The 141573-nt window shown below is 32.9% G+C and overlaps 19 protein-coding genes and 1 pseudogene across 25 annotated transcripts in view; 8 read left to right on the forward strand and 12 right to left on the reverse strand.

The window, feature by feature from the left end:
- Positions 1-6675, reverse strand: part of LOC117931365 (RNA polymerase II-associated protein 3) — a 7388-nt gene extending 713 nt beyond the window's left edge. Inside the window, exons 1-10 of one of the 2 annotated variants that reach the window (XM_034852334.1) lie at positions 6568-6675; positions 5843-5932; positions 5231-5428; positions 5008-5132; positions 4615-4736; positions 4415-4497; positions 2176-2325; positions 1460-1579; positions 397-579; positions 1-76 (exon numbers count right to left, since the gene is read on the reverse strand). The exon at positions 1-76 is cut by the window's left edge and continues 19 nt beyond it. In XM_034852334.1, the coding sequence (XP_034708225.1) occupies positions 1-76; positions 397-579; positions 1460-1579; positions 2176-2325; positions 4415-4497; positions 4615-4736; positions 5008-5132; positions 5231-5428; positions 5843-5932; positions 6568-6612 (1192 nt within the window). In that variant the 5' untranslated portion in view covers positions 6613-6675. Of the gene's footprint in view, positions 77-396; positions 580-1459; positions 1580-2175; positions 2338-4414; positions 4498-4614; positions 4737-5007; positions 5133-5230; positions 5429-5842; positions 5933-6567 lie in introns of both variants that reach the window. The other variant, XM_034852333.1, reaches the window with a different exon arrangement.
- Positions 6676-7473: 798 nt separating this feature from the next.
- LOC117930735 lies at positions 7474-12767 on the reverse strand. Its single transcript, XM_034851404.1, has 7 exons — positions 12390-12767; positions 10608-11279; positions 9470-10154; positions 9293-9393; positions 9114-9203; positions 8901-9028; positions 7474-7998 (listed from the first exon to the last, which is right to left on the reverse strand). The coding sequence occupies exons 2-7, from the start codon at positions 11262-11264 to the stop codon at positions 7854-7856; spliced, it is 1806 nt and encodes a 601-aa protein (XP_034707295.1). The 5' UTR covers positions 11265-11279; positions 12390-12767; the 3' UTR covers positions 7474-7853.
- A 10022-nt stretch (positions 12768-22789) lies between these two features.
- On the forward strand, positions 22790-26413 carry LOC117930157 (pentatricopeptide repeat-containing protein At4g01990, mitochondrial-like). Its single transcript, XM_034850642.1, has 2 exons — positions 22790-23123; positions 24673-26413. The coding sequence occupies exons 1-2, from the start codon at positions 22872-22874 to the stop codon at positions 25909-25911; spliced, it is 1491 nt and encodes a 496-aa protein (XP_034706533.1). The 5' UTR covers positions 22790-22871; the 3' UTR covers positions 25912-26413.
- A 459-nt stretch (positions 26414-26872) lies between these two features.
- Positions 26873-32155, reverse strand: LOC117930158. Its single transcript, XM_034850643.1, has 8 exons — positions 31754-32155; positions 30996-31062; positions 30089-30156; positions 29809-29963; positions 29629-29699; positions 28588-28656; positions 27981-28081; positions 26873-27502 (listed from the first exon to the last, which is right to left on the reverse strand). The coding sequence occupies exons 1-8, from the start codon at positions 32015-32017 to the stop codon at positions 27209-27211; spliced, it is 1089 nt and encodes a 362-aa protein (XP_034706534.1). The 5' UTR covers positions 32018-32155; the 3' UTR covers positions 26873-27208.
- A 2425-nt stretch (positions 32156-34580) lies between these two features.
- On the reverse strand, positions 34581-38704 carry LOC117929530 (rab9 effector protein with kelch motifs-like). 2 transcript variants are annotated; one of them, XM_034849838.1, is made up of 9 exons: positions 38333-38704; positions 36648-37175; positions 36463-36528; positions 36219-36385; positions 35979-36135; positions 35805-35898; positions 35354-35724; positions 35167-35271; positions 34581-35091 (listed from the first exon to the last, which is right to left on the reverse strand). In XM_034849838.1, the coding sequence occupies exons 1-9, from the start codon at positions 38462-38464 to the stop codon at positions 34789-34791; spliced, it is 1923 nt and encodes a 640-aa protein (XP_034705729.1). In that variant the 5' UTR covers positions 38465-38704; the 3' UTR covers positions 34581-34788. The 2 variants fall into 2 exon arrangements, with proteins under 2 accessions (XP_034705729.1, XP_034705730.1); XM_034849839.1 differs by lacking the exon at positions 38333-38704 and adding an exon at positions 37926-38097.
- Positions 38705-48282: 9578 nt separating this feature from the next.
- Positions 48283-55655, reverse strand: LOC117931004 (solute carrier family 40 member 3, chloroplastic). 2 transcript variants are annotated; one of them, XM_034851844.1, is made up of 14 exons: positions 55193-55655; positions 53584-53797; positions 53412-53475; positions 52238-52362; positions 52077-52166; positions 51812-51988; positions 51645-51710; positions 51282-51383; positions 51116-51194; positions 50892-51035; positions 50014-50120; positions 49815-49928; positions 49253-49555; positions 48283-48649 (listed from the first exon to the last, which is right to left on the reverse strand). In XM_034851844.1, the coding sequence occupies exons 1-13, from the start codon at positions 55315-55317 to the stop codon at positions 49274-49276; spliced, it is 1689 nt and encodes a 562-aa protein (XP_034707735.1). In that variant the 5' UTR covers positions 55318-55655; the 3' UTR covers positions 48283-48649; positions 49253-49273. The 2 variants fall into 2 exon arrangements, with proteins under 2 accessions (XP_034707735.1, XP_034707733.1); XM_034851842.1 differs by having other exon boundaries at positions 51636-51710.
- A 1298-nt stretch (positions 55656-56953) lies between these two features.
- Positions 56954-63787, reverse strand: LOC117930637 (probable pectinesterase 29). Its single transcript, XM_034851270.1, is given in 7 exon segments — positions 56954-57122; positions 57228-57363; positions 57366-57471; positions 57726-57935; positions 58496-58655; positions 58799-58998; positions 63722-63787. Coding segments are annotated over 7 exon segments (1047 nt in total).
- Positions 63788-66605: 2818 nt separating this feature from the next.
- LOC117930638 (probable pectinesterase 55) lies at positions 66606-68643 on the reverse strand. Its single transcript, XM_034851271.1, has 5 exons — positions 68444-68643; positions 68182-68344; positions 67245-67472; positions 66930-67150; positions 66606-66774 (listed from the first exon to the last, which is right to left on the reverse strand). The coding sequence occupies exons 1-5, from the start codon at positions 68641-68643 to the stop codon at positions 66606-66608; spliced, it is 981 nt and encodes a 326-aa protein (XP_034707162.1).
- Positions 68644-70106: 1463 nt separating this feature from the next.
- On the reverse strand, positions 70107-72311 carry LOC117930639 (putative pectinesterase 52). The gene is made up of 5 exons (XM_034851272.1): positions 72218-72311; positions 71971-72113; positions 70789-71004; positions 70504-70671; positions 70107-70331 (listed from the first exon to the last, which is right to left on the reverse strand). The coding sequence occupies exons 1-5, from the start codon at positions 72309-72311 to the stop codon at positions 70107-70109; spliced, it is 846 nt and encodes a 281-aa protein (XP_034707163.1).
- A 4920-nt stretch (positions 72312-77231) lies between these two features.
- LOC117930640 (B3 domain-containing protein At5g26805) lies at positions 77232-77732 on the reverse strand. The gene has a single exon (XM_034851273.1). The coding sequence runs from the start codon at positions 77730-77732 to the stop codon at positions 77232-77234; it is 501 nt and encodes a 166-aa protein (XP_034707164.1).
- Positions 77733-80280: 2548 nt separating this feature from the next.
- On the forward strand, positions 80281-82294 carry LOC117929652 (pentatricopeptide repeat-containing protein At5g66520-like). The gene is made up of 2 exons (XM_034850007.1): positions 80281-80351; positions 80449-82294. The coding sequence occupies exon 2, from the start codon at positions 80562-80564 to the stop codon at positions 82038-82040; it is 1479 nt and encodes a 492-aa protein (XP_034705898.1). The 5' UTR covers positions 80281-80351; positions 80449-80561; the 3' UTR covers positions 82041-82294.
- Positions 82295-82381: 87 nt separating this feature from the next.
- Positions 82382-83111, reverse strand: LOC117930641. Its single transcript, XM_034851274.1, has 2 exons — positions 82958-83111; positions 82382-82858 (listed from the first exon to the last, which is right to left on the reverse strand). Exons 1-2 carry the CDS (start codon positions 83109-83111, stop codon positions 82527-82529), a joined length of 486 nt encoding a protein of 161 aa, XP_034707165.1. The 3' UTR covers positions 82382-82526.
- A 1533-nt stretch (positions 83112-84644) lies between these two features.
- On the forward strand, positions 84645-107089 carry LOC117930258 (protein SUPPRESSOR OF QUENCHING 1, chloroplastic). The gene is made up of 28 exons (XM_034850825.1): positions 84645-85001; positions 85674-85774; positions 85866-85922; positions 86011-86105; positions 86320-86419; positions 86523-86581; positions 86995-87119; positions 87473-87605; positions 94089-94176; positions 94334-94412; positions 94679-94739; positions 94944-95019; positions 95474-95584; positions 96438-96533; positions 96965-97087; positions 97902-98099; positions 100383-100487; positions 100646-100710; positions 101246-101339; positions 101467-101624; positions 102168-102217; positions 102317-102438; positions 102603-102710; positions 103172-103264; positions 103945-103981; positions 105374-105621; positions 105797-105946; positions 106687-107089. The coding sequence occupies exons 1-28, from the start codon at positions 84659-84661 to the stop codon at positions 106831-106833; spliced, it is 3222 nt and encodes a 1073-aa protein (XP_034706716.1). The 5' UTR covers positions 84645-84658; the 3' UTR covers positions 106834-107089.
- Positions 93001-93103, forward strand: LOC117931473 (annotated as a pseudogene).
- Positions 107090-116933: 9844 nt separating the features above from the next.
- On the forward strand, positions 116934-117992 carry LOC117929632 (transcription factor bHLH149-like). Its single transcript, XM_034849982.1, has 2 exons — positions 116934-117113; positions 117218-117992. Exons 1-2 carry the CDS (start codon positions 117111-117113, stop codon positions 117836-117838), a joined length of 624 nt encoding a protein of 207 aa, XP_034705873.1. The 5' UTR covers positions 116934-117110; the 3' UTR covers positions 117839-117992.
- Positions 117993-121489: 3497 nt separating this feature from the next.
- Positions 121490-122116, reverse strand: LOC117930642 (Werner Syndrome-like exonuclease). Its single transcript, XM_034851275.1, has one exon. It carries the CDS (start codon positions 122114-122116, stop codon positions 121490-121492), a length of 627 nt encoding a protein of 208 aa, XP_034707166.1.
- A 6415-nt stretch (positions 122117-128531) lies between these two features.
- On the forward strand, positions 128532-129426 carry LOC117930865 (Werner Syndrome-like exonuclease). Its single transcript, XM_034851625.1, has one exon. The coding sequence runs from the start codon at positions 128551-128553 to the stop codon at positions 129181-129183; it is 633 nt and encodes a 210-aa protein (XP_034707516.1). The 5' UTR covers positions 128532-128550; the 3' UTR covers positions 129184-129426.
- Positions 129427-131041: 1615 nt separating this feature from the next.
- Positions 131042-135980, forward strand: LOC117930787. The gene is made up of 4 exons (XM_034851516.1): positions 131042-131256; positions 131933-132813; positions 135391-135532; positions 135632-135980. The coding sequence occupies exons 2-4, from the start codon at positions 132267-132269 to the stop codon at positions 135699-135701; spliced, it is 759 nt and encodes a 252-aa protein (XP_034707407.1). The 5' UTR covers positions 131042-131256; positions 131933-132266; the 3' UTR covers positions 135702-135980.
- Positions 135981-136142: 162 nt separating this feature from the next.
- On the reverse strand, positions 136143-140340 carry LOC117930788. The gene is made up of 3 exons (XM_034851517.1): positions 140133-140340; positions 139461-139609; positions 136143-136573 (listed from the first exon to the last, which is right to left on the reverse strand). Exons 1-3 carry the CDS (start codon positions 140221-140223, stop codon positions 136487-136489), a joined length of 327 nt encoding a protein of 108 aa, XP_034707408.1. The 5' UTR covers positions 140224-140340; the 3' UTR covers positions 136143-136486.
- Positions 140341-141299: 959 nt separating this feature from the next.
- The window catches only part of LOC117930722 (pentatricopeptide repeat-containing protein At5g66520-like), a 4471-nt gene continuing 4197 nt past the window's right edge, over positions 141300-141573 (forward strand). For all 4 annotated transcript variants that reach the window (XM_034851383.1, XM_034851382.1, XM_034851384.1 and 1 more), the window contains exon 1: positions 141300-141573. This exon is cut by the window's right edge and continues 1512 nt beyond it. In XM_034851383.1, the coding sequence (XP_034707274.1) occupies positions 141315-141573 (259 nt within the window). In that variant the 5' untranslated portion in view covers positions 141300-141314.

Consider the following 141573-nt stretch of genomic DNA (forward strand, 5'->3'; position numbering starts at 1 on the left):
ACTTTATAATGTCAATTAGTATAGGAGCAGACAACGCATTCTTGAATATCTGTGGTAATGCATTTGGTGATATGGCCTAATCATACAAGAAGAAAGAATGAGTCCCAATGTGAACAAACCAATTGAAACGCTTATGAGAAATTTATTAACAATCAAAGCACTGGTTTTCTAGCGATCATCCAGGAAAAAAGATGTCAATAGTTAAATTTGACTTATACAGTGTTTATGCTGGTCAATCAAATTGGTACTCATTAAATTGAGAGACAAGACCAATCGGTGCATCAACCATTTATGGATTGAGATGTTATTCATGCATACTTGAAGATCTAAATTACTATATTAGAACATCTAACACATGATTCACTTTATGACTATACCACAAGGAGAATTGCAAACCTTCAAATAGGAAGCCTGTAGGGCATGATCACCCAAAAGCCCTCGCCAAGAAACCTCAAATTGATATGCTGAATTTGGTGCTGTGATATTTTTTGCAGCTTCAACCATAGCTCGAGAAGCTGCCCGAGAAGCAAGCTCTTGTAATGATGACTTCATCTCTCGCTGGCCTGTTTTGTGATTACTCTATGAAGGATTAATGGAGAGAAAATTGTCAAGAAGAAATGAACTGACTAAAAGAAGATATAAGGAGAAAGCAAGCAAAACCAAATTCGAAAGTGCAGAATCGATGATGTCAAAGCATAAAATTGAAGATGGTGTGATGAGGATAAAACTTCCCACAAGCCAGAATTGTGTAATCTCTGACTTAAGCTAAGAAAGCGGTGGAGACAATGCATAAAGAATGAAGGGAAAACTGCAACACACAAGCTGCTTTCCTTCCAATTCTCTCTCAAGTGCAAAGAAGCAAAAATTCTTTTTAAAAAAAATTAATTGCAAGAGGCCCCTCTAAAACTAACAGCCTCCCCTCAAACAACAACCAAAAATTGAAAATAGAAAACAAAAGAAAGAAGAAGAAGAAAAGGCAAGTCTATCTAAGCTTATGGTCTGTTTGGCAGAATTAGAATCCATTCTCCAACTCAACAAGATTTCCCCGCACCAGTAGGAAATTATAGGTAAATCTATAAACCAAGAGGTCTGTTTCAACATATTAGACTAAATTTTGACAGGGTTGAAATGATCTCAGGATTGTAGATGGCATATGAAGGGAAGATGTGTGGTAACTCTATGGTGGAATTGGAGAAAAATGTATTCCTGGTGGAGAAAACTGTTTTACGTCTTTTAGCCTTCTGCCAGAATACTATATCACAGATTTATTTATTTATTTTTCAACTTTTTATCCCTGTTATTCCAACATGGGAGGGGGAAAAGTAATCCTACAGGCTGCAGATAAATACCACCTTAAAACTCTTAATAGACTAAAGAAAAATTGCACCCCTTATAGATCATTTATAAATATGGAAGCACAACCAATACATATGGTGAAGCAAGGATCACATCATCTTACCATAACATCTTCCAAACCAGAATTCTGAACAGGATTTTCAAGATAACCATTCTCTTTACTTCTGTTTCCAGTTCCCTTATTTTCCGTTTCCTCCATGGATGTGGATGTGTTTGCTGGGACCTGTTCATCAGTGCCCAGTAAACAGAATTTAATTTCAGGAAAATACAATTCTGCAATAAATTGCCTACTTTGCAAACAGACCATACATTATTCCCTAAATTCAAGTGGAAAAAAGACAGAACCAGGAAATTCCAATTGGAAAGATTTTTATGACACAACAGAAAACAATTTTCCTTATCCACATGATAAATCTTTTCTTCCCCTGCCTCTCCTTCTCCTTGTCTTTTTTAGGTGTTGATCAAATCTAGTTAATTCATTCCAATCCTGGAAGAAAAATAATTACTTGAGTTACTGGCACAACTTCCCATCATTCTACCGCCAACCTTTAGGCATGCAATGCTGTAGCAACAAAGTATAATAACATAGAATTGGGGCAAAAACTACACATTAAGCACAGGGAAGTAAGCTTATGTACACTTTTCCCTATCTGCCAAGTTCTTCATCATATTTTAGGCAACTTGATTAGCCATAACAGGAAGTCATTCAATTAATCATGTGAATTGACTGATCTACTTTTTTTGTTCTCTTCTTTTTTTGGGGAGTGATCCATAAAAGACAACAACAATAAGAGGGGGAATAACTCCACTCTTGGATACCATGAAATGATCTTGAATTGCAGCCTCTCCTGCCCCTTGAGAACTACTTGAGATGGAACGTACTCCCTGAGTGTCTGCATTCACTTCCACCACTGACTTTCCCACTTTCTGCAGTCCTTGTACAGAGCTTTTCAGTGCTCCAGATGCCTTCTGAAGAATCTCCTGCAAAGAAGTTGGTCCTCATGAACTTCCAAAAAAATGAAATGATGTGACAAAGACACCAATTCAAGACCAAGTACCCTTTAATAATCATCCTATTGATAAGATAAGAGGGAAAAACAAAAAACAAAAGGTTGTCCTACTTGATTTAATAGGAGCTACATCCACTAATAAAGAACAAAAATAGGTGCAGGAACAAAGCCTAACTTCATCTCTCCCCACTTGCTTCTTCACTAGCTTCTCTAGATTATTCTAATCCAACCACATTTAATCTACCTTTGTATCCAATTAATAAACCACATCTTAAATTGGTCATGCAACAATATGCATTTAATCAGATTGTCATGACTGCCAAACCCTAGTATGTTTTGGATTCTGAATGGCTATGTGACAAGAACTTTTAATTCAGCATTTGTGGCCATGCTAGACAAAACAAAACATATGTGCAGTTAAATAGCTTTGGGCGCTGATAAGTCATGTAAACTTTCAGTTCACCTTGTTTTCATGTCTCTAAGTTGAGCACCATCATCCTTTTCTACATCCATGTCCTTGTTGCAAATTTGAGCATTGATAAACTACAAGGCACAACTTTGGGCCCATGTGTCAGTTACTGGCATGTGTCTAGGCATTTGATCCTTCACATTTACAAATTTTAGGATATAGGGATTCCACAGGTAGAACACTTGGATACAACTAATAAAAGGAAAAAAAATCAATTTGAAATTAATCAAAAGCAAAGATATTTTTTATAAGAAATCTCTATTCTCTTTCATCCTCACCTTTCTTCTCATCTCTAAATATTATTATAAAAGTTTACTTACCAACAAACTCCATTTTGACATCTTTCAAACAGCCATATCTGAATCAAAGTAGAACTCTCCAATAAGGATCCTACACTCACACCCATGTGTTGTATTAACACAGGTATGTTGGACAAAGTTTGAGAGTCCAGGTATCATATTTATATAAATGAAAGCTAACTTAAAAGAGGACCCATGAGCATGGATCATCTCTCCAGGTATTATAGCAGACAAAATGAAAGCCAACTTAAAAAGGAGGACCCATTGGAATGGATCACCAAATTATTAAGAGAACTACTTGACATGTATTTGTGGACGTATCAAATGAATTGAGTGACATTAGTGACACTAGAGAAATAGGCATATTCTTCAGAAGGGGTATTCTTCAGAATAATTGATGATCACCTGATAGGCTTCATGAATTACATAAGTAGATCAACTGCAGTGTACAACTTGAAATAGAAGGTCTTGATCTACACAAAGTGAGGTCCTAAGTTGAAAAATTAACTCCATCACATCACCTGGAATAATAAATTCTGTCTTCTAGTAGAAGAATGAAGTTAAAGATTGTATCACAATCTCCACAACTTAATTCAAACCAATAGCTTTAGTGATCTAACTGGGTCCCTTACTACTGACATAATCACTTAATAATCTTTACATTTTTATCGTTACTTTTTTCAGTGTCAGATGAATGTTTTTCCTGCATCATTAACCCTACCTTTAAGGAGACTAGCCAAGACATGTTTCCCAACCAATTTATGCAATTGTAGTTACATGAAATGAAACTGAATCTTGTCAATACATAGGAAGTGGAGGGCATTTCAATGAGACTAACTAAAAAGACAGCTACTAATATATCTTGCTATCAATAAAGAAGTTGGGATGGGAGTGAAGAATCAAATGAGATCCCAGAAATACAAATAACATTTCATCAGTTCAAGAGCCCCATCAAAGCTTAGTATAGCTTGATCTCGGATCACTTAGAAAGGGCCTACCTTTAGGAGAGGAAGAGAGAGAAAGAGAGCTTTATCAACAGTCCTAACACACGTAGAGGAGGAAAGAGATCTTTTTCAATGGACTGATTCAAATATCTAATCACAATTTTTGATCAAGAATTCACAAATTTTGAAATGAGTCTCAGTGTTTCAGGATATGCACAACATCTTATAAGAATAATGTCTACATGCACATTAATATTCCTGAAAGAGGCCTACAAATAGGTATAATGTCAAAAACTAAAAGTAACAACATGGGAAGCTAAATGGTAAAAATTTCACCTTCTCATACAAAGATTTGGCCTCAGCATACTGTTTCTTGATTTCTTGGTTCTGAGGTTCCAACCGCAGGGCAAATTCAGCATCTGCAGTTAGCTATATTTATTATCATCAGACAAATCAACATTACCAAAATGATCAGAAAAGGAAGCATATCTATAACAATTCCAAAATAATAAGATATATTTCAGAGTGTAATATACCCTCAGTGGCTTCTTTAAATTTCCCAAGTTCTTTTCTGGCTGTTGCTCGGCGTGAGTACGCCTTTATGTAGCGATCATCTAAATTTAAGGCCTCCGTACAGTCATCTTCAGCTTCTTGGAATCTAATTGACAAGAAAAAGGAAAAAAATAAAAATAAAAACACCAATATTTCAGGTCTCATATGGATCAATAGCAAGCATTACCATCTTTGGCTGTTAAATCAATGCATATAAACACAAACAGAAACATAAAGACCCTGAAGGTTTCTGTTTCTGATAATCGGGAAATGAGCAAGTATAAAATTTCATAAGCATAAGAAAATTTTGACTTGGGAGAATATTCCATCCACAGCATGTTTCTTAAATATAGCAATGTGTGCCTTATCAAACTTGCCTCTTGATTTTGATATAGGCCATTGCCCTATTTGCATAAGCCACAGCTGTTGGTAATAAGGCAATACTTCTTGAGTAGCAGTCAATTGCTTCCTTAAATTTCCTCTGCTTAAAATACTCGTTGCCCTGAAAGGTGTGATAGATTGCAGACTTAGCATCCAGCTTGACCTAGCTGTGGTACAGCCGCAATCACAAATAAAAAATATTCACAAGAAAAATCATACCAGTTCTTTCTCAGAAGCAGCATCAGGCAAGCTCTCTTCAGTCATGAAACTACTTGATATACAGCTAATGGCATCATGATTTCTAGAGTACTCGTGTTGTCTTGTGTCACTTCTTGATTGGCCTAGTCTCAAGCCAACTCCAGGACTGCTAGAAAGTTTACTAGAGTGCTTCACATTTCCTGTTGCTCTAGGGACATCCTGTAACCAGATATCTCTTACTATAAGAAATTGAAGTCTTGAAACATTGACCCAAGAGCAGATAACAGCCTACTGGAAACAAGAAGGACATATATTTATAAACATAATGCATCTTAATTATAATGTAAGGACTTTCTAAGATGCACAACTTAATGAAAAAGAATCCTTACATCTATGTAAATTGTAAATGACATCCAGGAAACATATCGAATATGAAAGTTACAATTTGCATGTGTGACTGCTTAAGTAAATGAGAAACTGATGAACGAACATATGAGATAGAAGGAAAACTGATTAATATTCAATAGTCATCTTCACAATCAACTAAATTTTCTGCATACCCACTTCTGATTTACAAATGTGAGTCTTGCAAAAAATATTACATGATTAAGGTTTAAACAGGACCAAAGTCACCTTTTCCTCAGCCTGCGCTTTCATTTTCTTGTCTTTCTCCTTGAGAGAAAGTTCCCAATCTTGCAAGTCAGTCAAAAATCCTTGGAAATCCTGAAGGTCAGAACAACACCAAAATTCAGCTAAACAAGAAATATGAAGTCTACATTTCCATAAATCATTTATACTCATGTTTGCTTTTAATGTAAACTGTAGGTGCTGTGATATTTCATAGAAAAAAGAAAGACAATTATAGGAAAATGTTGAAAATTACTTAAAAACTTTCCATTCTCATACAAATTCAGCATTTTCCTTTCCTTTATCCGTTAGAAAATCCCACGGAAATTCAAGTCGCTTTTTTTTTCCTTAAGAACTTTAAATTCCGTACTTGTCCAAAGTTTTCTCAGCAACCAAACGGGCATTAGATAACCAACAAAGCTTGAAACTTCAATATAGCAGATAAAATGATTTCATTTTCTTAGATTTTAATTTCCACGCTTTCTCAGCAACCAAACAATCCTTCAAAGTAAAACAAACCATACAAAACACACTATAAATGCTTGAAATATAGAATCACACATATAAAAATACAATTTTATTCCAAATTTTCAAAATTCAAGATAAAAGCTCATAAATTTCGAGTGGCAATGAATACCAAAAACCCTAAACCGGCGAATCAATCCAAAGGGTTAGCCCCTGAACAGTTTAAGATATGAAGACTAACACAAATGACGAGAAGAGGAAGGTACCAGAGCTTGATCACGGGCGTGCTTGCTCGGAAACCTAGTCGCCATTGACACACTCCGCCAGCACCGGCGACGACCTTCTACAATCGGCGGTAACGATGGCAGTGCCTTAATCGCTTCAGTTAGAAAAAATAAAATATATAAATATATATATGCTACATTAAGCATGAGAAAAGTATAATGGGCCGAGCCCAGGCCGAAGCCCAATATTGACTTCATGGGATGAATGACTTGTTCGTGGGCCCAAGTCCAAACCTATATCATATATACAATCTATTTCAACAAATAGCCTAATAGTAATATAGATATGATGTCTTGAAAATAAGGATTTCTTTACTAATATATTTTTAAAAATAATTCTTAGAAATTAATTTTTGAAAATAGTTTTTAAAAATAGTAAAAATTTTGTTTGAAAACTCAATTGTGAAAAATAGTTTCATTTTTTATGTTTTAGAGTAAAAATAGGATGAAAATCAAATGAAATTTGTTCTGAAAAAACACTTGACAAATGATTATCTCAAAGAAACTCTTAAAGAAAACACTTTCATTAAAAACAATTTGAATAAAAACACGATCAAATTGCAAGAAGTTCCAAATTTTTGCTCATATGTGGTGTTTAGACGCTCTCTAGACAACCTTTTTTAACCCACAAGATTACACAATTGAATAAAAATACTACCAAATGCACTCTTAATGAAAATAACAAGGGTTAAATAAAGCAAAGTTTGTAACCAAACATTAAGGTGGCATTATTTTTTTTTTAAATAGAATCCTTTATACAAAAATGGAAAAACTACCTTATGCTCTTAAATCTCTTTACAAATTTTTTATAATAATTATTACATTTTATATAAAATTTATTATTTAAAAAAAAAAAAAAAACACATCCAAACCTGCTCCAAATGCCTCTAATGAAAGTGGTACTAATTAAAATAGTTATGAATAAGAATGTTTTTAACACACTTTTGACAGAATTTACAAGTCAAAGTCACAAAAGGCAGAATTTGCTCTATACAAAAATGGCCAAAGGCAAGATTGCTATGTCGCTTGAAAGTACAGCTAGAATCACCACATCAGTTACATTTGATATATTTGAGGTACCCAAGTTGACGACATCAAGGCTGCAATTTATGTATTTAGGCAGTGAATCAAAAACTTTGTACAGGTCTCAATGCTGAGAGATAATTATAAAGTTTGAATCGTTTCTCTGTAATTTTCAAGATATAGAAACCGTAGGAAGCAGGACTTGCAGCAGCCACCATGGCTTGAAGGGCGCCTTGTTGGCGTCTTCAACAGGCGGAGAGAGGCAGTGTCTTAGCATGGAGTGCCCTGTAGCATTGGAGGCTGCACAGAGGAAGTTTCGACTTTGAGTCCCGGTACTTGTATGGGTTCATGCATGATGGACCAGCACATTTTTCACGGGGAGGAGGATAGCTGGAAATCCACAACAACAACCATAGAGATCAGGCAAAGACATCATATGCAGGAAAAGTAGAGGATAATCTCAGTGTTATTCCATGATCCGTGTTACTATGATTGGAAGGAGTGCAACTTGAACGGCTTATCACCCACCTTGAAACCAACCAACTTTCGAATGGACTTGGGCAATCATTTCTTATACAAGTTGAAGTTTGGATCAAGTTTTTTCAACCTGAACTCAATTTGAGTTAGACTCGTGCTAAGATAAAGATAACCCGAGTCCAACACAAACCTGATTTAATATTTTCTTTAAATAATATTTATAATTTATATTATCATATATAGTAATAGCCATTTTATTTATTAACTTTTTAGATTTTTTAAGGAAAAAAAAATGTTATGTTCATTTTTATATATAAATTTATTTTCATTTTTTGTTATTATCCTGAAGGTTTATCTCATTTACTATTTAAATTTTGGTATGAACATATAGAAAAAAGCATTGCAGGCAGATTTCAAACTATATATAGCACAACCAACTTGACCAATTGGCGTGTAATCTAATCAACCCGAGTTAAAGAAAATGAGATTGAGTTGGATTTGGTTTGAGTAGCTCAAGGTTAGATGTCGGGTTGAGTTGCAGTCAAGTTGATTGTTTTTAATTTGAGTTGAGTGAGGGTTAGCCATTAACCCGATCCAACCCACCCAAGTTACAGTCCTAATTGGAAGGTTATGGGGTGTGCCTGGAGCCGAAGATCAACCTTCAACAACCACAACATAGAAGCAAGATTCTTTGGGAATCGCTTAAACAACATAATTGCATAGGCAACCCACAAGTTGCAAATAGAAATTGAAGGTTTGAAGTTTCAGATGCTATCTAAAATATAACTTTCAAATTGCAAAATGCAGATTTATACCTGCTCAGCTTGGGTTCAAATATACTTGGAAGGCCCATCTCATTAGGGAATGTGACGGTTGTGCCTGTAGGACCCATGACCCATCTGACAGTGTTTGCCGAAATTGTCAAAGCATTGGCCGCTCTCTCCTGCATTGAAGTAGGTCAGTACTGGAAAGAAAAGATTCATCATAGAGGAAAGAAATAAAGAAGCTCTTTGTGCACCAGTTGATACCTGTGCCAATTCCTCTTGCCGTTTCTTGATCTTCTCTTCTCGCTTCTTCCTACTGGAATCTTGGCCCAGTATCTTTCTAATAGCCTCGGCCTATAATATTCAATTCTCTTTCAACATCTAGGCTATTACAAGGCAATCTAATAAAGTATGATAATTTTTTTTTAAAAAAAAGGGCAAACCTCAGATTCCCTAGCTGCCTTCTCAACTTGCATTCTGCGTCTCTGAGCAGCTTCGGCTTTCTTCAGTTGCTGCTCCACTTCAGTGAGTTTCTCCTTTTGTTCTGTCAGCAACAACACTATTAGATATGAAGTATTAAAATAACTAAAATTAGATGCCATCTAGCAAGTAATGCTCACTTCTAGGTGGGGCAGGAGGCAATCCATTTGGGAACTCTATAAAATTTACACCAATACTGGCAGAGATGTCTTTGCTAGTTTGAAGGGCCCGCTGACGTGTAGTGACTGCCATTTCCCTCTTAGAATCCCCTGATGAATCCACAAACTCCTTCCTTAATTTCTTCTTCTTAGTTTCAGGCTCACCATCAGAAAGTGCCTCTTCCTCTTCCATATAGTCGATGTCTTCATATGCTCTCCCTGACCTGGATTTCTTACTCTCTTTGCTTCCTTTCGATGAGCCAAAATCTCCCACATCAACATTGTACTGGCCATTCCCATTTCTCTTCAATACTCTTGATATCTTCCGTTGTTTCCTGCCTCCATCCTCCTCCTCGTCTTCATACTCTGCACCATAATCAGTGCTAACCTTGGATGTTTTGAGTTTTTCCAGGTATTTAATCTCTTCGTCATTATCTTCATCATCTTCCGCTCCATCTAATACGCGCTTCTTAGGAACCCGCTTGCTCTTACGAACAGGCTCGTACTTGCCTGCTTGCTTCATAGAGAAGCCTTCTTCAGGCATCTTGCCCTTCAAAGAATCCCCTTTCGCCACACTAAAACCACTTCTAGAGAAATCCTTCCATGGAACCCCTCGCAAGCCACTTCCTTTGACTGGTGGAGGTGAATTATCGTCATCTGAATCATCCTGCAACGCAAATAAATGTATATAGAAAGACCCAGTAGGATTATAAAATTCATCAACAACAAAGATAGGCATATGACAATGGTAACATTCATTTAAAAGAGCCCAAACAATATTCCAAAAGAACAATTATATTGAATAATCTACTGGGCAGCAAAAAAAATGCTCAAATTCAAAATCAATCTTTGAGCTGGCTAGCATTATCTAATTTGACAAAATTTGGATTAACCATCCACTCAGTCATCTCATCTGTTACATTGGATGATCCACATTCCACTATGAAAGATGGTAATTACAAGAGTAGTGATTTCTCCTAGCCTATTAAAAAAGGGTTAGTGATCTCTCCCCACTCGAATAAGGCTTAGATAAAAGAGCACATATGTTTAACTTGGCCCCACCAGTATGGAGCCACTGAACTGAGCCATATCAGAAATGCACAAGGGGAATTGAGAATACCTGAAGAATCAACTTCTGCCTCTGCCGAGGAGCATCCGAAGCGCGTGAAGACTTTGTAGAAGAAGACCCACCAACAGAAGCACCATCTGATGTGGACTTGGCATGAATGGTATGTGTTACACCACCAACCTTAAGCTTTACTTTTTTCAGTTTATTCTCATTTCCTAGTCCATCTACAACTGCCTCTGGCCCAGAATCACAAGTACCACTTATCATTCCACTTGTGTGTGTATCTCTAATTTTCCAATTAGCTGGGGCAAGGACCCCTTCACTGCACCTTTTGGAATCAGACCCACTATGCCTCTGCTCAGTAAGGCCTTGAAAAGAACCATTGATGGAAGCTTCATTTGATTCTCCAAATCCTCCATCTTCATTCTTGAACATCTTCTGGGTGGTTTCACCTGTGACATTAACAGATGAAGCCTTTGAACTACATTGATTGAGTTCTTTATTCCGTGAAGATGAGACATAACCAGTATTCTCATCACTTGATACTTTGCTCATATGATCAGAAGGTGGTGTTGATGACCATGATGAAACATCTCGATAATCAGAAAATGACTGTGACTCATTCCGAGGACGCCGAGATGTATTACTCCTTCTCTTCCTTGCAGTGCTGCCAATACCATTGAATCCAAAACCTCCAAAACCTTCCATAGTGGTATAAAAATGCTGCCATTGATTCCCAAAACAGAATGGTAGATTAAATTGTTAGAAGCACATTCGAGCATATGGCAATGGGGCTACAAAGAGTAAGAGTGAAACAACTCAGAAATTTACATTGGTCACAATAATCAAAACCAAGATATAGCCACATTTTAAAGCCAAAAAAATAACTAAAAATGCAAAAATCGAACTCAGCACTAGCTGCAATATCCAAAGGTAGAATTTCTCCAGATCTACATCATATGACTGAAGTAGCAACTACATGGAAAATGAAAAATGAACAATTACATGAAAACAAAGCAATGCTAGCACATTATAATTGAAAGGAGATGCATATAAACAAAAAATCATCGCCATAGTTCCTTCCAAGAACACTGCAACACATTGGTACAAACACACAAACCCAAAAAAAGCCATTACTGAGTCAAAACAAACAACCACAAGGGGCAATAATGAAAGATCAAAGATAAACCCTAGATGAAAACCAAACCTTTCTCAAGAAATCATAATAAATTCAAATACATATGATCAACATCACATCAACCTATGGAAGAGGTAAAATAGAAACGAGCAGATAAGAGATGAACCTAAAAAATGGTGAAGCTTCAACTCCTTTTGGGTTTTGGAATGATGAGAGGGAATTGAAGAAAAATTATTAAATAGAATCAGAGAGGAATCAACTTGTAAGTAATCTTCAGCATTACCCTCATCTTTCCCTTTTTCTTCCGGAGATCCCAAGGAGCCAAATCAATTTACCCACCAAAACAGCGAAAATTAGATCATATCCAATTCAAGCACCCAAAACTACATTAATCCACAAAGAAAAACAGGGCAACGGATCACACCAGAGGAGAACAATGGGAAAAAACAAATTTTTAAGAAAGCCCAATTACCCACATCAGAAATCTTCATATAAAAAACAAATCAGAGAACAAAAACAAAGAAATAACACACTCCAACCATGCATCCACCACAGACCCATCAGAACAAGAAGCGATTTTGAAGAAAACCCAAGTACAAACACCTCACAAAACACATAAAATCGAAACACCAACATCAGAAAACCTTACAAGATCATCAGAAAATGCAGCAGGCAGACCAAAAACACCGAATTACCTTTCTGGGTCTTGACCAAAAATTCCCAAACCCTCGAGAGACAAAGCTGGAAACCAAAGAGAGAGAGAGAGAGAGAAAGCTCTGGAGGAGTTACTCAAATGGCTTCAATTGGGTATATGCTCGATCCGTAGCCAGATGCTGCAGCATGTTTGGAGCGAGGACCACGGGGTTAAGGTTAGGGTTAGGGTTAAGGTTAGACGAAAAGGAAGAGAAAAAGAGAGAAGAGGTGGGATAAATTTTCATCATCGTCTCTAAAATTTCACGGCTGCAGTGGTTTTGTTGGGTCACCACCATGTACCCTACTACATTGAGGTTACCCCAAGTACCCATCTCTCTCTCTAGATTTCTCTCTCTTCCTTCCAAAGGCCCTCGGTCCTTCCTTCGTTTGGTGCAGGCGCGAGTGCAAGCTCATTACCATGCACCCCTTGTTTGTATTAGCCGCTTCCATTAGGGTCTTATTTTCTCTCTTTTTCCGGAAAATATCTGATAGCTTAAAAAAAACAGAGATTTAAATATGAAACAATAAGATTAATACTTGAGTTTACCATTTTTGGTTTCTAAAAATTTGAGGAAAAATGTAGAATAAAGAAAAAATAATAAATAATAAAAAATAAATTAAAAGTTAATAAATTATTTTTAATTGTTACTTTAAATTCATTTTATTTATATTAACTCAATGATATAAAAAATAAATAATTAAAAAATACTTGAGTTTTTAACTAAATTTAATTATATTTTTATATTTTTTGATATTTTTTATAAAACCTTCAACTATGAAAAAAATTAATTTTTTTACATTTTTTTTTTCTTTCTTTAGTATTTTTCAAGAACCAAAAATACCCTACAAGAAAATAGGAGTGAAAAAAATGAAGAGAATAATTAAAGAAAAAAGTGTAAAATGAAAAATAGATATAAAGTCAGAAAAATTATCTTTATATACCATTTCAAATTTTTTTTCACTTATTTAACTCTTATATAAATTAAATAATTTAAAAATATATAATTTTTTTAATAATTTTAATTATATTTGACTTTGTTTTGTAATTTTTATTGTAAAATAAAGTATAATAAAATTCCTTCACATTTTTTTTTAGGAATCAAAGATCATCATAAAGAAATAATATTCAAATAGAAGAATCAAACGAAGAAACAACTAATAATAGGATGACTTTGAAATAAAAAGTGAATTAGAAAACAGATTAAATTTTTTATTTTTTAAATTTCACCCAAATTAGGTTAAAATCAAGTTGAGTATTGCTTTGTTTCGTATATGACTTGTATATAATTAAATTAAAATTTTATAATATACAAGTTAAATAAAAAATGAATTCACTTTTTTCATTCTTTCCATTCTTAGCAAATAAGATAAAATACTATTATAAAAGAAGAAATAATGGGACTAAAAAAATTCTTTATTAGTTTCATTAGTAGAACCTCCCCTTTATAGAAAGTCAGGAGGAAATTGACAATAATAGTTGAGAAATATCGGGAAATAAATGATCATCCATCTTAACAGATTCCTGTAATAAATCTCATATTTCCTAATGCTCCCCCTTAAATGATCATAAAAATATGTCTCATTAAAACTTTACTAGAAAAAAAAACTTAATGAAGAAAACTGAGTACAATATTTGTTTAAATGATTTGATCATTAAGCTCACCTTGTAAAAAAACTTTGCCAGTAAAATCTAGTGTGATAAAACCTAAAGAAAGGTAAAAATAGTACAATATATCTATATTAATATCCTCCCCCTTATGTGGACATGATATTTTCTTCAACGCTTCAATTTGTAGATCTCTTAATCTTTGCATCTTAATGTTGTAACTTAACTTTTTCAAAGTAATGGATAATGATGTTTTTGTGAATAGATTGTTGGATTATCATATGATCAAATTTATTAAACATTAATTTCACCATTCTCTTGGAGCTCGTGAGTAAAGAAGAATTTGAGGAAAACATGTTTAATTTTTCACCCTTTATAAATCCTTATTTAAGCTATGCAATACAAACAACATTATTTTCATGTGACTTGGTCGAATTATCTTTGATGAAGGATAATCCATATGACTATCTAATATGTTGGATCATTGATCCTAGTCATATACACTCATGACTTACTTCATGAATTGCAAGTAGCTCTAAATGATTTGAAGAGGTGACTATCATCCTTTATTGAACCGATTTTCACGATATTGTTGTACTGCCATGGGTAAATACATACCCTATCTAAGATCGAGCTTTTTGAGGATCCAAAAGATAACGAACATTTGAATAACTAAGCAACTAATAAATAGATATTTTTTAATAAGATAAATCTATGTCAATTATTCCATAAAGATATCGTAGTATGTGTTTGATCTCATTTCAATGTCTTCAAGTTGGTGTGCAACCATATCATGTAAGTTGAAAGAAAATGTTATATTTGATCGTGTATAATTTGTAAGGTACATGAGTGCACCAATAATACTAAAATAAGATACTTCTTGACCAAATATATATTTGTTATTCTTCGTTATTTTCTTTAAGGTGACAAAGGTTTTTTTTTTTACTTATAGTGAGTGAACTACCATTAGAGAATTTAGTGGATGCAATCTATCCATATGAAAGTGCTTCAAGACTTAAATATATACATTGATTGATGGACTAACATTCCATTTGAAAATTGTTTGATCTGCAAGTTAAGACAAAATTTTGTTTTCTTCACATCTTTCATTTCAAATTTTCTTTTCAAATAATTGGTAGTTTTATGAGTTATTTAGAAGTTCCCATGAGATTCAAATCATCAACATATACTGCAATAATTGCAAATCCTATTTTTAATCTCTTAATGAAAATGCATTTGCACATAGGGTTATTCACATGCCCTTATTTAAAAAAAATATATATCTGTTAAGGTGATTGTAACACATGCATCTGAATTGCTTTAATCCATATCATGATTATTGTAATTTGATTGAGTATATGCTATAGGGATTTATATTAATTGATTCAAGTAATCTAAATCCTTCATGGATTTTCATGTATATATCATTATATATTGTTGAGCTATAAATATAATAGGGGATTTTTTTTTTCCTATTATGTTAGTTTCCTATTTCTGTAAATAAATAGGTTTATTAGTTTCCTATTTCTGTAAATAGATAGTTTTATGATTTAGAAATAGGTTAGCTTAGGAATAAATTAGTTTCCTATTATGTCTCTTGTTTCCTATTTCTTCTCTTGTAATTTCCTATATAAACCGTGTGTATAGTCAATCTAATAGAGAAAGAACTTATTATTTTTCATCCCATATTTCGTGTCATGGTATCAGAGTTGTAAGTTTTTAAGACTTGGGCATCATTCTGGCCTTCATCGCCATTTTTCTGGTCTTCATAGCTGGATTTTTTTTTTATTCACATGTTCTTTTACCAGCCTTCATTGCTGTTGATTTTTTGTTTTGTGATCTGCTTTAATTCCAAGAGATCGGGTTTTTTTCGTGGAAGATGTTGGAAAATTCAGGTACACCTTCATTCTCTTTTTGCATAAATGTCTCACACAGAGTTTATGATGACTCTTGGATAATAGACTCTGGTGCCACAGACCATATGACCTTTAAATCTCAACTTTTCAATACCTATACCCCAAGCCCAAGTAACAAGAAAATTGTAGTGGCCAATGACTCTTTAGTTACCGTTGCAGGTTTCGAAGACATATACATCACACCTACCCTTATTCTTAAAAATGTCCTCCATGTATCAAAATTATCGGCCAACCTTGTTTCCATTCAAAAGCTTACCCATGATCTTAAATGTTATGCTATTTTTTCCCCTTCTTATTATGTTCTTCAATAACAAGGCTCGGGGAGGAGGATTGGACTTGCTAAGGAAATGAGCGGTCTTTACCATCTTGAATCATCTCAGAAAACTAGTAATAATTTGTCGTTGTCTCTTCTTAGTTCCTAAAATAAAGATACCATTTGGTTGTATCACCTACGTCTAGGTCATCCATCTTTTAGGGTTTTAAAGGTCATGTTTCCTCATTTGTTCCAAGGATTAGATTTTCTGAGTTTCATTGCGAAACTTGTGAATTGGCAAAACATACTCGTGTATCTTTTCTTATTAGCAATAAAAGAAGTTATCATCCTTTTCATTTGATTCATAGTGACATATGGGGTCCTTCGACTATACCTAATGTTTCTGAGGCTCGTTGGTTTGTATCCTTAATTGATGACTGCACTCGGGTTACATGGATCTTTCTTCTTAAACAAAAATATGATGTTAGCATTGTTATACCTAATTTCCACTCAATGGTTCAAAACCAATTTGGGGTTAAAATAAAAAGCTTTAGGATAGATAATGCTAGAGATTACTTCAACCAGATTTTGTCACCCTATTTTCAATCACAGGGCATTCTCCATGACTCATCATGTGTTAACACACCCCAACAAAATGGGGTAGCCGAGAGGAAAAATGGGCATTTACTCAACACAACCCGAGCCTTACTCTTTCAAGGGAATGTTCTTAAGTCCTATTGGGGGGAAGCTATTCTTACTGCCACATACATGATAAATAGAATTCCCTCATGAGTATTAGACAACAAAAGCCTCGTTGAGATACTTAAGAGTTTCTATCCACACTTCAGAACCTCAAATGGGCTCACTCCTAGGATATTTGGATGCACTGCATTTGTTCATGTCCATAGCCAACATAAAGACAAGCTAGACCCCCGAGCCATAAAATGTGTCTTCCTTAGTTACTCATCCACTCAAAAAGGATACAAGTGTAACAATCCCTCAGTTAGAAAATTTTATATTTCTGTAGATGTCACCTTTACAGAAAATAAACATTTTTTTCCACAAGTCCTCTCTTCAGAGGGAGATTTCAATGATGGAAGATAGTCCTTATGAGTCCTTTGAACCTCTTGATCTTCCTCATGTCTCAACCCATGGTGATGAAGAACATGTGTCATCCTCTGTTCCAGCCAGTATCACTCACAATTTTCCATAGTTTCCAATGTGTATTCAAGGGAAAATGTCATTCCAGAACAAAAGCAAGTCCAAGAATCCAACTCAAACCTTGGGAATGAAATCATGGTAAGATCAGACCCACCTTTACATACACAACCTAGTGAAACTTCCACTGACTCAACAAACAACCTAGACCTAGACCGTCCCATTACTGTTAGAAAAGACACCAGAGAATGCACTAACCGACCACTTTATCCACTATCACACTATGTGTCTCTTAAGCACCTATCACTAGCCCACAAGAATTTTATTGTGAGTCTAAACACCACTATCATTCCCAACACTATTTTTGAGGCATTGACAAAAAGGGAATGAAAGGATGTTATGAGAGAGGAGATGAGTGCATAAGAAAATAATAAAACATAGGAGATTGTTGAACAACCGAAAGGGAAAAACATTGTTGATTGCAAGTAGATTTTCACACTGAAATATAAGGCTGATGGATCTCTAGAGAGACATAAAGCAAGATTGGTAGCCAAAGGGTACACTCAAACTTATGGAGTTGATTATCAGGAGACTTTTGCTCCAATTGCAAAAATGAATACTGTAAGAATCCTGTTGTCACTGGCTGCCCACTACAATTGGCAACTCCTACAGTATGATGTTAAGAATGCATTTCTTCATGGTGATTTAGATGAAGAGATTTACATGAACATCCTACTAGGATTTGAGGAAAACACAGGTAACAAGGTGTGCAAGCTGAAGAAGGCCCTATATGGGCTAAAACAATCTCCCAGGGCTTGGTTTAGGAGATTTGAAAAAGTCATGAAAGAGTCTAGGTACAAACAAAGCCAAGGTGACCACACTCTCTTCATCAAGCACTCGGCTACAGGGGGAATAACTGCTATTCTAGTCTATGTTGACGATATCATAGTGACTGGAAATGATGAGAGAGAAAAGCATGAAGTGAAGCAGAGATTAGCAACAGAGTTTGAGATAAAGGAACTTGGGAAACTGAAGTACTTCCTCGGTATTGAGGTGACATATTCCACACAAGGGATCTTCATCTCTTAACAAAAGTATGTGATTGATTTATTGGCATAAACAGGGAAGATTGAGTGTAAACTAGTCTCTACCCCAATGGATCCAAACCACAAGTTGGGAGAAGCTAAAGAGGAACCAATGGTGGATAAAAGAATGTACCAGAGGCTGGTTGGTAGACTCATATACCTTGCTCACACTCGGCCAGACATCGCCTACTCGGTGAGCGTGATTAGTCAATTCATGCATGATCCAAGAGAACCTCATCTTCAAGCTGCTTACAGGGTACTACATTACTTGAAAGGCAACCTCGGGAAAGGAATTTTGTTCAAGAAGAACAATACTCTTGCTCTAGAAGCATACACCGATGCTGACTATGCAGGTTCCCTAGTGGATCGAAGATCAACTACAGGGTATTGTACTTTTCTTGGAGGAAATCTGGTAACATGGAGAAGTAAAAAGCAGAATGTGGTAGCAAGGTCGTCTGCAGAATCAGAGTTTAGGGTCATTGCTCAAGGGTTGTGTGAACTACTTTGGCTGAAGATTATTCTAGATGATTTGAGAATCAAGTGAGATGGTCCTATGAAGCTCTATTGTGACAACAAGTCAGCTATCAATATTGCTCATAACCCTATACAACACGATAGGACAAAACATATTGAGATTAATAGACATTTCATCAAAGAAAAATTGGAGGAATGAGTAGTATGTATGTCCTATGTTCCATCAAAACATCATTTAGCTGATATTCTAACAAAATGGCTGAACAGTTCAATGTTTCACGATCTTGTATTCAAGTTAGGAATGGAAGACATCTATTCCTCGACTTGAGGGGGAGTGTTGAGCTATAAATAGAATAGGAGAATTTTTTTTCCTATTATGTTAGTTTCCTATTTCTGTAAATAGATAGGTTTATTAGTTTCCTATTTCTGTAAATAGATAGTTTTATGATTTAGAAATAGGTTAGTTTAGGAATAAGTTAGTTTCATATTATGTCTTTTGTTTCCTATTTCTTCTCTTGTAATCTCCTATATAAACCGTGTGTATAGTCAATCTAATAGAAAGAGAACTTATTATTTTTCATCCCATATTTCGTGTCATATATGGATCCATATAAATATGTCATAATGACATCCATGAGACACGTATTGAGTTTTTTTAAAACTTTCAAACCAATTAAAAACCGAAATGTGATTGCATCTATGATAGGATAGTATGTTTCTGTGTAGTTAATACCATGTCTCTGAGAGAAATCTTGTGTTACTAATCATGCTTTATATCTTAATGATTTCATTTTTCTCATTGTGTTTTCATATAAAAACTTATTTATACCCAACAGGTTTTACGTCTTCAAGCGTTTGGACTATTGGTTTAAATACTTCTCATTTTGTTAATGAGTTTAGTTCAATTTAAATGATTTTTTTCCATTTAGACCAATCATTTCTATGTCAACATTCATTTACAGTTTTTGGTTCGAGATTCTCGTCATTTCTTATGATGTCCATATTCATTTGGAAAGAAAATATAGTGCCTACAATGAGTGTGTTTTGATCTCATTTTTCTCTTGCATGTAGATAACTATTAGAGATATCATTATTTTTGTGATATTTGTGTCTTTTCATGGACTAATTGTATAATTTGAGCATCTTTCAAGGGCTATTTGATTGTTAACTTGGACTAATAAACCAAATTTAATAGCCTATTTTTGGATTGAGCTTTTATAAGAGTGTTAACATTTTCATATGCTTTCCTTTGTGTTTTTACTTTCTAATGAACTATATCATTTGCGTCAATAGGTCTACCACGTTTTAGATATATCTTAGATTCATTTGTCATGATATCAGTTAAGTGTCTTATAGGGATATAAATCTGTATTGGAGTATTTGCAACTAATATACATGATTTTGTCACTTTCTTTGCATCAATGAATGCATCTGGCAATTAATCTGCGATTCCTTACTAGTGAATAACCTTTTGAACTTCTAGTTTACATTAATTTGTCTAAGAGTCAAGGTGAGACAAAACTAATGCATTCCAAGTAATTTTATTATTTTCATGTTGTTCTTCTAGAATTGACTTCCTCCTTTAACAATGGGAAAATTGTTTTATCACAATAGCAATCAACAAAATATATTATAAAAACATCACTTGTTTGGGGTTCCAAACATTAAATGATGGAGAGTCAAAACCAACTTAAATCCTAAGAGGGCTTTGATGACCCATCTTAATCCTTTGAGAAGGAACAATAGGGATATGGGTAGCACAACAAAAAATTCTCAAGTAAAAAACATTCTATTGTTGACCAAGTACTAGTTGTAAAGATAAATACTCATGATAAGTAAAAGGTAAAAAATGAATTAAACCTGCAACATGGAGTATAACATAATAAGAGATTTAGCCAAACCATTTTGAGTATGAAAATGAGTAACATGATGTTTGATATCTTTCAGTTGACATATAGAAGTCAATACAAGTATGAGATGAAAATTCACCCACATTATCAAAACAAATTTTTTTGATAGGGTAATCTAAAAATTGTTCTCTTAAATATATTATAAAAGCAACATTACGAGTAAAAAGAAAGCAAGCGTGTAATCACTTAGTGAAGGCATCTATCAAAACTAAACAAAACTAAAATAGTCTATAAAAAGGATTAATGAGGCTACATATATCCCTATGAATTCTTTCTAAAAGGGTTAGATATTCTGAGATGATTTTAGCAAAAAGATGGTTTAATAATCAATTTTATCTTGTGAGCAAACAATACAATTATATTCATTAGACACAATAATCTTCTAATTCTTTAAAGAGTACCCATGACGTTATTGATGATACAACACATCATAGATTACCCTGGGTGACCAATTTGCTCATGCCAAAGCATAAAAGTATTTGGGTTATGGAGCTTTTGGTTTGTTACAATATATTATTCAATAGGTTTAATGGTTGCGTAATACAATCCATAAGAAAAAATCTTTAATAAATGTTTTTTTCCATAAACAATTGAAGTAATACAAAAACACTCGATGTTATCTTTATTTATAGTCTCAATATGATATCCATTTCAACAAATATCTTTAAAACTAAGAAAATTTATCTTGGATTTAGCATAATATAATGCATCATCAATATTAAGTGTGGTTCCACCAGATAAAATAATAATAACTCTTTTTAAAGTGTTGAATTAGGTTTACAAAACCTAATATTGTGTTAACATTGGGTAGTGGAAATGTTAAGTTCAAGAAATACTTTTTATCTAAAAGAAGTGTATGTGTTATGGCACAATCGTATGCATTTTCATGATGTGTTGTATAATTAGTTAAGTTAGGACAATCCATCTATATTATCACATAGGAGTCTTTAAATATAAATGTTACTAAAACCCTTTTTTATAGAAAGTGTTAACAATAAACGTTAAGAAATATTAGAGAATGGACGTTCATCTATTCTAATATATTCTTCTAACAAACCCTATATTTCATAACAAATACTCATTTCTTAAAAAAGAATTATAAAATTATAATTATTTTTAATATAATTAAAAAAATATAAAAATAAAAATAAATGGGTAGGGACAAGTATGAGAAATCATTTATTTATTTAGGGGATAATAATACGAATAAGGTTAGGATGGAGATCACTTATATTTTAGTATTTTAGAATATATATCTAAAGGCTTTAAAGTGTTTTTTATACACTAAATATTTTTTTATAGTTGTAATTTTAAAATAAAAATATATTTAATAATTATATAATAATAATAATAATAATTTAGTCTTAAATTAAAACAAGTTTAAAAACAATTACTTGAGTCTAATACCATTTTTACACCATCAAAACAAAAATAAAATTTAATAATTAAAACAATTATTAAACAAACAAAATAAATTAAAAGAGACAAAACTAGCTTAATAATTTGGTAAAATTAGACTAAAATATCTCTTGAATTTATACCTTTTAAACAAAACAAAATAAATAATTAATAAATAAACTTGTAAATTGAAATTGTAAAAATATTTAAGTTACAATTATTGTTACAAAGAAATAAGAATAGAAAATTTAAAAATCAGAGATCATACCAATCGTATTCTCAATATTATTAAGTTTGAGAATTGATCATCCAAATAATGGTTTTTAAAATAAGCTCATGAGGTATGATAACGAATTTTCATAAAAAGTTTAGTTTATTCTTACTATATCTTAATTGATTTTTAGATAAAATGTTCAAAACTCAATTAAAAGAATGGTTATAGATAGTAAAATATGTTTTTGTTGATTTATTTTTCTCAAAAAAAAAAAAAATACAGGGAGGAAGTAGTGAACTAATTGTGCACATGGCTAATTTTCCTAGATGCTTAAAACATTTCAATAACAAAAATTATAAAACGGCGTCGTTTTTGTTTACCTTCTATTTGTCACTGAAGGCTCCACTCTCTTAGGCTCCTTCCAAAACCCTAGCTAAACCCTGCATCATCACATCCTCAAACCCAGAGAAATGGCGAGCAACACTAGCCGTCTGGTTCTGATGAGATCTGTGGCAACGCCAAGATGGTTCTCGACGGCGACGGCGGCAAAAGACAAAGAGGCTTCACTGTACTGGAAGCTCTCAGCTCTGAGAGGCACAGAGGGCGATGTGGCAGAGACGCTTGATAAGTGGGTGAAGGAGGGCAAATCCGTGAAGAGGTTTGATATGATTAGCTGTGTGAATCAGCTTCGCAGGTTCAAGAAGTACAAGCACGCCGCCCAGGTTTGTATCGATGTTTTGTTGGGTTTTTGGTCTGTTTGGTTTCCGAGATAATGGAGTAAAAATTAAAGAAAGGGATGGAACGTTGGGTTTTTGCGTTTGAACGGTGCTTTTTTTAAACCCCATTTTTGAACCGGTGATCATCGAAACTGATTTGTCCGTTTGGTCGTTCAGGAAATAAAGAAAAATGAAAGAAAATGGAAGGAAAATTTTGGATCTTCGTCTTTCTGTGTCGTGTCTTGAATGTAGCTCTTTCCTGCAGTTCAAATCGGTGATGAACTGGTTTTGTCTATTTGGTTGCTGGAAAAACGAAGGAAAAGAAAAGGGTTAATTACTGGGTTTTTCTCATGATACAAAATTTCCTACCCATTTGGTTGCTGAGAAAATGAAGAACAAGAAAAGAAATTTTCAAATGTTATGATTGCTTAAGTCCCTCCCCAGAAGCTTAATTCAACTAGGCTAAGTAGTTTCCTTGGGTTCAGTTGTATCAAGCTCTTTGCTTTTGCAGATCCCAAACACTTGTAAATTTGTGGTTCAAAGGTTTTAATCTCTGTACTATTCTTTAAATTGCTTAGCAACCAAATGGACTATTTGATTCAATTAGATAAAATTGTTGGGGTTAGTTAGAGTGCAATTTTTATCACTGGTTTCATAGTTTTATGGCTAATGCTTTAATTGATTGATTTTCTTGTGTAGAGGCTTGAATGATGTTTGAGTAATTTTTACCTAGAGATAGCATTTCTACATCAGCCTTATTTGTATGATTTGTTGTTTGTGACTGATTTTTTTTTTTTTTTTTTTTTCCAAATGGAGTTTTTGAAATGAATTAATTTAGTAAATTGAACATTGATGGGGTTGTGAATAGTGGTTTTCTAAAATGTCTCCCCAATCAAGTTTATATCCTGAATGTTTTGCATGTTAATCTTCATTTGGGCATTCGTCAAATTGTTGAGCATCTCCTTATTGTCCTACTTATTTGGGCAAAGAACTTTGAATTGTGAAAGTTAGGAATTATACCCTGGTGATTGTACTTTTTCCTTCATTTTTTGATGCGTAAATCATAGGCTTCAAAGTTGAATCCACTTGAGTGTACCCTTAAATTTGTTTTGGTGTTCGTTTCCTGTTTTTTTTTCTGGACAATAACAATGGCTTCTTGAATACTTTTAACATGATTTTTAGACGAATTCCTGTGCTTTGAATTATTCCCAGTTCTCAGTTATTCTTGAATCCTAAACTTGTCATATGGTCCCGTATGCATCTGAAGGTGCATCAGCAAATCACCAGAAGCCATATCTCAGCAGTGAGAAGTTCTGTTGACACAGAATTGTAAAAATAAATTATGGTTGTCTAGGAACTTTAGATAAGTAGTTTTTTCCCCCATTGGCACATTCCGTGAAGTACTATTGTTGGGGGTATTTGGATTTTTGCCTACATAGCCAACTACGGAAATGCTGATTTAACAGTATCTCATCAGTTTGTGTTGTTGCTGCTGCTGGGTTTGTATTACTTGGTGTTTCTTAATTCTTCCTCACCTTTTCCCCCTAACTTGCAGATATATGAATGGATGGAAAAAAGTAAAAATGATTTGAACAACGCTGATCGTGCCATACGTATAGATCTTCTTGCCAAGACTGAGGGAATTGCCCAAGCAGAAAATTACTTTAACAGCCTCCAAGAATCTGCAAAGACGAATAAAACCTATGGTGCACTTCTTAACTGTTACTGCAAGGAGAATATGCTGGACAAAGCTGTGGAGCTATTTAAGAAGTTGAAAGAGCTGAATTTTGTGTCTAGTGCTTTAAGCTATAATAATATGATTTCCCTTTACTTGAGGGTTGGCCAACCTGAAAAAGTGCCCTCACTGGTACATGAAATGGAAGAGAAGGACATTCCAGCAGATTTATATACATATAATCTATTGATGAACAGCTATGCTTCCGTTAAAGATTTTGAAGCTGTGGAGCAAGTTTTGGAGAAGATGAAGAAAAGGGGGGTTGAACGTGATTGGTTTACATATGGAAATCTAGCTAACATTTATGTTGATGCAGGGCATACTAAGAAGGCCAATTATGCTCTTCAAAAGCTTGAGCAAAATAAAAATTTACATGATCCTGAGGCTTTCCGCATGCTTATCAACTTGTATGCACGAACCTCTAATTTGGAGGGGGTTAATAGGGCATGGGAATCTTTGAAGTTGGCTCATCCAAAAATCAATAATAAGAGCTATCTTATCATGCTTTTGGCTTTGTCTAAGCTGGGGGATGTGGCTGGCCTTGAAAAGTGTTTTAAAGAGTGGGAGTCAGGCTGCTCAACCTATGATGTTCGGTTGTCAAATGTCATGTTAGAATCTTATCTTAATCGAGAGATGATTGAGGAAGCCAACCTGCTATCTGAAAGTATAGCGAAAAGGGGGCCTGAGCTCAAGTTAAAGACACTGGATTTGTTCATGAAATTCTACTTGAAGAAGCACCAGCTCGATTTGGCTATGAAGTATTTAGACATGGGTGCATCTAAAGCTGATCCAGAAAACAATAAGTGGTTTCCCACTGAAGAAACTATCACCATGTTTCTGGAATATTTTGAGGAGGTAAAAGATGTGGACAGTGCTGAGAAGTTCTGTGAGACCATGAGGAAGATCAGTCGCCTTGATTCTAAGATCTATGATTCTCTGCTTCGTACATATATAGCTGCTGGGAAAGAGGAACCTCTGATGTCAGAGAGAATGAAGGACGTCGGCATTGAGATAAGCTCTGAAACTGAGAAATTGCTTCAAAAAGTCTGTCCCAAGTAGGCTAGCAAGTTTAGAGAAATCCAGAATAAGAGCACAATTTGCGATGTTCTTGAATTGCTATTTCCATTCATGATGAATGGAAGCATAAAAACATAGACTTCGGTTCATACATAAATTTGTAGTTGCAGACACAAGACTTTTAACTACATCAGCCTTGGACAGTATTTGGGGAGCCGATCAGGGACAATGGGAGACGGTGATCTCTTCCAATGAGCTTGAATTTGGTGTGCTGGTTGAATACTGCCTTCTAAGGAGCTGTTTTGTTTGTTAAATAGACAATTCTATGGACAGAGCGGTAGTTTCTTATTTTACATTTTGGTTGTTTTTCTCGTCTTTCTTTACAAATTGTGGAAGTAACCATCTTCTAATCTTTTGATTTTATGTTAAAAATTATGTGAAGAACATGGCTTGCTTTATCAGATTAAGACTGCCCAGTACTTTATCTGTACATTGAGACTTTTGAAGTTTGTATCAACTGTCTTAGTAGGCTTCCCTATTGGAAGGGCATGATGCGGAAACCAACATGAGTAGTACTCATACAGGTTCCCATGTGAAGATCATGGTTTGCTTTATCAGATTAAGACTGTCCAGTACTTTCTCTGTTCAAGGGAAACTTTTTAAGTTTGTATCAGCTGTCCTAGCACAGGCTTCCCTATTGGAAGGGTATGATGTGTCACAGTTGAAAATTGGGAGGAAACCAACATCAGTAGGACTCATACCGGTTCCCATGTATCAATCTTATAAAAAAAGTATCAATTTTTTTTATTAAAAAATTGCATGACATATCATTGTTTTTGCTCTCTGCTTCATTGATCCAGGTTGTTGCATGAAGTAGGTCGATGCCGAAAGGCAGTGTCATTGTGCAAACATCCAATCCAACAGAGTTTCATGGAAGTCGAAGGGTTCAAGAGATGAGAAAGAAACCTCAGATGCCTCTCAAACTGGTCTCTGAATTCTGATAGGCCATAAACAGAAATGGTTGATGGTCCAAGTTGTCCAACCCAACCAGTTGGCCTCTCTGGTCTCTTGATGGTTATCAAAAGACTGCTTTACAAAGAAAAAGTATGCCAATGTGGGAGAGGAGGAAAGAGTTGTATTCTACCGAACAACAAGAATTGACAACAAATGATTCTATTTGACTTTTATCTTTTTCTTCCCTAAGGAAACAAATGAAACAGAAGAAGCCATGCAACCCATAGTATTAATGGGATCCAACTCATAACAGAAGAAGAATAATAAAAAGCCCTGCCCTGCTCGAACCCAACCACCCTCACCAATGATAAGCTGCATGGACACCTCAAAGCCGGTCTATGGGCGTAAAGGGGACAGCTTTGGACCTAGAAACCCAGTACCCAACAAAAATAGATATGCAAAAGGCGACCACGGAGATGAGGACAGAGAAGGCGCTGGCAGCATCCCAAGAGCTTGTTGAAGCCACCTTGCTAAGCTCAGAACTGACTAAAGCGATATCTAAAGGTACCCAGTCACACCTAATAGAATAGTGCCCAGATCCATGCCATGGGTTCCCATCAACTGGATACCAGAATGCCACTGAAATCTTGCTTGTTTGACCAATGGTGAATTGAACATCCTGCATTTACAAAGAGCAGTGCTTCAATTTTGTTTTCAATTTAATGTAGAATATGTGCAAGCTTGAAGAACCCAAATTTCCTAGCTTGAAGCTTTTAATCTTTTAGGCCAGCCTTATTGGTATAATGATGGAAAATGTTCATGAAGTTACTCTAAACTTACTATGGCAGTTGGGGGTACATAAATATGAACAGCATTTGGAAATATAAGAGGAAATGAAATCATTCTAATGTGTTCATTATCATTTTGGAAATTTTGATTGTGGCAAATCTTCTACATGAAGAGCTAGAACTATCAAATGCTATGGCACCAGAGACCGAAATGTCCTCATCCTAAAAACTTTTAACTTAAAAAATCCAGTTCAAGGATTCTAGTGGTTCTGCGTTCTGGATCAGGCTATAATCTAGGGCTTGTCTAAGCTTTCAAAATGGCATTGCAGGCTATAAAAGTAAGAAAGTAAGCAGTAGCAAAGATGGAACCTGTTGAAGACGATCCATTGTTCTCAAAGGCCTCGAAAATTCAAAATAGTATGTACCCTTCTGACCTGATGATGCATAAGGGCTGTCTTCTTCCACAAAACCTGTGAGTGGAAGTTGCCAACAACACCACAAACAGCAATTAGCACTACAAGGTTCAGCTGCCGCAGGGAAAACCCATTCCAGACATGTATGCATGATGCATGTTAAATTGGGTGGCCACCTTAGCTAAGGACAACAATAAGTCAAAACTGCATTTTTTGAATTGAACAGAACAGAACTCAGAAAGGATATCATTGTTTTAGAACCACAAGGGATACCAATTTTTCTTACATTAACAAAAAGAAAAAGGGACTTGAAAAATCAGCTCCCGGTATGAATATCATGAATGAGACATGGGCTGCTAGATTATTTTCCAGAAAGCAGCCTACCAAAAATTGAATTAAAAATGCATGTCTTTATTATAAAGAATTCTAAAATTTGTTATCTGTTTGTCCAACATGGTAGCAGTGAGTTCTCCACAACCAGCTCTTGAACATAGTTTCCCTAACACCAAATTGGTGGAACCGGAATATTAAAGTTGAATAAAGAACAAGTGATGAATGGATACCTGAATGCATTGCAAGACTACCATGCCACCATGCCCCCTTCCAGTTATTCTGTGCACTGGTATCATTTCCTGAAAACATGGAAGCAGTTCAAACATTATTTTTTTGGAGATTTATCCAAAAATGGAAAACGAGACCAAGTTAAGCCACCAGCAACCACTAATGTGATTGATGGCATAAGAATGGAATATTTATGTGACTAAAGGTTTATACTGGTTGTCCACCTATTATGTAATACCTGTTTTTCCAAGCTTAAAAACTATGAAAACAGGAAAGACTATAGACATAACAAAGACAATATTGTCTCAAGCTTTAACCGACTGAGTTGTTTATAAACATTTTCCCTCTTTTGCTTCTGAAAAGTGAAAATATAGCCTCTTCTTAGCTCATGAAAACATGTTATTTTTCTTCAAACCTTGCATTCAACGATATTCCTTTGCTTCTTTCAAACCCATAGTTCTATTTTCATATTATGAAACTTCAGATGGAAAACTTCATTTGACAGGGCAGCACATTTAAGGCCAATAGTCAGTACTCAAACTAATACTCAAAAAGAAACAGAAAGAAATAGAGCTTTCTACACTTCTTAGACTTCCTTTGTCCCTCTGTCTCAAACCAGAGTCAACAAAATCTAAAGTAATTGCAAATAAGAGCATTGGATGGTCCACTGGAAGAGTCCCTCAATGGAGTGACCAGGTTAGGTTAGATAGAGTCCAAAAGGTTGTCCCCTAAGCAAATATATGATAACTTGGTTAAACTGTGTTTAGGAATACAATAAGCAGAGCATTAAAATTTGTGTGGATGCATGCTTGCATAATGGACACTAATTTTAATCATGAGAGTTATTAGACTTTTGACTTCCCATCAACACATCTCTTTTGGACATAAGAACTATAGATAAACCATCCTAGAAAATGTGATAGCATGCATACTTAAATGAACAGATATTAATTTACTTATAGGAGTGACAAGAGGATGGATGTGCCAGCAGTCAATGGCCGGATTTGAGAAAAAAGAGACAAAAATTTCAATCCTGTAATTACCAGAAGGGCCAAGTCCATCAAGGTGTCGACAATGTGGATTCCAGGCATACAGATCAACCAAATGACCGAATCTGATCATGAAAAGCCAAAAGAAACAGAGAGTTATGACCTAGACCAAATTGTTTCACCTTTCACTAAAGACTACAATATGATGAGATATGAGCTACACTATGGTTCTACCTGTCACCTCCATTCCCTTCTCCATTGTCTATTGGATTGCCACCATAAAGCCTTCCTGGAATAGCATTTCCAATTGAAAAGTGCATAATGTCAACTTCATTGCCACGACAAGTTTTGCTAGTGCATTTATCTGGCTCCTCCTTGCACCCACCCATCTAGTCGCAATGAAACCATTCTCAGTTCTTTAAAATTAAAAGAAAAGGGGAGCAAAGAAGACCAACAGGTACTATTAATTTCATATGAGATCCAACACAAGCAATTGACAGCCAAAGAAGCTTACATTATGATATGTAGCATTCTCACCAATTTGAAACATGAGAGCAACAGATGGGCATTTGTTATTGTTGCTGTGTCACACAAGAACAAACCCTTTTTAGCCTAAGATCGCCATGTCAAGAATTTTAATTTAGCAAAAAAATTAGAAAAACTCAACAGAAAGTGCACTTCAAGTAAAGATAATATCTTAAGTAGACTGGACTATCAGATCAGTATTAGCAAATTTTGGACAGTTAGGATAACACTCAAATGACAATGACAACAAAAAAAGAAAGGCCTTAAATACTTGGAGGAGCATGCTTCCAATTTACAAAGGAAGCTAACCTCCCTTGAGAATTGCTACTCCCATCTGCTTCTTTTTAGTGTCATCCATAAAGCATTGGAGAACTACAACCCAGCAGATTTAGAGGACAAAGCTTGTCTTGTTATATTTCTTCTATTTTGGGGCTAAAAAGATCTCCACACTTCCTGCTAGTGTCATCCATAAAGCATTGGACAACTATGACCCAGCGGAATTTGGGGAAAAAATTGTCTTTAGCGTGTTCTGGGGCTAATGAAAGATCTTATCTTCACCCTTTGAATTGAAATTGTAGCTATACAATCTTTGTGCAAACTACCACCATTTTAAATGTAAATCACAACCATGACATCATATATGTATGCCATACCAATAAATCATCACAACCATGTAACAGCACTTCATGTATAAATTCATGAAAATGACAAATAGCCATCCATTTTTCTGCACACGTTTAATAGAACCTGAAAATTAACCTAAGTTCGATGATCAACCTCTTAAATAAGTTTTAGGTGTCCACAGTTTAGAAACCGAGCTAGAACAATCAAATTCAACCATTCGAGCACCTTTCCAAAGCAAAGTTGTCCCACTATGACATGAAACATTCACTCACCTTTTGAGTAAGCATAGTCTCCATCAACTTGCAACATGAAGAAGATATCCTTTCCATCATGCAAAGCCTACAAAATCAAGAAGATTATAACCTAAAAGACCCTAAAAGAGGGGAAAAAAACCAGGAAAAAGAAAAAAAGCCACACTAAATAAAAGGAAGAAGAAATCTGAAATTCACTTGTTTGATTTGCAACCAAAAAAGGAAAGAAAGTGGAATATAAGGGAAAATATTTAAAAACTTGAAACGTTCAAATATTTTCATTCCCTGTGGAAAAAGGCCGAACTTTTTATTTGCTTCCACTTTCTCTCTCCTTTGTTTCATCTTTTTTTTCTCCCACTATCCGTCATCCAATCCAAATGGAGGCAAACAAATCGACAATTTTACTAGAAACCCATAAAATGGGCAATCGTAATCCCTTTCCTTTTCAGAGCCAAATAATCAAATCACTTCATTAATTAGCATGGTAAGAAAAGTATTTCCCACCAAACAAAACCCAAACCCTAAAATTCAAAACCCCTCAAATACAAAACCGACAAACCGAAAACCATAGATATTGAACAAACCCACAAAAAATCTGATCCGACCCATTTCCAAAAACAGAAAAACAGAGAAACCCATGTAACTCAAAATCATTGATACTCAACAAACCCAGGAAAAAACTAATCCAACCCAATTCAGAAAAGAGAAAAACGGAGAAACCCATGTAACTCATGCAAGAAAAGATGACCCAAAACGGAGGAACCCATATCCAAACAGACCTTAACAGTCATTTTGCCACCTTTGTACTGGTGATCTTCATCTGGGTCCAAAGCTGGGAGGAGAGAGAGCTCCAACCCATCGACGTCGCTCCAATCATCGGCGTGGCCGTCGAGGGTGACGAGTCCAGGCTTGTACTCGGCGTGAATCCGAGTCTCCAAGTCCGGCTCGCAGCTCCACTCCCCCGATTCTTGGTGCGAGTTCGCCAGGTGGGTCTGGGTTGACCCGAGGATGAGGATGAGGGGAACAACAAACTGGAGATGCATTGAAACGACGACGTTTTTTGAAACGACGACGCTTGTTGAAACGACGACGCTCGGGAGGAAATCTTGAGACGTCGAATTGAGGAGGTTGGTCTGTATTAATAGGGAGGTTAGACCGGCGCCGCCGCCCAGGGGGCGACGACGACTGTGCGAAATTACTGTTTTGACTTATCTTATATTGAAATTAAATTGAAGGAATGGGCCGGGCCCCACCTACTTTGGGCCTTGTGGGCTTATTTTGGGTAGTTTAGAACCACTTCTATCCTCGACCCGCCTCATGTCCATTTCTCATTCGGATTGACTTTTTGAGAAGTCAAAAACTCTTTTGTTAAATTTAATTATATTTTTTTCTAAATAACTTAGATTTAATAAATACTACTGTGTAAACAATTTAGACCCTGTTTGATATAATCTATAAATGAATTAAGTGGATTTGATGGGCTAGGGATGAGGGAGGAGAAAGAGTGTTTGAAATGGGCCTAAAAGCCCAAATCCATACTGGGCTCCAATTTGAGCCTTGAATTTCAGACCAGGCTTATTGGGCCTGGCAGGACCATCCATTAACTACTTGGGTAGCACTATCTCATTGGGTAGCAAAATATTCCCAAATGAGCCCTATTTTATTTTTTATTTTTTAATTCTTGATCATTGGTATCATTAATCAAGTACGGTTGGCTTGGCCCAATGTAAAACTAGCTCGACTTGGCCCCATGCTAGCAAATGGCCCCAAATTTGAAATCATAATTCTTAACTCTATCTTTGGTTTTAGGAAATAACTAAGATTTGAAGGAAAATAAAATTAAACGTATGTTTGGTCTCTATTTTCAAAAATAGTTTTATATTCTCAAGAACAAAAAACAAAAACATATTTGATAATTAAAAACTGTATTTTATTTTTTGTTAAAAAAAAAAAACAAGTTGATTTTTGAAAATATTTTTTAGTTGTTTTCACTTATTTTGTAAGAATTATTTTAAAAAATAATTATATAAATATGTAAAATGATTAAAAATAAAATTTTAAACATAAAATTTATTTATAAAACATATTTAAAAATATTTCAAATATTTCAAATTTTCAAATAGATTTTTATTTTATAAAACATCACAAAACAGTTTTTACTAAATGTTTTAAAAAATAATTATCAAATAGACTTTACAATTTTTGAAAATTTAGTTTAATATTTTAAATATGAAAAAAAATCAAATATAATTAAAATATTGAGTATTTTAAAAAAATTAATTTGTAAAAAATAAATGAATTCGATTTGGATAAACATATAAAAATGATTTATTAATTTTTAAATTTATTTTTGATTTAGTAGCCTGTAAAATAATTTATTTTATGTTTTGAAAAAAAGTAATCACTCCAATTTGTTTAAAATAATTTTTTAAAAAATAAAAATTAATTTTATCTTACATAAATCTTTGAAACCTCAAGGAAAAAATACTTTTTTGATATTCCCGAAAATATTTTTCTGAAAATATTATTATTTCAAAACACGTGATTTCTGCTGGTGACATCATTTGAAAGTTACGGAAGAAGAAAAACATGGGTGAATGGATGGAGGATGAAAACGACGCCGTTTTTGGGTGGGAAGGACTGGCCTGGGAGGAAGCGCCCAGTGGGAGGTCGACACGTGAGGGAAGTACTGGAGTACGGAGGAGGGGAAGGGGGAGGAATCAGGTGAGGTGGCAGAGCAGCCAGAGTGGAGGGTACGTGGATGACGTCATCAACGTCAGTAGAGGTGTCACGTTGACGAGACCCTTAACGGATGACTTGTGATTTGACAACGCCCACCCACTCGTGGATGACGTGGCAGACACATCAGACGGTTGATTTTTTTGACTCCTGACACCTCGACAGCATCGCGCGGGATGCGCGGGAGCCTCCCATTCCTCCCAACCCACCTTTTTTAATTAATTAATTTTTAACTTTTAATTTATAAATTGTTGTCATATTACACGTCACCACCGCCAAATCTTCGTACTCCGTGGGGCCCCAGGGAATCAACGCCCACCCATCTACACTTCCTCTCTTCATCCTCCGTTTTATTTTTATTTTATTTTATTTTTAACATGGTCAGTTAGCCACCCTCTTTTTACATTTTGATATAGCGAAATTGTTGAAATTATGTAAATAATTAATTGATAAAATAATATATTTTTTCAATTTGTTTGTGTTTGATTATCTGACTATTTAATCCAATTCAAAAAGCTATGTGGTAAAGATAAAATTATAAAAGTTTTGAGTTTGCAACTTTTTTTTTCTTTTATGTACAATTTTTTTGATATAATGAATTTTTTAATCTTTCTTTCCTATTTAGGGTTTTTCTTGTAAATATATGTATTCTTATTTTTCGTAATACAAGATCAGGTTTTATTCAACTTTATTTTAAAATAAAATAATTTTAATAGATTAACGAGTGTTGTAATAAAATAATTCCCGAGTCGTATTTTCATTTATATTCTGGGTTACCAAACACTCCCATAAAAAGAAGAGAAAGATTCTAATAATTTTCTAAATTAGTAGTAGTTTATATGATTGAATTTCCATTAGTAACAACAATCACAGGAAAAAAAGTTAATATATGTTGAAACTCTTAATATTACACTTAGTCTTTTGTCACACAAACTCCTAATATTACAGCTAACTTACCTAATCCAGACCTGAATTCAAATCAATCCTACTAATTCAAAAACAAAGAACACTTTCTCAAAGATTTACAAGAGGATAAAAGGATCAAAAACAAGTGAAATTTTGATTAATCTAGGGTTTACAGTCCACCATGGCTGCTTCCAGGACCTCCCAGGGTCAGAACCACACCCTGAAGGTCGGTTCTGAGTTTTGGGTGTGCCGGAGTTATTGATCTGACCACCGGAGATGGCCTAGCAATTACGGTTTGCCTGTAGGCCTGCCCGGATTCCGGGACGGGGAATGCTATGGCCTGCTGGGAAGGCTTGAAAAGAGATGGCTCTGCGTGAATGAGCTTTGGACATGGCCTTGTCACTGCAACGTGGGCCATTGGAGACGAAGCACTTTGGCCTAGAACAATGCCCCTTGACACCATTGCAGGTCCCTGATCGAGAAAATAGATTAAAACCCGGAAAAAGAACGAGGAAATGGGATTTGATGGTCGAGTTTTTGGGCTTACAGGACTGAATAAGACTCCTCTGAAAATCTGGCCATTTACAGTTGCAGTCATCAGGTAGCCGGAGTCGAAGGCTCCATCGACTTTCCCTCGGATCTCAGCTCCAATCTAAGAAGAGATAGTTGGTAAGTGCATTATGAACAAATGGAAACAAACAAGCCATGATTCCCCATGAAAATTGGTAATGTACCAGGTCCAGGGGCTTCTGTTCTGGAGGCTGGTGGTACTGTAGCTGTTGTCTCTGAAAGTTTTCGGGCTTTTGCTGGTTTTGACGTTCTCCCAAGAAACAGATATCATGTCGGGATGATTGGTCAACGCTTCTAGGCTCTTTCTGTTTGCTAGAGACATTGTTAGCTTGACTATTGCTCGGCTGCCTGAAGAGAGGCACTCCCAGAGAGGCTGCTATGGAGGAGTCGGTGGCCTTCCCAATTGGGGTCTGTTCTTGATCAGACTGTGATGGAGATGAACTCTGCGACAGTGAAAGAGAATGCTCTTCTTGCTCAGACTCAAACTCCCACGCCTTCAAATTCCCGGTTCTCCTCCTCTTTGGATGCAAAGTATCTACAAGAAAATAGAAAAAAAATTGAGTTCGAATTACTCAAAATGAGGACATGAACATGGTTTTTCTGTTTGGAACAAACCTGAGCTAAACCGAACAGATCGGTTTGATTCTAGTTCTGGTTCGCATGCATCCTTTCTTACTACCTCCACATCATTCCCAAAAAGCATAGTCTTCTACTCCAAAAGCACAAATTACAATAAGCAGATGTAAAATGTAAATGAGACCGGTTAATTAATTCGTTGTTGTTTCTTACTGAATTGCTTTCAGCTTCTCTATGGAACCGTCTCTTTCCATGGCTCCAATGATTTCCAAATATTTTGCACAATGAAATGTTGTAGCGGCCATTAGGATGCTCGGATCCAAGCTGCAAGACGAGCAATTCATTGAGGGGACGCTCGTCCTCGCCACACCTGCAAGTACTTAAATCAGTGAATGGACAGAAGATGAGATTTATATAGGACTTTTACATTAATTTTTGTTTATAGAAGCATACCCTCCATAGATGGCAATGTCTGAGTCAGTGACAATGGCTGTGTGAGAAAACCGGCCTTGTGGCTGCTGGCCCCGGATCTCAAGCTGGTTCCACAAGCAAGTAATCACGTCGAGGACCCAGACATCGTTGTAGTAATGCTTGTCTCCAACCCCTCCGATGATATAGACCTGCAAATTGGTGTGGGATTAATAGCTATGTGACCTCATCAAACACTTTATTTTTTTTTCCCTAGTGTCTGACTTGCCTTTGTTCCAATACTAACTGCAGCGTGCCCTGCTCGAACACCAGGCGAAGATCCTTGAACTGACAACTGAACCACAAAAGAAAAAATGGAGAGCATTATTCTACAAATTTGATCAAAATCGGTATGAAGTTGAAGTATTTGACATGATACTGAAAACTTTGAGACAGGGCAAGGGAAGTTCATACCCTTGACCAAGTTAGCGTGTCCATATCAAGAATGTCAATGTCTCCATGATACCGATCACCACAGTCCCCGCCATAAACAATGAGCTTGTTCCCTATCGCTACAGCGCTGTGACTATCCCTAGGGGCAGGAGTATCTCCCTTCACCTCAGGAGAAGTCCATCTCATAGTCTTGAGGTCGAGAACATGGAAATCATTTAAGTAATTCGCTTCCCCTTCTCCGCTCCCCCCAAAAATCACTAGTTTCTCATCACCAACAAGAGTGGCGGTATGACTTTCACGAGGAGAAGGCGGAGCGCCTCTACATTCAGGCCTTGTCCACTCTTTTGAACCAAGATCGAGTATGTGAAGATCATTCACCTTCTTTGAGCCATTAGTACCGCCAAATACTATCATCCGCTGCCCCAAAATTACAGCGCTGTGGCTGTCTCTTGGACCTGGCCCCTGACCTGTTGTCACAAGGGTGTCCCAAGCCATAGTGTCGAGATTCAGCACGAGGACATCACAGAAATGCAAACCCCCACAACATCCCTGAGACAAGCAGACAACGAGAATCAACTAAATCACAGCTCAGGGGTTAATTATTCCCTATTTCCAAGTTTTTGGATATGAACATCAACAGGATGACCAAATTGAATAGCCATCACCAATCTACAAACTAGTTTTCATGAAGTTTTTTATTGTTTTTCAACAATTTAGAAGTACTCATCAGTTCAAATCATCTAATCCACAACCAAATTTTTGGGTCCTCTAGATGCAAGTCATGGAATGGGGAAAACCACTCTGTTTGAAACAAATCTATGAAATGCCCATGAAAGGAGGAAGTCCAAGATTTCCCACTGGAGTCTAAATTTTCCCATTGAACTGAAGTGTAGATTGGAGGAAAGAAACACTTTTCATAGGAAAATAAGTGCTAAGAAAATGGATTCAACTACAAGAAATCTTCTAGGCAAGAAAGAAAATGCTGAATACTATAGAAATTCAAGACCAGCTCTCCATTTTCCACCACTATCATCCTATGACACCAAAATTTCTTGTTCTTTTTCTCTTCCTATGAACATTAACTTAGCCTACACACTAAATTGTAGAGATCCAAAGATTGAAGAAACTAAGAAAAAAGGGATGCATCAAAACATAGAATTACAGGAGGAAAACCAAAGCTTCTTCCAAATTCTCCCTTTTCTCATTCCATTTTCTCAGTAACCAAATGAAGCACGGGGGGAAAACATATAGCCAAATTCATACACAAGAAAACATCTATCTCATGAACAAGTTTCTTACCATAAACCCATGAAAATTTAACTACAAAGAAAGGGAAAAAATGAAGTTAGAAATAGAGGACAAGGTTTCATTTCTATATGAAGGAAGAAGGATACTAAATGTAAAGCTACCACCCAACTGTCCCACTGATGAGAGAAACTATGACAAAAACAAAGTTGAGATGTCATTTAAATAGAAGAGAAATGAGGAAAAAATGGCAAAGAAGTGAAGGCAATGAAGAAAGACTAGTTGTCCCTAACCAAAGATAACCATATCACAAACCAAAGAACCACTTCAGCAGTGAAGTCAGAGAATTAAAATCAATGAAGAGAACCCAAGAAAACTGTAATCAAAGAAAAACCCAGTTCCAAACACAATCAAAATTATGGAATAGAGAGAAAAAGGTGGGAGGTTTTGGCTTTACATACCCCAAAAACATAGACCAACCCATGAGAATAGCAGGCTGAGTGACCCCATCTCTCAGAAGGGTTGAACCCCAAAACCTTTGGGTAGAGCCACATTGCCTTCTTCTTTGCAGTCTCACCTCCAAGAGAACCCATTAATCTTCTTCTTCTGGCCTCTCCCCCTCCTCCTGCTCCTCCCCCTCTCTTTCCTCTCTCAAGTTTAGATTAATTCAACTGCTTATTGACAAGGATGGGAAAACAGTGAAAGAAAGAAAGAAATAGAGGGTCAAAAGAGGACATGAACAAGCCAAGTGATATATCAACTATCAGTGTCAATAGACATGAAAAGATGGGAGCTTTCAAGTCTAAATCACTGTGGCAACCAACAGCAACAGAAGGTTGTGGTGAAAACAACATGTCTATCCATATTTATTTGTTTATTTTCTATACAATACAAAGCCATCCGAGATGAGTAGAAGATACACATGCATAGGGTGTGGTGTAGGTTTGAAGAATATAACAAGTGATGTAAAATCATGGAATATGACTATTGAGGGAGAGGGAGATAGGGAGGGAGGGAGAGAGAGAATGAGAGAGAACTTTCTTTGTTAGCTTTTAAGTAACGTTATTTATTTAATTATTATTTTTTTTTTTTTTACTTTTTTCACTTGTCCAACTGAAAATGATGGGAGTGTGGGGGCATTGGGTTGTGGGAAATGATGGAGAGGGTGTTTGGGGTTTATTTTATTTTATTTTATTTTATGCTTTCCCACTAATTTTCCTCAATTTTCTTGCTTTTTCCTTCATGGGGTTTTGGTTTTCTTGGCGTTGGGATTGATGGATGGAAGAGAAAAGTTCTTTTTTTTTCCTTTTTTTTTTTTTTTTTTCTCCTTCTCACCCACACACTCAATTTTCAAGGTGGGTTATTGATGTGGATCTAGAAATGTCTCTTCTCAAGGGTGTTTGGGGAAGTGTGGGCTTTGTGTTATGGAAATTCTTTTTAGTTTTGGGAAATGGGATTTGGGTTGTGCGTTGTTTCCCTCAAAAGGTTGGAGGTTTTCTTGGAATGTGCTCTCCCTCCCTCCATTCATCTCTTGATGAGAAATTGATATATTGGGATATTGATTTGGAATCTTGGATTAACTTTTTAGGGTTACTAGGAATTTTATAGCAAGTGTTTGAAAGAAAAAAAAAAATGTTGCCTTTTAGATCAAATTGCATTAAAAGTTATCATATAGTTTAATAAAAAAATTATTTTATTAAATTGAAAACCATTTGCCAAACATTATGAGGATGTGTTTGTCATATCATGTACACCTTAGAAGCTAACTTAGTTTAATCATAAATTTAATAGTTAGTTTTTGTTTGGATCCACTTTTTTATTTTTGTTTTTAAAATTTTAAAAAATATATCTATAATTTAAAATTTAAAATTATATTCTTATATTTAATTTGTACGAAATATAAATTAAGAGTCTGTTTGATAATATTTAAAAAAAGATCTTAATATAAAAAGTACTTTCTAAAAGAAACGTTAGAAAAATGATTTTTCGGGAAATCGGTTTTACTAAATGTAATTTAACCATAAACAATGCCCAAGAAACTTGGAGAAAGAAAATAAAATCCAAAATCATGCTTTCCCATTCAAGAAAAAGTGTTTTGATTCTCTAGTCATTGTGGAAATAGCCATTCTCAATTTTTACCCAGTAGAATTAGAATGTTACATATCTATACAAAAAAACAGTTCATGCAATCATCCAAGGATGGGTCTATTCATACTAGGTGTATCCAGGCCCCACTGCACAGACACTTGCCTAAATTGATTTGAAATTTTAGTGATTAGTCTTGGCCCCTTGGACATTGAAAATGAAAGCTTTTAAAAGATGTTTTTAAGAATATGTTTTTAAAAACATTATAATCTGAAAAGCCATCTAAAAGGTTTTAATATGATTTTTCCTTTATGTAGGTGTTATCCAATAAACATTGGTTTTATGATCCAAATATTTATCATTTCTTTATATTTTAATTCTATTTCCTTGTATTTTCATTCAATGGGTATAGATTTTAGGGTTATTTGATTAAAAGGGTCTCTTAAAACCCAATTTTTGAAATTTAATCTCTCACTCTTTTTTGGCACTATTTGGACAAAAATGCCCTCATCATTTTCTTGTAAAAATAACTCTGTCTTTCAAAACCTACGTATAAATACTTAAAATAGAAAATGATATTTATGTTAAAAATTGATTAATTTTCATAAAAAATATGGAAATGGTTAGATTTTAGATTTAAGGATTATTTCATCATTTTTAACCAAATATTTTAAGATTTTATAATTCATTTTACCTATTTTATATTTTATTCAATATTTTTAATTTTGGTATATAGTTTGAATCATTATGAAGATTTTCTATCTTTTTCATAACCTTATAGTCATATTTTTTATAATCTTGTTCATATATTTTATATCTTTTGTTGTATACTTTATTACATGTATTCAAAATACAAGATGGGTATTATTTTTACAATATACTCATTACATTTGAAAATAGAAATAATTGGTAAAAATATATGAAATAATTTCTAAATTTACAAATCTAACTTTTTCCGTGTTTTTATTTAAAAAGTAACCAATATTTTATATAAATACCTTTTTATCACTTGAGTGATGACATTTTGTCAAAATAAGGTCAAAGAATGATGGTGGGTTACATTTCCAAATTTAGGTTTCCAACATTTTTTAGATAATGTTGGTGTTTTCAGTAAAAATATTTTATCTAAAATTGTTTTTTTAAGAATCACCTATAAAACGATTTAAAAAAAAAATTATAAATGAGTTTTCAAAATTTTAAAAATATTTCCTAAATTTTTTTAAAAACACTTTTAAAATTAAACCATTTAATAAAAATGATGACCAAAATAAACTCTTGTGATACATTCAATATTAATTTTGTTCAAAATGTTTTTGGTAGAAGTGTTTTCTTAAAAAAAATGTTTGGATGAGGATCGATTATCAAATGTTTCTCTAAAAAAAATATTAATGATTTTTTAACATTATAAGGTTGAGATTAATGGATTAAAAACTTTTATGTTAAAATTCCAATTGTTTATTTATTATTATTATGATTATTTTCAAATTAAAGTGAATTGGATTCTTGCCAGCAACGACCCAAAAAAGGTGTCATTTTCCACATGTTCTCACATTATATGATTGAAAACTTGTATCAATTTAAGCTTTATTTTAATTTTTATTTTAAGACTCAATTCTGACTGAAATCACATCAATCAAATGGGTCATCAGTCATTCCCACTAAATACATGAAAAAAGATTCAGTTTTATATTTGTAATAATTCATTGCATCTCCCTCTATAGTTTTTTTTTTCCTTTATTTAAATTAATTAATTAATATTTTAATTTGTGTGGGCCTTCCCCTGTAAACTTTAATCTTCATGCCCATCAATATCCTCTAACCTATTAATATGAAAAATGATGACTTTATTGAATTTAAACTATATAGTAACATCAAATAATGCATGAGAAAAAGGTCTATTATTATAAGTACTTGATTGAGAAATCTAATTCCGTTGGAATGTCTACCAAATTCCAAACTAGTATTAATTAATTTTTTTTAGGGAAAATTGTGTTGTGGACCAATTAAATCCAAAAATTAAGATTTTGCCCATAAAAATTGCATAATTGATGAGAATGATATAAAATATGAAGAGATCAATATATCATTCAAAACTATTTTGAGTATTTTCTACCATAATGTTTGATAAATTTTTTTTTTTAAAATTTTTTTAATAATTTTTTTGAAAATTTATTATTTTTATAAAACTAAATTTTTTTAAAAATATATCATTTAAAAAAATAAATTTGACATATTTTTAGTTATTTTTATATACACAATTTTAAAAATATATATTTTCCAAGATGTTTGATTTTTAAATAATAATAATAATAATAATTTATTTTATTTTTTTGGAAAATAGTGTATTTTTTTTTCAAATCACTAAATTAAATTAAATTTTATTGAGGTTTATAAAAGAAATAAAATTTAAATTAATATTTTTCTATTTTTTTTTTTTTCATAGTCAATAAAGGTCATTTTCTGAAAGATAAAAAATTCATATCATTCTTCTCAATTTTCACACTTCCTCTAAGTTTTTAGCTTAAATAGTGAACTTATATGAACTAAAACTTAATTTTTGGGTCCAACTAGGTCCGAAAAACAATTGTCCCTTTTTTTAAAAGAATATCATACAAAATATTTCTTACATTAATATATTATTATAATATTATACTTCCTTATAAAATAAGAAAGGTTGTTGAAAATATTATTATAAATATTATAGGTCATAAGGGGAAAAATTATGAAATGAAGATGAGTTTGTAGATAATATATGAAGTTGATAGAGATGTGAGGAAAAACGGGAGATATTCGATAGAGCGAGGGAGAAGACTTGTGGTAGGGTATGGATATAAGGAGTGGACAAATATAGAATGTTTTGCATCTTTTATAGGTTGTCCTCAACTCAATTATTTTTCAATTATGTCATAAATATGATATGACATTTTAAATTAGTTATTATCTATTTAATTACTGTTTTTAAAACAATTTTGTATTATTTACAACAAAAAAAAATAAAAAAATATATTTGATAGTAAAAAAAAAAAAAATTTTTTTGTTTTTAAAAATAGAAAATCAAATATTTTTTAGTTGTTTTTACTTATTTTCCAAAAATTTTGTTAAAAAAAATTATTATACAAATATAAAAAATGATTAAAACCAAAACGCTATATGTAAAAATTATTTTTAAGGTATATTTAAAAACATAAAAAAATCATTTTGAAAAACGGTTCTCAAAAACTATATTTGAAAACATTTAAGTATAATGATTTTGAATTAAAATATAAAAATAATCTATTAATTTTATTTTTTCTTATTGGTTATGAATGATTTGTTTTTCAAGAACTTAGGGTTGAAAGAATTAGTGGGTGGAAACCAAACAAAAATCAATTATAAAAATGAAAATATCGCGAGATGAGATGGGAAGTGGAAGGGATAACGAGAAACTAAAAAGGGTGAGAGAGAAAAACGTAGAATACACGCGACAAACACGGGAGAGTTTTTGGGTATGGCGGTAGTGCCTTGGTTCACGTGACCCTCACTTCACTTTGTAACTTGAAATTTTCACACTTTTTATTATTATTTTATTTATTATTATTATTATTATTTCATACACATCATTTGATGGACATCTGTCTCTTTCTTTCTCTTCCATTTTATCACGTCACTTCCTTCAATTATCCATTCATCAATTTGTGATTGAAAATATTAATTTAATAATAAATTAATTAGAATTATCATCTGGTCCATTCCATTGAAAACGTACCATCCATCAAGGCATATCATATATTTATCTTATTATATTATTTTTATATTTTAATCCTACCATTATTTTATAATTTTATACCTTACTCTTATCTTAAATAAAAAAATAAATTTATATTCTTAAAAAATATAATTATTTTTTAAATAATATCTTTTAATTATTTTCACTTATTTTCTAACCAAGAAAAATAATTCATACTAAAAACAAGATATATTTGAACTAAAAAAATCGATTCTTAAAATATATATATATATTATTTTCGAGAATAGACTTTTATTAGATTTTTTGAACGTATCAATAAGTTAGACTTATGTAATGAGTGTTGTTTCACGTTATGAATAAGCACGAACACTCAAGAATTTTATTGAATCGACAAATCACGTCATGAATAAGCACGAATACTCAAGAATTTGTTGAACCGACACTCAAGAATTTTGTTAAACAGACAAATTCACATCTCTTACCATCGACACAATCTTTTTCCCTTAAAGTGTAAACAATTTATTTAACTTTACATCCATACCTAGGTGTCATTTCTAACACATCTATGGAATAGACATAAACTTGTTAAGTACACTATACATTATCAAATACATGAAATAATTAAAAATAAAATACTATCAATTAAGTTTATCTTTAAAATATATTTAAAAAAAATAAATTTTATAATTGTTTTAAAAAACATGTCTTAAACAATACTTTTATTTTCAAAAACTCTAAAATGACTTTTTTTAATTTTTAAAAAATACTTTCTAACATTAATATTTGGTAATTGATTTGAAAAAAAGAAAAAAAAAATAGTAAAAACTATATTTAAAAGGAGAATATTATATATATATATTTTTATCATGGCAGGTTATAAAAATTATTCTATGGTAATAAATTAATATTTTAAAAATTAATTAAATTGCGTGAAACATTTACAGTACAAAAGTTATTGATAACTGAGAAGACAGTCGTGACGGTTACGTGCCGTTGACCTATTCAAAGCCCGATACCCGCAGCACCATAACCGCCATGTTAATTATATTTAGTCACATGATACGCCCGCTTATCAACTTCATATTTGATCGGATATTTTAATAAAAAATCACGATTTAAAAATGGTTTCGACTCTAGCAATGAAAGGTACGGCCTGTTTGGTTTACGTGAAAAGATCCTCTTTTTTGTTTTTAAGAAAAAAAAAAAATAGAAAATTGATTTTGATTTCAAAATGTATTTTCTTTATATTTTTGTTTTGATGAATAAAAAATTATTTTTGAAAAGAGTGGTAAAATAGACGTTTAGATTGTGTTAAAGAAGTGTTTTTGAAAATGGTTTTTAATTGAGGAATAAAAGTTTGTTTAAGATTTTAAATTGTTAGATGGTGTTATAAAAGTGTTTTTGAAAATACTTGTAAATAGGTTTTTGAAAATAGTTTTATATTATTTCAAATAATAAAAGTTTGTTAGAACTTGAATTGTTTTAAAACTATTTTCAATATTTTTAAATTGTTTTTAAAATAATCCTAAAAAATAATTAAAAGTAGTTAAAAGATATTTTTGTTTTTTGATTATTAAACGTGTTTTTTTTAGACAATCGAGAATTATGGCCTATTTAGGAACCTATTTGATAACAAAAAACACATTAAACATGTTTGATCTCCAAAAATTGCTTTTTATTTTTTGTTTTTAAAAATAGAAAATAGAGTATTTTTAGATAACATTTTTTAGTCGTTTTCTATTATTTTCACTTGTTTTGTAAAAGTTATTTTAAGATATAATTATATAAACATGTATAATAATTAAAAATAAAACATTACATATAAAATTTATTTTGAAAACATATTAAAAATATTTTAGATTTCAAAACAAATTTTTATTCTATAAAAATAAGAGATCCAAAACTGTTTTTAAAAACTATTATTCAAAGTTATTTTAAAAAATAATTATCAAACAAAGTCTTATTTTTTAAAACAATTATTAAATATGACTGTCATTTGTTTTATATTTATTAATAGGATGCCATTAATTAAATGACACCCCATAGGCATATTGGATTTCATTATTGTGTACCTCATATATGATGTTATTATTGTATACCATGATTTTATTTTATCTTTGTAGGATAGTTTTATTATTTGTACCATAATATCATATATTTTCACCTCCATTCAATAGCATAAATTTCACAAATAAAAATTAGGTTATATTTTAGGCTATATTTGGGAATTATTCTCAAGAATAGTTTTTGGGTTTTGAGAAAATAAAAAATAAAAAATAAAAAATAAAAAATAAAAACACATTTTCTTGTCAATTATTTCCAAATCAAGTTTTTGAGAATTGTTATAAAAAAACGTAATGTTTTTTTAGAACATGTTTTAATTGTTTTCATTTGTTTTTGATAACATAGTTTAATTGGTTTTTATTTTATTTTATTTTTTAATTTACTCTTCTTACTTGTTTTTCAATAATTATTTTTAAAATAACTATATAAATATGAAAAATGATTAAAAATAAAATATCATATATAAATATTTTCAAAAAATATATAAAACAAATTGAAAACAGGAGTTTGTTTTAAAAAAAATATCATACAACTATTTTAGAAAACCATTTTTTAAGCATAGTTTTAAAAACATGCTTCTAAACAAATCCTTAGTTTTTTTCTATTAAAATAATCTTCCTATTTTATTTTATTTTATTTTTTAAGATTTGACTACTCAAATTACATCTTTATTTTTCTCGATTTCCTATATTCTCAAAAAAAAAAAAAAAAAAAAAATTATAGTCAAATTGATAGCTTAACACCATTTCAAGTAACTTTTTTTTCTTTATTTTTGTAAATTTCATTAAATATAAAATAATTTAAGCATAAATTAAGAATAACTTTCTATTTCCATGATTATTTTTATTTTTTAATGAAGTGGAAGTTAAAAAGTTATTTGGAATTCATGGATTTTTCTATAAAAACATTTTTCTTGATTTATCAAATTAAGAGCTTTAGTATTAAGTTTAAATAGTGAACTTATTCTTAATTCTAAGTATTTTTTTGTCTTATTTACCCACATTTAATGAAAATATATTTAACAATCATCACTCGAAATTCATAACTTATTTTTTTCTAGTAAATATTTTAAGATTATCTTATAAATCTAAGGATACTTTTAAGTATAAATGTTTATAAATAAATTCATTGCCCAAAATTAATGAAAATAAATATTAATTAATTTTTTTAATAATAAACATTAATTACAACTAATGATGGAATACATGTCCTCTAATAACTTAAAATAAATTTTAAATTAATCTTATCAAACAACTTTAAAGTTAATTTAAATCATTAAATAATAAGTATTAAATTTTATCAAATACACCCACTAAATCGTAAATGCTAATTTTTTTTTTAATGAAATTAATCACACAAGTGAAAAAAGCTCTTTTAAGTTTTAACAAGAACTTTTAAGGTTATTCAAATGCTAATCGGAAATGGCCTTCATCATCATATACCAAACCCTAATCTCTCCTTTTTTTTTTTTTTTTTTTTAAAAAAAAGGAGAAAAGAAATGTGGGCTTTAAAAAATAGAACAGGCATTTAGTGCAATATTAACGAGATAAAAATATGGCAAAAATTAGCTGTAATATCTGACAAAATGGACCCATGAAAGGCATAATAAAAACCCTTTCTAAGAACCCTACCTTCCAAATGGGACCCCAAGAGCCTTTTGTCCAAGCACCAAACAAGAAAGACATGGTCCACAACCAGCACTTCAAAGCTAAAGTGCCCACCACCATGGGGGACTATGCTACAATAAATCCACCTTCTGGGTTTTGGGTCTCTCCTAGTTTCAGTCAGTTTCTAATGGAGTATGGGCAGATGGGTAAAAGAGAGAAAAGAGACAAGGATGAGCCACATTGCTTGGTCCTTATCAACAGTATCTGTGGGACACATCACCTAATCACAAGTTTCAAACACAATCCCAATCCAAATAGTTCAACATTCCAATCAATGCATGATACCTACCAATATTTATGACCAAGACTTTCAGCAACATGATAATGAGAATGAATAAGGATACCTGTTTCCGGGTTCTGAGTTAAGAGTCATCTAATCATAATTAAGGGACTAGTTTATGGAGTACATCCATGTGCTGTCCAGATGGTACCAGCTCTAGATCGAGACAAATCCATGTCACCGACACCCCAAAACCTGGGTCCATGTAGATAATCCTGTTTCAAGATTGGTACCATGGAAATATATGCCAATGATGTTAACAATTGAATGAATCTTTCCTAGACCCATTATCCCATAACAGCAAAGACTGATAGTCAAGTCACCCAGACTGCCAGACTCCACACAACCTTAGCTTTTTCGGGTGTAATACAATAATCCTCCTGCTCTGCCCTACCACTGCATTCTGCCTCAAATCTTTCCTTTGATTGGAAACCCGTCATCTATCCAAACTTGGAAGGTAGCAAATCAACATCACATTTTCACTCAAATGATAACAATCAGGAAACAACTAATGATAGTTTCATGTATCAAGCTAATCCAATATGGACTAAAAATCGCTAAAGGTAGACAGCAAGAGAGGCAAAAGAATTCAGCTTGGTGTAATTTGGCAGGAAAAGAATTTTGAATGAAACAATGCTTTACAAAAGTATTCCAATGTTTGTACAACTGGACCCACCATTAACAATATTCAGACCCGAGTTTTGCTCAGATGGGAAAATGGGAGACCATATATAAAATGGGTTTCAGCTTGTGATTTGAATGCTGGTATAATACATATGCATATTTCCAGACTTTGTCTGTAAACTGTTTAAACATAAGCAACGACCCACCAAGTGAATTGGGAATATATACCTCAAGCTTCTTTTAAATAGATGGATGTGTGTATAAGGTATATAGGTATGTCTTGGTTTCAATCAGTGTCAGAGAGCCTTGGCTCTGGTGTAACTGCAATGGCCTGACAACATAAGAAGAAAAAGAATCACATAAGATGTTCATGAAACCGAACAAAACAGACATTCTACATGGGAAATTTCTTTTCCGGATACAAAGACTAGACCATACTTTGCTACCATATGTTTGTGAAGTATCCAGAAGCAATTTCAAAGGAAAGATCACACTGTCATGCTTTACATAAGTTTTCAGATTGCTTTACTATTTTACCAGTAGAAAAAAAAAAGAGCGTAAAATTAGTTGAGAACACGGGCTTGTAACTTAAACGGTAAAAGGAATAAGACATCAAGTCACTAGAGAGTAACATGGCTTCCCTGCAAGAAGGACCAATCAAATATGATATCCAAAACCAATGGATGGAACAGGAATGTGGGCATTTTAGGATTCAGGATTATCACAGAAATTGCACAAAAAAGAAAGATTTTATTTTAATGTTAGTTATTTCTTTATTTTTTGTGGGGGATGGGTTTTAGCTCTGGATTTTGGCCCAAATCTGAGACTGGTTGAATTTTACTCAATTTGGAGAGGAATAATTAACGATGATGCAAGTTAAATTAGCATATTTAATGAACAGACAAATTGGCAATAATAATGATGGAATACTCACATCGGGAATTATAACTGAGGATCAAAAAGAGAAAAGACTTCTTTGTTCCTCTGTTGGATTCACCAACCAATGGCAGAACATCCATGCTGCCCCAACCGCTGAGAAAAGTGAGAGCATTGCCAGAAATCCGAAATGTGAAACGTCATTTGCAATTATTGCAACTCCCAACATTACTAACTCAGCTAAGCTTGCGACAGAAGCCTCTGTTGTCCCAATAAGATTTGCTTTGGATGATGGGATCCCAGTTTGAAGAATCTGTGTCCCCACAACATCATATGACATGTGCCCCAACCTTGATAGTACCTATATATAACAGTAGATTTATCCATGGACCGAGGAAAATATGTGATATAATTGAAAGAGAAAAGAATGACGACATCTTAAAAGACATCAGAAGTTGATATCTAAACATACTATCCATTTTAAAAGAATAATAAAACATGACAGGAATTTCATCCCATCAATGCCAAGGCTGTACAGGTTAAAAAGAATCCAAAGTTATGCCTTGCTAGTTCTGTAGACCAAGTCTTTCCTATGAGTAAACTGGATCAAGTCTACTTACAATCAGACACAAGAAAAAAAGAAGTGGGGTCTGCTGAGAAAGGGATCCACTCCAATACACAGCAACAGCTATCGTGAGAAGAAAAGTCTGAAATATCAGTCCAGCAGCTCCAGCCTGGTACATGAAATTCATTAATACAAGAACTAGAATAGATGGTTCGAGCATACTAATAGCAGGATTATTCATGGAAGAAGCAAACCTTTAACATGCCGAGTCGCCTAACCAGGTTTGCAGAAATGAATGTTGCTGCCACACCCATGAAAGCACATAGTCCACTAAACCCCCCAACGATAGATGGATTTAGACCTGTTTAACAATCCCATCAATGTATCTTACACTAGCAATGAAGCTTCCATGAGGGTTGGAGGAAATAAATTTTTTTAAACCATAGCCAACGAGGAATTTCAAAGAACTTTGGCAGTTCCATTAGGACTTCAAAAGAAAAAGTATAGGTTAAACACATCATTATATCCAAGTGCTCTAGAATCCACAAGACATACTAAGTAAATTCCCTGGTAAGCAAAAACTAAAATTAAACTTAAATACATGAACAATTTTGCAGAGCAGATGAGCGTTTGTGACCATAAAGAACACCAAATTTAGAGACAGGAAACCTCAGTGGGCCATAGAATGTGATAGTCTCAAGCCTTTTCACATGTGCTGAATTTACGGCTGAATTTCGATAGTAATAATGGTTGCATCCGATGACGATAGATACAAGCCCCTTTAATGTGGAAGCATTTACACCAAAATGTGGGTCGATCAGTTGCAATTCAATCCAGATATGAACATTCTGTCTTAACTTTATAATAAAATACATGTATCCTAGAGAAATTGCAGGGTGGGAGTATTAGATAGTTTAGGTCCCATAGGGTATAGCTTAAGGGTAGTGCTTTCTGGCAATGAATAAAAGGTCTTGAGTTTGATCCTCCCTGAATGTAAGTTGTGTAGATTAGAGGGGTGGACCCATATGACCCGGGTTTGATTCACCAGCAGTTGGGATAGATGCCTCACAGTTGGGGGTGGGTTCCCCATCATCACAAGGAAAAAAGGTATATTAGAAAGTTTGGAATATACCTCGTTGTGTTAAGAATGCCGTCATCAAACCTCCTGGCATGAGAACATTGAAGTAGAGGAGCACATAGGCTAGGCTTGCAGGAAGAACTGGTTGTTGCAGGTATTCCATCCACCCATGCTTGATAGCACCCACACCTATTTTCACTGGTCATCAGGAAGCTGAATTTAGTATAATTTAGCATGTCAAACTTACAGTTAAAAATAATTAATCTTAATAAGTTCACCTGTAACCTCTGCATCATGAGATTTAGTGCGGTTGAGAACCCCAGAAGAAAGCTTATTGGTCAACCATGTGAGGACAAGCTGAGACATGGGGTAAGAGAGTAAAATTGATGAAGAAAATTACATTAAAATCAAGAACCATAAAGAAGTCAAGCAGAAAGCAATTACCACAACTGGCACTGTCCATGTCATTAAACCAGCAGTAAACTTCAAGCAGGTCATGATGTCATATTTAGAGAGAAGAATGCCAAATAGTGATGCTCCAGCAATCTGTGATCAAATATGGTCATAAGTCTCCTACGAGCATGATTCTCAGAAAGGATATTTATTATTAACATTTAAAATAGTACCATTTTTTTTTTCTGTCAAATGATAATTTAAAAAATAGGCTAGACTATCCATGCTTGAATATGATGCTTCCTCCCCATTGAGTAAAAAGGACATCCATTATAACACAGGCTGGATGCTAAGTGTGTACACACACACATGCATTTATAATGATAACATAAATTAGAAATATACCTCACATACAAGGTCAATTCGATTAAGAACAGCATTTGCTTCTGCCAATGCGATTGGTCTATTTGGTCCTGCTAACTGTACATGCAAGGATTTCAAATTAGAAGATCCCTCAATTCTCATGGAGAAGGTATCAATCAGTACATCAGGGAACATGGAAAAGCATGAAAAGGAAATACCAGCACAATCCAATCACGCTCCACAGTAACCCCTAATGCCAGTCCAGATAATCTCTCTACAGACCCAGCTAATACTAGTACAAAAAACCAAGGACGGAGAAGTACAGATGACGCCAAGGTAGAAGGAACAGTGTGGGCGCGAATAATCATTGCTACAGACAACAAATGAGCAGTTGCCTGACAAAGAGACAAGTATTAGAGAACAATCTTCACAAACAAAGTCAGACATCCACCCAGGATCCCTCATGTTAAATGAAAGAGTTACCTGGACAAGATTCAAGCAATTATATGCAGGAACTCTGGGAAAATAATCCATAAGTTGGCCAACCAAAGGGCCTCCAACAACTACTGCGAGCTGTTAAAAAAGAAGCTTGTTAGAACGTATATTCCGTGAACACTTAATTTAACTAACAGACTTATTGTGACCTTAGTAAAAAAACCAATGACAGCCACTGGTTGAAGGCTTGGATGAAGCAATGCAATAGCAGCAGGCCAAGCAAAGTTCCAAAGCTGTTCTACCAAACCCCCAGCAAAGGAACTAGCATATAAAGCTGAAAAAAAGGCACATGCACATTAGTTCAAGAATGGCACAGATGATCCAATATCAGTGAAACGTAACTACGAAATGCTTTAAAAATAAACATATCAATAAGCAAGGAACCACATGAGTGAATTGGAGAAAAAGTCAAGAATTAGTATTAGAGCATCACTAAACAAGAATGCTAATAACACTCTTTCAGCAGGAAAGACAACAAAGGGCCAGTGGCAGAAGTTATTTCTGTCTTCAAAGAAGAGAACAACCCGGCAGAAGGGATTGGCACACTAGTACTACATATGGAAGTGCTGGAATTATAGAGCAAGGAAGCAAGAATTACATAGGTGACAGTTAAACCCAATTATTATTGTGATAGGTATAAGGATGGTATAGCTTTCTCAGCAAACATTACTGCCTAAAAACTGCTGATAATGAGTTAATATTCAACAGACACAGAGACTTCTAAACTGATGAGAATCTCGCAGGCTAATATGCATCGAGTTCTCCAACATGCTACATCTACATGTGAATATCTTTTCGCCGTACCTCACAAGACAAATATAACTAAGCCACGGAAAAAAGTGAGCAATACAAGTATGGGGGAGCATAAAAGAACCAACTTCCAATTACTGGAAAAACCAAAAGGCACCTATAGGCTACAGCTTAATCCATCAACAAAATCCAGGAAAGGTGCACTACAATCCCTAATCACAGCAATTGAACCCTAGAAACATAGAATTCAACAAACAGAACTTTAACTTAAAGAACCGACAGTTCAACCCTGTCATCCAATCAAAATGCAATATCTCATGAACATACCGGATGCTGTTAAATAAACTAATTTATTTGATCAGGTTGTTTTCTGTCCTAAAAGGCCTCTAAAAATGGGCAATCTAATATCCAATGCATGAAGAGAGCCGTCATGTCTAAAATTTTAGAAGGAAAAGTTCTATCTTCCAAGGAACACCATATGAACAAAATCATTGTTTCTCATTTATTGAACTCAATTGGAGTTCTAACCATCCAGTTCTCACTATGCTTTGGACAAGGGAAGAAGGATTTTACCATACAATCCAGCTGGATGGGCTGGAGTTGCTGCAAGGGCAGTCTGCTCCTCCTCTGACAGAACCTGAAGAGTGAAGGACAATATAAACTTTTTATCAAGGGAAAAAGGAATGATATAGGGTTATGAGATATTGAAAGACGGGGGAAAAGAAATTGACAACTATGGACATACTGGCAATGCCGTCAAAAGACTATCTACATAAGTGCCTTCAGTCAGTAAATTAAAGGGCTCAGTCTCAAGGATATCAGATTTGAGATGAATGATTGGAACTGGACAATTAGATGCAACGTCTGGCAAATCTTCTTGGACCCCCTCATCAGTAGCAGTTTGGTCAAACTGTACCTCAGTATTTGTTATTGAACACCTTGAATTAAACCCATTCAGCCTGTGACCACAAACAACTAAAACAGTCAACAAGAAATAATTATGTCTAATTAAGACTGATAACATCCAAGCTACTGCAACAATAGAGTTCTATAACCTCAAGCTGACAATTTCTACTTCTGCCCTAATAGGTTCTATAACCTAAAGTTACACTTTTTTCAACTTAAGTTTCCTCATTAAAGATGACAAGTATACAAAATTGAGTGTTTTATAATAAAATTCACAATGACATTGCTTGTCCAAACTCTTACAGATCTTCAGAGCTAGTTCTAATCAGAATTATCTTATAAACTACAACATGCCGAACAGTTGAAGCAAAAGCTGACCTATTGACCAAAGTCACCACTAAGAAACGGCAAAAAAGAAATAATAACATGAATTAAGTCATGAAGAATAGCCAAAGCAAAGAAAAATACTAACAAAAATGATTACTTCTCAGGATCTGTTGATGAAGATAGCATTTTTCTTCTAAGAGACTGATTCATATCAAAATTTCAGTAACATTGCATATCCTCAAGTTTGTTATTAAAAAAAAAGGAAAAAAAAAGAAAAAAAAATTGACCTTCATGCCTTATAGTTTTTTGCACAAATGTCGTTTTCCAAATCTTAATTCCTTTCTTTTCAACCGTTTGTTTACGGGGAAAGCTAAGGAAATAAATGAAGACTACAATGTCTTTTCCTTTATTTGATTATTAAGAGCTCAGGAAATGGCAGTGAAAATATATTTTTGAATATTGAAGTATTAACCTGTTCTTGGTTCACCTCAACTAAGTCATATTGTTGCATAGGCACAGTTGAGTAGATTCCTCATTTTCTTGTGTCCCAGACAAAAAATTTCAACACTCTTTTCCTTTCCTTTTCCTCTACTTCGTTTCAGAGACTCCCGAAATGAAAAGAAAAAATCACTTTTCAAATATCAAATAATACCCCATTTAGATTTCACCTAAAAATAGTTGCATTAGGCAGGGGAGAGCAAAGGGTGTCCAAATAACCAGTAACAAAACGAAAGGCTCAAAATCTAGTTCTACTCCGCAGTTTCTCGGAAGCCAAACGGCACCTTAGAGTATTATCCTGTTCGGGTTTCACTCAACTAAGACAATTTGTTCCATAGACATAATTGAGTAGAATTCTTCATTTTTCTCGAGTCCCAAACAAAAAGATTCAAGCTTTTATCCCCTCATCTATTTCTCAGTTTGGTTAGACCAAATTCCGAATATCAAGTGATAACCAGTTCCGGTTTCATCCCAATTACGCCAAAAACGACTGTAATAGACAGCGGCGTAAAGGGTGCCCAAAACAATAACAATAACAATTAAATAAAAAAAACCTCAAAATCAATCCACTTCCATTCTACTTTCCGTCACTTTCCCGGGAACCAAACACAGCAAAAACGTACCTGAGAGGAGCAGAACCCCGATTCAACCATCGGCAAGAAGAGAAGCGATGGCGTAATGAAGAAGAAGAAGGAGGCTGGCGAAGAGGGATAGAGAGGAGAGTCTGAGACATGATAAGCCCACCCATGGTCGATTCACCTTCAAGTACACAGGCTTGAAGAAACAGTTGTGGTGTGAAAAACTCATGCAGCCTTTGCCTGAACTTTGAGACCAGAGAGAGAAAGAGTGAGAAAATTTCCGGGTTCAGTCGCAGAATTGAAGGTTATTTCAAATGGGGGTCATGGATTGGATTTATTAATCAATGACGGAGCCTTCGAAGCCATGAACTGTGATTTTTCTGGGTTCTTGTCTCCCTCTTTTGGGGGCTGATTTTTCGTGGGTGATTTTGGGACAGCCATACAGGCCCTTATCTGGTCTGAAATCACCCCAGAATGGAATTCCACAGGCGGTGGACCTCTTCACCAAGCCACTTGTTTCGATGATTCAGCCTCGAGAAGGTCATTGATTTTTTATTTTTTATTTTTTTAAATTTATTATTATTTTTTGGCTTTTATTTAGAGATTTAATAAAATTTTACAATATGATGATTGGATGGTTAAATTTAGTCATTAGTTTCTTGCCACTTGTCACACAATATGACATTTATGATACATTCAATTTTGTCTTCAAATAGAATTAAGAACTTGTGTCACATAAGGTTAAGATGAAAAGAAAAAAAAAAGGCTTTGAATAGAATAAAATAAAGAGATTAATTATGATTATTAACTATATGATTAGGTTGATAATTTTATCCTAAACATGATTGGATTCAACTTTATGTACTTTGAGCTATTTAGCTAAGTGTGATACCATATATGTTGTAACGACAAAAATAGTCTATGAATAAAAAAAAAAAATTATAATAATTAAAAATAAATATAATTATTATATCAAAATAATTATATTACGTTTTTCAAAAATAAAAATTTGTTTGAGATTTTGAAATATTATTAATGGTTTTTCACTTTAAAAATAATTTTCACGATATTTTATTTTTAAGGGATAATTGTGTTTTGAACTCAGTTGGTCCAAAAATTAACTTTTGATCTATATAAGTTTATAATTTAATCCCAAAACTTAAAGAAAGCGTGAAAATTAAGAAAAAGTATATGAATTTTTCATCTTTTCAAAAACGACCTTTTGACTATAAAAAAAAAAACAAAAAAACATTAATTTAAATTTTATTCATTTTGTAAACCTCAATAAAATTCAACATAATTTAGGGATTTGGAAAAAAAAAATACACCGTTTTTCGAAAAAATAAAAATAAATTATTATTATTGTTATTTAAAAATCAATCAACTTGAAAAATATATATTTTTAAAATTGTGTTTATAAAAAATAACTAAAAATATGTCAAATTTATTTTTTAAAAATGATATATTTTTTTAAAATTTAGCTTTTTAAAAATAATAAAATTTCAGAATAATTATTAAAAAAGATTTAAAATCAAAAAATTTGTTAAGTGATAGAAAATGGTTTTGAAAGGTATATTGATCTCTTCATATTTTATATTCCCATCAATTATGCAACTTATATGGATTAAAATTTAAAGGGATCCAAAACACAATTGTCTCTATTTTTAATTATTTTTTATATTTGATGTAATTATTTTCTTAAAATAACTTCACAAAACAAATAATAAAAAATGCTCCAAAGAACATCCATTTTTCATAACAATTCTCAGGAACTTTAGAAACAATTTAACAATTTTTGACATAATTTTAGTCATATCTTCCTGGTTGAGTTGCAAGCCAAGCATCTTGGATGAAATAAGCTCTTGAATAGAGCTGCATCTCGGATTCATTCAAGCTATGTTTGGACCATTCAACCCGCTTGCGAACGTCTGATCCTTTTCCACTGCAGCCTTGCTCCACGTACACCAAATTACCTCTAAATTCAATGCAAATTAAAGAAAATAAAGCCATGTTACATCATATAAATTACAATCAAAATCAAAACAAAATTAGGAAGTATGTGTTGGGTCAAGCAACTTACACGGGCTGTCTCCAAGCATCCCAACCTTCAGGCATCACATCTATATCAAATCTTGTTCCTTGAAATATGACTCTTGAATAAGGACCCCAAGCTCTTCCTAGGAAGAATTTACCACTCCCTACAACAAGCCCCCATGAAACACAAAACCACTATGATCACTTGGTGAACTTCTCTTCTGTGCTGTTATATAACCTCCCCATGCTCCTGAAGGTAGCAACCGACCATTCACTTTTATACGACAATTCTGCCAAACAAGAAGCGGAAATTGATCAATGAGTATAGTTTTATCTTATTTTTCCTCCAAATCTTTAATATATCGTGCAAGTAAAAACCGATATAAGTTTGGATTGGATTTCAATTGAATAACTCGGATTAAAGATTGGTTGGGTTGAATTTAAGTTGATTATTTCTTAATTCAGATTGGAATAGGGTTTGGTACCGACCGAACCCGACCGAGATGCAACCCTAATTTCATCAATCACTTTCTATATATTTTACCTCATAAAAAGATTGACCATCACCACAGATGAAATCCACTGCCCCTTCTATGTAGCAATGACTGAAGTAGTGTCGGCCGGATACATCCCATAACGTATCTTGTAATCCCACGAAACCACAACTATAAAAGGCAGATTTGTCACCATAGATTGTTGCTGCTGCTGCTGGTTTAATAGGCGGAGTGGGATATAGTGGCATATTATAACTATTCTGCAAGTAAAAATTACAAATGTGTTATGCAGTTTAATCCACATATATCAAGGTTTGATTGGATACAAATAATGATAAAAGTTAATGATTGATTCCGGAAAATACTAAGAAAAAAATATTAAAAAAATATTTTTTCATATTTGATTTCATTGAGAAATAATGAAAGGAAATCGGATATGATTAAAATTAATATAAAAATATTTTTGGAAAAAAAATTAGACATTTGACAAAATTTAGAATATATATATATGATAAAACCTACAAAAATTAAGCACAAATAAAATATTTTTATATTAAAAATACTATTTAAAGATAAAGCCAAATAGACTCTTACCCGAATATATCGGTTTCAAAATAAATATATATATGATAAAAACTACAAAAATTAAGCACAAATAAAATATTTTTATATTAAAAATACTATTTAAAGATAAAGCCAAACCGACTCTTACCCGAATATATCGTTTTCAAAATGAATATATATATGATAAAAACTACAAAAATTAAGCACAAATAAGCATTATATGATGAATAAAAATGACCCCACAAAGTTTCTTTACCTGGAAGCTTATATCCTTAGCAACAAAATTGTCTGCAGATGAAGTGAAAGTAGCACTTTGATTTGTTTCACTGTGGTCACCCCACTTGATTATTGTTGCCTCAGCACCATGTCCTTCAAGAAAGATGTATGGTTTTTCTATGGGAATATTTACCTTCTCACTGCACATTGATTGTATTTTTCAATTGTAAGTAAGAATAAAAAATATTAATAAATGGACATTTCAATGATATATAAGTGAAAAATAAAGCAATAAGGGATTAATTAATGTAGTTAATAATAGTAAATCATAATTAGGACGAACAAATAAACTCCTGGAGAAACTTTGACGCGAATCCACTCATTGTTGCCAGCAGGAATGACGTCAATAGCATCTTGAATCTTTCTGAAATTTGCTTGGCCTGATGAAGCAACAGTGATCGTCTTTGCGATACTAACTTCTGATGGAAAATATTTTTCATCAGACCTAAAATATGCAGCTCTTGAATCCTCAAAGAAGATGGTCTGCAGTATAAAAATGAGGAGTAGAAATGGAAGACACTGCATTTTGGCTTGTTACTACTTTGTCTAGAATGGTTTAGAAAAGATTGAAAGACGAAGATGATAATTTATAGATGGAGTTCTTTCGGCAATCCTAAGAGATAAGGAAGATACCATTTGATTATGTATCACCAATTGATTTTTCATTCTCTTTAATGCTTTTCTATTGATGGTAAGAAATAATTTCTTCATTAATTAGTCTTTTTATTAATTATTTCTACTAAAGTGAGTCAACTCATCATTTTTAGTTAACGAACATTTCTTGTAATATCCAACTCATCTCATGTCTACTTTGAATTCACCAATTTATTACATTAGTATATATATATGACATTTAATTTTTGGTTAATTATTAATAAATTTAATGCATTTTCCCTTCTTTAAACTCATTATATTTATTAATAATTAACCAAAAATTAAATGACAAATCTTTAGATAAGGCAATATCTTAGAGTTTGTTTGAGAACTATTTTTAGAACTTTTTTTATCTTTTCTAAAACAAAAAATATAGAAAATACGTTGTTTATGTTCAAACAGGAAATAAGATGTTTTTGGAGAACATCTTTTAATTATTTTTTTTGTTGTTTTGACTTGTTTTATGAAGACTGTTTTAATAAATAATTATACAAATATGTAAAATGATTAAAAATAAAACATTAAATAAAAAAATATTTTTAAAACATATTTAAAACAAGTTAAAAACATTTTAAGTTTTCAAACAAACTTTTGTTCTACAAAAATCAATGAATAATTTTTAAAAACTGTTCTCAAAAATAATTTTTTCAGAAATGTATTAAAAAACAATTACCAAACATATCCTTATTTTCTTAGTAATTTTCTTCTTTAATTACATTTTCTTTGTGCTTACCATCCAACCCACACTCATAATATTAAGATAAATTCATTAAATTTGTTGATGACCAAAAAGGTAAAATACATGTGAATGCCTAAGATAATATCTTATTTTTTTTCTGCCTTATTATTGTGTATTAATAACCTAAGATTTTTTTTCCTTTCTTTAATTCTCACTTTTTTATATTTGATTTGATGATAAAATCTGACTATCGATTTTTTCCTACTCCATAATTTATATCATAATAAAAAATAATCTATGGTCACCCTCAAATAATCACTAAAATATAGATTTTTAATTTTTTTAAAAAAATATCTAGAGGGGTCTCCAAAAATTCTAGAAAGTCAAACACAATACCATGAAGCTTTACTTGTGGGAGCTGTCAAAAACAGACACTGGGAGAGTTCTCACTCGCCCTCACAAACAATGGAACTAACATAGAAAGTTCTGATCAAAAGCGATTTGGTATATACTTGAAGTCGATTCATGTTTGGATAGCCTCATAATTCTTCAAGATGCCTTTGAATGGTCAGTGTATAGGGGCTCCAAGTTGGCTACTCATAACCCCCCAAAATAATAGAATAATCTAGTAGTTTGGGTTTCAAAAAAAAAAAAAATTAAATGTAGAGCAAAAGCTCGAAATTTAAAGTAGAGATACCATGAGCTTGATACAAAGAACAAATTGTGAGTGAAGATGAATAGTGGTGAGGACAAATTTCAATGTGCATGTAGCTAAATGGTGGTGAGGAAAGAGTTCATTGTGGATTTGAGAAAAAAAAAAAAAAAAGGGTTTTCAAAGATGGTGACGTGGACAAAAAATAGGGGCTTTGAAACATTGAAGTGTGAGGTGCTAAAGATCATCGTGATTTCGTCAACATGACTCTTGATGAATTGCATGTATTTGGAGATGTTTTGTGATCTTTTGATGACATACTTGATTTGTTCTTTGATTTGTTTGATGTGACCTCGAGTTGGTTTTGCATATGTGTTAACGAGAATAGTCTCTACTTATTGAGATGTTTTAGTATTGTATTTTGTTATATGAAATTTCTTAATGAAAAGTTCTTGCGTTCGATAACATGAAATTATAAAATACTTGAAAATAAATTCATCAATGTAGAATTGCTTGAAAATTAGGAAATGTATGCAACATAAAAATTTTAAGAGACTTATCTTTTTAATCCCTATACTTGAAAATTGGAGAGATTTGAAACAATTAAAGTTGTTATAAAGAGACATTTTAGTAAATGATTTATTTTTTCATGAAATTTTTGTTTATATTAAGTTGTTTTATGTTTGTGTGAATAATGACTTTTATATAGACTAAAACCTATGACCTAACCCTAAATTTCAATATGGTTTGAAGTTTTTCAACCAATCGTATTAAACTAAACTTGTGATCTTCATTCTCTTACTCTTTTTCGTTCCTTAGTGATAAGTATGAAAACTGCTTTCAAGATTGTGAGTGAAGAAATGGATTAAGAACTCGTTTATTTATAGAGTGTTTTTATAGTTTTTGCCATCAATGAACCGTTAATTAGATACTTTGAACTTTTCTTTTATTAACAACAAGAGTAATTGAAAGACGAACTTAATAAGTATTATTATTATTATTTTAAATCAATCTACTTTAATGTCACTAAAATTCATCCACGAGAAATGATGAACCAGAATTTTTAAGAAAAGAAAATTTAGTATGGTCATTAAGATTACTTCTAGTTCTAATTGTTGCCAGTTTATTAATATTGTTGTTTGTTTCAAGGGAATAAAATAGAAGACAAAATAAAAATATTAGCTTAATAATTCGTTCCTAGTTGTGTGGCAAGCCACTCATCTTGGATGAAATTGGCTCTTGTATATGGTAGCATTTTAGATTCAATCAAGTTATGTTGGGACCATTTAACTCGCTTGTTAACATTTGATCCTTTCCCACTATAGTCTTGCTCCAAGTAGACCATATTACCTCTACATTCAATGCAAATTAAGTAAAATGAAACAATGTTATATTATGTGAATTATAACTAAATCCAAAACAAAATAATGTAATATGGCAAAACATCAAGACTATGTTTGGTTCCTGAAAAATATATGCTAGTGAAATAAAAAAAATGTTAAGAAAAATGATTTTCTCATATTTTATTTAACTATGAAAAAAAGAAAGATATACATAATTAAGATTAGTAAGAAAATTACATATTTTTAAATAAATTAATTTTTAAAGAGTTAAATAAATAAAATGAATTTCAAGTCGGATTTAAAAATAATTTATTGACTTAATTTTTTTTCTTTTTATATTTTTCTTCACATTTTCTTTTCTTCTATTTTTCTTTTTTATTTTCTTTCTCTCATATTTTCCCTCAAATTCTCCAAGAACCAAACATAACGTAATAATTATATCATGGTATGAACTATTGTATGTACTAGCTACATCATGAAACTTACCTAGTCTTGTTCCAAGCATCCATCCTTTAGGCGCCAAATCTATACCGAACTTTGTTTTTTGAAATATAACACGAGAATAAGGATCCCAAGCCCTCGATCCCTAGGAAAACTCGACCACTCCCCGAAACATGACCTCCATAAAACACAAAGCCACCGGGATCCCTTTGTGAGTCTCACTTTTGTGCTGTTAACTCTTAACCTGCCCAAACATTTAAAGGTAGCAACTGACCATTAACTCTTAACCTGCCCAAACATTTAAAGGTAACAACTGACCATTAACTATTATTTCACAATTCTATCGAATAGTAAGAAGAAACTTATTAATGAACATAGTTTTAAGTTTTTATTTATTTATTATCTAAAGCTTAAATACAAGTAAAAATGAATAATTTATAATTGTCCTTAATTTAGTAGAAGTATTTTATCTCATAAAAAAAATAATTATCAATAAATATTTACTTATGCTAATTATTGATATAATATGATTACATCTTGAATGGGTTGGGATGGGTATACAAGTATTGATAATTAATCTTTTTATGATATAAGATTTAGGCATCGATATTTTCGAACCAACCCATCCAAGTTGCAATCCTAATTTTATCAGTTGCTTTTTACATATTATACCTCATAAAAAGATTGGTCATCACCATAGATGAAATCCACTACCCTTCGATGTAGCAATTACTAAGGTAATGTCGATCTGTTACATCCCATAATGTATCTTGCAATCCAATAAAATTGCAATTATAGAAAGCGGATTTATCACCATATATTCTTGCTGACACTGCTTGTTGTATAGGTTGATTGAGATCTTTTGGCACATTATAATAATTTTGCAAGCCAAAAAAGAAAAAAAAAAAAAAAGGGAGAAAACTACAAATTTGTTATTGCAAAATATCTTGATTTTAGTAGTAGACACTTACCTAGTTTTAACTATTCTTGAAATAATTAAATTGCTCTTAATTAATTGAAAGTAATTAAGAGTAATAAAATATGAAGTACTTTCTTAAAACAACAAAATTATATGTTTCTCACATTATAAAAAATTACAACTTACAAAGATGACCATAATTTGTCGTAACATAAATTTTAAAAGATGTTTTCAAGTAATATAATGATTTTATTACAAGAATTTGCCATGCAAATAGTGGATGCATGTAATTAGCCTTCAACAAATAGGGAAATCTAGCTTATTGCATAATTTCCAAAATCAATAAATTGTACAAAAAATAATACAAGTGACAATGAATTCAAAGAAAAAAAAAACCCAAGACATCTGTAATTCAAGGAAAAAGATAATGAAATTTTAGCACAAATAGACATTGTATGCTTAATAATAACTTGTATTATTCATGGAAGGAAAGAAAAATAAACCCTAGATTTGTTTACCTCAAAGTTAATCTCTTCAGCAACAAATTTATCTGTAAGTGAAGTGAAAGTAGCACTCTGATCCATTTGAGCATGGTCATTCCACTTAACTATTGTTTGCTAGCATTATATCCTTCAAGAAAGATATATGGTTTTTCTTTGGGAATGTTTTACTTTTCCTTGCGTGGTGATTGTTTTCCAATCAAAAATTAGAATCCTATAGAAAGTTACATTTGAACAAAGTGTAAAATAGCATCGAAATATATAAACATTAATCTAATGGCAAGCGAACAAAAAAAAAGCAATAAGGGATTAATTAATGCGATTAGTATTAGTAGATCGTAACTAGTACAGACATAAAAACTCATGGAAAAACTTTGATCCAAATTGACTGTTTGTTGTTAGAAGGAACAAAATCAATGGCATCTTGGATCTTGCCGAAATTTTCTTGGCTTGATTGAGATACGGTGATAGTCTTCACAATGCTAACTTTTGATGGAAAATGTTCTTCATTCAATGTTACAAGATTTCTAGATCTTGAATCCACAAAAAAGATGTTGGTCAAGGAGAAGATGAGTAGCAATGGAGGAAACCACATTTTTGTTTGGTGCTAGTTTGGATTGATAAGAGTCATTCATTAATGTGATTCATGGAGAGCTGATCCTCTACAACCTTAATTATAGATTGCGAAAATGTATGTGCTATTAGCTAGACTTTTGTATAGATCTTTCTATTACGTGGATTAATTCTTTAAAGTTTTTATTTCTATTAATAATTGTATGCAGGTAATTATTTCTTTATATTTTGAAAAAGTTTATTAGACTCATCAATAAAGTTAATGAACATTCTATACTTTCTTATCTCATTTCTTGTATCCAAATTAAATTCATTAATTTCATAGATGCCAAAAATGAAAAGATGTATCAACAAATTTTCTTGTAGATTTTCTTTTAGATTTGAAAAGGTGAAACACATGTTATTGGGTAAGACAATTTTATTTTTTGTCTTTTATTATATTAGCCCACTATATATTTTCCCTCAAATTTTATTTTCTTTGTAATAATTCATTATCTTATTAGTTTTCATGTTATGTTAAATTAAATAAATTTAATTCAACTAAAAGAAGTAAAAAAAAAAAAAAGTTATTTGTCAAGATAATATCTTTACCTTTTCATTGTATATATAGATAACACATTTTTTGTCTCTTCTATTTATTTTCTTTATCCAAACTCTCATTTCTACACTAATTTGTTAAATTTATCAACAACCAAAAAGTAAATACATATAAATAAAGTTAAAACAATATCTTGTATTTTCTATTATCATTTTTTTTTTTTGAAATCCATACCTTCCTATCCTAACTTCTTTAGCTATTATATGAGATAATAGTTGGGATTAATTTTGGAGTTTTAACTTAAATATTGTAATTATGGTTGCACCAATCTGACAATGCAAAACCTATCATCTCATCATAATTATTACAAAGATATATAGAAAAAGGTGATTAAGAAAAGGTTATAGCAAATAACTTTTTCTAAGTACTTCAAATATTTACAAGTTAATTATTTGATGAAAATATCTTATAATGGGGTTAACTAAGTTACAATATAGAAATGTGCCTTATCGAATTATTAGATGCCCCGAAATATGCATGACGCAAAAATCTTCTTGTCCATAATTGGCATACAAAAAGGTAAAAGAATTTAAAAGTTGCCATATTTTGGCATATATGTTTGGATTTCAAGGTTATTCAAATGTAACAAAGTGTATGTTATAAATTCCACATGCATTATATTATCAACTTTAAAAGATAATCAAAATTTTACGAACGGATAGAGTATGCATTATATTATCACCGCATTTCTTAATGGAAGTGTTCGAAATTGGAAAGCATATATGTAAGACAAAAATTGATAAAAATTGGATATGAAGAAACAATGATAGATTTGCCAATGAAAAAAAATATGGATTTGTTAAAGAACTCAAATCATCAACATATTAAACATAGAATTATTAAGTCTTGATGTTAAAAATCAAAGTGGAAACTACTATGTCTTAGTATTTGTAAAGACAAATACGATGTTAGCAAGGTAGTATAGACATTTCAATTTGTTCAAGTAACAATTTAATGATTTCCAAATTTTGTTTATTCCAATCATATATCTCATGTGAAGATTACTGATATTGATATATATATATATATATATATATATATATATATATAATCTTGCAATTTGGTTTGGTTGTGGATATATTTAATAAAATCCCTGGTGATGAGATTTATACATAGAAATGATTATTAGATTTTTGGATAATGGTTTATTTTTTTCTTGTGATTTCATTAATTTTGTATTAAGTTGTTTTGCGTTGATGCATCAATGGACTTTTAGGTAACAAATGAAGATCTATTTTGAGGTTTTTCTTTTAGAAATAAAATTCCTTGTAGTGACGGACTTCTAGTGTAAACAACGAGAGCAAAGTTTAAAATCGCTAGATATAGTTTTTTGAAGTTAACTTAAAGGGAAGAGGGAAAAAATGAGTGTAGAGAGGTGAAGAAGAAAATGAAACATGTCATCATACAATAAGGCGTTTACAAGACATTACGGAGAAAGTTGAGGGAATCTAAAAGATAGGGACTATGAATAAGATGGAAATGATGGATGTAAAAAAACCAAGGACTAAAATTTTGATTAAAAAAAAAAAAAAACTTCAAAAACCCTATACAGAGACGATACAAATTATTGAGAGATAATAGGGGAGAAAATATTCTATGTTTGCTTTAATTCATAAATGAACTCACGAATTAGCAGAACACGATCCAAAAATCTCAAAAATTGAATGTGCACATACATGCACACTCATATGACATATATCTTCATAAATTGATCAGGTATTGACCATGAGGTCAATTTAATTTGGGTTGGTCTTCTATCCATCCATCCTTGTCATTGAAAGATGGGCTAAGAAGATCTTGTAGCTCTTGAGTTCCGTCAAGTTTCTTTAACCAAGGAACTCGTTTCGAAGTATCCGCCCCTTCGCCGGTACACTCTACCTCCGCATAAGTTGGTTGGTTCCTACAATTTTAGCACAAATTAAGAATAATTAATATCATGATCGTTGATATTATAAAATACATATATACTAAGCCAAAAAATTGAAGCACTCATTAGTAGTAAGCTGTTAATAAAAATAGAATCGTCGGGATATGATAAAGTATGTTGACACTTACGGGTCTGCTTCAGCATTATCCCATCCCTCTGGTCTCACAATGTTTGCAAATTTCGATTGATAGAACAATACCCTTGAATAAGGTCCATATGCCCTACCAAGATATGTTGGACCAACCCCATATAGTTCTGCAGATTTGAACACAAAACCAGATTCTGCATGTGGGCTTTCTCTCTTCTGTGCAGTTATGTAACCAGAGCCAATTGAGTTTAGTTTGCAGTCCTAAAAACGCAAACAAAATTCTATGTTAAGAGACTGTGAAGAGTACATGAAATATTGGTTACTGACTATGATTTTCATATAGTTTGATTCTGACCTCATAAACCGAAGTGCCGTCGCCAAAGATGAAGTCTACGTGGCCCTCAATGTAGCAAGATTTGAAAAGATGGTGACCTTCTTTGTCCCACAATGTATCTTGCACACTAACAAATCCACACTCATAGAATGAAATATGCTCTCCATGTACCATGGCAGCAACAGCACGATAAGCACCGTTATCGTCTTTGTCTTGGAGGTGTGCGAGTTCTTCATGATTCAGTGTATTCTAGTGGAGGAGCCAAAAAGAATCCATGCATGATTGATAAACAATTAGAAGGACAAACATATAAATAAAATTTAAAATTTGTTTGAGTCATTTTAGGAAGGATTTCTAACATTTCTAACATGAAAATTTGTATCAAAAAAGTTGTTTTCAAGTGCTAAAAAAGGTAGAAACTCTTTTTAAAATTATTACTGAACAAGCTTTTAGATTAAGACCCTATTTGATAACTATTTTTGAAAAAAAAAAATTATTTTCTAGGACACAAAAATAAATAAAAAAATCTCTTAGATTAAGGTTTTATTTGGTAATTATTTTCAAAAAATAGAAAATTATTTTTTAGAACACGAAAAAAAAAACTAGAAAACATGTTTGATAATTAGAAAATAAAAACAATTTTCTATTTGTAAAAAAAGAAAACATAATGTTTTTATAAACACATCTCTTGGTCATTTAAAAAAAAACGTCTCAAACATCTTTTAATTGTTTTCTAAGGATTGTTTTAAAAATCAATTATATAAATACGAAGAATGATTAAAAATAATACGCTAAATGTAGAAGTTATTTTTATAACATATTGAAAAAACATAGAAAACAAGTTAAGAACATTTAAAATAAAATAAAATTCCATACATACTTTTTTCTAAAAAAACTATTTCTCTTTTGAAATCACTTTCTAAACAGGGCTAGATTACTTGATCAAAAGATTAATTACCTTGAAAGTTATGCCTTTTGCAATGAAATTGTTTGCACCTTTTAACATCAAGGGAGCCTCTCTTAGTTGTAGACCAGAAGACTTCCAAGCAAGAATAGTGTTATCCTTACCACCACCCTCCAAAATAATATTCGACTTAATGCCATTAATTAAGATAGTCTCACTACAAAAATGCATGAACAAATGATTAGAATAGGATCATAATATTGCATGCTTACCTATATATAAGGAGAAATATATAAGAATAAGATAATAATATTACGTGTAAACCCCAGAGGCAAGTTTAATCAATGTCCATTGGTTACTGAAACTAGGAACACCTTGATCAATGGCATCTTGGATTTTTCCATAATCTCCTGGTATCGAGATTTGCTTGGCAATGGAAGCTGGATCTGCTTCAGTTAACATCCAGTCTCCATAACTAAACAGAAGAAAAACAAGAATGATTCTGATCGACGACATTGTGATGAAAAAAGATGTCAAGAAACCGAAAACAATGAACTAATATGGGGTAGGAATCTATATTGATATCATTTATATAAGCCACTACAACTCTATTTATGTCATGTTGTAAGATTTAGCTATTACTTTAATTTCTCTCTTAATCTAAATATCCCAATGATTGAATTATAGAAATGAATTAGGTTATTTGAAATCTTTGTGAGAAGGCATTGTGTCTACAAATTGTCTTGTCATATTTTCCCAAATGAGCAAAAGAAATTAAATTCAAAATTGTTTCCTAGAAAAAAAAAATGTCTTGTGTGTTTTTTTTTTCTTGAAATGAATGCTTGGACCATTGCTTTAATTGCCTAAAATGGAGTAGTTATTATTTATAAACATTAGATATGAGAAATTTAATAACTTCTTTAACTCCATGTGATTATACATTAGGGTATGTCAAAATGATTCCTCTAGAAAATTATAATGTCTTTATTGGAAAATGACTTAAATTCTTGTTTGGGATATTTTTTTTTTTTGAAAAGAATATTTTATAGAGTATTTTATGTATTAATATTTCCTTTTATATATATATATATATATATATATGTTTTTTATTGTATAAGGAAAGTTGATAAAAAGATCTTTATAAATATTATAAGATATAAGATGATAAAAGTTCAGAGATAGAAATGAAATTATATAAGGTAAACAAAGACAAAGAAGAATAAGAGAAATCTAATAAAATCTATTTTTATTCCAATGTCAGGAAAAGTCAAGGTTTTATATATAGATTTTTAGTATACATTAGTTGTGTCTTTACTTAAAAACATATTCTTTAATACATGCTAAACATGTCTTTCATGCTAATACATTTTTGAAATAATTGGGTAAAATGATAAAATATCTCCTTCTATGGAATGCACTAACATTCAACTATTCATTAATCAAAAGAAAAGAAGGATTATAATAAGAAAACTCTAGAAAAAACACATCTCAATTGTGGTCGGGTAGGGAGCAAACTTTGCCATACATCATATAAAAAAATTGTTCCCACTTGAAACACAACAAAACTAATTAATTCAAACTTCACAATTCAACAATCTTCCACTTCAAGACTAAAATGTAAGTAAACAGTCTCCTTCATTGAAATGGGTATGGTGTACTCAAACAATTTGTCCTCACCCTCGACCCAACATTCCAAGCAAAGCCTAACAAAAATAATTCAGGCTTCACAATTTGACAAATACAGCTAAGTGTTGGAAGAAAAATTAAAAAGCAAAAAGAAACGAAGGATTAACCGTTGCCATGCATGATCATTAATCTTAACACATATTTTGAACTATTAAATCAACATTTTCCATAGGTTGTAACTTGCAACAAACATTTTCACCTTCTGTCATAAACAAAGTAGAGAAGACTGATCAGTACTTAATATGCATTTCGAAAAATGAAGTTCCCAGCTAGAAGTACTGGCTCAGTGCAGATTAATTTCCTTCTGTGAGTGGGAGAGGAATTTTCTCCAACCACATTTCTTTGTCAATGAAATCTGGAGACTTCACAAAGAAATTCAAATCTTTTGTACTAAGCTTCTTTAGCCACTGAATCCGCTTTCCCTTGTTTGCTCCTTCTCCCGTGCAATCCGCCTCCACAAATGTGACGGTATTCCTGCATGACAACCCTATTAACTCGATCAGTAGCTCAAAAAATGCCTAATGGACAAGAATGACTCAATGACAGTATCGAACAAATTCAGCCATTAGCTCTATGATAATGAATGTATGCAGTACTGGACAAGTAATCTTACAAGTGAGAACCCTGGTTCCATGGTGACCATCCCTCTGGAACTATGATAGGGGAGAAATTCGTCTTGTAAAAAATTACTCGAGAAAATGATGTATATGGTCTTCCAAGAAATGTTTGGCCTGTTCCAATCACTTGTCCAAATTTGAACACAAACCCACTGGGATCCTCTAAGCTTCCTCGTGCTTGTGCTGTGATGAAACCAGGCCCGAGTCCTAGGGCTGTTCCCAGTACATTGATAACGCATGTCTATGGAAAAAATGAACATGATCAATACACAATTATATGGGATACGAACAATGGTATTATTGGTTAATTTGTGAAGGGAAAAAATGTGAAATATTTGTGATTTTTGTTTCAGTTAACCTGGAAAACAGACTGGCCACCACCCCAGATGAAATCTACTGCACCTTGAATGAAGCAATTTTTGTAAAGATGGCGGCCCCTATCGTCTGTCACCGTGTCTTGCAGGCTGCTGAAACCGCATTTATAGAAAGAAACTTTGTCTGCATCGACTAGAATTGCCGGTGCCCATGTCATACGAGTCCCATTGTTAGATGGAATTAATATGTTGTAAGTATTCTGTCAGCAGATCAAATAGGTATTCAAGAGTTCAATGCTCACATATGCTCAGACAACAATCAACAATGTTAATTACTAAGACACGAAATTAGTGATTGTTTGGAACAGAAACTCAATTAAGATCAAAACAAGCTTGTTCTTATTCTCCATGTATAAAAAATAAGTGAAAGCAGTGCCCTAGGTTCTGTTTGGAAAGTACTTTAAAAATTATATCTAAAAATTAAAATAGTTTTTGAAAACTGATTTTGAAAACCATTTTATAACGTTTTGCTTAACACGTTTTTTATATTTTAAAAAAATAGTTTTTATATGTAGTACTTTATTTTTAATTATCCCTCATATTTATATAATTAACTTTTAAAATAACTCATGAAAAACAAGTGAAAATAATTTAAAATAAAGTAAAATATGTTTAAAAAAATACCACATTTCTTATTATTAACAAAATATTTCGGACTTTTTTCTTGTTCTAAAAAATAAAATAAAAATGTTTTTAAAAATAGTTATCAAATATTCCTTTAAATTTTTTCTCAAAGCCAACCTTGTTTTGAGAATAAAGAGCTATTCTATTAAAGGGATATAATAAATGCACATTTTGAAGACTAACTTCTATATTTTAGAGTTAAATATCTATTTTGGACAAAAATACCCTTAATAATTTTTTAATTCCAATCTCACATCAAGCATTTTTTGTATAAAAAGTGTAAAAATGAAGTTATATACATATAGAGGTTATTTTTCCAAATATGGGTATTACCCCGTATCTTTTAATCAAATATTCTAATTTAAAAAGCCATTTTCTATTCTAAAAAAGGAAAAACTCATTTTAAAAATAATTATCAAACAAATCTTTTTAACTTTTTCGAATTGTATATATATACATATTCAAATCCTCAAAGTTAAATCTACCTTTATTGAGAGTTTATATGATTAAGTTGAGTTGCCCTACCTTGAATGTTATATAACTTGCAGCAAAATTATCTGCATGAAGTATAAAGCTAGAGCTGTTTTTGGAGTTCCCAGCATCCCTCCATTGGATAATCGTTGTTCTTCTGCTCTTTCCTTCGAGAAAGATGAAATGTTTCTCTTTGGGGACGATGACCTTTTCACTACAAACATCAAATTGCAAGATTGTCAATGATTGAAGCTTGAAATTATTTTGTATAGCTAGCTTAATTAAAAGATAAACATATATATAGAACTAGTTAATTACCTGTAAATCCCAGGGTTGATACGGATTCGTATCCACCTGGTATTGTTTTCCGGCACAGAATCAATGGCTTCTTGAACTGTGGAAAATTTTCCATGGCCGGACTTATCGACAACGATGACGGATTGAGCATCGTTTTGATGATTATATATCACTTGCCTGTGATTCAACTTTGATGCCCTCAAACAAAGGAAGAAAGCCATTAAAAGATGGAGAAAGAGGCCAGGAGAATACATTTTGGAGAACTGCACCATAGGTTTATATTTCACTAAAACATTTGCCTTTGTACATTACTTGTTTTTTCCTATTGTATTTATTGAGTAAATTTTCTTAATACATAGTTTGGTTTAAGTCTGTTTGATAATGATTTTATGAAGTGTTTTTAATTAAAAAGTGTTTTTTTTAAATTAAAAATTAAATGTTTAACAAAATTCAATAAACACTTTTGATTAAAATATAAAAAATCATTTTTAGTGTTCAAAAATCACTTATGGTGTTTTTTGTTTTTTAAAAATACTTTTAGAAAAAATAATTTCACTAAAAATATTTTATTAAAATTATTGTCAAACACATACTAAATCTCTGAAGATAATCTTTGTAATATATTTTGGCAAAACATTTAACACACTCAGGATTAGTTTACCATATAAGTAACTATTTAATAATAAAAAAATTAAGTCATTAATTAAAAGTAAGTCAAATAGTATATATATATATATATATGAGATAAAGCTGAAAAAGCCAAAATGCTAAGTGGAAAAAATTTACCTAGAATTGATAATAGATAGTCTAGTAGTTATTATGGTTTAATTTTTCTAACCAATAATTAGTAGCTATATATTATTTTATAATATAAGTAAACTGTATTATTGGATAAAAATAGTAAACAATTGATGACAAAATTAATATTATGATGAATTTGATGTATAATTAATAATTATAACTTTGTATAACATTATAAATGAATATAATAACACTACAATAAATAAGGGGTCTTGCCACAAATTAATTTGTGATTAAAAGAAAGCATTTTGTAGTAAAAGATTTTTCCACAAAAAATTATTTATGGCGAGTTTATTACTAAAAGCCTATAAGAAATTATTTTTAACTTTCAAACTTAGTTTTATAGCAAAAATAAAAAAATTTGGCCACAAAATAAAATTTGTGACAATATGTTATTTTTCACGGCAAAATAAAATTGGTAACAAATATGTCATTTTTGGGCACAAAATTCATAAAATAAAACAATATATCAAATTTGTCAAGCATTCTAGATTAGCACAAAATTGAGTTATTTAGCGGGGAGATAAATGATCGAATTGTAAAAGGTTGACAACAATGCAAATCTCATTATGAATCAAAGACTACTTAATTTCGATGTATTGACATAAAATCAAGAAAATTGTCAAAAGGTGTAGAATTTTAGAGGACCATAATATAAACACATATATATGATCTACAATGATGAGAAGACTCAAATCATTTACAACATATAAATTTTATGAAAGTTACATTTAATTAATATTAAAGGTATCACCTAAATTTCAAATTTAACCAAAAAAAAAAAAAAAACCATCCTCTAATGCCACTTTACTTTGCCCCAAAAAAATGCTATATTTCAAATAAGGATGGACTAATTTATTCTTTCATACATCTAATTGATGATTTTGTTATTAGTTTAGAGTTACCTAGGTTATCAACTGTGTTACATTATTCGCTTTATTTTGACTTTAAGATTATGCTTTAAGATTTTGAATTCTGGAGTGTGAGGTCCAAATGGGCTAAAAACTAATTAAGCCAAAAATTTAAAATTGGCTTATTTTAATTGAAATTCTATAGACTATTGCATTGGTCATTAGTTTACTAGTTAGTCATTTAAATAAAACTTGATTTTTGAACAAGTCACCAAATTAATTTGAAATAATACTTACAAAGTGGAACCTACAAAATATTAACTCCCTACAATTGAAATTAACATTAATTCCATATTTTAATATATTTCGATTTGGGTAAATTACTAGAATATTAATTTTCATCTGCCTAATTAATCGGGAATTATTAAGCGTAATCACCCCATAAATATTTGATTGTCACCATTCTAACCTTCATCTCTTGAAAATAAAATAAGGTGATAAAGTGTTACAACTTAATAGTTAAAAACATAAAGCTCATAGTCTAGTGATTTAGGATTGTTACTAAGAAGGGTAAAATTGTTATTGAAATCATAAAAAATAATTTGGTATTGAAAAATTAACAAATTTAAAGAGTTTTTCCCAACTTCTAAAATTGGTGGGGGGTGGAATGAGTTTATCTAGGTTTAATTAGGTGATAAAGTGCCACAATCTCTATAATTGGAATCATTTTATATAAATAAGGAAATTTTGTTACTAAAATTATTTAAAATAATTGTCATAATAAAATTAAAAACATAATAGTTTAGAAAGTTTTTGTCATATTTTGAAGTTAGGGGATAAATTGAGTTGTATCACTTTCAAAAAATTTAAGGTTTTTGGAAGATTTTAAAATTTAAGTTGAGGGTGAGATTTTGTGAGTTTTAAGATAGTCCATAAAGTGTCATCATCTTAATTTATAGTTGAAATCAATTTAAAATAAGAGTACATTTTTATTTAAAATATTTAAAATAATAAAAAATAGCTTGTCACCAAAATTAATAAAGTGAAATAGGCTTTTAGAATTCAAGGATGAAGTGAGTTTTTTCATTTTCAAAATTAGGAAAAAAGTTTTAACAACATTTTAAGATGGGAAAATAAAAGTTTCACTGTGTCTAAATATAGCCAAAATCATCTTGGAAGAAGGGTGAATTTGTTATTGATTTAAAATAAGTTTAGTCATTTAATCTTGTAAGGTGTACCCTTTCAAACTCTCATGTCTAAAAAAATTGCTACTTCTTCACGTGCATTCACTCTTGTTGCCTCCCGTACTCGACCCCTTTCACTATTGTTGGCTTTAATGCTATTAGCTCGACTCGTTCAATTGACCAAATTTATTGAATTAATAGAATTGACTAGATCAAGATCAACATTATGTTCTCTCTAACTATCATAAAATTCATAATCCTTTTCATCTATGGTAATATAAAAAGGAAACTTTAAATCCTTTCTATGTACTTTTTCTTCTTAAAATCTATCATAAATTCTTTCTTTCACGTATCTAACTCTACAACAAAAACTTTTAGATAATGTTGATTTCCTTACTTTCAAATTCTTTTATTGTCTATACTTGACTTTCAAGTTCTAATTGGAATACAGTTTGATTATCATTTTCTTTAAATCCATCTCTTTCTTACTTGATTTACAGACATATCTTTCACTTAATTTATTAATCTAGTGAACCACAAATTCAAATAGAATGTTAGGAAGTTTTGTTAGCTTTTAAAATTAAAGGATAAAGTGAGTTTTTGTCGAGTTCCAAAATTAAGAGAAATGTAAGCTTATAGTATATTTTAAAATTTGGGAAAAAGGTAATTTTTTTATCCAATTTTTAAGATTATGAGATCAAACGCCACATCTCTATACTACAATCATTTTGAAATAAATGCAAATTTGTTATTAAAACTATATTAAAAATAAAAAATATATTTGTCATAAAGCTAAAAGTTTTGAAGGTTTGTGTTAACTATAGAATTCCGAAATAAAATGAGTTCAAATGATTTTCAAAATTAGGGGAAAATTGGATTTTTTTACTTCTAAGATTAGGAGATAAATTATCACCATCTCTCCGTAGTTGAAATCATTTTGAAGTAATGACAAATTTGTTAAAATTGTTTAAAATACTAAAGTATCCATTTTTGTCTAAAACTTAATAAAACAAAATAGTCTAGAAAGTTTTTATTGACTTTTAATATTAGACAAAACTGAGTCTTTGTTACCCTTCAAAATTAGGGGAAAAGTAGTTTTTGTCGACTTTGAAGATTAAGAGAATATAAAGTGTCACCACCTCTATATCTAAAAGCATGTTCTTCGAATTTCTATAACTAGAGAGATTCTTATTTCATTTATTTACATTTTGTTCCTTACTTGAATTAATTACAATATTATACTTTTCATTTTACTAGTGAGCCTTGAGTTCAAATAGTGACACCAGGAATTTTTTTTTTTTTTTTTTGGGCTTTTAAAATTAGAAGATAAAGTGATAGAATTAGGAGAAAAAGTGACTTCATGTAGCTTTAAAATTCAAGGTAAAAATATGTTATTGTCAGGTTTTAAGATAATGAGATAAAATGTCACCACCGTCATAGCCCAAGTCATTTTGATATAATGACATATTTGTTTTACAAATTATGTACAACAACAAAAAAAATATTTTATCATAAAAAAATTTAACAAAATATAACAGTTTAGGAAGTTTTTGTTGACTTTTAGAATGAGTGGGTTTTATCGGTTTCCAAAATTAGGGGAAAATTTGAGTTTTTTTTTCACCTTTTAAGATTAGGAGCGTCACCGCACTATAGCTAAGTAAGGGCAGATTTGTTATTAAAATTTAATTCAAAACTTAATAAAACAAAATAGTTTAGTAAGTTTTTGTCGGCTTTTAAAATTAAGGGATAACATGAGAATTTCCCAAATTCCAAAATTAGAGGAAAAAGTGAGTTTTTGTTGGCTTTTAAATGAAAGGATAAATTGTCACCATCTACCTATCTAAGCAACTTTCATATAATCTACCTATTCTAGAAATGCATGTCCTTTAAATTTTTGTATCTCTGTTTTATTTAAATTCATCTCTTTCTTGCTTCCTACAATAATAACTTCACTTTTTTAAGTTAGTGAACCACAATTTCAATAGTGATGTCATATACACATATAAACATCAATGATTTTGCAAATAATTTCATATCATATAAACACATATAAACACCATTTCATGGTTGAGATAATTTATTATTCAAGCAATCCAAATGGAAAAAGATAGAAAAGATAAGAAAATACAACCACATCTTCTCCAACTCAACCTAACCTTCACTTGGCAACTATTCTCAAACCATAATGACATTGAAACCCTAATCAACTATGTGATTGTTCAATATGGAGAACTTAAAGGATGAAGACCTTATGTCCCAATACATTCCAATGAGCATACCCTCTTGAAGATCTCGACGCCTCACAAAATCATTCATCCAACTAGAATGAATGATGAAGTTTTCATCTTGTGACCACTTCTTAAAAAACAAGCTATGCTTAGTATCGGTGTCAACATCAATAATGACAATAGGAACTTGCTCACTATTAAGCACTTTTGCCACCATGTTTGCCTCCCAATACTTAAAAATGTGGTTGTGAACTTGCTCAGGGGTTAGTTCAAGGGCCCCTAGAGATGAAACATCATTAGCATTAAGAACTTTGTTGATCTCCCATGGGAAGAGTTGCAAGAGTTTGGGAGGTTCAACTCTTTTTTCAACAATCTCCCAACGACGCTCATGAGGGCTACAACCATATCGCTTTATTTCTTCTTCTTCTTCAACTTTTGTGAGGAGAAAATGATGGAAGGTAGTTTTCTCCATTTGGAGAAATGACGAGTGCAATGTTTGAAAACAAGGAATTTAATTGAATTGAGAAGGTTCAAGTGTGAATCATTATGAATTGTCATGTCTTTTATTATTGTGATTACAATATGGTAAGCTTTTATTACAAGAATCCAAAAATATCCTAATATATCATATGACATTAAACATATATATAAATGATTTCTAGGCATACACTCAACAAATTTGAATACATTGGAGTTGGATATGTATGCTTATATATTTTGGGAAATTTTTTGTAATCCTACTTATTTAAAGGGAATTAAATGATAAAAAAGTATGAAAAATAAATTATTTTCCCAACATCCTAGGTCAAACTAAGTGAGGCTAGACATCTAAGACAGATGTGATCCCACCTTGAATTTTCGAGGCAATGGTCTAGTGTGCCAATCCTAAAGTAACAAATGTCATAATTGGTACAAGAGCTAAAATTAAGTCATCATTGGGTAGGGTTAATCATGGTTCAATCTCAAACCATGAGTAATCAACTATTTATAATAAAGGAACCAAGTCAGGGAAGTATACGATGGAGCGAGACAATATCGAAGAGGGCTCTCTCATCCTTGTTTATGCTTGTAATTTTTTCCCTCATCCCTACCTTATTACCTATCTTAAAAAAAGGTGGGTCTGGGAAAGAAAATCCCCATTAGTGGTATAAGATTAGTGGTATAAGTTTCCCATCCTCGTGGCCACTAGTGTTCCCCAACTTTTTAAAATTTATAAATTTGCATATAATAAATAATATAAGTAAATTATTAAATGGGTTCTTGCTTTTGCTATTTTTTTCAAAAATAATAATAATAATAGTTAAGAACTTATTTATGAAAAGGCTATTACAATACATGCATTTGAAAGATATTTAAATTTTTATTTATTTAATATTTTAATTAGATTAATAATTAGTATTTTTATGACACTTTAATGTTAAAAGAATTAATATATTTTATGAAAAACATCAAATATCAAAAGAATAATTAACTTAATCTATTATTAATTGAGTATTTATTTTTACTAAATTAATGTATTCAATAATATATAACTTATTTATGAAAAAACAACTATATGTTACATGCAGTTTGAAAGATATTTAATGAATAGTTATACTTACATCCTCAAATACCTTTGTACATCCACCTGAATTAAGATTTTTTTTAGGACAAAAATAACCCTAAATGAAATAACCAAATACCCTTGGAGTTTAGCATTGTCCAAAAGTGTACTTTGGGGCACTTTGAAGGCATATGAAACTATACTTTCAGCCTAAATTCCACACAATCATTTTTTATTTTTGTTTTCTCACCTCTTTTCCATATGAAACTATACTTTCAGCCTAAATTCCACACAATCATTTTTTATTTTTGTTTCTCATCTCTTTTCCACTTTTTAATATTCTCTCATTTCTAAAACACTTTTAAATTATTTCTAAATATTATTTTACTATTTTTACGAATTTTTATTAAATTTTATATAAGTTATAATTCCTAAAATATATTCATGTGTACCAATATTAACACTTTGTACAATGTAAGGAATGATGGTCCCACATAAATTTTTAAAAGCTTAGAATTAAGTTTTTTAGGATAAATATAAAAAATATGTGTCTAAGACATAATTTTGATATAAATGCTAAAGTCAAATGTTTTTTATGAAACTTTTCAAGACACTACTTACATGTGACATACATTGCTATATATTTCCAAATAATTTTTAATTTTCAATTTCTTTAAAATTATTTTTTGAAATTTTGCTCTATTTAGGCAAAAAAATTTAAAATTAGAACTTATTTGGTAATAGTTTTCAAAAACGGTTTTCTATTCAGAATTAAAAAAAAAAAAAGAAGGAAAAAGCATTCATTAACGAGAAATAAAAAAACAAGGTGTTTTTGGAGGATTTTTTTAATTGTTTCCTTTGTTGTAACTTACTTTTTGAGACCTGCTTTTAAAAAATAATTATATAAATAGGAAAAATGATTAAAAATAAAAAATTATATATAACAAGTTATTTTCAAAACATATTTAAAAGGAATACAGGTTAAAAACATTTCAGATTTTTAAACCGGCTTTTATTTAACAAATCATTCAATAATTTTCAAAAACCATTCTCAAATATTGTTTTTCAAGATTATTTTTGAAAACCGTTTTCAAATCAGTTAAGAATGAAGACTAAAAACCCCAAACGGCCCAACATGATTCATAGCCCATGAAGCTGAGGCCAGCTTCAAAATCCCCTATTTAAGATCCTTAGCCGCTACAGACTATCAGAAAAAGGATGAGCTCAACTGCAACTACAGCCACAGAAGCTCCCTATCATCATCATCATCTGATTCCAAAAGGCCACTCCACAGAGACCTCTAAACTCTCCCACAAAGCAATCTTACATCTCCTCAACACCCAATGCACAACTTCTCTTCACCATCTCAAGCAAGCCCATGCACTTATACTAAGGACTGGCCACCTCCAAGACAGCTACATCGCAGGCTCCTTAGTAAAATCCTATGCAAATGTAAGTACTAATCGATATCTCAGCTTCGAGAGTTCGTTGAGAGTGTTCGACTTTGTGCGGAAACCGAATGTTTTTTTGTGGAATTGTATGATCAAGGTGTGTATTGAGAACAATGAGCCCTTTAAGGCCATCTTACTGTATTATGAGATGGTGGTTGCACACTCTAGGCCTAATAAGTACACATATCCTGCAGTGCTCAAGGCCTGCAGCGACGCCGGGGTGGTGGCAGAGGGGGTTCAAGTCCATGCCCATTTGGTGAAACATGGCCTTGGTGGAGATGGACACATATTGAGCTCAGCGATTAGGATGTATGCATCATTTGGACGCTTGGTGGAGGCACGGCGAATTCTTGATGATAAGGGTGGGGAAGTGGATGCTGTTTGTTGGAATGCTATGATTGATGGGTACTTGAGATTTGGAGAAGTTGAAGCAGCTAGAGAGTTGTTTGAAAGTATGCCAGATAGGAGTATGATCAGTACTTGGAACGCGATGATTAGCGGCTTTTCTAGATGTGGCATGGTGGAAGTTGCTAGGGAGTTTTTTGATGAGATGAAGGAAAGGGATGAGATATCTTGGAGTGCCATGATTGATGGTTATATTCAAGAAGGGTGTTTCATGGAGGCCCTGGAAATTTTTCATCAAATGCAGAAAGAGAAAATTAGGCCAAGAAAATTTGTGCTTCCTAGTGTGCTGTCTGCTTGTGCTAATTTGGGAGCACTTGATCAAGGAAGATGGATTCATACTTATGCGAAGAGGAACTCCATTCAATTGGATGGAGTGCTGGGTACTTCTTTGGTGGACATGTATGCAAAATGCGGGCGAATCGACCTAGCATGGGAGGTTTTTGAGAAGATGTCAAACAAAGAAGTCTCCTCTTGGAATGCCATGATCGGGGGGCTGGCTATGCACGGTCGGGCTGAGGATGCCATCGACCTCTTCTCAAAAATGGACATAAACCCGAATGAAATCACCTTTGTGGGGGTCCTGAATGCTTGTGCTCATGGAGGTTTGGTCCAAAAAGGCCTAACAATTTTCAATTCAATGAGAAAAGAGTATGGGGTTGAGCCCCAAATTGAGCATTATGGCTGCATTGTAGACCTTCTAGGAAGGGCCGGGCTCTTAACAGAGGCGGAGAAGGTCGTAAGCTCAATCCCAACTGAGCCTACTCCAGCAGTTTGGGGAGCACTCCTGGGGGCTTGCAGGAAGCATGGAAATGTCGAATTGGGTGAAAGAGTGGGGAAGATTTTACTTGAGCTCGAGCCGCAGAACAGCGGCCGCTACACATTATTATCAAACATCTATGCAAAGGCCGGAAGGTGGGAAGAAGTAGGAGAAGTGCGAAAACTGATGAAGGAAAGGGGAATAAAGACAACTCCTGGAACCAGCATTATCGACTTAGGCCGAGGCGAGGTCCACAAGTTCATAATTGGGGATGGCTCACACCCTCAAGTGAAGGACATCTACCAAATGCTGGACAAGGTCAAGGAAAGGCTGCAGATGGAAGGCTATGAACCGGACCCGTCTCAAGTTTTGTTCGATATTGACGAAGAAGAGAAGGAGACCGCAGTTTGGCAGCATAGCGAAAAGCTTGCCATTGGTTTTGGCCTAATCAACACAAGCCCAGGAACAACCATCCGAATAGTGAAGAACCTAAGGGTGTGTGAGGACTGCCATTCTGCAACCAAGCTTATCTCGCAAGTGTATAACCGAGAAATCATAGTGAGGGACCGTATCAGGTATCATCATTTCAGAAATGGAGCGTGTTCATGTAAGGATTTCTGGTGAAAATTTAAGCAGAAACCGCATATGCCAGCAGAAGTACTCAACCAATCAACATCGAAAAATAACAAATTGTAACATACTATTGTAGTATGTGGCTCATATTTGAACAAAAAGACATGTGGAGAAAAATAGGCAAAATACCAAAGCGAATTGGAATTTCATTCCTAACTGTTAGTATAATTACCCTTCTTTATGTAACCCTAATTTTAACATAATGAAAATTCTTTTTCCTTGTTCCCGTGGACGTATGTAATTAGCCGAACCACGTTAAATCTCCATTTTTTTTTTTCTCGTTTTTTTTATTTTTTGTCATTAATCGTTACACGGATTCCAACACATACCAATACTAAAACACACAGTAGGGGCTTTTATTTTCATCTAGTTTTTGACAAACAAACAAAGTGGCCTAAAGGCCCAACCCCCGTGACATATCATACACAAAACATAGTACAGTTCCAGCAGCTAAGAAACACATTCAACATATGGATTTTATGGAATTAAAGTTTTGTGTCCTTGACGAGGGGGCTCATCAGGGTAGAAATGGTGAGTTGAGCCGGAAGCCGACGATCCTTGACCATTAGAAGCTTCATCGCTCTCATTCTTTTCTTCGCTGTTGCTGTTAACCTGGTCAGCAGTCACCCCATTACCATTCATGCCTGATTTTGCAGGAACAAGGCTTGGTTTAACATCGGTTTCGCCTCTGGCCCCCTTCACCTCCTCGAGCATAAGCCGTCTGGCGTCCGCTTGAAGGCATAACAACATTGAACTGATGACGAAAACAGTAATGATCGCCGTCTTCATTTTCACTGTTGAGAAAATGTCTGTAAAATCAATGGCAAGACAATTAGAGAAGAGTTCTCAGAAACGGTTTAAAAACACTTTTTAAATAAAGCTAAGTGTCTCAATTACTCTCAACATACCTGATGATGGTCCTTCCTCAAAGCTGATTGATGAAGCTGGCGGATTGGAGGGAGAGAATTTATAGAAGAGTAGTTTCTTCACTTCATCATGATCAGCAGGAAGATGAGAGACAACGTGGGCACTAAGAATATGAACATGTAGTGGAGAAGCCATAACTTGAAGGCCTCAATGGAAGTAATTATGAAGTGATAGGTTACAAATCGATAAAACATGGGAATATGATGGAAAGTTTTTTGTTTTTATACTAGGAAATTTCTTATAGGTTATCTTTGTATCTCGGAAAATTTGAGAGAAAATATAAGAAAAAAAAATTAGAAAGAAAAAGTAGAAAAAAAACGAATGCTGCATCAAACTTGTTTCAATTAATTTAACTTTTTAATATAAAAATTAAATAATTTAAAAATACTTAAGTTTTTAACTAATTTTAAGAGAAAATCGTTTTATTATTATTATTATGATTTTCTTCTGTTAGTGTCTTCAAAAATCAAACATAATCATAATGAACTTTGATGATGATCCCATTTTAGGGTTCAAAAAGCAAGAGCTATTAGCAGCAAACAGCATCGGCATATCGGATAGATAACATGCTGATTGGTAGATGATAGGATCTCAATGAGAATATATAATCTTGATGAAGTATTGGGGCATCTGTCAAGTGCAGCTTGCAATGAATTCATTTTGAAAGTTTTTGGGTTGAAGATGATGATTTGCACAATAAGGTGAGCCCTGGTTCATAGTGGTAAGTGACTGGACTTTCCCCCACTTCTTGAATAAAAATTTTGATTTTTGTAAAACTTCATGTGACAAATGGCTCACCAATTTATTGGAAAAAAGAGTGTCCTCAAAGGTTGTTATTGTAAAATAAAATACCGAATAAATTCCACTTATCTCTATTGAGGTTTGAGCTAATATGGATGAAATTTTATTAAATACTTCTTTTATTTTAAATCAAAATGATGTGGGTGAAAATAACGAGAAATGAATATGAAGTATTTGATGAAATTTTAAATTAATAATTTCTTAATGTGTTTGGCCCAAACCTCAAAAAAAAAATGCATGAAATTAACCCTAAAATGTTAGGGATTTTTAAAACCATTTTCATATTTTTGTTGTTTTCAAAAATAAAATTCTATTTACAAATTCAAATATAAAAATTGTTTTTTTTTTGTGCATAATGTAAAAAAAAAAAATTGTCTATTCTTCATATTTTTAATTATTTCTTAAAATGATTTTTAAAAAAATATCTAAAAGCTACTTACGGTCCAATTTAAATATAAGTAATATTTAATTATATGTAATTTTATATTAAATAATTTTATTATATAAATATTTTTAATTTTATAAAATATCATATATACCATAGAGAGAGACCGAGGTGGATTTTGAACCCAAACCCTACATCAAATATATCACAATGGGTTTAGTCAGACCAGCCCAATCAATCCAAATGAACCAGGCCCATTAAAAGCCCCTCATCAATGCCAACAAAATTTGAAAGAAAAAAAAATTGTTGCAAAGTGTATAAATCACCTATTTTCATTTCCCTCCCATACAAAATTTCCAAAATGACCCCACTCCAGTGCACAATTCACCATACGTTAAGCCCAAGATCAAGGGTATTTTGGGCCTTCCAGGCCCAATATAATCAAAACCTCCCCGCCACAAATAACAGAAAATCAGTTCACCTCCAAACCACAGCCATGGCACTGAGACTCTCATCTTCTCAGCGCCACCACACCACCCCTTTCATCTTCCCTCCACCGTCGATCTCAACCCCACTTTCTCTCATCCGAAGGCTCTCCTCTTGCCACGTGTCCCTCCGCCACCGGAGGACGGCGGCGCCCAAGGCCTGTGTGAAGCTTGAGGAGCAGAATGTTCCAGAAACTGGGAAGACCCAGTGGGGGAAAGTGTCTGCTGTGTTGTTTGACATGGATGGCGTGCTCTGTAACAGTGAAGAACCTTCTAGAAGGGCTGGAGTCGACGTGTTCCATGAAATGGGTGTGCAAGTAACGACTGAGGATTTCGTGCCCTTCATGGGGACTGGTAAGAAATTTGAGTCTCTTTGCTATTTGGGGGCTAATTTGATTGATCATAGTTAGAAAATCCGAGAATGCTTTGAAAATTATGGCCATCATTTTACTTGGGTGTTTCATGAAAGGGGCTTATTTGCTTTCCAATAGATTACATTTGTGTTGTATGGCATTCAACAATTGGAAATGATAACAGTAATAGAAGGGATTGGCTTGTGTAGAAATCAATTGTAATTATTGATTTGTTTGGTTGACTAGAATCCATCAATTTGATATTATTTTTACAAATAGTGGGCTCTAAAGTCTAATCCTTTTTCTCAAGATGACACACTACAAGAACTACGGAATTGTGTAGGAAAAGTTGAAAGTGTATGTAAGTCTTAAAAAATTTTGGTGTGAGTTTGGGAACATACTGAATAAACCACAAAGGCAAACGTTTTGATCTCTTGTGCCAATCATAGTTGTGAATCCCACTGGCATGAGTTCGGTTATCAAAATTTTGCATTTTTGAGGAACAACCCAATAGAAATTGTGATTTGACAATCTCATTGGAGAGGGTCAGTTTCAAGATAGCTAATTCTATTTTCTGTTTTCATGGAAGTGGTTAAATAGATGAACGATGAGCTGCACACTAAAGGCTTTTGACATGAAATATTTTGGTCCTTTTTTTCACACAAATGTTCAGGTGAAGCTAATTTTTTAGGAGGTGTTGCTTCTGTTAAGGGAGTTAAGGGGTTCGATCCTGAGGCAGCAAAGAAAAGGTTCTTTGAGATATATCTAGAGAAGGTGGTTGTAGATATATGATGCAATGAGAAATTTTGTTCACATGGTGCTACTATTTGATTGTTCCTAACTGCCAAGTTTCTTGTTCTTTTAGTATGCAAAACCAAATTCTGGAATAGGATTCCCAGGTGCCCTTGAACTCATTAATCAGGTACATAAGCCAATGACTCTTGTGAAATAGTGTTAATTTCCTGCTGCTGCATTGGGTGATAATATAACATGGTACTGCTATTCAACAGTGTAAAAGCAATGGCCTAAAAGTTGCAGTTGCATCTAGTGCTGACCGCATCAAGGTTGATGCAAATTTAGCTGCTGCAGGTCTACCATTGTCAATGTAAGCTAACTTAATCATGTGCTATGCTTCTCAGGTTAAAGAACCTCTTCCAAGCACTCTTGTTGCTAATTTATCCTTTTTGGTTGTCTACCCAATGATGGGCACTGAAACATCTATTTGCTCAATAAAATTGTGTATTTTAAGATGGTCATTGGCCTTCTTAACTACATAAGATGTTTCTTGATCTTATTATTTTGCAGTCTATTTTTATCAGGTTCGATGCTATTGTGTCAGCAGATGCATTTGAGAATTTGAAACCTGCACCAGATATTTTTTTAGCGGCATCAAAGATCTTGGATGTGCCCCCTGGTGAGGTATGTATACCTGTTCCCAATATCTTAATATCCCTTTGTGTTCATAAGCAAATTTAGAATTTTACTAATCTTAATAAACGATCTTCATGCCTATCATTCCTAGTGTATTGTAATTGAAGATGCACTAGCTGGAGTACAAGCTGCCAAGGCTGCACAAATGAGGTAATATGCTGATATTATATGCACTTCTTTGTTTTTATTTGGTGCTTATAAGATATTTATTTATTAAATGTAAATGTGTCAAACCAAGTATAGAAAATGGCATTGTGATTTTCTTGACATATGCATCCATTTTGGAGTTCTTTCCTTTCCTTGGTATTTCTTTATCCACCCTAACCATTTGGGTGACTGGTATTTCTATTTTTGTTCTCTCCTTGATACTTGTATGAGTTAAACCAGATAAGGAAAACATTTGCATGTATGTCTTGACATTCAAGTCTGAGTTAAGGTTCCTTTTTTTCCTTGTTTCCATATCACAAACTAGTCATTTGGGTGCCTCTTATGCCTTCTGTTGTTTGTTTTTTTTCTCCTTGCTGCTGATTGATAAGGTTTCTGTTCTTCTTTGCTGCTTGCAGATGCATAGCTGTGACAACTACGTTACCGGAAGAGACTCTAAAAGCAGCTGGTCCTTCACTTATCAGAAAGGAGATAGGAAATGTTTCAGTGCATGATATTCTCACTGGTGGCTCTGATTGCCCTAGTATGTAGTCCTAAGAATATACTACAAGTGTACCTTTTGTACCATTGATAATGTAGAATGGTGAAGTTACAATCTATTCCATTTCTTAAACAACTACAAGTAAGAACCATTTTTTTTTTGTGTAATGGGTGCTCTAAATAATGGAAGTTTCTCTCTTATTTGCTGCTAAAGTAATTTCTTTCATGTCAATTAATTGATTCTTTACTTCTTAGTTTATAATTTAATTAGATTACAGGCCAAAAGGTTCCATTTAGTGGTAATGGTTTTATTCTTATAGAAATTCTTTATTAACTGATGTTTAAGATTATTTGTCTTCTGGTACCATGAGATCTGATGGAGATAAACCATTGCAGATGAGAAGATACAGGGATCTCAGTATATTAATTCTTTTGAACAAACTTCACCTGAAGTGCTTAAAGAAGGAGCAGAAAGTGGATCAATCCAGGAAACAAACTCTGATGGTGGTGGGGTCCTCTCAATTGCGGGGTAAGACAGTTATCAAAAAAGCTCCTGTATATTTTGATTAACCACATTGTCCATATTTCCTATTACTTAAATTTCATTTCAATATTTTAATTTGATATTTTTTCATTCAGTAACTCAAGTCTGAAATTTAACAGCCAATGCCATATTGCTTATGTTGCTTTTCTTGGTGGTTTCTAGTTTTATGGGGATTCAGAGGTTGAGTAATTCTGAAGCTGATGTTTATAAATCAATTTATTGAAAGAACCATAAGGGGGAACAAATCTGGAATCAGAATACAGGAAAAACTAAACCAAAAAATCTTTAAAATTGAAAATGAAAATAGAAATTTAAATTATAAAATTAACAAAATAAAAATAAAAAAATAAAAAAAATGAGAAGAGGAAGAAGGAAAATGAAATATGGACCACAATTAAACTATGTGGAACATCTCATCTAAAAGATCTAACAAGGTCCATGACTGTAGAATAAATTAATATTGTGGATTTGAGATTCCTATTCCTATCTAGTCAGTGTTCAAGTCCTACTAAACTGATTCTCTCTTCCTTTTGGATCAATCTGGTTAATTTTTATTCAAGTATCACGATTGATCTTCTAATATATTGGAGCATTGAAATTGGGATGCCAAGTTGTTTTACTAAAGCAACTCCATTATCATGATCAAAATCGCTTGATAATTTGACAAATATTTAAGTGGATCTTGTTAAATGGCATTGTTTTGAACTGTAACCGAATCAAGGTACTTCTAAATTCCTTATTATTTATCAGAGGAATAATACATATATATATACAATTGAGAGACCTGATTAGGAAGGTATTATCCCTAAGGAAACAACCACATTATGGTATGTACAGATATATACAGCTAACACTCCCCCTCAAGCTAGAGCATAGATGTTGATCATGCCCAGCTTGTTACAAAAGTACTCAACTCGAGTTCCATTTAGAGCTTTTGTAAAAATATCCCCAAGTTGCTCTCCAGTCTTCACATAGCCAGTAGAGATTAGATTTTCCTCAATCTTTTCACGAATGAAGTGACAATCGACTTCAATGTGTTTGGTTCTTTCATGATAGACTGGGTTCGCAGCAATATGAAGAGCGGTTTGATTGTCACACCAAAGCTTTGCTGGCATTGTGCACTTCATTCCCACTTCACATAAGAGTTGATGTATCCATATGATTTCACAAGTAGCCTGTGCCATGGCCCTATATTCAGATTCTGCACTCGAACGGGATACAACACTCTGCTTCTTACTTTTCCAAGCCACTAGATTCCCGCCGAAGAACACACAATAACCTGTAGTGGATCTTCTATCAAACTTAGAACCTGCCCAATCCGCATCAAAAAAACACTCAATGCGAGTGTGTCCCTGACTACTATATAGTATGCCTAGACCAGGAGCCTTCTTTAGATAGCACAAAATCTGCTCTAAAGCCGCCCAATGCTTTATTGTAGGCGCAGATGTGAACTGACTAACAACACTTACTGCATATGCAATATCTGGTCGCGTCACAGTGAGATAATTTAGCTTCCCAACCACTCTCCGATACCTTTCAGGGTTGTAGAAGGGATCTCCATCATCTGGCATAAGTTGTACATTAGGCACCATCGGGGTAGTACATGGCTTTGCTTCTATCTTACCGGTCTCTTTAAGCAGATCAAGCACATACTTCCTCTGTGATAAGAATATCCCTTTCTTGCTCCTTGATACTTCTATTCCCAGGAAATACTTCAGTTCACCCAAGTCCTTTGTATGAAACTTGGAATGCATGAATGTCTTAAGATCAGAGATTCCTGCATGATCATTTCCTGTAATAACTATATCATCGACATAGACCACAAGAAGTATGATACCAGAAGCTGTTTTCTTGTAGAAAACGGAGTGATCTTTCTCGCTCTTGTTCATGCCAAATGCTTGAATCTCCTTACTGAATTTTCCAAACCAAGCACGGGGACTCTGCTTCAATCCATAGAGAGCTTTTTTCAGACAACAAACCTTCCCATACTCCCCTTGAGCAACAAACCCAGGAGGTTGCTCCAGATAGACCTCTTCCTCTAGATCACCATGAAGAAAAGCATTCTTGATGTCTAACTGATGTATCATCCACTGTTGGGAAGCAGCAATAGAAATAAATAGTCGAACTGAATTGAGTTTGGCAACTGGAGAGAAAGTATCAGAATAGTCTACTCCATATGTCTGAGCATATCCTCTAGCTACAAGTCTGGCTTTCAGTCGTGCCACAGAGCCATCAGGATTAACTTTTACCGCAAAGACCCACTTGCAGCCAACAACTTTCTTTCCTTGAGGCAAATCAACAAGTTTCCATGTATGATTATCCTCCAATGCACAGATTTCTTCAAGCATTGCATTCTTCCACCCAGGATGATTCAGGGCCTCGTAACAGTTTTAGGTACTGAAATAGAATCTATAGAGGCTACAAGGACACTTGAGGAAGATGACAGGTGATCATAAGACACAAAGTTAGCAATGGAATAGATAGATTTGCAGTGTCGTTTACCTTTTCGAAGGCTAATAGGAAGGTCGAGATCACTGGAAGGATCAAATGACGAAGGAGCTGGTGCAGGACATGTATCTGTTGTCACTGGGCGCCGAGAGTACACCTGGACAATGGGTGGTTTGTCTGGAGCAGGAGGAATATTAACAACAGGACCCAAATGAGCAAGAGACGCATCAGAATCAACCACACTTGATTGTCCAACAATTGGTCTTGAATGAACCACTTGATACACGAGCCATTCTTCATCCTCCTCACTTGCAGAACTTGTGGGTGAAGAGAAGAAGGATGTGTCTTCGGAAAACACAACATCCGTTGATATTAGATACTTATTGAGATCAAGCGAGAAACATCTATAGCCCTTTTGCAGTCTTGAGTACCCCAAGAAAACACACCGTAACGCCTTAGGATCAAGTTTAGTAACAAAAGGCCTTGTATCTCTAACATAGCATGTACATCCAAAAATTCTTGGTTCAAGGGGAAAAGGTGATTTCTGTGGATGTATTACTTTGTACGGAATATCACCTTTAAGCACTACAGTGGGCATACAGTTGATCAGAAAGCAAGCTGTGGAAACGGCATCAGCCCAAAACTGTTTCGGAACCTTCATCTGGAACATGAGTGCACGAGCTGTCTCAAGTAAATGCCTGTTTTTTCTTTCAGCAACCCCATTTTGAGAAGGAGTATCAACACAAGATGTTTGATGAAGAATCCCATGGTGACTCATGTAATTCTGAAATGAGTTAGACACATATTCTTTTCCATTATCGCTTCTTAATATTTTCACAGACACATCATATTGGGTTTTAATCTCAGCAGAGAAAGCACAAAAATGGGAAAACACTTCTAAACGATTCTTCATAAAATAAATCCAAGTCATTCGAGAAAAATCATCCACAAAGGTAACAAAATATCGAAACCCAGTTTGAGAAGTAACAGGGCACGGACCCTAAACATCAGAATGTACTAACTCAAACAAAGACTCAGCCCGTTTATTAATCCTTGGGCCTAAAGAACTACGATGATGCTTCGCAAAATGACACGACTCACAATCTAATGAAGGTAAAGTATCAAACTGAGGACATAATTTCTTCAACACCAATAGAGAAGGATGTCCTCACTGACAATGAGCTTCAACAGGAGAGGCAGTACTGACACACGCAATTGGTTGAGGTACCCACTCGTCAAGAATATAGAGCCCATCAGATACATGTCCTTTACCAAATGTCCGTTTCGTCATAAGATCCTGAAACACACAATGATCAGGGAAAAATGAGACACTACAATTCAGATTTTTGGTAAGTTTACTGACAGAGATTAGGTTAAAGGTCAAATTTGGTAAGTTTAACACAGACGATAACGTAATAGAAGATGTTGGTTTCACAGTCCCAGACCCTTTAATCTCATAGGTAGAACCATCAGCAACAGTAACAGGAGGAGCAGAATGTGTTCTGAAGGTAGAGAAAGTTTTATGATTACCTGTCATATGATCTGTGGCACCTGAATCAATTATCCATTTGTTTGAGGAGGAGACAAGACATGTTTTACCTGACTCTGCCAGAGCACTAACAGGAGTAGATGCTTTCAGTGCGTCTTGATACTGTGAATATTTGGCAAACTCTTCTGCTGTCATAGTGACGATCTTGTCTGAGGAGTCTGAAAATGTAGCAGTATCAGATGTAGCAACATTGGCAGTTTGAATTCTCCGATTTCGATTTTTCAATTTCCTGCAGTTTCTCTTGGTATGGCCAACCTCATGGCAGTAAAAACACACAATAGTACTTGAATCATTGCCACGATTTTCGAATGCCCTGTTTCCGCCCCTGTTATTCACCCTTCTTGTATTTTCTGCATTTCCTCCTTTTGCAACAAGAACATTGGTGTGTTGAGAAGATGAGACATTCTCAGTTCGTAGAACTCTATTGAAAACTTCCTGAAGGGAACCAATGTCAGAACCAGAAAGAATCTGAGATTTTGCAGTCTCAAACTCAGATGGGAGATCGGATAAGAAGCTCATAACAGCCATCTGTTCCCGTTGAGCCTGTTGTACTCTAACATCCGGACTGAAAGGCATAAGTGCATTCAATTCCTCATATACCTTCTTGAAGTCCATAAAATATGCAGTGAGGGATTTAGCTCCCTTTTCAGGACAATGGAAGGCATTCCATACATCATACATCCGAGAGACATTTCCTTTTCCAGAGTACAGAAAATCAAGATAATCCATTAGCTCTTTAACAAATTCACAATGGCTCAGCAGACCAACAATATCACTATTAATAGAGTTTTTCATCTGCAGAAATAACCGTGCATCATCTTGCAACCAAAGTTTTCTAGTGATATCAGTAGGAGGTTCCTCAGTCAAGTGATCATCTTTAGCAACACTTCTCAGATAAATTTTGATAGTCTTGCTCCATTCAATATAATTAGACCCATTTAATTTGTGTTCAGTTATTTTTGACACAATGGGCACTATATCAGCAACAGAATTCTTATTCTCTTCCATGATAATAAAATTCAATCTCCAAAGTAATCAGCCCAGACCAGAAATTACAATTCACCACACAGCAAGAAGAAAGAGACAAGTACCTCTCTTACATGAAGGCGTCAAAAGCGTCAAAACTTGCGTCAAAAGCAACTATAAAACCCCTTGACAAAATGGATTGCTGTCGTGGCTGCCAAGGTGGGCGGAAGGAGAATCACAACCGTCGGTTTCCGGCGACTGTGATGTACAGGGAACAGCAGGCCAGATTCGGAGCAAAGTGCGAATCTAGGGTTGTGGCGAAGCAGGAGGAACGCCGGTGATCAGCGTCGAAGAGAAGGCGTGAGAGGGTGTCGGGATCTAAGACCGGGGTTCGAATCCTGGAAGAAGAAATTAAGAGAGCAGTGAGGATTGATTTGCGCTAAACTCGTGATGGCTGGGTCTCATCACCAACGTCTGATGTATCGGACGACAATACGCGCATATGAGAAGAAGGCGTCTCAGGAAGGTGGATCGAGGGGCAGGGTGGATCGAGGGGCAAGGTTCGCCGGACTAGCAATGGTGACAAATCTGACAAATCTCCGTCGACGCGTCCCAATGGCAGAATCTCAACACCATCCACAAATCTCTCTCTTTCTTTCTCGAGGATTGCAGCGATGACTCGCGGTAACCAGAGAGATCGGGATCGGGAAAGGGTTCAGTCACGGAACCCCAAGGGCAGAATCTCAAAGAACAAGAGCGAGATCACCTTGGCCAGAGAACGGGATTGCGACGCCCACGCAACTGATCGGAGGTCAACAGAAGCTGCTACGCTCCTCCACGCGCCGGCGCGTGAGTTGATGCGTCCTGCTTCTCAGTCCGAACGCGTGAGCTTCACGCGTTCAGCTTCAGGTCGCCGGACTTCGGGTACCGGCCGATCTTGACACCTCCCAGAATTTGAGCCAATGGCTCTGATACCATGTAACCGAATCAAGGTACTTCTAAATTCCTTATTATTTATCAGAGGAATAATACATATATATATACAATTGAGAGACCTGATTAGGAAGGTATTATCCCTAAGGAAACAACCACATTATGGTATGTACAGATATATACAGCTAACATGAACCAACCATAGGTTTTTGGGAATTGGTCACCTTATAAGCAAAAATACAAAAAAAAATTCCTGGTGATTTTTGTTTACAAAGACTAGACCATCTGGTTTTCAAATGGAAATACTGAAGAACAGTTTATAATGTAACTATACTAAACCAGTACTGTGTGTAGAACAACTAAAATAAGAGCCATCTTCCCTTTCCTTTTCATACTTTTCAGATAGATTCCATTAGATAACCATCTCTGGAAAGAAAATCATGCACTTGTTACATACGGGTAATATTTTATATGAACTACTTTGACATCTAAAGCAGCATGATAAGAAGAAATTAGTAGTTAATTTAGTTGAGGAGCATTAGCTTGAGGTTGCAGAAATAATTTATGGACAGGTTGCAGGGTTCACGGCGAGATATGGTGAGATATGGAAGTTTGGGCATTGCTCTCTCTTGTCTTGCATTTGCTGTCTCAAACTGGAAGGTATTACTACACATAATTGAATGGAAGATTTGTGTACTCTAAATTCATGTTGACCTCAGACTTGTAATATTGAGTTAGTATAAATATGTGAAGTGATATGTTTGATGTTAATTTTCTTTATTTCTTGTATGTATGTGGAACTGCTATGCCTTTGCAGGCAATGCAATATGCATCTCCTAAAGCTATTTGGAATTTATTGTTTGGAGTCAATCGTCCTACTTTTGGAAAGAATGAAGGTAATGATATTTTCCATCAAATTGTTTCATATGGTCACTTTCTATCTTCTTTTCCTTTGTGCTTTTTTGTTTTCACTACTTTATTTCTTCTTCTATCTTTTTTACTTTCATGTTCCCAGCAATATGTCTTTGCATAAATCAGGGACAGTTTATTTTGAAAATCATGGTTCTGTTGACAGTATGCATCTGTTTTCCTTAAGTTTTAATGATCTCATAAGCATAACTGAAACAAGAATAAAATCTCATCTGCTTTGTAATGGTTATAGGTGAATCTCAAACTGGAAGAATCCAACAATTTGTGAACTATATATCTGATTTGGAAAGCAGGTAATTCAGATGTTCTCCTCTTTACATCTTTTTTTTTTTTTTTTCAGAAAACTGCATAAACACACATGATCAGAAGTTTAGAAATTAAATTATCATTGTCTTTCTCCTCTTCTTTTTCCCTTTTATGGCAGATTTTACATTATAATTTTCTATGTTAATTTTTTGCCAAATCTGTTCTGAAAGTGTCATCTTTCACCGTGTAAGGGGAAATGCTACTACTGTGCCTGAGTTTCCATCTCAACTTGATTGGCTGAATTCGGCTCCCCTTCAATTACGCAGGGTAAATCCATTATATTGTTGGTAGTTGCCCTGCCACTTCTATGAACAAGTTGCATTATTTATTTTTTGAACTGCCTCATTTTTCCATTTTTAGAACTTGTTTGTATTAAGTATACATGCCCACACATGCTTTGGTTTCTGCTTCTCATCTATTCCAAATGTTCCTTAAACTTTTGGTTACCCCCTACCAGTCACCAATTTTTTTTTTGTGATAAATCCATGATTCACCATCTGAAATCCAACTCAATGCAACATTTCTTTTCTTGCTTTCATTTGAGGCTAACAATTTTTATTATATGAAGGCAACCTCCCTGAATTTAAGGATTTTCAGTCAAAATTGTGAAGTTACAAATTACTTTTAGGCTTATTTAGTTTCTCCAATGGTGGAAATTTTCAATAACTTCTAGAGAAGCATACCATATAACTCTTATTCAACTTTTTCTATGTTTGAACAGGATCTGAAAGGCAAGGTGGTTGTACTGGATTTTTGGACCTATTGTTGTATAAATTGTATGCATGTCTTGCCGGATCTAGAATTTTTGGAGACAAAGTATAAAGATAAGCCGGTAAAATCCTCTTCTTTGATTTCATTCATCTCAATCTGCTAGCTATCTCAAATTTCATATGTGATAGGCTTCCGTCTTTGTCATATTCATCATATACGTTTTTTCTTTTCCCCTATGATGAACATGATAATCTTTTATGTCACTTTTGGAACAGCATTGCTTTGTTGTTGAAATATAATCATTTGAACATGAGAATGTTCTAAATTAGCTTACCTATTTGACAAAAATGATAATTACTCGACTAATGTGCTGGATTTTACAGATGCAAATGCTCTCCCACCAAGGTTGTGAAACACATGACTCATGATTGGCAATAATTATATGGAGGCTGAACTAGCAAATTTTGTTTTATTATTATCTCCTTTAGACTATGATCAACATAAAAAAATAAAAAAAATAAAATAAGATAAAAAATTGTTTCTTCATAATATTTACTGACCGCTCATATTTACTTCATAATTTAAAATAACCACTTGTCCAGGGCTTCTCATGGATACCTTTTTTCATTCATTCTCTGTCAATTCATAGCCTAATATTGGTTATTGAGGTTGTCCATGTGGTAAATCTAAGAATTATAAAGAAAACCTAGATGTGTGGTGAAGAACTACCGAAAACATGTGGCAAGATTACAGAGAATTTAGGTGAAAATCAAAGAGCATCCACCAGTTCTGGTGGAAGAATGATGATGCTAGCTTTATGCATGTGTGAGTGTGTGTGTGTGTTTTGTTGCATGTATTGTTCAATATTCCTCCAAATCAGGAAAGATAAATATCTGGTTCAGTAGTTGATTGGCCATAATTTTTAAACTACAGTTCCATATGTAGCTGTTGAATATGTGCTTATGTGTATGCAGTTCACTGTTGTGGGAGTGCATTCTGCAAAGTTTGATAATGAGAAAGACTTAGAGGCCATCCGCAATGCAGTTTTACGCTATGGCATCAATCATCCAGTATGTCAGATGTCTGAAACTTGGTTTAAGAATAAATTTGGTCTTCATAAGCCATGTTGGGTATTGTGGAACTAAATTTTCCATTTGGTTCCCTTTGGTCAATTATTGGCCATATTTCACATATATTTGGCATAAGAAGAACCCATGCTTTTGAACTGATATTCTCATGAAAATCTCCTATGGACTATGGAATAGGCCTTGCACAGAATTGTGTGTTGGGCTTACCAGGTTTGTATATGTTCTTAATATCACACATTTTAAACTAGATGTTGACAAGCTATCAGCACTTGGGTACATTTCCACAGTCAGCTTGATATATATTGCTGGGTTATTCCCTGAGAGCTTAAAAATTTATATATTGTTTAGTCTACTTTAGACATTCACTAATACCTGTGCCATTTAATTTTTCCAATGCCTTTGCATAAATGTAGGTTGTCAATGATGGAGATATGTATTTATGGAGAGAGCTAGGTGTGAATTCATGGCCTACATTTGCTGTTGTTGGGCCTAATGGTAAGCTCCTTGCACAGTTATCAGGTGAAGGTCGCCGAAAGGTACTGATGTCTGCTTCTGACTTTCAGTGGTTATATTCAAAGCCAGCTTCATGTTTATAAAGTATGTGATGATTTGATATTGTATGTAATGAAAAGATACTGAGGACCCTTCTCATATGCAGTCATTCAGGTCTTTTAAATTCATCTTCTTGGGTAGGAATAGACTCTAATCTTAGGATAAATAACATCAACCTGTTTGGTTCATTCTAAACTGATTTATGAATTTCCATCAATATATCAAGTAGTTCAAAAGATTGTTAAATTTGCTTTTGAAATATAAAAAAGAAGCCAAATTTTATTACATGTGTCATCCCAGGTGTATTATAATATTGATATGGTTAAGATTACTTATGCTGCCTTTTCAAGGACTTAAAATGATGAAAAAGCTAAGCAGTACTAGAAAGAAAAAGGAAAAGGTTAAAAATGATCAGAAAGCTAAAGCACCTGAGGGATGAGATTGGATGAATTTCTGAAGATGGGAATATTTCACCCCTAGGATGCACTTTAAGGAAATTGGTGCAGCCAAAGCCCAATGAACAACCGTCAGAGACTTGTGTATGGTTGTGGAGTTATTCCAAAACCCATCTTGGTGAGGAAGTGCTTATTTTTTTATTGGAAATGGACTTTTTATTAACAGCAAATAACTTTGTCCTGCTGAAGCAATTTTGGCAACCATAGTTTAAGGTGCAGTTGTCATGTAAGATTACTTATACAAATGGCATATATTTAGAATGATATTTTTCACCTTTTAGACCGTGTTACCTCAATGATCAACAATAAGAAAAAAGTTGAAAGAAACATTTTTTTTCCTCAGGACCTTGATGATATAGTGGCAGCAGCTCTTATTTTTTATGGCGAAAAGAAAATGTTAGACAACTCTCCACTTCCCTTGAGTTTGGAGAAAGAGAATGATCCCCGTTTATTGACATCTCCTTTGAAGTTTCCTGGAAAGCTGGCAATTGATGTTATCAACAACAGGCTGTTCATTTCAGACAGTAACCATAACCGCATAGTAGGCTCTCTCTCTCTTCCACACTTATATACAATTTAGATATTCTTTTAGTACTGCTAAGACTAAAGTACCTACTGCTAACCAGAAACTACATCTTGGTTTCCATTTTTTATTATGACAACAAATTTATATTGCAAAGAGATAGTGGATTCTTCTTTCTTATTTTAGATCGTTCTAGGTTCATGCATTTCCAATGCACAACTTAAGAGCCAATAAATAGCAAGAGTAAAGGAAGTGACACACGTTGACATGAGAAAATCATCTCAGATGACAAATGATTTGGATTCTAAGAAAATAGAATGGTTGTAATACTAGATTAAGATGGAAAAGTCCTAGATTAGGGTTCTTCACTGAGGGTGAATCTCAATTGTGGACTACACCTATTGGGGTGGGGATGGGGGGTGGGGGGGTGGTGTTGAATAGGTGTTTTTATAAAAATTCAAAAATGGTTCCTCAACACATATTATCTTTCATTAGGATTTCTCACAACTTATATTCTTCTCTTCCAACAACTTTTTAACAAAGAATAAAAACCACATGCAAGTATGAATGCAACAATACTCTCCCAACAATTTAAAATGCAATTCACATGCAAATGAATCAACACTCCTCAACCTAAATTCATAAGAACAATTAACTCCTCAATACATTTCTAAGTACTACTTGATATCATAATCAAATTGAATAGAAAATTATTCAAGATTTTCAAAGCATAATTGAACTTGTTTCAGCTCATTTTTCACCCATCCAACATATATTCCCAAATATGAAATTGAAATCAATAAATGGAAATGAACAAAGATAAGAATAAGAGAGAGACGATAACACCATATTTCAACATAAAAAATCTCCTAAGAGGTCAAAAACCACGGCCCTACCAATGATCAAAAGCTTCCACCATGAAGAATAACCGAGTACAAAGTTTTACCTAGCTCAAGTCTATTTATCATTCCTGGACTACTTGACTAGCACCTTCACGTCAACTTTACATCTTCTTCTTTCAAAGCACACTTGAAGTCCACAGCAAGCTCAATCTCAACCTCTCCTTGAGTCCACACAAGAAGAAAATGGGTTTTCACTCAAATCCAAATCAACAGAACATGAAAGACGAATGGAAGAAATGAATCAACCTTTTTTTTCCAGAAAATCCAATTGAAAAACCAATTTAAAAATCAAAGTAAGGAGGATTTTCTCGAAAACCAAACACTCCCAATTTTGATTGAAGAGAGAGAGCTCAAAGGGAGTGAAAGACAGTCTGCTGGTGTTTCCTAGCCTAAACTAGAAACATTTGGGTTAAATATGAAAAGGAATCCTTGATCCAACGGCTAAAAAAACAATCCAGCAAAAGATGGATCGATCTTACTTAAATCTGGATCAATGTGGAATAGGGCACAAAAACACTTGGTAAAAAAAATTGTTGTCTTGGCCCCCTTAACTCTTTTTTAAAATAAAAAAAAATAGTTCAAGGAAAAACAACAATTTGAAAACTTTGTTGATTCACATTTATCTACACCCTCAACTACATACCTTGGCCTCTAAGCATTTTCAACATCTTGATCTTCATTAGGCATGGAGTCCAAGGAAGGATTTGGAAAACCCAAGTTAGGAGACACTTAGGAATTTTTGTCCAAAATCGCCAACCTAGCAAAACACTCACATTCACCTAGTGGCCACGCTTTCTTTTCTTAAAAAAATTTCACTATTAAAGTTAGGGAATGCAAAAAGAGTGAAAATAAAATGATAGAAAAGTGTCACTTGGATAAATAAAGTCAAAATCATCTATTTGTACATGTGCATTGTCCATTCCACCAATAATGAAGGAGACGGTAAATGGAATAACTTGAGACAGATGAAGTTGGTAAAGATGAAATCTTGAAGTTGGTAGAGATGACTTATGCCTCAACTTTACCCATAAAAAATGGGAGAGAGGGAGGCATGGGCTGGGTGTAGAATGAAGTGGGGAAGAAGAAAACTGATATATGAAAAATGGGGAAAAATAAATCTGATATAAGAGCAACCTTAGACTTAAAGTTGAAGTACATAATAATGCATTGTGTTTTAATAACACCTGTGTGCCCTCATGCATTGCCTATGCCATCAGCCCTCTTTAAAGTAACAGAGAAAGGAAGATGAGTGATAAGAAGAAAGAAGAAGACGATGTAATAAATTAGTTTTCATGCATGTTTTTTCGGTTTCCTTTTTTCTGATGTTGGTGTGTGGATGCAATTGGTTTTAAAGTGAGAACACTGAATTGAGATTAATCATGCTGCTTCTGATTCTCAGGTGGTTACAGACCTAAATGGGAATTATATTCTCCAAATCGGGAGCACAGGAGAAGAGGGTCTACGTGATGGTAGCTTTGATGATGCCACCTTCAATCGCCCTCAGGTAAGGATTATAGTGGACCTGTTGCTTATCAAATAGTTGTTCAGTCATAACTCTTTCATTTGGAGATGCATTTCATGGATATCTAAATTTTGCATCCCATGTTTCCTGATTAATTGTTGGTTATATGCATAGTAAATTAATGGTTACATATTCTTTAGGGTCTGGCTTACAATGCAAAGAAAAATCTCCTCTATGTTGCAGATACTGAAAACCATGCTTTGAGGTATGTGAATACTTGGAAACTATCCTTCTTGTTTTGCGGCCTTCATAAGCACAGCTTTTTAGCTCTAAAACAGTTGGAAGTGCATTCCTTATGGTTTCTATTGGCTTGTTTGATCTATGTTTAGTATCATACTCCATTAGTTATGTTCAGATGCTTTTGTTTTAAATTTTTAATTGAACTATGGATTAATTTAATGTGAAACAGATGTTCATATCTGTGTCTAATGGAAATGCTGCTTATACTTCAGAAGTGTCTAGATCTATTTTAATGCATAAAGCATTCTAATTCCTGTAAAAGAGTAAGATAACTGTTAATGAGCAGCACTTTGGGATAGCTTCTAGTTTCTGTTTCTATATATTTTTTCCAATATGTACATCTTTCTCACAACTATGAGAAAATTGAATCTGGCTTTAACCAGTTCACTTTTTCCTTGATACTTGACTGTCTTCCAACACATAGGGGTATAACATCATGTTAAATATCTTTTCATACATGATTCTGAAATATTTGATCTATTAATCTTCTACTGTTGTAGGGAGATTGACTTTGTTAATGAGACAGTAAAAACTCTTGCTGGAAATGGAACAAAAGGTTCTGACTACCAAGGGGGAGGAAAAGGGGCAACTCAGGCAAGATTGAAGAGCATAAACTTTATGGATTTTTGTTTAAGTTGCACTCATAATGATTCATGAAAATAATCTCCCCTTGTACATGCAATAATCATACTTCATGCATTTCAATTCTTGTTTCTTTCAGCTCCTCAACTCTCCATGGGATGTCTGCTTCGAGCCAATCAATGAGATAGTTTATATTGCAATGGCTGGCCAACATCAGATCTGGGAACATAATACATTAGATGGAGTCACAAGAGCATTTAGTGGTGATGGTTATGAAAGAAACTTGAATGGATACAGGTAATGCATGGAATTTTTCTAACCCTAAGGAGTCATCATAAGTTGGCTTTGTTTTGCTTTTGAATTTTCATTTTGCTCATTTCTCTGTTAGCTCATCAGATATAGTTCAAAGTTCCCTAGCTTGCCATAGCTATGATTCAAACCCATGAACTTCATAATGGATTTAGTTATTGAAATGTGCCCAAAAGTTATTATTCAATGTGATAGCAAGTCTGTGATGATTAGTGATTACGGTTTTATCCCTTCTTAACGCTCCCGAAAGAACAACAAATGGAAGAGTGAAATAAAAGCTATTTTGAATTCTAATTAGACTCCTTAGAGGTTTATTCAATATTCAGCAGTTATAATACTAAAGATTTCAATCCATAGTTCCATACACCTATTCTTGTATGTGTCAAATGAAGCATGTGAGTCTCTAACATATGTTTTGTATGAGACCAGTATTTGCAATAGAAAGATTCAGTTTGTCAATTGTTTTTCTAATCTATATTATGCTCCCCAAAATCTTACATTGGTAATTGATTTGTTTCATTGCTGATATAGCTCTACAAGCACATCATTTGCTCAACCTTCTGGAATTTCATTATCTCCTGGTAATATATCTTTTGCAACTTTCAACTATTATCATGAAAGTTTTACCAGGATATTCAACCATTGAATATGAAAGTTTCCTTGGATGCACATTTTTTCAGATCTAAAGGAAGTATATATTGCTGATAGTGAAAGTAGCTCCATACGGGCACTTGATCTGAAGACAGGAGGATCAAGATTGCTAGCTGGTGGGGATACAGTTTTCTCAGACAACTTGTTCCGGGTACTTTTCCTTTAATTTAAGAATCCAGTTCCATTTTATTAAGGCAGACAATGACAATCTGAAAACTGTACAGAATGAAGAATCTTGAAGTTCAATGTTTAGTTTACCACATTTTTTATTTCACACTTGGTTTCCTTTCAAATTATTCCATATTTGACTTGCAGTTTGGAGATCATGATGGAGTAGGGTCTGAAGTCCTCCTTCAACATCCATTGGGTGTCTCGTGTGGAAAGGATGGTCAAATTTATGTAGCAGATTCTTATAATCACAAGGTAGTTACTGATTATTGTGCTAAAGGCATTGTAGAGAAAATAACAACAATAATATGAAGCACGCACTTTTGAGGCCTTGAATACCCTTAGAGATACCACTTGACATTTTTATGGTGAATGTCATTTCTCCTATTATACTTCTAAGATTGCTCTCAGTAAACTGACATTGGGGTCACACTTCAGGGACTGAGGACTCAAGGCTTTGAAGTCTTAATAATCTTGAAAAGGGTTTTTAACTTCATTAGTAAGTGATTTAATAACTATGTGTCAAATTCTCAGTGTTACTGGGTCATCTTTTATAAATACTACTATAATTATTTTCAATCTACATCAACTTCCAAGGTGCAGGAAAACTCTTTCATAACTTCTTATAAAGAAGGCTATAGATAAATTGTTATGACATAATTATTATAAGAAACTGATTAAGTTTTAACTAATAAAGTTTATCTTCCAAATTTCAGATCAAGAAGCTAGACCCAGCTACTGGAAGAGTTAGTACATTAGCAGGAACAGGGAAAGCAGGTTTCAAGGATGGAAGAGCCCTAGCTGCTCAGGTTAGAAAATGTTTATTCCTTTCCTTCTCTTATTCTAAAATCCTTCAGATGGTAATGATTTGGTAGGATTTATCTTGTTTCACTCTGTCAGGATCTATGAAAAATTGGGTCTTTGTTTTCATTTATTTGATTATAATATCAGCACGTACTGTACTTATTTCTTGTATTGCCATGTACAAAAAGAGAAAATGAAGAGCAGGGTGTTGTTCTAGGGAAAAAGGTGTCATGGGTGTTTCTCAGAGATTTTTTTTTTTTTTTTGGCCCTTAACTGATTTTGAGGTACTTTTGAAGTCAGGGATTAAATTAAATTGAGTTCTTAGGATTATTGTCTAAGATAGTTTCTCATCTTCCTGAATTCCATTGCAATAGTCACAATAGGTGGAGAAAAGGAAATCATTAAAAAGAGTGATAAAATGTTTTACACTTGTGTCAAATTTCTATACGATCAATAATATTTCATGCACCTGAATACCAATCATCATAAAGAATAAGGTTAAAACTGTAACTGTAGAGTTATCATTGATATGCTGTTCATGTATATGCTATCTCCTTGTGTATCACTAGGTGAAAAAGTATGAAAGAGTGAATATATTTCCTTCATTCTCACTAAAGCTAGATGATGATATTCTTGCTTTTCATACTCAACTTCTGTTCCTGAAGCATTTACTATCTTGTTGCAGCTCTCAGAGCCATCAGGAATTGTTGAAGTAGAAAATGGTGATTCTTCTTACCGTTCCTGAAGCATTCTTCTTATCTTGTTGCAGCTCATTAGCTGTTATATTTCAGTTCATCTTTCAAATTACATCACAATGTTATTGATGCTTCTTATTCCTTTATTCAAAGTAAAAGAAGTTGCTTAATGTTTGATTTAGTTTAACAACTTGTGCTGGACTTCCTTGTTAATCAACTAGACCACATAAGACTGTTAGTAACCCTCTATTTCATTTCTTAGATGATATTGGATTTTGAGTACTTAATCCTCATTATTATAACTAAAGAGATTAACTTGCCAATATTTTCGTATGTCAGAAATAGACGCAGATTGTGCTTCATCCTTTGTTGAATTCATCACATGGCATGATAACTGTGTAGTTAAGACAATGAAAAGATCAGGTCTTGTGGATATTGTTGCAATGCAGTAATATGACTCTATAAAGTGCTATATTGATTCTTTTTTAGGATAAAGTGTTATTATTTTTCACATCTCTGATAGACATGAAAGTACAACAAACACATGTATATGAAAAGTATGGGGCCAAATTGTCAATTTATGACTTTTGAGATCTTGAGAGCATTCATGTGGCAAAATGTTTTCAGTCAAATTTGGACTTGAATGCACAATCATACTTTGGTTTACAGTGCATTGTGGAAAACAGTTCTCTCCATGTGACTTAGCAATTTAACATGTTTAGCCAAACTTTGAATTCCAACGGATTTGTCCTCTTCTATCTCTTTATGGTATCTGGATTTTTCTCCTCCATAATGCCTCTTAAAACTTGTAGTTGAATTTCATAGAAGATAGACACCTTTAAAGAATGAGAGAATGGCCATTCCAGAGGATTCCCACATACATGGCCAGTATCTGTGTTTTAGCAGATTGAAATTAACACCATGGAGAGTATTAAGTGAGAGTAAAGCTAAAATTTGATACCAGATTTAGAGTCCATTTGGCAGTAATTTTTAAAAAACACTTTTAATCTTTCCAACACTTGAAATTTTTTATCATTTAAGTGTTAAAAATGTTAGAAACGTTTTCTAGAATCACTTCCAAACACACTTTTATACTCGTTTGAAATAACTAATTTCCCAGTGTACTCTGGAGATTTGGGTGTGTGCATAAACCTACTTAAGCTAGAAGTTCTATTATTTATTTATTTTTAATTAAATAGGGATTTGCCTTCTTGATATGGGCTAGTGGTCCTGACAAATTCAGCTAATGGTGAACAAAACCTTTGCAGAAGCACCTGCTATCTTGGATGCCACATCACAAGAAAAGTTGTTATTTTATGACTTATATTGTGCTTTTTAATCACAAATGAGTTTCAATTCTTGTACCTGTATTTGTATTAGTAATGAGGTTTGATTGGAAGGGTCATCAATATATTGCAGGGGTCCTTTTTATTGCTGATACAAACAACAGTGTAATAAGATACTTAGACTTGAAAAAGAAAGAAGCTGATCTTGTTACTCTAGAGCTGAAAGGAGTTCAGCCTCCTATACCAAAATCCCGATCTTTGAAACGCCTTAGAAGACGATCATCAGCTGATACACAGACCATTACAGTTGATGGTACTTCATCCAATGAGGGAAATCTGTATATTAGAATATCAGTTCCAGAAGGGTACCATTTCTCAAAGGTAGAGCTCTTCCTCTCTCATGTGTGCACATTTATCTACTCAGAATGCTATAAACTCCAACTTCTTCATTATCGCTGTTTCATTCTTCTTTCTACTATTTCATTATAGCATTAACCTTTATGGTAATGGTCATTTACATATTCTAAAAGCTTGTGCTTTGTGATTCCAACTGCAGGAAGCCCAGAGTAAATTCAGTATAGAAACTGAGCCTGAAACTACAATGGTCATTGCTCCCTTGGATGGAATCCTAAGCCCAGGAGGATTTGCAACTCTTCATTTTAGGAGATCCTCTCCATCAGCTTTCATGGCAAGAGTAAATTGCAAGGTAAGGCTAGTTTAGAAAAGATTTTGGGTGGCATGGGAAGAATAAGCTTTTTCTGTTTTGTATGGTGTAGTGTTGGATGCTTTCTAACAAAACAAATAAATAAATAAACGAAAGGGAAAAAAGAAAGACTCCTCTAATTATAATATTTCACTCTGCAATATACCAAGATTTCTTGAACTGTTTAAAAATTCTAAACCATAAAATTGTTTCTCTGTGTAACCCTCTTCCTTGGGATGCTTATAGTAGGCAAGTAAGCTAAGCTGATGGCAAGTTACACATTCTATCTTGGTAGGACATGCATTCCTACTACAAAATTCATAAGTGAAGTAGTCAATGGTGCCAATAATGTCCCTCTGACTCCCAATAAACTCTCTGGTATCTTTTAAGGACTTTTGACTGATGCTTACCTGTCAAAGAATATCTTGATTTAGTTAAATAAACATAAACCCGATGAAAGAGTTCATCAGAGTCTAAGATGGAGTGTGTAGTTGAAACAGGGTTAATCCAAGAGCCAATTACTCTGCAATTGGCTTCAAGCTAAACCCACCAGCAAGTCTATTATTCTGCAAACAGTAAATAAACTGCTCTGACACTGCTATACCAACAAATTTTCCTTTGGTTTAATGATTGGAGGAAAAAATAACGAAGAAAATGAAAATATGAAAATAATTTTCAAGCTCAACTCACAATTTATCAGTTACTTATTATGGCTTATATCTAATTTGATGCATGCTTTTCAGGTGTACTATTGTAAGGAGGATGAGGTCTGTTTGTACCAATCTGTGGCTTTTGAGGTACCATTCCGAGATGCAATTCCAGGTTCCAGTCCTGCAGAAATTTCACTTGATTATGCTGTGAAGCCCAAAACACCCACAAAATCTTACTAGCAGTTGCCCGTTGACTAAACACCTTGTAAATATATTGTAAGACCCTCATATTTCTTGGCTCACTTCCATAACAAACAATTTTATATTCAATTGGATGGAGTGATTAATTACAGTATAAAATTTTAGATGTATCAAATCATTGCTCAAGACAGCTTCTTGCTGCTGTTTTGGTTATTTTACTCTGCTCTGAGGCACAATAAGTCTCCTTTGCTTGGATAATAAAATGTGGAGCAACATCTCAAATTATTTTTCTCTATGAAAGTAATCTCAATCTTGGTTTGTGAAGCTATATCACATTGATTATTGCTCTCATTTTATATTGATGAATGTTGAGATTTTATATATGAACCTGAGCCAAAAAGTAAACTGTCATAAATCAGGGAGACAGGAAGAAGTCAACCATCCCATGTTTGGTGTTTGGCATATTAACAAGCCTGCACATTGGTCGAGACCCACCATTTCGTGGGTCAAACAATTTAATCTCATGGTTCAAATTGTTGATCTGAGCAGGTGATGCTATCTGTTTGATTTTTTTCTGCTGATAATATGATCTGAACTTCTGTTAGCATCATAGAGTTGATGTCCAGAAGCCCCAACTGCTGGACTTTCATTCCATGACTCTCATTACTGTTTCTAGTGTGATTGAACAGAGCCCACTTGGGTCCATGCTCAGGCCTGTGAATTGCCATAATTCTAGGAATATGTCAAATGAAAAATTCAATTTGGCTTCTGTGATTGCATTGTTATACTTTTTTCCTATCATTTGTTAGAATAATCATCATTGTCTTTGGGATAAGCAAAGGATGGATTGTCAACCAAGGCACGCACTCGTGTGCACTTGTCTTAAACTGGTTAGATGATGACGGTGAGGTCAATTATTTGGAATTATATAAAGTTTGTGTTTATTAATGCAGAGGACCAGATTAGCCCCCTACATACCAAGCAAACGCAAATATAATTCCAAATGATGACAATCTTTAGACAGTCCCTAATCAACTAATGTGAACTTATTACATATTTTTAATCGATCTAGGCTTTAAGATGCATTATAATATTAGTAGATGACAGCGGAAAACACGTTCATTCCACCAAATCCCATGTTTATCTTATCTCCAACATTTCTGTCTGAATATTTCTTTATTGCCATGTTGAGTTCATGCACTGACTTTCCCCCCTCTTCTTTTCAAGCCCGTGGTGGGCCTTGGCCTTGGTGGTTCCCCTCTAGACCAAACTTGTCACAGATCACGGCTATTTGCCTAGCACGTACTCCACAAATCTGAATCTAAGATCACATTTTCCTGAAATGGAAGCTCTGTCCTTGTTCTGTGAAATGAAAATTTGAGCATATGATTGATGTTTGAATAGTTAGGCAGGAAAATACGATCTGTTTGTGAGGTTCCCTTAGCAGCTAGTGCCTAATAGTTCCTTGTGTATAGTGCAGGAAACTATTATCATTTTTTCCCTTTTTGCGGTTTTTCTTTGAGTGGACGAAGGTGTTTAAACCTGGATTGCAGCAATCCATGGTTGAAACTTGAAGCCCACTTGTTTATAGGCAAACCCATATTGCACCCAGAACCTAACCCTTTAAAAATAGGCTGATGGTTCTGGTGGTATGGCAGCAGTCTAGGTCTAGACACACCGACACAACGAGCTAGACAGTCAATGACTGAGCAACCAAAAGCCCACACCCGTGACAGATGAAACCAAGAGATGGTTTGCCTGTCAAATTCAAGCATTCACGAAATCCTTATCAATCTACATAAAAAATTTTGGAGAGCCCATGTGAGGGGAGGCAATGTAGGAAGACTAATTGGAGTTGTTTGTCTTGTGTAATCACGACATGTTAATTGGGGTTCCCAACTAATATTTCTGTGTACTCTTTGATTGGTCAAGGACACCGAATGAGCCCCAATTGGCCCTTTCTAAGAAAGTAGTTGTTAGAAGCGATAAGTAAGAATCTTAATAGGAATATAATATATCATTAGTTGGGTCAATGAGAGAAGCTGAAAATTACTACTGGGTCAATCACGGAAGCACAAATGCTTCCTATTCATATGAAGCTTCTTTTCTTATCTACCTAACATGCTTAAAGTTAATCCTGTTTTCTGACTGAGATAACTTTGAAATCTTGTGCTGTCCAACAGAACAATCCACAGTTCTGAGGTTTTTGTTGATGTGTCGATGCAAGAGGCAACCGAAAAGCGTGGTGTCTAGTTTTTCAGTATTCTATGCTCATTCCATGACTAAGATAACTTTAAAAATGATCATCAAGCCTGCAGTTGTTTGAAGCTTTTTCAGTATTATATGCCCAAAGTAAATCTCATTTCCTGACTCAGATAACTTTAAAAATTCCATGATTTATTGGCCACTACTGTATGATTTGAGGGTTGAATATCTCATTGTTGAGTATTTGATTCTTATTTTTTTATGGTTGTGGGGGACTGCAGGCTTGGTCTCTGTGATTTACACTGAATCAGTCTTGGTTTATTTTAAGTTGCAGATGGAGGACTCTTCCTTTGTGACATTGAAGCTTGTCTCACACTAGGAGGCAACCTCTCTGGCATATCGTTTTCATACGGGGCTCCTCTGATCCTTTTAAGGTTTTTTTTTGGGGAGAATTGTGTTTTGGGCCTAGCTAGGCCCAAAAATTAATAAAACATCCTCCAAACGCCTTTAATTGATTGTAAGGATATAAGGTTGGAATAGACAAAAATACCCCTTTTTACTTATACCCACCATTTTGTCTTTATACCACCACTCTTTACATGCCCCCCCATCCATAAAATTCTCCTTTATTTAATCATTTTTTTATTTTTATTTTTATTTTTAAACTCCTTTAAAAATAATTGAAAAATCAACATTATTTTCTATTTTTAAATTATAAATAAATAAAAATTATATTAATGATTCAAAAATTATTTTGGAACATACTTTTGAAAAAAAATATTAATTTAAATGAATAAAAATTATTTTTTACATTTTACAAGTAAATAATTTAATGATTAAAACACTATTTAAAATAAATATATTTACTATTTTTTTCTTTTATACTAAAAAGTATTTTAAAGTTTATTTTTTATTATTATAAATAAAAAGTTTAAAGTTTTTTTTTTTAAATCTTTTTCTTTCCATAGTTTAATAATCTTTTGAACATAGACTTTTGTAATAAGTTATATGAATGTTCCAAATTTGTTTATTAAGGAATTTTTTTTAATGATTTGAATTAATTGAAAATTTATTGAAATGAGAAAAAAGAAAAAGAGAGAAAGAGGATAGATGAAGAGTTTTTATTTTAAATATCCAACTAAAATGTTTTCGTATTTAGAAATGGATTATATCAATACATAGTATAGTAGAGATTGATTTTTTTCTCATACAAAAGGGTTAAATGATATGTTTACTCATTTTAAATAAAAACAAGTAGTTAAAAATTATATAGATTATGTTTGAGTTTGGTTTTAAAATATTATTTCTAGTTTTTATTATTTTTTTATTTTTAAAAATTATTTTTATTTTCTATATTGTCTCTTTTTGAAAATACATTTAATTAAAAAAATGAAAAATATTTTTAAAAATGAAAATTGAAGACCTTGTTTAATACTAAGATAACAAAAAGAATTAAATTTCATTTATTAATTATTCTTTTTTATTTTTAAAATATAATATGTTCACAATTAAATAAAGGAATTGGTCAATTGTATATTTTTTTCACAAAAATGTAATATGTTCATAAAAATTTAGATTGAAATTTTTCATCATTTTTTTAATCAAACTACTAGAATCATGTTTAATACAAATATAGGCATATATGCACTACGAGAATATGAAATTTGTGTCACTATACAAGAGTATTTACTAACTGTATAAGGGAAATGTACTAAGTGTACAAGCAGTGTATAAGATTACCATTTATAAAAGATTTCAATCTATTTTGAACCACTCCTTTATTTTTCTTGTCACCCACAAATTGCATACTCATGTCATGCACTTTATTTAACTCCCATATGAAAATTCCGATACTTTCCCCAATAATGATGTTTGGGAAAAAAAAAAAAAACTAACCCTAATTCATCCATCTTTTTATTAGTTAAACCATTAGAAATATGGTTAACACACCTACATGGACATATTACTTAGGATAGATATATTGTACAATGGTATTATACTAATTGTACAAGGGAAATGTACTAAGTGTACAAGGAAAATGTACTAACTGTACAAGGGTGTACAAGACTACCATCTATAAAAAAATTTAATCGATTTTGAATCACTTTTTCATTTTCCTTGTCACCCATAGATTGCATACCTACGTCATGCAATTTATTTAACTTTCACATGAAAATTTCGATACTTTCTTAGTAATAATGTTTGGGGAAAAAAATTTAATCATAATTCATCCACCATTTTGTTAGCCAAACCATTAGAAATAAGATTAATATATCTACGTGGACACATAACTTAAGAGGGATATATTGCACCATTGTACAATGATGTTACACTAATTGTACAAGAGAAATGTACTAAGTGTACAAGGGAAATATACTAAGTGTACAAGGGTGTACAAGGCTACCATTTGTGAAAGATTTTAGTCGATTTTGAATCATTTCTTTATTTTTTTTGTTACCCATAAATTGTTTATGAAATTTGCACTATTATATAAGGGTGTTACACTAACTATAAAAGAGTATTCCACTCATTGTGTAAGGCAATGTACTAACTGTATGAGGTAAATGTACTAATTATACAAGAGTGTACAAGGTTATCTTTTATGCAAGATTTTAATCAATTCTAAACTTTTTTTTTTCTTGTCACCTAAGGATTGAACACTTTTCCCCCACACATTCCTTCACCTAAAAATTGTTTTATTTTGAAATTTTAAATTTCATCATCCAAAATTTGTAATTGCATATTTCATCTAAGTAGTTTTAACAAAAAATTTTCTTACTACATTTACATCCTATATAAAGGAAAATTAACCATAATATTTAGGTATTACCTTTTTTTTTTTTTTTTGTGAAATCAAATTAATATAAATGGATAACACATTAATGTCATTGTTTCAAATAACTTAAGACAATATAAACAACATATAATAACTGTTAAGGAAAAATTATGAATATTTTTTTACCAAACTATGTCATTTAGATCTTCTCTACTAAAATTAAAACATAGGAAATAAAATTAAAATTAATCACATTTAAAATGTTTATTACAAGTAAACCGAATGAAATATATATTTTTACTATTTTACCTTTATATACATTATGTTAGCAAATATTAAAAAAATCATATTTAAATAGAATTAAAAAGGATAAAAAATTGTCTTTGTAACATTTGTAATTTTTTTTTATAAAAAATCATTAATTTAAATTATCAAGTTAATTTAAAATAATTTTTTTGTTGTAATTATAGTTTTAAAGATTCTACGATTTTTATATTATTACTTTTAATTTATTTTCTTTGATTTTTTATTTTAAATTTCATCTAAACTTGTTTTTTCTTACATTTATATGTTTTCTATTATATCCTTATTTAAAGTGATTTTCATCTAATTTGTATTCCATTATATTATCTTTTCAATTTTAATGTGTTGTTATACCTCTTTACATAACGAAAGATTTTATTATTTTTCATCTACAAAACTTTATACAAAAGATATCATGTACGAGGAAAAAAATAAAAAAAAAGAGAAAATTATGATATAATTTACATACACATCTCTTAATATGATATATTTGCTTGACTTAATGACATCATGCTTTAATAATTTAAATCATGTCAAGTCCACATCTATTTTAGATTTAAAAAGGCATTTGAATATTTTTCAAATTATTAAGTTATAATACATTATTCAATTAAAAATTAATTATCACCATTAGTTAAAAGATGATCATGTTACAAAATAATATATTAAAATAATATCAATGTATTGTCCAAAAAATAGAGAAAATATTCAAATAATTGTCTACAACTTTAAAGATATTTATATATATATTGGATAAAAAAAAATAATAATATTTTTTAAGGTGTTTAAAAATTATTTATTATATATTTTGTAAGTTTTAAAAAAAATATTTTATGAGGTATTTAAAAAAATTTTTACTTTAAAAATATAGTAATAATCATTTTCAACCATTGATTACCAATATTTAATTTATTAGGCATGATTTTTGGGAGAAAAATAATTGATGAAAATAGTAACACCTTTCTAGAAAAGAATTAATTTACATGTCCACCTATTAATATGTGAGAGAAAAAGATAAGGTGAATGATGAAAGAGAGAGGGAAAAAAAGAATGAAAGAGAGTGGGAAGTTAGTTGTTTTCTTTTTCTTTTTGACAATAAAGGGCATTTTCGGAAAATTAAATGTTTCATATCCTTCTTTTCAATTTGTAGACTTTCTTTAGGTGTTGGGCTTAAATATGAAACTTATGAGGATCTTTTATCAATTTTTGGGCCCAGCTGGGCCCAAAACACAATTCTCCCTTTTTTTTGGCTCTTTGACTGTTTGTAAGAATAGAAAATATGTGTGACTCTTGCTCTTGTGACATGTTGGGTAATCTAGTTGTTATAGCTTCATTTCTTGATCTTATTTTTCTGCTTTGCATGAGGTTTTTTTGTTTCAAGATTAGAGTGATTGATTGAAAATCATGGGATGGGATATTGCAGTTGAGTGATTTGAAACCTACCTTGAAATTAGATTATGCCTAAAAAATGCCTAGGACGCTTTGATAATGTACGAATGCAAAACATCTCTAAACAAAACACGACAATCTCAATTTACAAAAGGCGTATTGAATGGCTAGTTCATGGAGTTATCCTAATCATGATATGGATTAAAGTTATGATTAAGAGGATGATGTCAGATTCGTTAAATTGTCAATTTAACCTAAAAGTTTAAACTAACACATTCTTCTTGGGCAATCTAGATAAAGAAAAGGAAGAATAAATAATCAAAGTAAAACTTGAGATGCTTGATAAATAAACAAACTCAAGATCGGGATTTTTAATAAATCGGAGTTCTGATACCATATTAAGCTATTAATGACAAATAAATGATTTTTAGAATCCAAAAGTTAAATTATTAGGTGATGTAATAAACCATGATGAGAAAAAGTAAAAAAAGAAGAGTTGGACCAAGGGCCCAAAACCATGAAAAATGTACTTTAAAAAGAAAAGTAGAGAAATGATAATAATGCAGAGGAGAAAAGCAAAAAGTATGAGACTGTATCTGTAGGCACTAGGCAATGTGGATGAAGACTGTCCACATACCCCATAAAGGAAAGGATGAGACCAAAAACCCCATCAAAGGGAAAAACAAAACAAAGGCCAAAAGATGATGGGAAAAAAAAAATTAATTAATTTTTTAAAAACAAAAAGAAAATAAAAGAAAAAGCCATGGAAACAACCACATGCCCCTTTTCCTTTCTCCATCTTTTCCCATGTGTGCATCACCCACTAATCATTTCCCACAATAAAAACAAATTCCACTGGCCACACTCCTTAACCAATTGGTGGATGCCAACTTTTCTTTGTCTAGCCGATCATCGACCTCCACGTCGGCAAACCCGATTAAACAAAAGTCATTAGAATAAGATTAAAAATTTTATATCAATTAAGCATACTGGCCTTGCAAGACACGATAAGAAAAAGACACATGCTTGATGCATTATACATATATTTTTTTCTTTAAAAAAAAATTATTTTGATCTTATGATAAAGGGCTTTGTGTCCTTACTCACACCGCGTCTTTCATTGTGTACCTCTCCAATTATCCATCTTAGTTTGAGATAAGGATGATAATGAGGTGGATTTTTTTAGGTACTCGTCTCATCCTATTTTTAATGGGATGTGGTTCAATTTTAATAAATAGATTTAGGACAAATTTAAGAATTTTTTTAAAATTTGGGACGGGTTCAAGTATTGTCCCCTTCCCACCCCATCTTCCATCCCATCTTGTTTAATTTTTTAAATGGAATGGGGATGAGAATTATTTTGAATAAAAGGAATAGGGTTGAGATGTGATGACCCGTCCCGATCTCGTCCCATTGTCATCCTGAATTTGAAGACTTGGCTCCACCCATTCATATAACATGATAAGTTGGTTGAATTAATTTTTTTTAATTAAAAATATTTATATATAATATATGCTTTGTTTGAGCGGATTATATCATGGAAAGAATTAATAAATACTTTTATTTTTTAGAAATCAAAATCATCAACATTTAATTTTAAATGAAAAAAAAAATTACATTTGATTTTTGGGTTGTTTGGTACAAAGCTAAAAAAAATGGAATGGAGTAAAATTTGTACTTCCCTTAATTGGAAAATTGACGGCCTTATCCAAGTACATGGTGTCAAATCCAAGGGAAATGTTTCTCACATGCCAATAACGTACAATGCAAAACATTAACTACCCCCAAACACACCCTTAATAATTCTATTAATAAATTATTACTTCGCACCAAATGAAGGTTTAGGTTGACCTAATTTCTCTATCAGATTTTTCTGTCTTTTGAAGCAAGTTAAGATGCTTTAAACAGCATCCCATAAGCTGTTTGGATGTGGGTTTTTTTTTTTTTTGTTCTCCTCCCTCAATTTTCCGGGAAAATTTTGGATTTAGGTTGTGTATGAATATTCTACAATATCCTGAAAAATCACATTATATTAAAATAGAAGTAGTTTTTGGTATTAAACAACTCTTTTCCGAATATTTTTGTTAAATATCATAATCTAAATCGAATATAAAAATATGATCAAGAGTACAAAGAATACGAGAAGATACGAAACACGTAAATAATATCTCATTTTTGTACTTTTTAAGCACACCAGTAATTTCTCGTTATATTATATATATTAAAATCCAATGCAAATAAAATTTTTAAAAATTAAAGAAATCCCCTTTTGTTATTTGCACTCCATGTATGGAGTGATTACAAAGGCACATTTGTTAAATATAATTTGAGAAGTATAAGAAATAATAAATTAAAAACAATAAATAAAGAAATAAAAGGGGAGGAATAAATTTTAAAATAGAAGAAGGTGGCCTAAACGACCAGCTTCTCTTCAACACCCATGACCCAACTACTCTCAAAAGCTTCTTGTGTGAATTATAGAAAGCCATTTACAAAAATACCCCTGTACATGACCCCTCTAGTCTTCTCTCCACATGCAGCCAATGATTTATGATTTGGGTTTCTTTTGGAGTTTATTGGAAAAATTATTTTGCAATAAAAATAAATGTCATTATTTAATATTAATCAATGAACCCATTCATTAAATAATGCCATTTATTAAATAATAAAAACAAAAGTTTATTCTTTCTAGGAATAAAAGGGTCAAATTTGAAATCCATTTTTAAAAATAATGTTTTAAATACTAAAATACGTTGGATAAATTTATAATAGAGAACAGTTTTTTAAAAATTTGTTTCTAAAATATGTTTTTAATAATAAAATTAAAATATGGTAAGTTTTATGTTGATATAATATTTTAAGTGGTAATTAAAAATAGGAAGACTATTTTAAAAAAAATCATATTATACATAAATATATAAGAATTTTTTAAAATTTTAAATTTTTAATATAATTTTATTTTTAAAAATAAGTAAAATTTATTTTTAAAATTATCTTTAAAAGTTTTTTTAAAAAGATATTTCTAAATGAGCCCTAAAATTTGAGATACCAAGGCAAAAATCAAAGGCTTTATTTGAAAAATATTTTTAAAAACAATTCTAAAATTTTTAAAAATTATTATATATGTTTCGTAAAATTTTGTTTGAGATATTTTTTATATATTAGAAATATGTATATATACAATTCTTTATTTATAATATATTTTTATATTTATACAATTATTTTTTAAAACAGTACTTTAAAAAATATTTTTTAAAACAAATTATTTTCTATTTTTAAGAATAAAAATTCCTTTTTTCTTTCTAGATTGTCAAAGCAGTCCGGGAATGTGAGAGGGTAAATTGGTCAAAAATATTAAAATAGAATAAGGAAAATGAATAAATAAATAAATAAAAGAGAACCTCGGCGCACGAAATCGGGGACAGACCAATAAATGTGAGCAATGTAATGACGCGTGCTTTCCTGTGATTTCTTTTAAAGCCCCCTCTCTCCTCCGTCTCACCCATTTCTATTCAACTCATCTCTCCTCCTACCACCACCTCCTCCTCCTCTTGCTCCTCTTCTTTTCAGCATTTACTTCTCTCTTCAATGTCATGATTGTTGATGTTGTCCGATCACATCAATCCAGACTCTTCATTTCTTGATGGTAAAATCTATCTTCTATCTTCTATCTTCTTTGTTTTCTGGCTTTGATTTGGTTTGATTTTGGTTTTGATTCAAAATTGATGATACGGTTGTTGTTGCTTGTAGTTTTTGTGTGTAGAGACTACAAGGAGCTATTCTATGGAGAAATCGTATATGGTGACAGATTCTGAAGGTGGTTATAGATCGATGGAATCCAATAGGAGGAAACGGAAAAAAATGGAGTCGGGGACTCAGAAGGTGAAGAGGGGAGGGAGGTGGAGGACGGAAGCGGAGCAGCAGATCTACTCAGCGAAACTCGTCGAGGCTATCACCAAAGTGCGCCGTAGCTCTGCTCCTGCGGCGGCTGTACATCGCGGCCGTGCGGTGAGGGAAGCGGCTGACCGTGTTCTGGCTGCGGCGGGGAAAGGAAGGACGCGGTGGAGTCGAGCGATTATGACGAGTCGAGTCGGGTTGAGGCTGAGGAAGAGGAGGAAGGTGACGGTGACAGGCAATAACCGGTTGAGGAAGCCGGCGGTGAGCAAGCAGGAACCCCCGCTGAAGCGGCGAGTGCGCGTCCTCGGCCGGTTAGTTCCTGGTTGCCGGAAACTTTCGTTCCCGAATCTTTTAGAAGAAGCGACTGACTATATAGCGGCTTTGGAGATGCAAGTTCGAGCCATGACTGCGCTAGCCGAGCTTCTCGCTGGCACCGGCGCCTCGAGCTCGAATTTGCAGCCGCCGAGCTGCTAAGGCCACTGCCGATCACGCCAGGCGTTAATTACTTTTTTTTTTTTTTTTTCCCAATCCTGTTTTTATGAGATTTAAAATTCATGTATTTTATTGTATACATCGCATTGCCTCTTCTTCTTTCGGAGCTCCACTTCCTCAATTTTTTTACTCCTCATTATTCTTCTCTCTCTTTCTTTTTCTTTTTTCTTTTTTTAAAATTTCTCCTTTATACTATAATTTATTAATTATTAATTGAAGTGAATATGCCACCTAATGGATTATTTTCAATGATTTAATTATTAATTTTAAATTATTTTTCTCAAATTTTCTCCAAATCAAACATAACTTAGAAAGAACAATGGAGGAGAAGGTGCAAATATGATCATGGGAAAAAGACAAACATGGAAAGGAAAAGAAAAAGCAGAAGATGGACAAACATTTATCGTGCTTTTCAATAAGTGATAGAAGGTAAGGATTAAGGAAGCATGGCTTGGAGGCAAAAGTAGTCCAAATTCTTTTAGCAACAGGGATATCAGTGAGGGGGGCAGTGTCCAAATTCCCCAATCCCAAAGTAGAGAAAATGTAGAATATTTTATTTTCTGATAGAGGGCAGACAATTAGATATTTGATTATGTCTCATGCCTAGCTAAAGCAAACGCCTCCTCTCATATTTCATCTTTGATCTTTTAAGCAAAGACAATTGAGATAAGAGGGGGTGGACCATGGACCTTCTCCATCCTTTGGCTAACCTACATAACATTTCACATCATGGTTCTGAACTTTTCATATACTCTTGAAATTATCATCTTCATTCTTTTTTCTTTTGTTTTTCTTCTCTCATTTTTGTAATTTGTAAATCAAAGGAGATTCGGAATCGTAATAAAAAGTATGTAATTATAATTTGTACTATTAAGAAAAATGATGAGTCATTTGTTTAAAATATTTCAAAATTAGGATGTCACTAACATTTTGCAATTACAAGTACTTCTATAATAATGATTTATGGCATTAAGAAAATTAATTCGTGTTTCTCGTGTTTATTAATGTGAGTCATTTGTTCGACATTTTAAAACTACAATGTTACTAACATTTTGAAATGGAAAAATATAAGTTACTTTTTTCTTCTTTTTCATCTTTTAAGAAGATGATCGGAAGGGCCATGTTTTGTGGGATATGAGCTAAAAAGGAGGGTGGTGGGAAGAGGCCCCGATCCCACCGCCCCTAAAAGTTAGCACATCCGCCAAAACAGGATTCATGAGCAACAGCCACATAACATGTGCCTCCGTGACCCTACAATTTTAAGTGCCCTGCCCTACAGCCCCACCCCCACAAACCCTCCCAAAAATGCCTCACATGTGAGAGTGACTTTAATACTTTCTAGACATACCCATACCAAAACTTCACATTCCCCATTCTAAGACCGGCACTTCCTTTTCATTCAAATGCCCCAACATGCATTTCTAAGGGCACCACCCCCCCACCATTTGAGCCCATGGTAGGGCACCCCTGCCCTGTTCTGGGCCTAACATTTGTGCTATACCGACACCGTTGTCAGTCTCGCAATCACGACAGCCCAATGGCTACTCGCCACGGTCAACCCGCACGAGCCAAGGATTATTTTGGTTGAACACTTGAACTATGAATAGATTTTTTTAAAAATATTTATTAAAATATGATATTTTTGAAATTATTTCTAAATAATATTAATTAAAAGTAATGTTTTGAAAAAATAACCTTCACCTCAAATATAATTTTAAAATTAAATTGAAATTATGTTTTCAAGAGATAACTTTCAAATAAATTTCTTAAATGTATTATAAATTTAAAAATAGTTTAAATTTTATTTTATTTTAATAAATGTTTTTTAAATTTTTTGTATTTTTTATTTAAATCCTCACTGTGACCACTAATCAAGTGTCCTTTGAAATAGGGCACCCTGGCTCATGGGGGGGCTTTATTTTTATCCATAGTGCAATGTGGATGGGCATGAGGCCCTTATGCTTCATGTTCATAGGCATGCACTGACCCTATAGGGAAGAGACGTGGCAAGTTGCTCTTGGCGGTGGCAGAAGCCACCTCACATTCACACTCAATTTTCCTCTTAAATGTCTCCACGTGTTCAGCTTGTCAGGCCGCGGATACCTGATCTGACAATTTTAGCCATGTGTCCCTTTTTCACGCGCTAACGACAAGTGACATGCCATGATTGGGTTGAGGACCACAGATTCTTCTTTCGCATTCTTATTAAATCCTTGGAAACAAACAAGTTTGTAAGTCATTTTTGGACAATAAAGATAGTGGGGGTTTTCTCAATCAGTTTCATGCTTTGGTCACCTACATGGAAGGCTGAAATGGGTAAATAATCTTTTAGCCCAAGTACTCATAGGGCACCCTACCCCTTGGAAGGGCATAAAAATGAGGTTTACTTCCGAGTAAAAGAGGGTGGGTTTTGGTTTTTGATTTAATTGGATGGAGACAACCCAATCAAGATGTCCCAAGTCAAGCTTGAATTGAGTACTTAAACAGGACACTACCCCAACAACCCAATCAACAAGATCAAAGTCAAGCTTGAATCGAGTAATATTAAGACCCCTACCCCAACTAATAGGACACACACCCTATCTCATGGACTTAGGCCTAAAAATGGACACTTCTCATTGTTGGTTTTTAATTATCACAACCCCACACCATATCCCATAGAATTGGCATTAAAAAAATGGGCTACTTTGATATTTTTAGATGGCTTTTGAATGGTTAGTAGTTAGCACTACCCATCTTAATTGACCTTAACAACCCAATAAAGATGACCTTAAGTAAAGCTTGAATTGAGCATTTAATTGACACCCCACCAACCTAATCTTATCCCATCGGAATGCCATAACCTAATCCATTCAATCTAACCCAAAAAATTTTACTTTCTAAAAGGCCCATTATTTTGAAAGTCGGTGGTTTTCATGTTAAAAATGATTAATTGTGGCTTCATACTATGATCAATAATCTCAATTTACCTTACAAAAAGGGTCTAGCTAGTTTAATATTTAGGTTGTTCTTTGAGGTGGGATTGGGCTGCTGCCATGTGAGAAAGGGGGAGACAGGTCCTACAAGAAAAGGGACAAGGGACAAAACACAGGAAGGCACTTTTGAGTTGTCAAAATCCAACTGCCCCTATAACACCAATACTCTTTCTACTCTCCCAATTTGGCAACTCCCCACTTGTCATGCCCTCATTCAAACTCGTGGCTTCCTTTATTAGCACACATGTCGTTGTTACGAGCCCTTGTCTTATGAGAAAGAGTTGACCACTAGACATTTTATTGGGCCCTCAGAGTCCCATTAGCAAGTGGGTCAAGGAAGGGAGCCCATGGATGTAGTGACCAAGGTATTGGTGGAATGGCCGGGTATGGTACATGGGCTCAGCCCAAGACAGCAAAAGACAGTAAACTGAGATATCCCATATGGATAACCAAGAAAAAGGTAGAGAGACTAGTAATTGCTTGAAGATGTATTTGTGTATGTGACAAGTGAATAAATGTTATAGAGATCCATGCCGAATTTTTTGTCAGATCAAACTCACAATATGTTCTTCATTTCAAATACTTAGTCAGAAATAATCAAATGAAGACTACTGAAAATCTAAAGAACAAAACCCTAGCTAGATAAGTATCCATCTGTTCAATATTTTTCTATGATCAACTTGTGGCCAATTCTATAAGAAGCATAAGCATCAATGCAGGCATATTCAACTTGGTTTTCATTAAGCACCCTTGCTTCCCAGTTACTCATGCACACATGCTTCGGCTTCTTCATCCTCAGATTTACCACTTCCCATGCCAGGTCCTTCAGACCCGGTCGCCGAAACCGCCCAGGCCACCGCTGCATGGCAAGAACCCTAACGTCGGCACTGCAGCTGCACTCTAGGCCATACTCATTCTTAAGCTTGTCAATGTCACCACCAACCTCAACCCCCACAAAAGTGAAGTTCGAGTCTAAAAGGAAACCCTTGAGAGATTGTGGGATTTCATCCATGTAGAAGAGTTGAAGGATAAGGCACTTGTTGTTGATGCAGAGTTGCAAGGTGGCAGACTTGTTGCTCATTGATGGGATCCGGTTAGGCCTCCACTCGATGTCAAGGCCAACCACCATGGGCTTTCCTGCATATATGGAGAGGATTTCTTGCACCCATTCGTCAACTATGGCTGCTTTGTCTGTTAGGGTTATTTCTATGGTTTTTCCGGCGAAGTTGACTGAGTATTTGGAGGTGTTGGGGTTGAAGGTTATAGTGTTGTTAGGGTTCATCATGATCATGAGTTCTGTATAATTTCTTGCTACCATGAGAAGTTTGAGAACACAAAGTACAATTGTTTGAAGATGGTTTATATTGGTGAATTAGAAAGAATTTGTAGAGACTGTGACACCAAGGGACCAGTAATCATAAATAATGATATTCAATTCCCTTCAATCTTGTTGCATATGGCCTAGTTCAGTGCATTGGAACCAGTACTTGAGTTGATCATATGATTCAGTGCAGTGGCATTTAGTATTTGGAAGTGGAGGGGTTGAAAATTAATTATAATGTTGTTAGTGTCAAATTTTCCATCATTTTATTCAACTTCAAGGAATACCTAAAGTTAATCTAGTAATTGGATCATAGCACTACCTAAATTGGGTTTCTAGCTCGAGCACCCGTAAATCTTATGTGTAAATATTGTTTACTTTGAACTATAATCCACAAATTCCATCTTATTACTAATTTTTCTATCAATGATAATTAATGAAATCAATTCACTCTCTCATGTGAATGTGGATCTTAACTTTCTCTAGTGTTGTTAGACCTTTTATCATTTCATACAATTTTGATAAATTTATAAAATCTAGGTAATAACTATATACAATAAAAAAATATTGTCTAAATCAAGTTTCTAGTTCAAACACTTACAATTAAATCGATTTGCTAGCTCTCTCTTGTATGGGCATCATCTATTTAGGTCCGCCCTTACAACTTTAAAAAATTGCATAAGATCGAGGAATTAATTATATATAATATGTCATAAATTTATTTTTCTAATTAACCTACATAAAATATCACACTTATAAAATTATTTTACATCTATGTTAAATTTATATCTCATATTAGCTTCAATTTCAAGCTTCTCATCAACTATGTAAAACATTGGTATTCTTTTAATTTTAAGGGTCTATTTAGTAGTGATTTTAGGAAATATTTTTAACTTTTCTAATATTTAAAAAATTTTATATTTTAAGTATTAGAATATAAAGACTAAAAATACTTTTTAGAATCATCATCAAACGTACTTTAAGTTTTATATCATGTACTCCTAGAGGATGATCATTAATACATTTAATTTTTATACAATCTTTGCCCTAATTATGTGTCGTTTAGATGGTGTTTAATTCAATTTTACAGTATTCCTTTTGCAAATGATTTAGTTACATGTATGTATATTTTTTCCCAAGGGAAAATTTTGCATTACAATTGATATTCCAAAGTACTAGCTATCAAATTTAATATAGTTTTTGTCCATCACCAAGAAATTGCCTATGTATGCTTTATCCTATAATCAAACTTTATTTCCATTAAAGTGCAAATGGTTGGTCCATGCATCTTTCACTTTAGGCATCCTTCATCTTATGCTTTTTCTTTCTTTTTTATAGCAGAGCTTGGATTACCTCTTATAAGGACCATTTGGAAACTGCATCCTCTTAAAAATAGTTTTTTAGAATTGTTTCAAGAATAGAGTATTTTCTAATACCATATTTTATTTATTTTAAATCACTTTTATTTTTAAAAAATAATTGCAAAAACTATGTATATATTAAAATAAAGCATTGTAGACAAAATTTATTTTTTAAAAATATATAAAAAACAAAAAAAAAAATAGATTAAGAACATTCCAATTTTTCGAATAAACTTTTATTCTAAAAAATATTGAAGAATTGTTTTCTAAATATATTTTTTGACAACTATTTTCCATAACTAAGAATTGCATTTTGATAAAGTACTCAGAAGGTCATCAGCCTTGAAACTTACAAAACTTTGAGGCATAGAAACTAATGACATGCTTGGAACCCTTTTAAATTCTTTCATGTTAACCTCCATTGTGGGTAAAACAAAAGCAAGTAAATTTCCCTTAGGGTGAACCTACTTTCCCATCATTAGTCAATTTCCTTAGTCAAAAACTTGGAAAAGTATTAAGCTTTTGTGGTCACTGGTCAGTGGCAGAAGTTCTTATCCTGGACTACTCCCAATGACTCCATTCCTATGAAAATGATACTTCCAACACTATATGACAATGGGAATTATTAATGTGTTTGAATTAAAATATTTTTTTAAAAAAAATTCATTATTACAAAAATCAAACTCAAGGATGTTGATTCTTGAGTTGTAGTTATTTTTATATAAATTATTGGTCCATGTCTTGGAAACTAAACTGGGTTTCAAATCAAAGTTGCCAAACAGGGACATCCCATATAAATAACCCTTTAAAACTTTTATCCTCAAAATTATGATTTTTAAATAATTTTTATATATAATGTTTTATTTTCAATCTATCTTCATAATTATATAATTAATTATTTAGTATACTATTAATTGAAAATCTTTTTGTTTACCAAAAAAACAATTAACATAACTACCTAGTGTAAATCCCACTATTTATGTATAATGTTAAATCTCAACATCATTCTCTTATCTCACAATTCATATGCAAATCATATTAACAATAAGTAATAGCGATGAAAATGCACTTTTGTTAGTATCATCTTTTACCATAGATGATTTAGTACTCTATTTGATTTAGATTTCTAGAATTATTATTTGAAGTATTTTTAGATAATTATTGAATGAATTTATTATTTAGACATTGGTTGGCCATTTACAATTAGTTTATATTAAAATTTTAAACTACCTATATAACTGTTTTATTAATTAGGGTCATTTATAAATTGAGCATTGGGATTCGACATATGAAATGATTGTGATACCTTCGACCTCTAAGTTCAAGATGTTACGAATAAAGTATAAAAAAAACGTAACAAACACATAAAATTTTACTCTTAAAAAGTCATTTGAGTTAGCCTTTGCTTTATACCTCATACTAGCTTCAACTTAAAGCTTCTCATCAACTATGTAAAATTTTCATGTTCTTTTAGCTTTAACTAGATTTCATATGTGCTTTTAGAGGACCACTACTTACACACTTATGACGTAATGGTTGCCTTAATTATATGTTTATCTTGCAATTTATTCAATTTTATACATTCTTCTTTGCAAATCATTTGATTAACATGTAATAAAATCAAATGATATTTAGAAGTAGCTATCAAATTCAATATTTTTGGCTGTCACCTAGGCAATTGCCTATGCTTTATTCTCTAATCAAAGCATCAAGGAGATCAAAGATTTTGTGACCTACCCAACTTTATTTTCATTAAAGCACAAATGGTCGGCCATGCATTTCACTTTAGCCATAGTACGTTCACTTGTTTGCTTTTCTTTTCTTTTCTTTTCTTTCCTTTTTTTAATATTAGAGGTAGGATGATGATAAACTAACTATTTGCTATCAAAAACAATTTTGTACTTTTTTTAGAATAAAAAATAGTTTTTCCAAACTTCAAAAACAGTTTATTTTGAACCGAAAACAATCTTTACAAAATTTATTCTGAAAATAAAGTGAAATTTAAGATGTTTTAAGATACTTTATAAAATGTTCCATGAAAGATTTAAAAATATAGGAAATAAATTAAAAACTTTTATATAGCAGATGCATGCATATAATGCTTTTACGAATAATAGGTTAAGGAAATTGTTTTTCATATTTAAGAACAGTTGTAAAAAATCGATATTTTATAATTATTTTTAAAAATACTCTCAAATGGCCTTTGATTTCCATTAATGGAAATCCATCCATAGTAAAAAAGTTTACAAGTTTTGAGTGAAAAAACACACAGAGTGGAGAAAAAATTGTTTCCAAAAAACTATGGTGAAAAACAAATTTTTGGAAACTATTTCCAATAATCTCTAGTGGCCTTTAATTTCCACTAGTGAAAGTTCCATAGGTGTCAAGGCTGATCATGACCTTGGGAATACTTCTTTGATGACGTTTTCAGCATATATCATAGCTATGAAAAAAGCAAGTAAAATTCCTTAGGCACCAAGGAACTTTAATTTGCTTGGTAAAGTATTACATATTCCTTGTGTCTAATCAATGACAATGATGACCGATCAATTTCCATGAAACTTTCGGGATCTTTCTAATGTATGTCCAAAGACTCCAAATTAGTCTCAAGTGAATTGATATTTTTTATTTTATGATGTAATTATGATGATGTTTTCGAGCGTTACAACTTAGTTGGAATGGTTGAATTAATGGTTATCTTGAGTCTAACCCGAATTAAGAAATAATTAACTCAAGTTTAACCCAATCCGACCTCTAATTCAAGATACTCAGTCCAAGTCCAACTTAACCTCATTTTACTAAATTCGAGTTGATCAAGTTGAATTCGAGCTGATCAAATTGTATTGATTAGGTTAATTAGGTTGCATGATTCAAAATTCATTCATAGTATTTTTTTTCAATAAAAAGAAAATTTTATATATTTATACCAAAATTTAAAAAAATCAAGATAACAATCAAAAGTAAAAATAAGCTTACATATCTACTTGAAAAAAATGAAAAAATATATAATATAAATTTAATTTGATATTTTTTCTTTAAAATCTAAAAAGAAAATTAATAAATTATATATGATATAAATATTATAAAAATATTAAATCAGATTTGAGTTAGGCTCGAGTTATTCGAACCTTAATCCGACCTAAACCCAAATTAAGTTTGAGTTAAGAAAACTTAACCCAAGCTTCACCTAAATATTGAAAATATTTGCCCAAATCCACCTAAACACTATATTAGATTTGGGTTAGGTGGGATTAACCCACATAATTTGCACCCCTGATGTTCCCTCATTTTAAAAAGTAATCTGGCAAACACTAGGATAAGGCTTAGGATAAGGCTAGAATAGAGCTTCTACATGAAATTATATTTTCTTAACTTCTATATTAATTAGGGTCTTTGAATACAACTAGCCAAATGGACATAAAAGCTCTGTGAAATTTAAAAAAGAGGTTTTGACTTCTTCAAGGCCAAAAAATCATATTAAATGAAATGATTCTCTAGAATTTTAAAAATGATTTTTGAAACTTTGTAATAACTTAACTTTATAAAGAAATCACTTCTGAGCATTACAAAACATTTTCGATCTTACCAAAATCATTCTCAAATGTATTCTTAAAACCTGTTTATGAGTGATTTTCATATGAATTAAAAGTGTTACTTATTGTTTAGATGAACTTTCTTACAAAAATTAAATTTTTGACAAAGTTTTAAAAATACTTTTCAAAACCTAAACGACTCACTTCAAGTGATCCCGAGACAAAAAAATTTTATTATTATATAATACGTAATATAAAAAAACACTATCAAAACACTTTCTTTCACTTTATATCCAAACAATGATTCTCTTTTACATGTATTTCTAATGTAAATATTCTCAAATACAAGAATTGTAAATAAAATTGTTTTAGAGTACATTTGCTTGAAGTGTATTCAAAAATATTTTTAGGAGAATAATTTATCAATATTTCTTTAGGAAACACCATACATGATTTTTTAGATTTTTAGAAATGATTTCAAAATTTTATCAATCATCTAATTTTTTTTTATAAAAAAAAAAAACTTTTTAGGGTAAAAGTGCTTCCCAAAATGACCAACAAATGGGCTTTTAATTATCATATCAATCCTAACTAAATAGGCTCTTAATTTAAAGTGCATTTCACCTAATTATAAAAAATATTTTTAATTTTTTTAATACTTAAAAAATAAAAATTTGTTACAAAGGTAGTGTTTGATTTTTTACTTAATTCTAAATAGAACCTTAATGTTTAATAGTGTTAAATATTAAGTTGTTTGTTTTTGTAGTAATTTATTTCTATTAAGTATTAAAAAGTAAAAAAAAAAAAAAAAAAAAAAAAAACCAATATAATATTTTTTCTATTTAGAAAAAGCTACATATTTTGGTAGTGTTTGTTTTTTTACTTAATTCTAAATAGAATATTAATATTTAATAGTGTTAAATATTAGGTTTTTTTATAATATTTTATTTCTATTAAGTATTAAAAAGTAAAGAAAAACCAATATGTTATTTTTTCTATTTAGAAAAAGCTACATATTTTGACTTTTTCTATTTAGCCAAAAATTTATAATAAGTCATGAAAAAGTAGAAAAACAAACAACCTAAATTCTGAAATAAATTGCTCTTAAGCAAAAAAAACAAACAGCATGGTTTTTTCTATTTAGTAAAAAATTTATAATAAGTGATGAAAAAATAGAAAAACAAATAACCTAAATTCTGAAAACAAATTGCTTCCAATAAAAAGCCAAAAAAACAAACACCATCTAAAACCACTTCTTAAATTCCCTACCAAACCTGATCTCACCATCAAATATAAGGTTTCAAATTTTTTGGCCATTGTGGAGAAAAGATTAAACTACTAATAGTAAAGGTGCTACCGTGCTAGATATGCATTAAAGAAAAGTAAAAGCAAGATTCCAAAGAGTCGTATGGCTAATCTAAAAATCAAAATTAATCTCTATAAATACCAACTAGTAGCAAAGAATTAACCAGACAACACCTTCAGCTTATACAACAAAGAAGCCATGTTCGGATTCATCACCAACCCCTCCTCCATCACCTTCAACCCCACTACCTCCAAATACTCCGTCATCTTCGCCGGAAAAACCATTGAAACAACCCTAACCGACAAGGCAGCTATTGCAGACGAATGGGTACGTGAAATTCTCTCCATACATGCCGGAAAGCCCATGGTGGTCGGCCTAGACATCGAGTGGCGGCCTCACCCGATCCGATCAATGAGCAACAAGTCCGCCACGCTCCAACTCTGCATCGACAACAAGTGCCTGATTCTTCAGCTGTTCTACATGGACGAAATCCCGGAGTCCCTCAAGAGCTTCCTCGCAGACTCCAACTTCACTTATGTGGGGATTGAGGTACGTGACGATATTGCGAAGCTGAAGAATGAATATGGGCTAGACTGCAGCCGCAGCGCCGACATTAGGGACCTTGCCATGCAGCGGTGGCCGGGGAGGTTCCGGCGGCCGGGACTGAAGGACCTGGCATGGGAAGTAACGAACCTGCCCATGAAAAAGCCCAAGCATGTGAGCATGAGTAACTGGGAGACCAGGGTTCTCAGTGAAAATCAGATTGAGTACGCTTGCATTGATGCTTATGCTTCTTACAAGATTGGCCACAAGCTGATCATAGAAAAATAAGATGCTTTTCTCTTAGGAATTGTGTTTGTCTTCCTGCCCTGCAATAGCTAGGGTTTTGTGTTTGTACTGGGTGGTTACTAGGGTTTTGTGTTGGTAGAAGGTGGCTGTATTTTCCTTTTCTTTTTTTGGGTTTGCTTGTTGTGGGTTTGTTTTTAATTTTGTGTAATGGGTGTATTAAGAAGTTTTTAATTTTGTGTTATGAAGGTAATGGGTATATTAAGAAGTCTTTCTTTGCTTCCTTCTTAATTATTCCTACTAGACCAAGTGCTTATTAAACATTAAAAACATTGTTTGGAGATGGGTATTTTGGAGAAGTCGGGTTACGTTTGGAAAATGTTTTTAAAAATAGTTCTAAAAATTAATTTTTAAAATCCATTTTTCCACGTGTTTTAAAATAATAACATATTTAAGAAATTAAAATATTTTTAACTTATTTTTATATTTTTAAATATAAATATATTAATAAAAGTGATTAAAATATGTTTTCCAAAAATATCATATTGTTTAAGTTTTAACTATTAAATATATATTTTTATTATTTTATTTTAGAAAATATAAATTAAATATAAAAACAATTATCAAATAGGATGTCATGTTTTTATCTACTAAAATTTATTTTGTTTTGATTAAAAAGAAAAGAAAAAAAAAGTTGGGGAAAGAATCAAGTCAACATCAATCCTCCCCGTCAACCTATTCTTATCTTCTTTCTTTGTCTTTATCAAAAAAGTTGGGAAAGACTCAAGTCAACGTCATTCCTCCCGTCAACTTTAGGGCTTTATCTTCTATTAGCGTACCAAAACCAATATATTCTTAGGGTCGGCTTTATTAATCGGGTTTCGAACCCATCCATTAATTTGGGCCTATGCCCAAGTGGTGGTCCATGGGCCTTTTTCCCTGACAAGCAAACAACAAAAAAGAGTCATAAATGTGACAAAAATATACATACATGCATAATACATATGCTATATATGACAAACAGTAATATGGGCCTAAGCCCAAACCTAAAGACAGATAATAAGACAGATTTGGGCCTAACATAATGGGGCCCATAAAAATGAAGCCCCACCACTGAGTATGAGAGGATCGTCTTCCCCGGTTTTTTTTTTTTTTTTTTTTCATTTTTAAAATTTTTTGATGTATTTATGAAGTTATAGATTCTAATCATTCTAAAAACAAATATTTATTTTACAAACAAACCCGACACCCATGATGTTCGAACCCATCACCTTACCTTTGATACCACTTGTAAAACCTACAAACTCTCCTAAAAACAATTTATATTAAAAAAGATGTATGTCATACCTTAATAGTGCACTCACTCACATGTCTATAACATTTGAAAATAAGGATAGTTAATAAACATAGCCAACTTCGATATGTAGTCAACAATTATGATTGTTTTTTTTTTTTTGGCTATAAAACAAGCTCTTAGCAAAAAAATCAATTTGGGGAATTTATTAATTACCTTGTTATTATTATGATTTTGACTTGTTGGAAATAAATTTTTAAAATTTTTGTTTTAATTTTTATTTTTTTAATGGACAAAAATTATTTAAAAAAAAAGGAAGAAAAAGACAAAAAAAAATTCAATAAAATCCTTAATTTATATTCATTTTTGAAAAAAAAAAAAAACATCAAATCATCATGTGTGTCATATGTTTGGAAAATACGAGTGCTTTGATTATTGAAAATGACCTTTTTTTAAATTAAAAAAAAAAGAAAAGAAAAGAAAAGAAAAAAAGATAAAAAAATCTCAAAACGTGTTTGGTCATTGTCCTCTTTGCTGCAAACACGTCCGATCTGAAAGGCTTTATCCGTGTCTTATTTTAAAAAAAAAAATACTATCTTCTTCCAAAAAAACGCGTTTTTGCCGAACTTTTCGAAACGGGCTCTGAATATTCTTGAATTGTTCCATATTCTTTTGCTTTGTTTTCTCAGCTCCCAAACAGGGGTTCGAAACAATCGCTTTGTGAAAGGAGCTTCCTTTGAGCTTTCAGAGTCCTCCATCCCTCTTTTCTCTAGTCCTTTTGGGAATCGGCAAATGGGTTTCTTCGCTGTCACTCTGTAATCAATGTACGTACTGTGGATTTCATCTCGGCTTTGTGTTCATTTCTTGATATTATTCTTTTTTATTTTTGGGTTTTTTTTGGGTTATCCTATGCTTCATGATTTCGTTCCAGGATTTTGTTTGGTTCCTGAGAGAGATGAGAAAAAGTTGAGAAAAGGAGAGAAAATTTGGAGTTCTGTGTTTTATGGTGTTTTGATTTGAAATTCCGAACTTACCCTAGCGGCCTAGCCAAGCTAAATGGTTGTGCTAAGCTAAGTTGAGTAGTGCTTTTTGCTTAGAATCTCAACTTCCTTTTTCTTTTCTTTTCTTTTGTTTTCCCACAGTTTTCTCAGTAACCAAACAGTGTACTAGGCTAGTTGCTTGTTTGATAGTGGTTTTTTTTTTTCTTTGATGAGTTGTTGGTTATGACTCAAATTTCCAGCAAATTGTGAATGAAATAGTTGTAAACTGCTTGTGATAAAAGAAAATCATGTTGGAGGTGATCATGGTGTTGAATATCCATTGAAATACCCATATCTATATCTCAAACACTCATAGATGTCAGTATATATTTTTTTTGAAAATCTTAACCAAATCTCTATGTTTTGCTTCTTCTTTTTTTACCATTTTCCTAGATCAGTATCACAATTCAATTATCTCTATATTGTCAGAAACCTGATAAGATGCCTGGATTTTTTGCAGGATGGTTTCATTTTCAGGTTTTTGAGGCGTGAAGAACAAACCAGAAGAAAAAGAGGTTACTTTTTTAAAGTTGTATAGATGGCAAAGTTGCATGGTTTCACTGTTTGAGACATGCTTGGATAATGCAATTATAGAAATCCTCTTTGCTTTAATCATGACTTCAAAGTAGAAAAGGCGGTTTCCTGTTTGAGGGTGTGATGGTATCATCCAAAATTTCCCAAACCATGAGCTTCGTTTGATTAGCATAACATTTTAACAGGAAACTTTTAGGGTTTTAGAAATACCAAGTAAAAGTTTTGCTTTTTTGGCATTGGAAGGGAGATTTTTATATGTAATGGGTCATCCAGCCTCAAACGAAAGTGATTTAGTTGTTGATTTGGAAAGTGGGGGGAATACAAGTGAAGAAGAGGGGGGTAGAAACCCGTCGTCCTCTGGTGGCATACCTGCAAAGAAAACATTAGGAAGGGCTTGGAGCGGGATTGTGGGATTTGATGGATGTATTAGGAGTGCAGATAGTGTAAGCATATGCAAGAGTGAGTTAAATTATGGTGGGGCTTTTGGGAATAGTGTGGACTCATTGGTGGGTGGGTTGGGAGAAGAGCAAATGGAGTTTGTGGGGAAGAAAATGAACAAGGAGAAGCGGAAAAAGATAGGCTCTAAAAAGCCTTCTAAGCCACCCCGGGCTCCTAGAGGTCCATCATTGGATGCAGCTGATATGAAGATGGTTAGAGAAATAACTGAACTAGCCATGATGAAGCGTGCAAGGGTTGAAAGGATGAAAGCATTGAAGATGAAAACGGAAAAGGCATCATCATTATCATGCAGTAATTTCATTGCAATGATCATCACCATCCTCTTTTGCTTCATTTTGATCTTTCAAGGTAATTTGTTCTTTCAGAACTTTTTCTAATCATATCCACCTTGATATTATGATTCATATGTACAATCTGGTTGGTCGCTATGATGATTTAATTGTGATGTAGGCCATGACCTTATGGTTGTAAATTTTACGTCAAAAGTTCCTGTGCTTCATTTTCTTGCACGCATTTGTCTGCATTGTCTTATTTTTTTGTTATGATTCCTAATTGAGGCCATCTTAATTGAAACAACGCTTCCCAACATTGTCCATAATCTTAATCCAGAATTGAGGCTCATTATTCCACCCATTTCATCATTGATTTTCCAGTTCACTACTGAAGAACTTAGGATTCTTCTTGGGTTTTTTAGACTAGGTTTTCTAAATTCAGCAATAGATTGGATAATGCAGATCTTTTACTCTCAGGCATTTTTTTCCTTTTCTCCTCAAACCCATTGGATCTCTTCACATACTGTTGTGTTGCATGTCACCATTCCCTTTCAACAAGCGCCCAAAGCCAAGAAGGCGAGAGGGTACACTAAAAATAACAACCACGTCTTGCTTAAAACTTAACCACTCCACAAAGTTCATCAAAGTTGGGTTTGAAGCTTTGTTGATTTTTGACCAAAATGTTGACGAGGCAACTAAATTTCACTTTCCTCGGTGCTTGGCTATTCAATATCTCATATTTGGTTGCTTATTGATAACTCAGATGGGAGTTTGCTAGTCTATTTGCTTGCTTATCTATCAAAAAAAGTGATATAAAACAAATAGAAGCTATCAGCATATTTGTTCTAAAGATACACAGAAGAAGCTGTCAGAATAGTCTATTAAAAAGTGCAATATGAAGTATTTATGTGAAATCAAAAGGGGCTTCCAAAAATATACCCTTTATGATATAACCCTATTGATTTTTCTTTGTGAGTATGTAGGTTTTGCTACTAATATTTAATAAACCTGTAAAATTTATGAATGTGTGCATTAAGTCTCGATGATCCACCTTCCCGCATTCTTGTGTGTGATTCACTAAATCATCAAAAAAATCTTCTCGAGTATGAAACTGTATAGGAAGTCTATAAGTTGCTGCCCAGTATTCTTTTTGTGTATTTTCATGCCTGCTTTTACTTTCATGTCAGCACTACAGCTGCTGTTACTCTATTTTCAGAATGGATAACACTTTGCCTTATAATAGGATGAGCAAGGACTTGTTTGGCAACTGTTTTTAAAAACGGTTTTCTGTTTTTTGAACAGAAAATAACTTCCTTACTTCAAAAACCCTTCTTTTTTTTTATACTAAAACTAGCTTTTGAGAATTTGGTTTGAAAACAGGACGATTCTTGTAAGGGGGTGTTTGGTACGTCGGAATAGGGAATGGAAATAATATTTTGTTTCCTTTCCTATTTCTTAGCGGAATGGAATGAATTTGATGATTCCATTTCTAGCATTTGGATGAACTTAGGAATGCAAGATTGGAATGATTATTTGTTTCCATTCCAATGTTTGATAATAATAGGAATGGAAATGAAAAAGAAATAAATTTACAATAATATCCTTACATATAATTTAAAATATTTTTTATTTTTACTTTTATTTTTAAAAATAAAATTTGAGAGATTTTTTGTTATTAAATAATAAGACTAAAAATATATATATACTCAATAAATAAAAAATTAACCATAAAAATCGTATAACCCTAATGCACAAATATTCAATTATTATTTTTATTAAAAGTTTGAATAATTTGTCATGCTTAAGTAGTTATAAAATTATATTTTTCAAAAAAAATTATTTATTATTATATTTAAATTCTCAAAGCTAGCAAATATTTTTCCTATTTTCAAAAGAGGAAATAAAAGAATTCAAATTTATTCTAATTTTCAACAAGTATCATATCCGATAAAATCCATAACCTTAAAAAATTTTAAATATTCCTTTTTTTTTTATCACAATTTTAAATAATTTGTCATGCAAAAAAAGCTATAGAATTATATTTTACTAAGAAAAAAAAAGAGAAAAAAAAAAAAGATAAGAAGTGGATGATGAATGGATCTCTACCTTTACAAAGAAGATAAACATCGGGTTTGAAAAACAAGATAAGAGGGTAAAATAATAATTTAGGTTATTTTATATTATCAAATAGGTTTAATGAATCAGAATACCACCTACTTTTAATGAATGCAAATCCGACTCATAAGTTGGATTTGATTTCTGCCGGAATAATTTTTTATTTCATTTCCGCCTTCCTAACATTTATCCAAACATAGGAATAAGGGAGAAAAGGAATGAGATGTCTATTCCCACTCCCTATTCCCGTGTACCAAACACCCTCTAAGAGTTTTAGGTTTCTCACTGGTTTTTTTAGGTTGTTCTGAGAACAAATTTCACTAGTTCGTTCATATTGTCTTGCTTTAAACACAGAATAAAGCTGTTTTCTATAATTGAGTTCTCGAACAAAATTTTGTTCCTGAAAACATAGGACTCTCTTCCAAAACTTTACCAAAAGTCCTTAAGCCTCTCTTCCCTCTTTCAGTGAGTACCTTTTGTTGTAATAAATGCATATATTCTATAATCTACTCTCTCTGATAAGATATGTTCACTACAGGAATCTGCTCTAGGAGCAGCAGTTCAAATATGAGCTTCCATGGATCTCCAGAGACTGCAGGAGATGGTGGTATGATTAGCATCGAGCATTCCATGAACCCACCTGCAACTGAAACCAATGGACCTGGTTCTGGCTTTCCAAGGTATATCACTCTCCTTAGCTTCAAAGTTTATTTTTCTTTAATGTTTATCCACCATCAATGGTAAAAATATCTTGTGAAAAATCAATCTGTTTTTTGCAGTTACGCAGAATCTGCTTCTCTTCAACAAGCAGCACTGCAGGATGGGAGAAAGGAATTTCGAGGAAAATGAAAATTTTCAGCTGGGGTTTTCTAGGAAGAGTTCTCAGAAGTCTGCAGATGTATAGAGCTTTGATGTTTTTGCCATGTTCTAGGCTGTACAGAACTGTTGGAGGAATTCGAATTTTTGTAATTTTGTAGAGACATGCCCCTGTTCTTACATTGAAGCTAACACACTGCAGAAATTTGTTGTTTTTACACATTTTGACAAAGTTCAGAACCTTGCCCATGCTGATTTCTTGCTTGGCTTTCCCAGATAGTAGTACACAAATGGAGAGTTCTGTGGTCCTAAGATCAAATCTTCTTGTCCAAGATCACAAAATGTTGGTGATCTCCTCTATCTAATGAATGGGGGTGTACTTTGAAATTGTCTACTCTGCACCCACCTCTATCTTTCAATATGAATCACTAGGTCCATTGATACAACAGAAACATTTGGCAAAATGTTGCCCATGACCCAATAGATAAGCACATTTCATTCTCCATTTTAGGGATTGGTTACGTAAACATCTGCAAAAGTAATCTGCTACTGCTAAAGAGACAAGATAGGCTACAGGATGGCAGGAATGCAGAACTGAAATTGAACCAGTGAACCAACCTTTATGTTCAAGGTAAATTTGAGACAAATAGGCAGCAAATCCTTGGATCTAAATTATAAGACCCCAGAATGAGGATACATGAAGAGCCTACAAACATAAGAACCCAAAACAGTAATCTCCAGAACGGTTTCATGTAAAAATGTTCAGCAATCAATTTTGCAGCAGCCAAAGTGATACTAAAAGGTCTTGAGTGCTGATACTAAGAAGATTGAGATTTGATGGGCTCTGCCCGAGGCCTCCATAGTCCCAGCCTGTACTTGTGGGTGTGTCTCAAGATCAGCTTCCTCTGCATTACCACAAAACGCATCATTAGAATTGATTTAATAAAGAGCAAGAAACTTCACATTTTCTAATTAATTCATTGGCATCAACAAATTAAGCCACAAACCACAAAAGATTTCGTGTAAAGGCATTATCAGTGGCAGGGGAGGTTGTTTCTTTGGAAAATTTGGCAGGGCAACAGTAATTTAAGGCAATAGCACCATAGTTACTATACATGGGCTTTTTTCAGTTCCAGACATGTCCGGTGAAAAATCCACCCATGTTTTTAACAAATGTTTTTCTTTAGAATGGAAATTATTTTATGAAACTGAGTGTTAGCTGTGATAAGGGAAATGCAAATTCCACTAGTTTACAAAAGTAATCAGAAGAGACCTGATTTTCTGTCAGGACATAGCTTCCATTCAGGCATATCCCATAGTTATGTGGAGAAGCACACAATTATTTTACTGATTAAGTATGATCTTTTTTTGGAGAATGAGGAATCTAATATTGCAGCTAATAAATTTGCTTAAGTTTATTGCTTATGTGTGTGACCATGGGAGTTTCTAGACAATGCCATTGTTCATGATGGGCACGATGGGCAACATGAATCATGCAACACCAAACTAGTCTCTTACATATCTGAGAGATTTAGGCTTGTTTGATGTTCTCAAAAACAGTTCTTGATTGTTATCAAAAACAGAATTTTGTTTGAGAATTCAAATATAAAAAATAGTTTTCTCAACTTATTCTCCATGAAAGTACCATGTACTCGTGTACATTGCAAAAATTCTCAAATTATTCTCCACATTTTTAATTGTTTTTTACGATACTTTACAAAAAACACCTTAAAACATATCAAAATTGCTCTAAAACACAACTTGTTTTCAGAACAAATTCTCAAAAACCTGTTTTTCAGTAAAAAAAAAATTATCAAACATGTTTTGTAATTAGAAATTGTTTAAAAGAACAAAAAACTGTTTTCAATAACAGTTCTCAAACAGATCCTTAACTTTCAAGTGTCCTGTTCTATCCCCACTTGGACACCCTGTCTCATTGTGTAGAACTTCCAAACATTCAGGCAAATAGGGTGTTGATGTCCAAAATAAAGAGACTATGCCCTACTCTAAACAAGGGGGGGAAAAAGGGTTGTCCTTGTGACCCATGTGTTAGGTTCCCGATTAAGCTATCTCAGTCATGAAGAATAGCATAGTAAATTGTAGATGGAATGAGGCAAAGAAATTGTTTTGTCATTTTCTGAATATCTGTAAGTGTATCACTAAGGATAGATGTGATTCTGGTTGAAAGGGACGAAGAATGAGATTTTCACTGTAAAGTCTCTTTATAATTCTCTTGATCATTGCTGTGCAGTCCCGTTTCCGTGGAGAATTATTTGGAGCCTGGATGTTCCTACAAAGCTGGGCTTTTTTGCTTGGGAAGCTTCATGGGGGAGGGTTCTTACTCAAGATCAACTCAAGAGGAGGGGCTGGATTTTAGCTAACAGATGTTCCTTGTGTTGTGCTGAAGAGGAGACGATAAATCACATTCTTGTTCATTGTTCCAAGGCGAAGGTTTTGTGGGATCTCGTGTTTTCTTTGTTTGGTGTTAATTGGGTTCTTCCGTCTACGGTTAGAGACACTCCTTTAGGTCGGTGTGTTTCCTTTAAGGACAAGAAGCATAGAAAGGTTTGGCGGGCAGCTCCTCTTTGCTTATTTTGGACGGTTTGGAAGGAAAGAAACAAGATAGTTTTTGATAATGAGGTCTTGTCGATTCAAAGAATGAAAAATTCCTTTGTTTGTAACCTCTCTTCCTGGGCTAAGTCTTCTATAGTTGTAGGTCCCTTATCTTTGATTAACTTTGTGGACTGGTTGGGTTCTTGTTGAGGGTTGGTGAGTGCTCGTCATTGTGTTTTCTTGTTTTTAGGTGACTCTTGTATACTCCCTGTATGCTTCGGGTCGCCTTTCAAGCACCCTTTATCTAATATATTTTTGTGGGTTTATCTATCAAAAAAAAAAAGTTTCAGGAATGGAAAAATGGGATTTTTTTTTTTATTTTTTTTTTTTTAACTCAACTTGTACAAAAACTTTCAGCACTTGAAAAAAGCCTTTTGTTTATAAATAAATAAGATTATATACAAACAAACACCTAAAGGGGGCACATCCCATGTTGAAGGGATGCATACAAGGATCTCTCAAAAATAAAAGAGGAAAAAACCAAAGACCCTTACACCTTAATAAAAAACTTCAATAATGCATCTAATGTTCAGCCACCTCAAGGGAAATCTACTGGTTTTCCTTGCCTAACAAATTTAAATAATTCATATCATTTTTTCATTGGACTCTCAAAAACAAAGAAAATAAAGAAACTAGTAGAAATGCAACTTCAACAAACCACAGATTCAAAAGGAACCAGCAGTCATAACGTGATCATTTGGTTGCAATCCAACTGCAATTTGAATAATATTGGTTCAGGTCTACAATTTTCCCCTCAAAGAAGCAAGGATACTCATGCCTTTCTAGCATTATATACATAACTTTGAAAAAGGCCATGCACGAGTAACCCATATAATCATTTGCTAACAAAGAAAAATTACTCTGCCAAAACCAATAAGAATCTCGCCTTTAGGCCATATACTAGCTCCATTTTATAACTCAAGACCTTCATATTGCCTAAAAACAACACATCCTGGAAGAACAACTAGAAGTAGTATCATACTGAAAGAGTCGTGATAAGTGTATAAGTAAAGAACATTGATCAATTGGGCCCATAAAAGATGCTACTGCTTTGAATCATGATCAGATTACAAGTAAAGAACATCATTAATTTTCCGTTTACAAATTACATGAGGCCCAGTTAAACATGATATGGATAAATCAGCAGCATACAGATATGCAGAATAGAGAAATACTCACATGTTTGCAAGGAATGCCGAGTTTCTTAAGCCTGAGAGTGCGGGTGACAAGCAGCTTCTGAAAGTCTCCTATCTCAGTTTCAAGCTTAGCCACATGGGTCTCAACCCCTTTACCTATTCCATTAAGAAACTCTGGTATTCCAACCTTCACTGCCACAAATCAAACAGACCCCTTTTTCAAACTCAGCAAAACCCTAAACCCCACTTTGGATTGTTGAGAAAATGTAAGAAAATAACAGGAATTTAAAATTTTAAACCCTAGAATCTGAGGCATGAACCTAATACAATTATCTCATTTCAGTTTCAAGCTTGGCCACTTGGGTCTCTACAAATTCCAGTATTCTAACCTTCAACGCCAGAAATCAGACCAACCAATTTTTCAAACTATCAAAACCCCAAACCCCCACTTTTGATGGTTGAAAAAATGCAGGAAAACAAGAGGAATTTCAATTTCTTAAACCCTAGATTGATAATCACTAGGGGCATGAACCCACTAAAATAATTAGGCTTAACTTGACATACTCAATTTCTATACACTTCTCCTCAGTTTTCTTATCAACCAAACATAATTTTCCATCTTGCGCATTTCGGCCTAACCGTTAAATTAATAATAAGAAGAAGAAGAATAAAAAAGTTGTTTTCTCAGCAACCAAACAGATGATGTTATCAGTACCTATATAAGGAGTGGATTTGGAGAAGAATCTAGGCAACCCAGCCTGCCATGAAATTCCCATTCTGTTGCTGATGATTTGCCTCCACGCCATTTTCGATCTGCAGTTATGATTTCAAGATTCTACACCACCCACACCACACAGCCGTACCAGTCTCTCGCTTCTTCCCCTCAGCCGGTTGAACGGCGCCGTTTTAAGCCTCTGCAAACTCTCCAAATAGGACGTGATGAAGCCTATTGAAACGACGTCGTTTTCAGCTTTTGGAAACCTAACCCTACCATTCGGGAATAAACTTTTTTATTTTGAAAAAATAAAATATTTAAACCTAAAACCAATGTTTTCAAAATCAAACCGCTCAGTCAACCAAAAAAATTATCGGTTCACAATTTCAACTGCGGTCGAATCGGTGACGTTATAAATATATAATTTATATATTATTTAAAAATTAAAATTTTATTTGAAAAATCAAAAAAATAGTTTCAAATTAGAAATTATAATTATAATTTAAATTTTAAATTTTAATATTTTAAAATTCATTTTTAAATAAAAAAAAAACTTATTTTAAAATCACAAATTTATTTAAATTTATAATATTTTGATTAATTAAAATTAAAATCATAAGTTTTAACATCATGAAGTAAAAAATAATAAATATAAAAAAAAATGAATAATAATGAGATAAGGTAAAAAATCATTTTAAAAAAAAATCGGAAGAGTTTTTCTAGCATGGGGATTCCAGCAGGTCGCGAGGCTTTCTAACAGGAGGTTCCAGCGGGGTCGCAGGGCTTTCCGGCGAGGGATGTTCCTAAATATTCTCAATGTATTTTTCCATGTTTCTAAATATTTCTTTAAATAATTTTTAAATAATAAATTATTTTTTATATTAAGCCCGTGTCATTTAAATTTTTTATATAAAAATTAAATAATTTATATATATATATAATTTTTTATTAATTTTAATTAATTTTTCATATTTTTTATTTATAAATCAAATATAAAAGAATTATTAGTGACTATACTTGTTAGAAGTAGGCTTACTAAAAAATGGTATGTTTGTATTTTCTTAGATGCCATGATAAGTTTAAAACTTAAACGAAAACATTCAAAATTTAATTTTAAAATTCATCACTCATTTTTAGAATTAATTCTCAAAAAAAAAATATTTATAATCCGAAATCTGAAATATGTTCTTCAATTTCAAAAACTACGTGGGATCAATTCAGTCAGTCATGCAAGAAGCGAAGCGGCTCCACGCCCATCTCATCACCTCAGGTCTCCACCAGCAAGAGAACCATCTCCGCAAGCTCATCACTCTCTACACCTCCTCCTCCTCCTCCTCTCTCCACCACGCTCGCCTCCTCTTCGATGCCGTCTACCACCCCTCCACTTACCTCTACAACACCATGTTCCGGGTCTACGCCGCCAGCCCAACCCCACTTCACG

This window comes from Vitis riparia, chromosome 14 (assembly GCF_004353265.1).
Source record: "Vitis riparia cultivar Riparia Gloire de Montpellier isolate 1030 chromosome 14, EGFV_Vit.rip_1.0, whole genome shotgun sequence".
NCBI classification, from domain to species: domain Eukaryota; kingdom Viridiplantae; phylum Streptophyta; class Magnoliopsida; order Vitales; family Vitaceae; genus Vitis; species Vitis riparia.

Bases quoted from the DNA above. Each gene is read 5' to 3' on its own strand.
- LOC117930258 (XM_034850825.1), top strand. From the start codon at position 84,659: ATGGCACTGAGACTCTCATCTTCTCAGCGCCACCACACCACCCCTTTC. The intron at 86,106-86,319 runs GTAAGCTAACTT...TATTTTTATCAG, and splicing joins GCAGGTCTACCATTGTCAAT to GTTCGATGCTATTGTGTCAG. The intron at 87,120-87,472 runs GTATGTAGTCCT...AAACCATTGCAG, and splicing joins TGGTGGCTCTGATTGCCCTA to ATGAGAAGATACAGGGATCT.
- LOC117930157 (XM_034850642.1), top strand. From the start codon at position 22,872: ATGGCGAGCAACACTAGCCGTCTGGTTCTGATGAGATCTGTGGCAACG. The intron at 23,124-24,672 runs GTTTGTATCGAT...CCTAACTTGCAG, and splicing joins AGTACAAGCACGCCGCCCAG to ATATATGAATGGATGGAAAA.
- LOC117930788 (XM_034851517.1), bottom strand. From the start codon at position 140,223: ATGGCGTGGAGGCAAATCATCAGCAACAGAATGGGAATTTCATGGCAG. The intron at 139,610-140,132 runs GTACTGATAACA...GATTTGTGGCAG, and splicing joins CAAATCCACTCCTTATATAG to TGAAGGTTGGAATACCAGAG. The intron at 136,574-139,460 runs GTGAGTATTTCT...GTGGTAATGCAG, and splicing joins TCGGCATTCCTTGCAAACAT to AGGAAGCTGATCTTGAGACA.
- LOC117930787 (XM_034851516.1), top strand. From the start codon at position 132,267: ATGGGTCATCCAGCCTCAAACGAAAGTGATTTAGTTGTTGATTTGGAA. The intron at 132,814-135,390 runs GTAATTTGTTCT...TGTTCACTACAG, and splicing joins CTTCATTTTGATCTTTCAAG to GAATCTGCTCTAGGAGCAGC. The intron at 135,533-135,631 runs GTATATCACTCT...TGTTTTTTGCAG, and splicing joins CCTGGTTCTGGCTTTCCAAG to TTACGCAGAATCTGCTTCTC.
- LOC117930642 (XM_034851275.1), bottom strand. From the start codon at position 122,116: ATGATGAACCCTAACAACACTATAACCTTCAACCCCAACACCTCCAAA.
- LOC117930865 (XM_034851625.1), top strand. From the start codon at position 128,551: ATGTTCGGATTCATCACCAACCCCTCCTCCATCACCTTCAACCCCACT.
- LOC117930641 (XM_034851274.1), bottom strand. From the start codon at position 83,111: ATGGCTTCTCCACTACATGTTCATATTCTTAGTGCCCACGTTGTCTCT. The intron at 82,859-82,957 runs GTATGTTGAGAG...TTGATTTTACAG, and splicing joins TGAGGAAGGACCATCATCAG to ACATTTTCTCAACAGTGAAA.
- LOC117930735 (XM_034851404.1), bottom strand. From the start codon at position 11,264: ATGGAAGGTTTTGGAGGTTTTGGATTCAATGGTATTGGCAGCACTGCA. The intron at 10,155-10,607 runs GTATTCTCAATT...TTTGCGTTGCAG, and splicing joins GGCAGAAGTTGATTCTTCAG to GATGATTCAGATGACGATAA. The intron at 9,029-9,113 runs GTATCAACTGGT...ACTTCAATGCAG, and splicing joins GGCAAGAGGAATTGGCACAG to GAGAGAGCGGCCAATGCTTT.
- LOC117930158 (XM_034850643.1), bottom strand. From the start codon at position 32,017: ATGCATCTCCAGTTTGTTGTTCCCCTCATCCTCATCCTCGGGTCAACC. The intron at 31,063-31,753 runs GTCTGTTTGGAT...TTGATTTTGTAG, and splicing joins GTGGCAAAATGACTGTTAAG to GCTTTGCATGATGGAAAGGA. The intron at 28,082-28,587 runs GTATCCATTCAT...TTCCACTCACAG, and splicing joins TAGTCTTGCAATGCATTCAG to GTTTTGTGGAAGAAGACAGC.
- LOC117930639 (XM_034851272.1), bottom strand. From the start codon at position 72,311: ATGGAAAATTTTCCACAGTTCAAGAAGCCATTGATTCTGTGCCGGAAA. The intron at 70,672-70,788 runs GTTAACTGAAAC...TTTTTTCCATAG, and splicing joins GTGGCCAGTCTGTTTTCCAG to ACATGCGTTATCAATGTACT. The intron at 70,332-70,503 runs GTAATTTTTTAC...CTTGTCCATTAG, and splicing joins CATATACATCATTTTCTCGA to GCATTTTTTGAGCTACTGAT.
- LOC117929530 (XM_034849838.1), bottom strand. From the start codon at position 38,464: ATGGGTTCTCTTGGAGGTGAGACTGCAAAGAAGAAGGCAATGTGGCTC. The intron at 36,386-36,462 runs GCAAGTCAGACA...ACCAATTTGCAG, and splicing joins CAGTTAGTATTGGAACAAAG to GTCTATATCATCGGAGGGGT. The intron at 35,899-35,978 runs GTAAGAAACAAC...CTTTTGGAGTAG, and splicing joins GAGAAGCTGAAAGCAATTCA to AAGACTATGCTTTTTGGGAA.
- LOC117931004 (XM_034851842.1), bottom strand. From the start codon at position 55,317: ATGGGTGGGCTTATCATGTCTCAGACTCTCCTCTCTATCCCTCTTCGC. The intron at 51,989-52,076 runs GTAACTCTTTCA...TCTCTTTGTCAG, and splicing joins ATTGCTTGAATCTTGTCCAG to GCAACTGCTCATTTGTTGTC. The intron at 49,556-49,814 runs GTAAGTAGACTT...TGTTATATATAG, and splicing joins TTTTTTTCTTGTGTCTGATT to GTACTATCAAGGTTGGGGCA.
- LOC117930640 (XM_034851273.1), bottom strand. From the start codon at position 77,732: ATGGAGAAAACTACCTTCCATCATTTTCTCCTCACAAAAGTTGAAGAA.
- LOC117929652 (XM_034850007.1), top strand. From the start codon at position 80,562: ATGTATGCATCATTTGGACGCTTGGTGGAGGCACGGCGAATTCTTGAT.
- LOC117930638 (XM_034851271.1), bottom strand. From the start codon at position 68,643: ATGTCGTCGATCAGAATCATTCTTGTTTTTCTTCTGTTTAGTTATGGA. The intron at 67,151-67,244 runs GTCAGAATCAAA...TTGCGTTTTTAG, and splicing joins ACGGCACTTCGGTTTATGAG to GACTGCAAACTAAACTCAAT. The intron at 66,775-66,929 runs GTAAGTGTCAAC...CTAAAATTGTAG, and splicing joins GATAATGCTGAAGCAGACCC to GAACCAACCAACTTATGCGG.